The sequence below is a fragment of the Cajanus cajan genome, chromosome 9 (assembly GCF_000230855.2).
Source record: "Cajanus cajan strain Asha chromosome 9, NIPB_CcT2T_4, whole genome shotgun sequence".
Lineage (NCBI taxonomy): Eukaryota > Viridiplantae > Streptophyta > Magnoliopsida > Fabales > Fabaceae > Cajanus > Cajanus cajan.
In genome coordinates this window covers 4729168-4873346 of record NC_138525.1, presented here as the reverse complement: position 1 = coordinate 4873346, position 144179 = coordinate 4729168, and the positions used below count along the sequence as shown (strand labels likewise).

General features: G+C 33.9%; 12 protein-coding genes, 1 long non-coding RNA gene and 1 pseudogene across 19 annotated transcripts; 5 read left to right on the top strand and 9 right to left on the bottom strand.

Moving 5' to 3' along the window:
- Positions 1-169: 169 nt before the first annotated feature.
- Positions 170-2383, bottom strand: LOC109796824 (thylakoid lumenal P17.1 protein). 2 transcript variants are annotated; one of them, XM_020356638.3, is made up of 6 exons: positions 2265-2383; positions 2048-2082; positions 1715-1926; positions 1358-1394; positions 626-709; positions 170-364 (listed from the first exon to the last, which is right to left on the bottom strand). In XM_020356638.3, exons 2-6 carry the CDS (start codon positions 2049-2051, stop codon positions 312-314), a joined length of 390 nt encoding a protein of 129 aa, XP_020212227.1. In that variant the 5' UTR covers positions 2052-2082; positions 2265-2383; the 3' UTR covers positions 170-311. The 2 variants fall into 2 exon arrangements, with proteins under 2 accessions (XP_020212227.1, XP_020212229.1); XM_020356640.3 differs by lacking the exons at positions 2048-2082; positions 2265-2383 and having other exon boundaries at positions 1715-2029.
- An 8414-nt stretch (positions 2384-10797) lies between these two features.
- LOC109795800 (ubiquitin C-terminal hydrolase 12) lies at positions 10798-22983 on the bottom strand. 2 transcript variants are annotated; one of them, XM_020355340.2, is made up of 32 exons: positions 22814-22983; positions 22387-22462; positions 21799-21949; positions 21562-21719; positions 20506-20771; positions 20179-20397; positions 19981-20089; positions 19779-19894; positions 19473-19571; positions 18778-18887; positions 18532-18606; positions 18091-18169; positions 17840-17986; positions 16969-17049; positions 16721-16840; positions 15890-16012; positions 14940-15017; positions 14752-14840; positions 14556-14664; positions 14148-14216; positions 13961-14071; positions 13646-13701; positions 13323-13500; positions 13140-13241; positions 12990-13061; positions 12683-12748; positions 12471-12536; positions 12204-12290; positions 11957-12073; positions 11725-11799; positions 11518-11604; positions 10798-11368 (listed from the first exon to the last, which is right to left on the bottom strand). In XM_020355340.2, exons 1-32 carry the CDS (start codon positions 22841-22843, stop codon positions 11327-11329), a joined length of 3363 nt encoding a protein of 1120 aa, XP_020210929.1. In that variant the 5' UTR covers positions 22844-22983; the 3' UTR covers positions 10798-11326. The 2 variants fall into 2 exon arrangements, with proteins under 2 accessions (XP_020210929.1, XP_082919480.1); XM_083063354.1 differs by having other exon boundaries at positions 22387-22459.
- Positions 22984-39274: 16291 nt separating this feature from the next.
- LOC145951804 (pentatricopeptide repeat-containing protein At2g13420, mitochondrial-like) lies at positions 39275-42626 on the top strand. Its single transcript, XM_083063883.1, has one exon. The coding sequence runs from the start codon at positions 39469-39471 to the stop codon at positions 40996-40998; it is 1530 nt and encodes a 509-aa protein (XP_082920009.1). The 5' UTR covers positions 39275-39468; the 3' UTR covers positions 40999-42626.
- Positions 42627-47735: 5109 nt separating this feature from the next.
- Positions 47736-56010, top strand: TSL (Protein kinase superfamily protein). 3 transcript variants are annotated; one of them, XM_029271030.2, is made up of 17 exons: positions 47736-48004; positions 48736-48981; positions 49341-49430; positions 49652-49858; positions 50414-50464; positions 50685-50792; positions 51317-51361; positions 51834-51946; positions 52187-52253; positions 52822-52888; positions 53274-53368; positions 53425-53616; positions 53966-54176; positions 54298-54562; positions 54733-54787; positions 54965-55126; positions 55571-56010. In XM_029271030.2, the coding sequence occupies exons 2-17, from the start codon at positions 48754-48756 to the stop codon at positions 55664-55666; spliced, it is 2052 nt and encodes a 683-aa protein (XP_029126863.1). In that variant the 5' UTR covers positions 47736-48004; positions 48736-48753; the 3' UTR covers positions 55667-56010. The 3 variants fall into 3 exon arrangements, with proteins under 3 accessions (XP_029126863.1, XP_029126862.1, XP_020212338.1); XM_029271029.2 differs by lacking the exon at positions 47736-48004 and adding an exon at positions 48063-48613; XM_020356749.3 differs by lacking the exon at positions 47736-48004 and adding an exon at positions 48066-48613 and having other exon boundaries at positions 53437-53616.
- A 1625-nt stretch (positions 56011-57635) lies between these two features.
- On the bottom strand, positions 57636-61906 carry MEE21 (PIN domain-like family protein). Its single transcript, XM_020356998.3, has 7 exons — positions 61754-61906; positions 61477-61667; positions 60995-61075; positions 60760-60880; positions 59211-59525; positions 58814-58876; positions 57636-57870 (listed from the first exon to the last, which is right to left on the bottom strand). Exons 2-7 carry the CDS (start codon positions 61665-61667, stop codon positions 57784-57786), a joined length of 858 nt encoding a protein of 285 aa, XP_020212587.1. The 5' UTR covers positions 61754-61906; the 3' UTR covers positions 57636-57783.
- A 3095-nt stretch (positions 61907-65001) lies between these two features.
- TTN7 (Structural maintenance of chromosomes (SMC) family protein) lies at positions 65002-92889 on the top strand. 2 transcript variants are annotated; one of them, XM_083063880.1, is made up of 31 exons: positions 65002-65157; positions 65334-65532; positions 70966-71002; positions 72236-72311; positions 72984-73022; positions 73141-73208; positions 73309-73380; positions 74339-74418; positions 74547-74625; positions 74729-74846; positions 76256-76431; positions 81979-82224; positions 82309-82430; positions 82782-82926; positions 84113-84285; positions 84509-84608; positions 86148-86284; positions 86516-86717; positions 87371-87458; positions 87544-87697; positions 88465-88612; positions 88728-88919; positions 88995-89178; positions 89262-89332; positions 89419-89570; positions 90142-90310; positions 90657-90803; positions 91088-91174; positions 91630-91804; positions 92074-92274; positions 92595-92889. In XM_083063880.1, the coding sequence occupies exons 3-30, from the start codon at positions 70988-70990 to the stop codon at positions 92262-92264; spliced, it is 3606 nt and encodes a 1201-aa protein (XP_082920006.1). In that variant the 5' UTR covers positions 65002-65157; positions 65334-65532; positions 70966-70987; the 3' UTR covers positions 92265-92274; positions 92595-92889. The 2 variants fall into 2 exon arrangements, with proteins under 2 accessions (XP_082920006.1, XP_082920005.1); XM_083063879.1 differs by having other exon boundaries at positions 92591-92889.
- A 7680-nt stretch (positions 92890-100569) lies between these two features.
- LOC109794890 (pentatricopeptide repeat-containing protein At2g13420, mitochondrial) lies at positions 100570-103921 on the top strand. The gene has a single exon (XM_020354318.2). It carries the CDS (start codon positions 100763-100765, stop codon positions 102290-102292), a length of 1530 nt encoding a protein of 509 aa, XP_020209907.2. The 5' UTR covers positions 100570-100762; the 3' UTR covers positions 102293-103921.
- Positions 103769-106177, top strand: LOC145951803 (Ribosomal protein L20). 2 transcript variants are annotated; one of them, XM_083063881.1, is made up of 3 exons: positions 103769-103921; positions 104342-104551; positions 105744-106177. In XM_083063881.1, exons 2-3 carry the CDS (start codon positions 104366-104368, stop codon positions 105921-105923), a joined length of 366 nt encoding a protein of 121 aa, XP_082920007.1. In that variant the 5' UTR covers positions 103769-103921; positions 104342-104365; the 3' UTR covers positions 105924-106177. The 2 variants fall into 2 exon arrangements, with proteins under 2 accessions (XP_082920007.1, XP_082920008.1); XM_083063882.1 differs by having other exon boundaries at positions 103783-103921; positions 104347-104551.
- An 84-nt stretch (positions 106178-106261) lies between these two features.
- LOC109796189 (uncharacterized) lies at positions 106262-110718 on the bottom strand. The gene is made up of 10 exons (XM_020355856.3): positions 110563-110718; positions 110184-110423; positions 109551-109755; positions 109135-109225; positions 108900-109036; positions 108443-108686; positions 108076-108180; positions 107807-107989; positions 107517-107721; positions 106262-106981 (listed from the first exon to the last, which is right to left on the bottom strand). The coding sequence occupies exons 2-10, from the start codon at positions 110401-110403 to the stop codon at positions 106497-106499; spliced, it is 1875 nt and encodes a 624-aa protein (XP_020211445.1). The 5' UTR covers positions 110404-110423; positions 110563-110718; the 3' UTR covers positions 106262-106496.
- Positions 110719-113252: 2534 nt separating this feature from the next.
- On the bottom strand, positions 113253-122128 carry LOC109796188 (abscisic-aldehyde oxidase). Its single transcript, XM_020355855.3, has 10 exons — positions 121786-122128; positions 119237-120928; positions 118306-118565; positions 117986-118195; positions 117596-117814; positions 116210-117175; positions 115560-115655; positions 115142-115240; positions 114538-114727; positions 113253-113746 (listed from the first exon to the last, which is right to left on the bottom strand). Exons 1-10 carry the CDS (start codon positions 121928-121930, stop codon positions 113529-113531), a joined length of 4095 nt encoding a protein of 1364 aa, XP_020211444.1. The 5' UTR covers positions 121931-122128; the 3' UTR covers positions 113253-113528.
- A 7469-nt stretch (positions 122129-129597) lies between these two features.
- Positions 129598-131098, bottom strand: LOC145951767 (uncharacterized). Its single transcript, XR_014429683.1, has 2 exons — positions 130163-131098; positions 129598-129916 (listed from the first exon to the last, which is right to left on the bottom strand). It is a non-coding gene; the product is annotated as an uncharacterized LOC145951767 (long non-coding RNA).
- A 60-nt stretch (positions 131099-131158) lies between these two features.
- On the bottom strand, positions 131159-133888 carry LOC109797487 (abscisic-aldehyde oxidase). The gene is made up of 3 exons (XM_029271031.2): positions 132828-133888; positions 132379-132562; positions 131159-131945 (listed from the first exon to the last, which is right to left on the bottom strand). The coding sequence occupies exons 1-2, from the start codon at positions 133708-133710 to the stop codon at positions 132558-132560; spliced, it is 888 nt and encodes a 295-aa protein (XP_029126864.1). The 5' UTR covers positions 133711-133888; the 3' UTR covers positions 131159-131945; positions 132379-132557.
- A 78-nt stretch (positions 133889-133966) lies between these two features.
- LOC145951716 (putative aldehyde oxidase 4 pseudogene) lies at positions 133967-134488 on the bottom strand (annotated as a pseudogene).
- A 615-nt stretch (positions 134489-135103) lies between these two features.
- Positions 135104-143181, bottom strand: LOC109796108 (abscisic-aldehyde oxidase). The gene is made up of 10 exons (XM_020355745.3): positions 142900-143181; positions 140636-142330; positions 140035-140294; positions 139718-139927; positions 139320-139538; positions 138111-139076; positions 137690-137785; positions 137467-137565; positions 136945-137134; positions 135104-136517 (listed from the first exon to the last, which is right to left on the bottom strand). Exons 1-10 carry the CDS (start codon positions 143042-143044, stop codon positions 136279-136281), a joined length of 4119 nt encoding a protein of 1372 aa, XP_020211334.1. The 5' UTR covers positions 143045-143181; the 3' UTR covers positions 135104-136278.
- Between the last annotated feature and the right edge of the window lie 998 nt (positions 143182-144179).

Below are 144179 nucleotides of genomic sequence, written 5' to 3'. Positions count from 1 at the left end.
TAAAGGAGAAAAAAAAATGGATCAAATACTACCTTAATTAAATTTATATGGCTAAAAACATATTTTACCCTCTCTTTTTACATGATATGATTACTACAAACTTATATGATATCTCTGAAACGGAAATTTAACATGAGATCAAAATTTGACGGGCTTTATGTGAATGCAATTAGCCAAGACCTCAAAGGGCCGCAGAATATATAATGTGATTAAAATGATTCACAAAGACACTATTATGAACAATAAAATTGTTACAAGATCTTACATATTTCAGAACAAATGATTTTTAGATATAACAGGAATTTAACAGCTCATAGCCGACGGGAATAGCCAGAACCTCCACATTTCTTGCAGAATATCAATCCTATAAAGTGGAAAGTGGAAACACGTGCATGAACAGAAAGAACCATAAAGGCCATAAGTAAGCTATTCTTTAAAGTGTTGGAGAGATACAAACATATTGATTTTCACACACCAACTTTAAACACAATCTCTCAAAGGTGGTAAAAGGAAGCACATCAAAAATGATTTGTGTTGTGTAAATTAAAATGTGAAATAAACACAATGTTGTTAGATGTTCGAAGCAATCTCAATTTGTTTCATGCATATGTAAAGAGAGAGATACCTGAACCCTTGCATACTTTACAGTTAATTAACCCCATATCTTGCTTCATCTTGCCATTGTCGCAAAACACACATTTTGTTCCACCTGCTTGTCAGCAATGTTTTCCAAAATAGTACTTCTGTCAATAATACTAACACAAGTTGCCCCTTTACTTCATATCATATACAATGTAAAACAGTTCAATTTAGGAAAGGAATACTTCTCATTTATAACCATCACCATTAGGTACTAGAATTTCTTTCTCCTGTCCAAATTGACCTATTGCGATACAATATATCTCCAGTCAAAACCCACAAAGCACTTGCTACTCACTCCCCTTATGATAATACATTATCATAAGAAATGTTGTTGCTGAGAATATTTTTTTTAAATTGAACCAACTGCCCCTAAATGTCTGCTTGGTTGAATAGGTGGAAAATAGGAGGTGAAGATTTTAACATGAAAAACACTACATTTGGTCCAAAATTGTTTTCATTTTCCACCCTCTCACTGTCAATCAAGCAGACTACAAGTATCCTCAGTCAAAGCAATCATCCCTCCAATTTTTTCATTACAATAATTCAAGCCAAGACAGTGTTTCACTGCTTCTTAACACGTGAATAATGATATCCTCCTTGCCGATATTTTAAAATGTTCCTCATATTCTTGCCTTGAAGCATTAATAATTTCCATAAAAAAAACAACATAAAAGCACATCAATGTTTAAAAGCTCAAATGAAGAAAGATAATTACCGTTGCCAGCACAACGCTCACAAGGCACCGGATCACCCTGCAAAACCCCATCACTCATTACCAAACAGAGGTATTATCAACTTTGACCCAGAAAGTTATGGTTAGAAAGGAATAATCCTATACTACATTTTTGAATGAGGTAAAACGGTTGCTGAATTCACCACTGCCACCACCACTCCTAATTTTATTTTATTTTTTATCAAAACCAAACCAAAAAAATAAATGAAGCAGCAGAAAGTAATCACTAAACAGAATGTAACAATCTAAAGAGCAAGAAACATTATTTAACAAAAGGAAGGAAATAAAAAAAAGATTTTTTATGAAAAGTAAGAGAAAGGCGGAATGGAAATAAAGAACCTTGAGGCCAAGGAAGAGAGAGAGAGCAATGGCGGCCAAAACACTAACAGTGACGATAAGTGTTTGCGTGTCGAAATAGAAAGTGGTGGCGACGCCGTTGAAGAGCAAAATGGGGTCGATGATCGCCAACAGCCTGGGCTTCGTGGGTTTGCGTCTTAGTTTGGAGGGGAATTGAGGAAGAGAACGAGAACATGGACAAAGATGAACAAAACCTGAAGAAGAAGAAGAAGGAGTGAGAGAAGAAGATAGAGGATGAAGAGTGTAGTAAGGAAGAGTGGCCATTGATAAAACAAAACCAAATATTATTATTAGTATGTGGACACTGGACCTCACCCATTTATGTTCTTCAAACCTCTACCACTAAATATCTGCAGTATTATTAACCATAACATATATCAAATTTATGCAACAAAATATTAACTAATTTTAAATTTTACAAAAACTTATATTTTAAAATATTTAAGAAGAATTTTTAATTTAACGACTTAATTGTTAAAATTAACATAAAACTATCTCAAATAATCGAAGTTGTAAGCTCAAAAGGAAGCACCTCATGCTTTTGTTCTCCAGATGCTTCCAAAACTGTTTGATCCCAGGCTAGAGCTAAGTTGAATACTCAAGAAAACATAATCCAACATTAGCTTAATATATTCATGGGCCTGTCCCATAACTAGACCCCTTCGGACCCTTTCTAGTTTCTCCTACGTCCATCGAGTCAAGTGAAGACCCAAACACAATAAAATTCGATGGGCTTTTCTTTACCCTGCCTCCTCCTCCACCCATGAACAGGATCATTAATCAGATATTGTCAAGTTTTCATGATCAATTATATCAATATATTATATTATTACAACACATATATATGTTATTTCCCTTCTACATCCAATAATGTTTAATTTTACAGATTAAGAAATATTTAATAAATATAAAATTTTTTTTTTTTAGACCGAAATACTTTTATTGAATATTTTATTATTTATAAAAGATAGATTATTATTGTTATAATATTTTTTACATAAAGTATTATTGAAAAATAATTAATAAAACTTTAAATGTATAACATATATCATTATACACAACTCTAGAACTAACTAGAGTTGGATTTGATATAAAAATATTATACACAACTCTAGCTAGTTCTACAGTTTTTTTTGTGCCTATGCAAACCCATGATATCTTTAATTGAAATTAAAGACTAATTTCTCAAAGTGAAATTCAGTAGAGGACTATTCTTTAATTATAGAGGTTTTTCCATAGATAAGGAGTCAAAGATTAAACTCGAAACAAAATTATTCGTCAACATATTGGTGCAAGTTCTACGTGTCGATGGTCCTTTTGAAAGAAACGTCCACATGGTTGATATATAAGATGACAGTATGATTGATGAAGAATGCATAGCAACGAAGGGGTTAGAAAATATTTCAATGGGGTACGCTATGCGCGTCATGTAAATATTATATATATAGAAATTCCCAGTGGCGGCGAAGACATTGAACCTTGAAAGTTGAAACCAAACAAACAGCAAGCGCAGACATGAACTTCATTAATAGTAGTAAATCTCAAAGGTTACTACATATTGATATAGATATGTACCATGTACGTATTATTAGTAACAAAGTTATGGAAAATAATCGTGTCTCATTCTATTGATCAATAGGTAATTATATACAAGTATACAGGCTAAATTATCTCCCTCATATCTTTGATATGATTTGGTAATATTCTGCAATAAAGGAGAATTAAAACCAACAAAATATACGCCAAATTAAATATTCTAATTGAGGAAATAATCTCAAGAATTATGCATGAGAGCATAACCCGTATATCATATCCCATATTACCCTCCCTCAAGGTGGAGCATGAGGATTACGAATGCCCAGCTTGTTAAGCAGAGTCTGAAATTGATGTCGTCCCAAGGCTTTTGTAAGGATGTCGGCAAGTTGCTCTTGTGTCGGAACATATGATGGTTGAATGGTGCCTTGGAGTATCTCATTACAAATGAAATGACAATCCACTTCAATATGCTTTGTCCGTTCATGGAAAACTGAATTTTTCGCTATATGCAAAGCAGCCTGACTATCACAGTGGAGGTGCATAGGTCCTTTATGAGAAATGCCTAAATCAGCCAGTAAGCTCCGGAGCCACTTAAGTTCACAACAAGTAGTAGCCATAGAACGGTATTCTGCTTCAGCAGATGAACGAGAGACAGTATGTTGTTTCTTGGTTTTCCAAGATATAGGAGAGTGACCCAAGAACACAACTCACCGAGTAGTTGAACGCCGAGTTAATGGACATCCGGCCCAGTCAGAATCACACCATCCATGTAGTTGGAAATCAGATGTGCTTTTGAGGAGAATTCCTTGCCCAGGACTTCCTTTGAGGTATCTCACAATTCGAATGGCTGCATTCCAATGTTCTTCACGCGGTTGTTGCATGAATTGCGACAAGGTATGAACACAGTAGGACAATTCCGGTCTGGTAAAACACAAGTATATGAGGCGCCCAACAAGGCGTCGATACCTGTCAGGTTGATCAATGTAGCGTCCAGTGGCGAGTCCAAGTTGATGATTCTGCTCAAGAGGTGTAGCCACGGGTTGTGCACCAAGCAGGCCTGCTTCTTGAATGATGTCTAATGCATATTTACGTTGACACAAAAATATTCCACTTGAATTCCTTGCAACTTCTACTCCCAAAAAATATTTTAAATGTCCCAAGTCTTTCATGTGAAAGCACTTGCTAAGATATTATTTAAAGCGTTGAATTGCAGCGGAATCGTTCCCACATATGATTAAATCATCTACATATACCAGAACCATCATTTGCACTCCATGGGCAAGAAGAGTAAAGAGTGAGTGGTCACAACCTGATTGACGGAATCCAAAGTTTATCAAAGCAGATGATAATTTGGCAAACCAACAACGAGGGGCTTGCTTCAAACCGTATAAAGACTTTTTCAATTTACAAACATGGTTCGGTTGAGAAGCATGAAAGCCCGGAGGAAGCTTCATGTAGACATCTTCATGTAAATCACCATGAAGGAAAGCATTGTGGACGTCCATTTGATGCAATTCCCACTTCTTTGTCGCTGCAACAGCAAGAACAAGGCGAACCGTAACCATTTTGACAACAGGGGCAAATGTCTCAGTATAGTCAACCCCTTCTTTTTGATGATTCCCAAGAATAACCAGTCTCGCCTTGTATCGCTCTATCGTGCCATCTGAATTATGCTTGATCTTGTATACCCATTTACAACCAAGAGGTTTCTTCCCATCCGGTAGAGTTTCTAGAGACCATGTTCCATTGGCTTCTAGTGCATGAAGTTCTTGCTGCATTGCAAGCCTCCATTTGGCATCTTGCACTGCTTCAGCATAATGAATGGGTTCTTGGGCTAGAGTAATAGCAATAACAAACCTGCAATGCTTTTCAGAGAAATTTTCACAACTTATATAGTGAGATATAGGATAGGGAGTACCTGAAGAATACTGTGAAGTGGATTGACTTGGAGATGGACTTAACTTCTTTATGGTGTGAGTTACATACTCACGTAGCTTCACGGAAGACAATTTGGTACGATGACCTCTTCCTAGTTCCTCCAAACTGCTTTGACGAACAAGCTCTAGTGAGTCAACATTAGGAGTTGGATTATTTCCTTCTTTTACGAGCTCATCACTTCTCTCACTGTCTAAGACAACAGTTCCCTCCCTCACTTCAGAACCTACAACTACCTCATTGAGTGTATTTTCTCCCATCCTTGTGTCATTATCCAAATCATTATCATCATCATTATCCAATGTATCGTTCATTAACGACGAATCCACAGATAAATCATATTTGACCCCAGCTGTAGGTGTGAAAGGAAATTCCGTTTCAAAGAACTCAACATCACGAGACACAAAATAGCATTGAGTATCTAAATCAAATAATTTCCAACCCTTCTTCCCATAGGGGTAACCCACAAAGATACACTTTCGACTTCGACTAGCAAACTTATCACCATGTCTATCCAAGTTGTGTGCATAGCATAAACAACCAAAAACTTTTAAATGCTCATACATGGGAGCTTGACCATACAACATCTCATACGGTGTTTTTCCAGACAACACTGGAGTGGGAGTACGATTAATCAAGTATCCAGCTGTTAAGACACACTCACCCCAAAAAGAAATAGGGAGATTACCTTGAAATCGTAGAGCACGAGCAACATTAAGAATGTGTCTATGCTTTCTTTCTACTCTTCCGTTTTGTTGTGGGGTTCCTGGACAAGATGTTTGAAATACTATCCCGTGTTCATGAAAGTAGTTTCTCAAACATGTAAATTCAGTACCATTATCGCTACGTAGCACTTTAATCTGTTTACCAAATTGTCTTTCTATTAATGCAAAGAAATTCAGCAATGTACGTGACACTTCTCTTTTATCAGAAATTAAATAAATCCAAATAGCACGAGAAAAATCATCCATTATTGTCAAAAAATATGAAGCACCACAAGAAGAGGGGGTTCTATAGGGGCCCCACAAATCACAGTGTATTAATTCAAAACTATCACTAGCATTATTTGTACTTAATGGAAAGACATCTCTAGTTTGCTTAGCCCGTAAACATACATCACATGGTTTGTTCTTTAAAATACTGTTATCACACCTCATGTTGGAAGCTAATTTAGTGACCTTGAAAGAAGGGTGCCCCATGCGTTGATGCCACAGATTAAGTTCGCAAGTTCCATTAGCTTTGTGTGCTTTCTCACTTCGGATTCCTTTAAAGAAGTAAAGTTCATCTCGTTGTTCACCCACTCCAATCAGCATCTTCGAAGTGCAATCCTGCATAACACATAAGTTGTTAGTGAAATAGACAACACAATTTGTTTCATTTGTCAATTGAGAAATAGACAACAGGTTGCAACTCAATGTTGGCACATAAAGCACATTTTCCACTTTCAATCCTCCATCAAGTGTCACTGTCCCTTCTTTGTTTGCCATCAGTTGTTTTCCATCTGGAAGTCTCACTGGACACCCAATTACGTCTCTTAGCCCACATAATAAACTCAAGTTTCCTGTCATGTGGCTAGAGGCCCCCGTGTCTATGATCCACTCACTATGTTTACCTGTCATTTTGTCACTTGTGGTTCCTTTGTGATTGTTCAACAAATCCTTTAGAGTTTTCCATTGTTCAGATCTTAGTCCACTCAATGCATTTTCATTAGTCCCATTGGTTTCTCCATTCACTTGCATTGCATTTGCTTGAAAACCTCCATTCAAATTTCCTGAATTATCTTTTGCATGCAAGTCATACGGTGAAGGTATCTTTTTCACCAATTCGGTCTTCTTCTCGATCTCAGCTTTATCCATGAGAAGAGTTTTGTCACACGTTCTCACCGAGACTTTATACGCTCTGATACCATAACAAAGTTATGGAAAATAATCGTCTTCCATTCTATTGATCAATAGGTAATTATATACAAGTATACAGGCTAAATTATCTCCTTCATATCTTTGATATGATTTGGCAATATTCTGCAATAAAGGAGAATTAAAACCAACAAAATATACGTCAAATTAAATATTCTAATTTAGGAAATAATCTCAAGAATTATGCATGAGAGCATAACCCGTATATCATATCCCATATTAATTAGCTAACTAGCTCTCCCTTCCACCACACACCAAAAGAAGAAATATAGAGGGGGACAACAATATCTGCATAAAAGAACAATAAAAACTACATAAAAAATAAATAAATAAAAAAAATAACATGCATGAGGGGACTAAAATTAATGCAGGATATGCATCTATGATCCACCCTCTTTATTAAATTCACGTCCAAAACATCAAATTGATGGGAAAACATGTATTGTTAGCTTTGGGTTGATCCAGTTCCTATCGGACGGTGGCGCGAAAACAAACATACCCTTATTGTGCGTCTGATTTCATATCGGTTTATTGGATAAAGCCATAAAGCCATAAAGGTGAATGCGTGTATACCACAATTTTGGGTAGCTAGATAAGGGAGAGAGACATCAAGAGAATAGATTTACTCTTACATTGTTGTTTTTGCGGCAAAATAATGAAAAGAGAATAACAAGAAGCATTATTGCTTCATGAAACTTGCCCATTCACATGACATTACACTATCATACTATACTAAGCACATCACAGTAGCAGCCACTTAGTACTATATAATAATATGATTCCACCATTTGCATCTCATCTGTTGCACCTCTTCTGTCCATTAATTAAATCCACCAACATGCCTCCTCCTCCTCCTTTCATCTCTCACTGTATACTCACACTTTTCATTACCTGCCTTTTCTTTCAACACACTTTTTAAGAGTTTGAGTTTGTCTAGATACATACTTAAAAGCGCTTCCAAGAGTTTCTTAACTGAAAAATGTTCTTGGTCTCTGAAAACTTGGAAAAAAAATGTTCATCTATTTTCAGTAAAGAAGCACGATCAGTAGAGAAGCTCATGCTACTTATAATTGTGTTCAAACATAATGTAAATCTTAATTAACAAAAAAACCATATTCTAATTATATTGTTAATATGAATGCAGGTATGCAGCATCGGAGAGAAGACCCAAAACCCCTTCACCCCAAACGCTTTCTTGATTCGTTACTGGGATAACAAAATCACAAACAACTTACCAAAGCCGCACTTTCTTCTCAACAAAGCGTCACCCCTAACCGCCGCGTTCGCCACAAACCACAAGGACAGTTTGTTCAGTTCAGCTACGGGCAGCGAGTAAGGGTGAGATGAAGAGGTGCGTGAACGGAGAAGGTGAATGGTTGGAAGGGCAATGTGGATTGTGGTGATTGGGTGGGTGAAAGGAATAAACGGTTTCTTGTCTACGAGGCAGATTTGTTGGACCCAAATAGCAAGGCTGGTGTTGCCATCTGTCACTTGGATATGGGCCTCCAACAATTGGTATGTAATGCTACTGCCTATCCAAACTCAATCACTTTCTTATTGCTATCTTTTATTATTGTTCATTCAAAATTACAAATTTTAATCAATATTATAACTCAATCCAAAAAATTAATCATTCTAATTATAATTTTTTAATAAATTTTAACTAATAAAAAAAAGGGTTAGAATGAAAGCATAAGATATTGTCGCTCAACATTTTTTAATTTCATATTAATGTGCTACAAATTAACTTCTTAATAACGATATTTTTTTAAAAACAATATTCATAATAATAATATTACACTCAGATTCTTAAGTTAATTATTTTAATTCAGCTATAATTAATTAAATAAATTACTAATATTATTTATTTAATCAATGATTAGACGTCACACATTATGTGTCTATAATTATAGTCAATCATTATATGACATGTATTTAAATTTTTTAATTTGTAAAAAAATTAGTAACACTTGATTATATGTTATATAAAAATTAATTAAAAATTATATACACTAAAACCACCTAACAATTTTTCCTTAAACCATTGATATGGATGTATTAACTAAAGCTACCAGTTCCATGAATAAGACAAGAAATATAAACCTACAAAACTAGAGAACAAGAAGACAAATCCACACGGGCTTCATTTTTTATTGGCATAGGAAAACAATATGAATGCAGGAACTCGAGCCGAATTAGCATAGGGTGAAGTAGAATTAGTGTCTGATTTTAAACTCTATGATATAGGTTAGGAAATCTCTAATAACTTCTAGAAAAATTATGATTTGAAACTTTCGTACCAAAAACCAAACATTTAGGCAATACAATATGCACAACGCTTGTTTTTCTTTAATTTGTTCCACAACCATTTGTATACCGTTTCTCTCTTTTTTTATAACTGTATTCACACTCAAAAATAGTAACTAATTTTTATTAGTAAGTGTGAGCACATAAATGATGAGTATGCTAATGTGTGCCATCCAATCATTTGTATGCATTGCTCTATGAAACTTCATCATTCACATACAAACACATTTCACATTCTAACCCACAAGCGTTCGCAACTCAACTGTTGCACAACCTACAACCTGTCAGTCTCTATCCACAAAATTGAGGAACATGCACATACCACCTCATTTCATCTCTCACAGTACTCACACCTCCATCGCTTCCATATAATTCTCCATTACCTCATTCTTTTAAATCTTAATTATCAAGATATTATATATTATTATATTAATCATAATACCAATATGCATGAATGCAGGTTTGCAGCTTGGGAGAGAAAACGGTTAACCTGTTCACCCCAAAGGCTTTCTTTAATCGTTATAGGGACTAAACCCTAAACCCTAAACTTTTAGCTACACGCCGATCCCACCTTCGGCACCCATAATCTCGTCTTGGCGTCCTACTCTGACGAGTTCGTTGGGTATGCAAAGAAAAGGGTGGTGAGAAAGAGAAGTTTGGATTGTCTAGGTATGAAACGTTGTGGCAACACTCGGTGAGGGAGTGTTAGTGTTACTGAGTCACCAGAGTTTGTTTCCCTATTTGCTTTACTATTGCCATTCGGTTCCCAAGGTTGGATTTGTTGGACCCGAATGATGAACCGAGGTGTCACTTGGACGCCATCTCATGGTGCTTTCTTGGCCCTTCGGTTGGGACCTGGGCGAATTGAACTGTCTCATTATTGGATCACTCGGAGTGATATGACTTGAACTATTGCTAAATAAAATGTAACATGCCCCTACCCCACACAAATGTGCTACATATTTTAATTAACATCCATTCCCTGTTTCCCTTCTTGTCAATCAAAAGCACGGGCAGCCTAAAACTCTAAATGCAAAGAGCGACAAGTATTTGTGCCATGCAATTCGGTAAACATCGTAAAAGCATAGAGTATAGAGTAATTCGGTAATCATGAGTGTCAAGCGATGCCTATAATCTTCGATTTACTCCTGGTTATCTGTGCATCGGATATTCACTGTCTTTTTATATAAATCAGATTCTATTGTTTTCATTTGTTTGGCCAATATGAAACGAAGATATGGGCAGAACTGGCAAACCCAAATACCAATGCCCTTTTCTCTAAATTTAACTGAGACGCTGTTGGTTGGCAACGCATACTCAAGTTCTTCTAGATATGACAGGAAAGAAAGTGAAGTAAAACAGCACAGAAAATGGACAAAATGGTGCGGCAGGAAACTATATTTATGCTAACGGGTTATACCGTGGCTGACGAGTCTCTTTTACAACATTACAATAACTCTGCTACACCATTTTGCAGCCCTCACTTAGATTAACACTACTAACTGAACAAAATCTGGAAGCAATCATGATGAAGAAAAAAAGTCAACCAACTATACCCTGTATACACTCGCTAATCCAAAAATCTTATGTACTGATACAGTGCAGTGATGATGATCAATGACCTCAACTTGAACTTCCACACAAAGTAGGAAGTAGTAAAGCTCAACGGGCTGTGGTCGGCAGATAGTGTTGAGAGCAATGTCACTCCGTTGACAGAAAGAATTACATACCACAATTAAAATATAAAACCTGCAGAAACCACCAGGATTGCTGATCTCAGTTCACTAGTTGGCCTATACAGAGTAGCCTTCCGCTATTTTCCCTGTTTTTACACGCCCATAGATGTAGAAGAATGCCAAATTCATCCCACGCGAGACGAGAACTCATCAATACCAGTTTCCTAATTATAAATCTTTACTGGCTTCTCAAAAGTGTGGCGATTCTGAAACAAAACCCATGTAATTTGAAATGACGTAACAAACAAATTTTATCAACCTCATCCGGTGTTACCAGAACAGTGGACGCCAGAAAACAATTAAAAAGACCAAAATGCGCTTAAACAAATCAGATCTTGCGGGGGAAGTTACTAACCTGGTTAACAGCATAAGATCTTTTAGGAGCATTGTCAGTATGCTCCAATCCAAGATACTGCTCCCAAGCACCATAAACATCTCTCCTCTACCACAACATACAATACAAGCATAATGCAACATAAATTCAAACATATAAAAATGCTGCTAAATATTAATTGAATTAACACAAAAAAAAAAGAGGGAATCCAATTATAATTGAATATACCTGAAAACGACTGGATACAATGTCAGAATCCTGAAGGTACTCAGGACGCCCTAATGAGAAAAAAGCAAATTTCCACTGGCCAAACAAGAAACACGATAAGAAAAAAAAAGTAGATAAACATACATCAAATTTACTAACATTTATACACAATGATACTTCCATCATTCGAAGCAAAATTACTCGAAAAGGAAGAAGCATAATATACCCATAGTACACACGAAAGAGGAAATACCTTGACAAACTCATCATCGGGAACTTGAAGTTTCTTCTGTATTCGTACTTTAATTTCAGACAAAGTCTCCCCTTCACGTATGACCAAGAAAAAGGGTTCCCCAAAGTTCTGAATTTGCTGTCATATCAAATCAAATGGGGAAATAAAAAGTTACAAAAGGTTTGGCATACTATTATCGTCAGGATAAAGCATCAAAGCCATCAAAATATACTGCACTAAGCAAAATGAATCAAGTAAAATTATATACCATTTGGTTCTGAGCTGTGTCTTTAGTGAAATGATACACATGGATTAGACGATCATGAGGACCCAGATTTTTCTCCTCTTCTGGAATCTGCAATACCACAAGAAAAGTAACTCACTTATTTTGTTACATAAACTGAAATGTAAACTGTAATTGAGTATTTAGTATCCACTGGTGCAGTCATTTGAAAAAATAAAAGCAGGAAAACTTCATGGACTGAAAGCTATCTCCTCCTTTCCCAGCCCCACTCAATCAGAAAGAGATGACTACCTCCTCTGCACGTAATGTCCAGTACTGATCATTAATGTTTTCAATCTTTTCATTGGGAGGGAAGACCTGCACAAACAGAGGCAGGATGAAATGAGCATATTTCAAAAAGAAAAACTTAGTACTTGAATTCTGACTCCCCAATAATTTGGTCAGAAAAATAATCAAGGATAATAATTAATTCAGGAGCAATGAAAATAGATGCAATGCAACACCTTGTATATCTTGTGATAGAAAACTTCAAGCAACCTAAGTTCAGCTTCAGGATCAGACAATTCCACCTGTAATAACAGCAATAGTTAAGGAGAAATATTAAAAATCATAACCTGAGGAAAAGATGACTACATAATATTAAAAAAATTGCTACTTCACCAACAAAGCCGGCAAATATGGATTCAGGTATCCTTAGATTTAATACAGAGAAAGCCACAAGTGCATATTGGTTGCAGTTGTGATTTCAGTGCTCTGTAAGTATATAATTTAGGCAAATTAACGAACTACACAATACTCGCGCAAAATCACCTTTGTTTTCAGATCATCAAGGACATCCCCCACAGTGCTCTGCTTTGGGAGCCTGATGGTATGAATAACCACCTGAATAAACAATTAAAAAAGGGTCATGGAATAAATCTAGATAAAAACTAAAAGAAAACCATATCACTATATACTCACTTCCTCCTTGGTAGCATGGTGAAATGCAACTTTTAGAGTTTTCAAACCTTGTAATTCTGGCAGAGGGATGTCAAGTACTTCATAGTACAATATATCCGAAGTCTGACATGTATGAAAGAAATAAGATGTTTTGTTTTTAGATAAGAAACAGGATGAAATATTGAACAATAAGTCAATAATTACTTGATTGTAGTGAACCAGCATATCAGACAAATGTTCTACACCACGATACTTAATAGGCTGCGGTTTTGGTTGTTGAGAGTAGCAATTGTGAGGGGTAAGCCTAATTATGGATGGATCATCCAAACCAAGTTGTTGAGCCACTCTCTCCACCACATCATCATACGTAAAGAGCCTTGACCTATAAATTAATATACAGAGTATACGATAAGGATGCAATTCTAAGAATAATAATATACAAAAAAAATATTTACATGTTCTCTCAAGTAAAATACTGCAATATATTAAATCTAAGGACTTGCTCCAATAAATTACACAATGCTTACATCTCCAGGCAGAAGTCATCTTCCTTGGGTTTATCTAGAGATCGAAAGTGAACAACCTAAAATACATAATTAGATTAAAAATAAATAATAATAAAAATAGCCAATATCTTAGAGTAAAAAATAATGAAACTTGAAAGGTATAGTGGATATGCACACAGATATGTGCAGCAGTGAAACAAAGGGGAAAGAGGAGGAAGTGGCAGAAAATCAGACATAATATCATGACTGAATAAGTGAGCAGTTTTCATTTTTGTGTGACATTAATCCAAAAACGCCACCTTTAATTGAACTACAAAAAAATATATATATATATACCTGGCGGTTGTGCACATATTCTAGGTATGAAGGCACATCTGGATAACGGACATGTTCCTCACTGTCTATAGCAGGAGCTTTCTGAAAGCATATAATATCTCCATCTTCTAACTGCAAATTTTGAAAAACAAATCAATAAAGCAACCAAAGTACAGTAACTCATGCATCAATAATGTTCATCATTTACCTGACTTGCTCGAAAAGTTACTTTCTTATCAATAGGTTCACACATTACGTTGGGTTCAAACTTGATTTCCTGAACAGCAATAGTAGGCATAGTTACATCACAAATGCCACATGATTCAAGTATCATTGAGATCAGAACCTAAAGATGCAAAAATAAAAAAGGGGGGGTTCTTCCCTTGAGGTAAGGCTCATGCAGAATAGACCATTTTTCTTGGAACATAATGCATTATATTTGTCATCAATCATCAGTAAGTTTAGTTACTAAACAAATGAGGCCGAGATTGCTAAATCCAAGCCTAATATGTCAAGAAGCAAATGGTGTTTAGATCACACAAGGATGAACTACAGACTCAAAATCTTCATGGCGTTTTGCAACTGATAAATATTAAATAAGAGAACACAAACAAACCTCGTATAGTCCAATCTCTTCATCAGGATCATAACCAGCCATTTTATTCAACTTCGTTAAAATTTCTGATGGCTTACCAGTACTCTTCACAAACATCCTTCCAACATAACTACCACAATAGAGAAATTCATCTGATGTCAGCAAAGGTTCACCTTTGACCACATCCAAAAGTTAAAATGAAGATATTACTCAGTACCTAAGCTCCTCTTTTTCAGGATCATATAACTTGAAGAAAAGTAGTATATCATCCTTTGTCTTGTCAGGTGGTGCAATGGGACGTAAATCCTAAATAACGACATATATAGTTTGTCAAAAGGACAGAATTGGGAATTAATGTTTCATGCTATCAAAATGGTATACAACTTCCATATATACAAATGTTACCGGCCCAAGCTCCACTTCCAAAAACAACTTTAATTCTGCATTGTGAACCTTGTTTGATACCTCTCTCAATTGTCCAACCTGCAATGCAAATCAGATTGAGAAAAAACAATAAACAACTTCAGATCAGAGAGAAATAGTAACAGATTTTTTACTGAATAACCCTTCTAGAGGAGTGAATTTTCATTTAAACAATACACTGTAACAGCATATTTAATTACAGCAATCCTTGATTTATAGCTATACAAAACTGTACAATTAATGAAATAAATACAGGAATAAATTAGGAAATATTGAATAGTGATTATAGGAGCTGTTTTAAATATTAAAAGATGCTAATGATCAGGACAGCTAGTAATCAAGCTGATTCTATTAACAAATAGACATGCCACAAAGTATGGATCAAAAAGAAGACATGCCACAAAGTTAAGTACAAAAAGCGGTAGGATATAAATAAAAAAAATAAAAAGTTAGCACCACCACCTGCATAACTAGAGAAAACCAAACCACAGGATCCCAAAAAAGTAGTATAAAAAATATATATACAGGTTGCTTTTTATTCATTTTCAGTAAATAAAAAATAAGTAGCCAACCATGGCAGAATGAAATAATTAAAAGCAAACCCAACAAATTAACTGTTGGACGTTGGTTCAGCCCGAGAAATAGAATCTCAAATAAGCAACTGTCCAGGACAATTATGCAATTAGCTTTTAGTTTTGGACATGATGCATAGAACAGATTCAGCATACGGCATGTGTGAGGGTTATAGGAGCGTTTTAAAATACAAAGGGTTATAGGAGCGTTTTAAAATACAAAGACAACGAGTGGGGGAGGACATTTCCCTAATGCATGAAACACAAATATCAGAGCTGGAAAAGCAATGGATGTAAATGTTCAAGGTGAGTAATGAGCAAAATAATACAGAAAAGCTTCAAGAAAGCTCAAGAATTTACAGATTGTGCTTCCTCCATGTGTGTCAATGGTCGATTAGGACGATAGGTATGGTTTTGCCGCTTTGCCCATAGCCAAAAGCGCTGGAATTGAACTGGTATGCCAAACTCTTTGGCAACCTCTTCCTGTGTATCTCACAGATCAGCAAGCAATCAGATAAAAAAATTCAAACTTATGAAAGTAGAATGCCTTTTAAGCATTCATCTAGTAAGCATGGATACTTTGTATCATATCATAACTGTGTTAGATATGTATCCATGCTAGACAATTCATAAATACTTCGAATTCTTTTAGATGCATTGTTATTTGTCTACTTCTCTTTTTAAACTTGTATGCAAAATTAAATAAAATAGCATAATTAGATGAATTTTAACATTTTATTTTGTCAACAATAACTTGCAATCATTGTAAAGACACGAAATCACTTTTTTTATCCAAGACTTTCATTTTATGTTAATTTTAGATTGATTTGATACATTATATTATAATCATGTAGTGTGCTATAATTTTTCAAAATTTGTTGTATCCCCACGTTCGTGTCAATTATGTGTCCCATGTCATTTTTGTGCTTCTTAGATCATCATAAAATTCAAATAGAAAACCAATAAACATACGACCACAAGGATTCATATGATATATGTTTCCGTTCAGTAATAGCATCACAAGTTTTATATTTTAACACTTCTAAAAATAATTATTATATCAGAAGATGAAGCTAAAACTAACAAAATTTACTGCAGAGAACCAGACAAAATCGTACAAGAAACAAATAGGGTATGCCAGGTCAAAACACATGTAGCAGGGGAGCTAAAAAGTTTGATTAATGATAATACCTTAAAAAGGTTAAAAGATGTCTGCTTTTGCACACGGAAACTCCTCACTTTGTCATGGTCTACTAGATCAAAATATATATCCTTTCCAATCTGCTGTGTAAGGTCTTCATCTCGTGCCACCTAAGAAGTATCATATGTAATCAGTTATATCAAAATACAAATTGACTACGCAACCCACAGCATCTATGTAAAGACTCAAATAGTACTCAATTCTAGAATAGCAAGTCAGGAATTAGTCAGCTAGAAACCTTTATAATAGTGTAAAGGTGAGCCTCTGCCTTTTCTTTCTTTTTGTGCTCTTTTTCTTCTTGTTCCTTCTTCAACCTCTCCTGCATTAATCCATTGTAGAAATTCGGTACAAATTTTCCAGAATAAAGCAACAGAAATGGTGCAATAGAAATTTAAAAGACAACAGCAAAGTGAGCTTGATTATATTTTGGGTTTAGGGTTTAGGGTTTATGCAAAGTTTGAATATCTGTAAGAGTGATAAACTTACATATGTGTAAGTTAAAGCTATTCTTACACCAATAATTTTGTATAAAATGTGATTTTCATCTATCTTAATCATTGAATTATTACTATATATTAAATCCAATAAAATAAGATAAATAACTTATTCTTGTTTTTATATATTTCAAAAGTATATATTATATCACTTTTAAATTTTGTCAACAATGGAGTCTGAACCTAGAACCCCATGCAAACTACCAACCCCCCACGTGAATGAGGTATCAAATAATTTTTGGATTAATCTAAAATTTTGCAAATATGATCTATTTGATAAGAACTTTTAATCCAATAACAGATTTTGGATAATTATTCAGCAAAAAGTTGTTAAATAGAGTAAAAAGTAGGTGCAAATTACACCAGTGTAAGTTGGTCCCTCATATGGATATAGATAGATAGATAGATAGATAGATGACAAAGAAAAAAAGACTCGGTTGAGAACAGTCATTGAATACAATGTAATATCTGAATAAAACATGCTTATCATAAATAAAAAAAATCAGCCATCTGAATTTATTTTGCAAGTTAAATTCAAATGAATAAGACAAACATGTTGATATATGACTTGGCTTGATTTATTTTGTGCCTACGGACCTAAGAATAGTCACTTACCCTTAAATGTTCAGCAATGTCTTTTTCATCCACATTGCATATTACTTTCTCCTTGTCAGCTTCACGTATATACACCAGCATATAAGCATTTGAATATTTGGTGAATTTAAAAGGAGTGTTGTTAAATCCAGGATTTGTCTGTGGTAACTGTTAAAATACAAGTGGTTAAATAATCAACAATTAAATGATCAAAGATAGCGATCAATCGCCACAGCCAATTGAAAAAAAAAAAAAAAAAAAAAAGCAATTACCTCTTCCTCACCACCATATTGCTCCTCTAATGCCCGTTTAGTGTCTTCTTTAGTCACCCTCTCATCATCAAATTTATACCTAATAGTCATATACATTCAATCAAAGCATGCAGGGAAGTGAACACTTGGATTATAAATATAAGCTAATATTCCTAGATAATACATTGCGTGCACTAATTTGATTACATGTATGTATTATAAATAAATATTAAAACACTTGGATTATGCATTTTAATATCATACATACATACATACATACATATATATATATATATAAATTAATATATAGTTATCAACAGTCTCTAGAAAATGTAGTTATCATATACCCTGTGCAGTATTTAGTTTATTTTAATTCATGATAACAGGGTATCTATAGATCACAGTTAAAAAATCAGTATAAATATTCAGAAGAATTCAGACTGAGAGCTCTTGTATACATACCACTGCTCAGAGAGCGTTGGCCTGATAAAAGCATAATAATGTCCACCATGCACACCACCACTGTGAACCAAAACACTGGTGAAAAAATTAAATCTGTCAAATAATGAACATATGGCTTCTAGAAAACCAAAAACGAAATTGGGCATCGTCCACCAAATAAATTATCATGAAGCAAGCACAACTACTAAAGAAGTCACGAAAAGAGATCAGTAGGATCAAATACTGCTGGTATTAACACTACATTACCTATGAAGGGTGTAAAGATTACGGACATTCCTATCAGCATCGGGTGACAAATATTTTCCATTCTCACGATCAAGGTCAAGTTGCAAGGGAAACTCATAACGATCATTAATCTACAAGGCAGGAGAAAAATAGAAAATTAATCTACCAGATATAGGAAGAGAGTTTAACCATTCCATCAAAAGAGAAGAACCCATGGACACAGAAAAATAAAACTAATGCCATGATCCCTCTATAGAAAATATTCCTTCGGGTGATTGTTTCAAATGATGTACATAAATTTTAAGTTCATATATTCGCACACGCATGCACAGACAAACAAACAAACCAAAAGATTTTACCACCCAGAGCAATGAAAAGCAAATCTGATTTAAAAATATATATTTAGAAAAATGCTTGCAGAAATTCTTCATGATAGACACTACTGTCCAACACAAGACGTGTGCTGAATCACATTCTTGCATGAAGTAATGGTATTGTAAATGAATACAAACCACAAATAAACAAGGAAATCACCGTAGATTGTCCAGCATAAGCAATTAATTTAATCAAAATAATCTTCAATGGCATTGATACTGTAGCTAGAATAAACTGTCTGCATCTTACTCTCACTGAATGCCAACTTCATCATATGCCAGCAAATAAAGCACCTAGAGAAGAAAATATGATATAGAGCAATGAATCTGTTGACTACTAACCTTTACCATAGTATCCCGCATAAAGTCATATTCAAATCTTTTAAGCTGAAGCTGAAGAACAGGAGGGAAATCGATGAATAGAACACCCTTCTTGGCATCCTGGAAAAAATGAAAATTCATAGGTTAATACGTGAAACTGGATTAAAAAATGTACACATGATTGCATTCTTTCAGTAACAATAAGAAACTTAATTGCAAACAAAATTATCTCTGTACATTCAAAATATAAGAACTTAAAAATTCAGAACTTCTACAAATGATTTATTACAAGTAGACTTGATTTTGAAATTAACAATTGCAACCAACCTGCAAACCATATTGTTCAGCATGATATTTGTTGTCCCCTTCAAGACGCTCAACTTCAACATACTTGTCAAAGGAAGCATAAACATCAGGACAGCCTTTCACATCAAGCTGAAGGTCTGCAAGCATATGTAAGACTAAATTAGAATCAAGTGGCAAGGTACAATTAAACATACAACTAACTTCTGTGTGCATGTAAAAGTACCATAAAATGACTCCTTTCTAGTTGATTTATAGTCCACATTGATGCATTCAATGTAGTTCATATGATGCCCTTCAAATAACTTCTGTATAGTTCCCTCAACAACAGTTCCCTAAAAACCAAAATAAACATATTGATCATGAATTTGATACAGTATTCCATAAAAAGTTGTGTACAAAACATTAAAGGTCTTCCCATTACCTTCATTTTGTCTTCAAGTTTTTCACAAAGGACTCTGTTCAGTTCTTGAACATCATGCTGCATGAAAGAATCATATGTATCCCATCCAAAAGATTTTGTAAGCTCCTTTGTTGCAACACTGGTGTCACTATATTGGAGCTTGTAGAATAAACTTTGCAAAGCCAGAGGAATGCTTCCAGAGGGCATGTCATTCTCTGTTGTTGGCATATGGTACACAGCCTGAAATATGACACATCCAAGACCCATGTCCCAACTTCCTCATCATTATCCAGAAAAACAATTAAACTTCAGAAAGGGGAAAAATAAAAATAAAAAATAGTTCCTGACCTTTCGAAAATAAGGAATATGGTATAAAGTTTGGAGAAGAGAATTCATATAACAAGTAGCTCCCTGGTTCTTAAGCCCAACATAGCCAGTCTCCTTTTTTGAATCATATGTCCAGTAATCAACAATTCTACGAACAAGAACCTCGGCTTCAACTACAAGAGTATCATTCACAAGATACCCTCTACTAGGATCATACAATTCACCAAGAGGCATGAAGGATGTGAAACCCCAATCACTTTCTCGTGCATTGAATTGGTGCTGTGTGTCTACATAGTGAAAAATGAAGTTACAACAAGACACTTTGGCTATGCCCAATAATTATAAGCATCTTCACTTTCTTTCCTTGTTACATTTGTTTCTTGATAAATGCTAATGATTGTCTTTAGGGCACTTGTTAAGGATTCATAAATACAAGGTACTAAATAAAAGAGAAAACATTTTAACTTCTAAATAAATTTACATGCATTAAATAGTAATAGTTTCCATTTTTATTAACAAGTGCCCTTAGGGCATTCATTAATGAGAGTGGGGCCCTTGTTTTATTTAACAGGTTAATCATAACAGTTCATTTAAGATAAGTAATATAACTTTATCCATATTTAGATGCAATGTTAAAAGCAAAAAGAACACACACACGCACACTCATATACAAGTAGATGTTTCAAGTTTAGCAAACAAGTTCAATGAAGTGAGTGAGAAGACAAAAAGCATATGAAAAGAAGCACCATGTTAGCCAATTTTGTTAGGTTTTGAAATTCTGATGGGTATATGCAAAATAAGCGCTCAATGACACTGAAATGGAGATGAGTATGTTATAGCAAGAGTATTACTATGGGGATTTATAATGAGAATAATCTACCAAAAATCATTAACTTTCTCAGTAAAAAAAATAGACTTGAAACAAAAATAGGTTCTTCAAGAATTAAATGCTCTTAAATTAATTGCAACAAAAACCTCACAACTTTCTTCACTTTTAATTCAAGCAATGCTCTTTCCTACATAACTACACGGTGCTTCATCTTGTAACAATTGTAAGGAACAAACTTAATAGACTACCTTTTCTCACAGAGTATTTATTATGGATCTGATTAACAACTGCCAAGCTAAACTGTGCATATCTACTCCAACCATAGGGCAAACTAGCTGAATCTGCAACATCCAAATACATGGACAAATAGTCCACATTGTTTCCTTTTGGGAAAATAAGTACACGCCTGCCCAGTAAAAAAACATGGTTCAGAAGAGATCATTAAAGATGAGCACGTCAATAATCAATTCAGACAAGCATGATACCATTTAAAACCACCAACAACAAATACATCCGAATAGAGCTTCTTTGTATTCATCCTAGAGAAGCCGTCAATTCTCCATGTGAATCTTGACGATGTAGGATCCTCAACAGGCTGATTCTCCACAGTGTTGACAGCATCAGGTTGAGCCACAACTAACGGTCATCAACATAAATGAAAAAAAAAAAAAAAAAACTAAGTAGCATGCCTTAAATCAGCTGAAAACCAGGGGGAAAACTATAAATGAACTAGATCCTCTACTTACTTCAAGGAAAGATGAGTAAAGAGAGAGAGAGAGAAATAATGACACCACACGACCAATACAGACATTGAAAATACACAACCTCCCCAAAACGTAAACTAACAAGAATTTAAGAAATCACTTTTTGTATGGAAAACCTAGAACTCTCAGACCAATTCGTCACTTATTTCTTCCCTCCCTTTCTCTCTGGCAACCAAACAATGCATGAAGTGGTTCCCCGAACTCTAACAGCAATTTGAATCGATCATACAAAAGCCAATAAAAGGAGCAACAACAAAAAAAAAGCGGGGGTTTCTCCACGGATCAAAAGAGTGAGAGAGCAACAAGTACCTTCCATGGGTTGGTGATTATTCTCAGCCGAATCCGTGTGCGACGGGACAAGCATCTCCTCGTCCTCCTGCTGCTGCTGCAAAAACCAAAACACCAAACAAAAAAAAAAATCACCACTTTCACCCTACTTCGGATCCACCGAAGAAACCACACCCAATCAAATCCCCAAAATCGAAGCAGGAAATGCATCGTAATTGGAGCAAATTCCAGTCTCGCAGATCAAAACCAGAACCCCTAGACGAAACCCCATGACTCCCCCCCTCCCCCGGCAACCCGAATTGAAAATGAAATTGACACCATTGGGCGAAGCAGCAAAAGCAACGAAATCACGGAAACACGAGAAAAGAGAAATAGAAGCGAAATTGAAAAGCGCGAGTGATTGAAAGGGAGCACGGGGAGTTGCAGAGTGAGAGGGTTGGGAACGTACGTCAATGGGAGCAGGAGTCATGACAGTCATGGCGATTGCGCAATTGACCTCGCGTGGCGTCACTCGTGGTGGAGCAATGGAAGAGAGAGAAAGGGGGAAGAGCAGTGTAAGAAAACGAGATCAATCACCAGAAGCTATTGCTATTGCTGTTGCTCGAGACGAGAGGGAGAAATGTATGTCTTTCGTTTTTATTTGGGCCTTTGGGCAATTTCGGTATTTCACTGCTACAATTCTGGGCCGAATTTCTATCATCTTCTCTTCAATAACTATAACTGTGGAAAAACTAAAGAACATTGCTCCTATATCATAGTCGTAAATATGGACTTTCTTACATTACACTTTTTTTTTACCCTTGTCTCATCATCTGCTATATTTATTCTAACACGGTAATAAATCCTAATTATTTTTCATTTATATTTCTTTAGTTGGAAAAAATACAATGCTAATATTTTTCCAAATTCAGATAGTCAATAGCAGAACAATAAGGGTTAAAGGAATATTGAAGAAAAAAATTATTTATTTAATTATGTAATGTTTTAAACATGTTCAAAGATAAATATTTATTAGTATTTATTGGGAAATTTATGAGAATTTTACTTATAATATATGAAATTCAAATTTCATTAGGGTTTATTGGATAAGTTTCTTTTAAAAATAGAAAGAAAAAATAAAATTTACTTTTTCACAAATTAAAAATAAACTTTTGAAAAAACAATAAAAGTTAATTTTCATTTTTAAATAAAATAATTTTATTTTTTCCATCTGTTTTTTTTGTGTTATTTGAGAAATTTGTCCAGAATAGGCTTTTATTTAACTAATTCATAGAATACGTGTTTATTTTTATATCATAAAATTTTATAATAAATACATATTTTTAATATATAAATTATGTAATGAATAACTGTTTTGTATATAAATTATATTTTAAATTTATAATAAATAAATTATATTATTATACAAGGTTGTTTTAATTATTGAAAATCTCTTTTAAAATTATTTAAATGAGTTTTAAAGAAGATAAATTGAGAGTAACCAATGGTTAAAAATCGAGATTCAAAGTGTATTTGAAATGAATGAAAAAATAAAATTAAATGCTCAGTGAGATATATGATCAATGGGAGTAAAAATCATTTTAAAAAATTTATTATTCTAAAATACCTCCTGAAAATACTTTTATTTAGAAATAAAAATAGTTTATAAAACCACTTCGGTACAAAAATGATAATTTAAATTTATGGTATAAAAGTAAATTATAACTTTGAGTTTTTTTTTTTTTGAAGCAAATAACTTTGAGTTATAACATGCAAATTTACTTAAATCGTATAAGATTATTATGAATCATAAAAGTCGATCTTTATGTATTTAAAGTAATCACGAGGAACCCCAAGCGTGTGGTTCAGCAGTAGGGATTGATCCACACTTAAGCAAGGTCAGGGGTTCGAATCCTGCCTTGTGTATGCAGCCGCGTTAAATCTTGGGGCCAGCTATCCCACCTTTTGAGGTGCCTCCAACGTAAAATTACTGATATACATGCTTGTATGATGGTAAAATTACCATTTCATGCTAAGAAGTGTAATTCTTTTAAGAATATATATATATATATATAACTTTAACTAAGTGTTACACCGCTCAATAACATCCAACCGTTAGATTGAAAGTTCATATCTCTTAGATCATATATGTCAAATTTTATATTAATCTAAGATGATTTGATACTTCATTCTCATAAAACAAAATTGACGTAATATATACATTTCAAAATATACTAAAATATGAACACTTTGATTACCTTCAAGTTGTTGTTCAATTTTAACAAAATTTGACATATATGATCTAAGAGATATGAACTTTCCATCTAACGGATGGATTTACAAAATTCACATTTAATATAAAGTTATCGAGCGGTGTAACACTTAGTAAAAGTTACACTGGTGTCGTTTGAACCCTCCTCATATATATATATATATATGGGAGCGTATCAAGTGAGAAGTTTTTATTGTGAGAAGGTGAGAAGGTGAGAAGGTGAAAATATAACCCTTAGATTAATCAAGTGAGAGAAAATTTGGGATTTAATCAAGTGAGAAAAAATTAATCTAAGGGTTATATTTCCACCTTCTCACCTTCTCACAATAAAAATTTATCACTTGATACGCTCCCTATATATATATATTATATATATATATATATATAATACCTGATAGTATATTTCAAAACATCCATTGAATTCACGTCAAGTAATAAAATAAATGTATGTTTAAATTTTTGTAAAAATACTTATTGAGAGAGAAAATATAAAAAAATTGAAATGAGTTTTTATATAAGTTAAATTATTGTAAATTAAAAAATAGATAAATTAATATGAGAGGTATTGTAAAAATCAATTTATATAAAATATGTTTTCATAAATTTTCCTAAAATCACTTATAAAAAAATAGAAATAAAAGTATTTTATAAACTAAATTTAACTTATATATAAGTTAAAATATTTTTTTATGAAATTAATTAATTTGTAAGATTTTATGAATCAGTACATAAATTAATTTTATCTTGTAAAAAAAATTTCTTATAAGTATTTTTGAAAAAAAATATTTAAACAAACTTAACATTAAAAAAATAATAAGATAGAAATTACATTTATTAGCTCTATCGGGACTTAGAGTAATATTGTTTCTAACATGCATTATTATATTATATTATACTATGTTATATTATATTATATATATATATAGGGAAAAAAGAGTCATTTTGTGTCTTTTAATTATTTAAAAAATAATAAAATAAAAAAAAATAATAAAGTAGATATAAGTAGTTATGAAAGAGTGTGAGAAAGTCAATAATTTATTAAAAAAATTTTAAAAAAATAAGAGAAGAAATAATGAAATAAATAATTATTAAAAGAGTATAAAGAAGTTGATAATCATATGAGAAATTACATTAAATTTTTTCTAAATAATTAAAAGAATTTAATGGTCCAATTAAAGGTTGAAATAAAAACTAGTTATAAAATGGAATATTTATTTTATTTATTAGTACAGATTTAATATCTTATGTGTGTAATTATAGTGTTAATAATTACAAAAAGTAAATTATATTAAATTTTATAATTTTTTATTTACCAAGATTAACGATAAAAAAACTCCAATCTAAGATCTTTAAAAAACTTTTTTTAATCAGTCTAAGATCTGTAAATATTAAAAATTGTATTTTACTTACACATTACTTTTATTGTTTTTAATAAATCTTTTAGACGAGCAAAAAAAAAACCACATATTACTCGTGCGGCCATATATTTTTTTTTTGCAGTTGCGCATGCGGTTTAAAAATAGATGAATTATTTAAAATGATATTATATTTTTTTATCTTATTTTTATATTTATTTTTATCTTTTATCTATTAACATATTCATTTTAATTTTTTATCTTTTATATTTGAATTATTTTTTCTTTTGAAATAATAATTATTTTTAATGATATGATTCTAAATTAATTTTTGATTTATTCACCCAAATAAAAATTATAAAATGTAATTAATGTAACGTAGTAAGTTGATTCAAAGGTTTAGTTGTGACTAGAGAGGAGAGTATTTAAGGTTTTTTCTAAGAATAAAGCCTCATAAGTTCATTCTCAAAAAAATATAGAGAGAAGTTTTAGAGAGAAAAACTCTAGGTCCGTGAGCTCCTTTCTCTCCCAAATTTCTCTGTTTGATTATTCTTCTTCTCTGAAACACTAATTAACTCTTTCTGTCTTTTTCTTGGAATTCAAGCTAGGAAGCTTGTTTTTTGAATATTGAAGTTTACGAGTCGAGTTTCGGAAATAAATTCTTCTTCTTCTCAATTCTTGGCTTTTCTGAGCCAAATTTCAGGTGAGGGAAACTAGAATGTAGGTTGTTTGGTTGCATGTGAGTTTAGGAACTTAATTGATGCATGAATTTTGAGAATCCGTGGTTGGATTAGATAAATTGCTCATTTTTTGGAGTTTTGAAAAAATGGAGTTTTTGGTGATTTTGATGCATCGGGTGGGTGCATGTTGAATTTGAGAATGTTTCCTAGTTGTATGGAGTCTAAGTACGATATTGCATGGATTGCATGTGGTGGAAATCTTCTAATTTTTTAGGTTTTGATGGAATTCTCAAGGTTTTGGAGGTTGCGGTATGAATTTGCGTCGGGCGCATGTTCTTGGCGTTGAACGTGTATTCATCAAGGGCAACCATTTCTTGATCACTCCGAGCGCGAGGTTAGTCGCGGCGGGCGCGATTGTAAATGGGAGTCTTTGGATGAGTTCGCGCTGGGCGTGAGGAGAACCACACCGAGTGTGATATCAGATAGTGGCCTTGTCTAGCAGGTTACTGGTATGGCGTTGGGCGCAGGGTAGGCGCGCCGGGCGTCGAGACCTCTTGAGGTCTATGTTTAGATGGCATCGGACGTAGGATGGGTGCGCCAGGCGTGTAGACTCCTATGAGTCTCTGTCTTAAGAACGTCGAGGGCAAGTTGATTGCGGCGGGCGTGAATGAGCCTTATAGCTCTCGGGTTGGATGTTAGGCCGGGCGTGAGTATGTTTAGTAATGTTGATTAAAAATGATGTTTATGCATGTTTAAAGTTGAAGATTTAATCATGTAGGTATGATATATGATGTATGGTGGTGTATGATTCATATGCATGCTTGGTAATGATATGTATGAATGTTTAAATATGATATGACATGGGTATATGTTCATATGAGGATGATATTGATTATGATGGTGGATTGACCATGTATGATGTATGATGCATTATTGCATGTGATGTCTTATGGCACGTGTCTAGCCTAGGATTTGAGGAGAGAGAAAATGTTTTCAAACTGGAAGAGCTCACATAGAGTCTCTTGAGAGTGGTGCTTGGATAGGCCACTGTTAAAAATGAGGGTGGTGCTTAGATAGGCCACTGACTTTTGGGTGAGAGTGGTGCCTAGATAGGCCACTGGTTTGGGTGAGTCTCATCTAAGTCCTTAGCTAGTGTTGGAGCGAGTATGAGGTCGAGGGTTATTCCCTTAACCAAGTACTGGGGAAGGTGCATGATTCCTTACAGATAGTCGGTGGACGAACTTCACAAGTGACTTGGTAATGCATGTCAAGGTCGTGGTAAGCTTGTATCCAGCTGTGTTATACCTAACGGTGGAACCGGACTTCCAAGTGTGTAAGTGACATCATCCAAGTAAACCAGAGTGAGGATTTATATCCTGGTTAGCTGTGACCAAGCGGGTGCATTGGGCATGAAAACAGTTAGGGTGGTTTCGGTAGGATTGGGATGTCACTTATGTTGCTCTGCTGTTAGGGAGATCTCCTAGGTATATGCGTGACGATGCATTAGATGATTGATATGCATTGATATTTGTCGTGATGTTGCTATTCTTGCATGAATTCTGTTATGATGAAGTGTGTGGTGTTTGACTTCATGATTGTTGAGTTGCATTTCATGCATGATTAGTATTCGATGGAGTGTATGGTGTGGTTCTATGAGTATGATTGGTAACTTGATAATGGTGCAACATAGACATTTATTTGTATGCTTACATTGTTGATTTTTGAACTCTAGCTTACCCTTTTGTTCCCATGTTAATGGATTGCGATGATTAGGGTTAGATTGGAGCTGGTTGTTGTGACCACTACGGGACGTGGAGTTTTGCCCTTGTGTTAGAGTTATCATTTTGGGTAACTGTTTTGTCTGTACTTGACCGACACTAGAGTGATATTATTTTTGGGATGATTGTACATATATGGTATTATATTTTGTACATAGAAATTTAGTTATTATATATATAGAGTTAATCACCTATACACTGTCGGTATAAAGTTTTTTATATTGGCAACCAATTAGATCTTTTAATTGTGTCATGTCACTGTTAAAAGTAAATGTGTTTATAGTAACATGGCACAATTAAAAGATCTAATTGGTTGCCAGTGTAAAAAAAACTTTACACTGGCAGTATATAGTTGATTAACTCATATATATATATATATATATATATATATATATATATATATATATATGCATGTATGTATAAGTTATTATGTTTTAATATATTTTCTTAGTCCACTAGTTTATTAGTACGATTCCACTAAGTGTAGAGATCACGACGGATCGTTATAATTAACATTCAAATCTAAAAAAGTCATAAATAATGTGAAAATTGTTTGAAAAATATATAAAACTATTTTTTTTTTAATTTTAATTTTCACAATGTTTATCACACTTTTTATTTAAATTTTAATTGAATTCAATGATATTCATGTAAGTGAATTTTATAAAATAAGTTTTGAGTCTTGAATTAGTAAATAAAATAAATAAATTAACCTAAATTTAATAGATAAAAAATCAAAATAAATATTTTAAAAAATAAAAGACTAAAATAATTTTTTAAAATAAGATAAATAACTAAAAAATATAATATAGCTATCATTTTACATATATGATAAATTATATTTAAAGTCTATATTTAAATATTTCATATACGTTAAACATGTGATATTATATTAAATGTAACTCATTAAAATATTCAACACGACATTTTGAACAAAGCTTATGATATTGTTATTTAATAAGATTTGGATTTTTATTTTAATGTGTGTTTAGTATTTACATCTAATAAATTTTATATTATTGAAGTAAAATTTTGATTTTACTGGACAACAATATACCACATTTACGATGTTTTATGAAAAATTTATCTTATTTATTTATTTAATGCACACTGATTAGATAATATTTATTTAATCTTAATTAATAAAAAAAATTATCATAAATTTGCTGTTTTAAAATATTTACTTATTTAGATGAGGTGGACGTGTTTTTATCAAATTTTAATAGGGTACAATTAGGGGTGGGCAAAACGAACTGAACTGAACTGAACTTATAAAAACTATACTGAACTTAAAAGTAGTTCATATGAACTGAACTAAACTAAATATTAGTTCAGACGAACTGAACTGAACTATTCTTTTGTGTCATTAAACTGAACTGAACTATACTATAAAAACTTGAACTGAACTGCAATTTAAACTGCACTAAACTGTTATGATATTTTGAATTGAACAATTTTGACTCATTGATCTATCAAAATAAGACACATTTGTCAACTTTACTTTATTTTCCATTTTATTTAAATTTTTCAAAGGAAAAAAATATAAAATTAAGTCAAATAAACTCAGTGAATTTTAAGCCTAAAAATAAGTAGTTCAACATAACTCAATTGATCCGTTAAGTTCAACAAAATTGATACAATTTTTTTTCAAATCACTTTTTTTCTAAAATTTTGGTTATTAAACTATCGAGCTAATCTATTAAGACATAACATGTTAAACACATTTAATTTTTATTCTTTTATAAAAATAGTTCAATTTTTATAATTCAGTTCAGTTTTTATAGTTCAGTACAGTTCAACTTTACAACAGTTCAGTTCAGTTCAGTTTTTTTTTTAAACAGTTCAGTTCAGTTTTTTTTACAAACAATTCAGTTTTTTATAGTACAGTTCACCACCAGTTCAGTTCAGTTCAGTTCAGTTCAGTTTTTTTTGCCCACCCCTAGGTACAATACAATGGTTATTTATTATTAGTGTAAAAAATTTTACTCGATCAATTAGAAGTTATAGATCATAAAATTTTTAAAATGGCTTTTATAAAAGTTAACAAGATTTTTCATTAATTATGAATAAGGATTGGATGATAGTGTAAAATGTTAGTACATCACCATAAAACTTACTTTAATATACATTTTTTATTTTAAAAATATTTTTTTTATTTATGAATATGGTTTATATAGTGTCTAAAAGTTAATAATTAATGACTAATTTATGTTTATAAACATAATTTTTATTAACCAAACATTATTTTATTATAGATAACAATCGAATCTAAAACTAAAAAGTGACTAATCTACCCTATAATTATCATTTTCACTAACGAAATATTATTTTAACACATTCAAAAATTAAATTTAAGACCACTAAGTCGACCTATGTATTTGAAGATATATCTTACAATTATTAGACAAGATCAAAATAAATATATTTTTAAACTAACATCTAAGTTTATACTAAATTATTCAAGTATTACTTTTTAAATATAAAAAAGAAAAAACATGTTTGGTGATAATATTTTTTAACAAAATATACTTGAATTTTTGTTTAGTTTTAAAATAGAAATTAAAACATTTTTTATTCATATTATTGTTCATGCTCTCCCATTTTTTTTTCTCAATTATTTTCTTTCATCTTCTCTTTAAAAAATTTAAAATACTCTAAAAACGAATTTAAAAGAAAAACAATTAAAGGCACTCTTCATCTCAAAATTCTTACGGCTTGTGTTTTGGCTTATTTTCTGCTGTAAATTGATGTGTAGACTCGTAGATAGAAAATAAAATAACTATTTTGCTGGACGTGTAAGAAAATCGTTTTCTGTCGAAAATTTTATGGCAAACAAGCTATTGACAATATTTACTTTTTTCTTTCTTTCTTCTTTTACTTTGCTTCTTGCAATGTTGTAACTTTTAAAAATTTTATAATGCGTGTGACGACGTGTTGCCATTTATTTGGTTTTCCACTAACTACTTGGTCTTTCTTTTTCTCCTTTTATTTTTTCTAAAGTGTAATTGTTCCAATAAGATGTCTATGTACATCGTTTCGCTATCGTATGTACGTGTTGATTAAACATTAAAGCCATAAAGTGTGCTAAACATGGTATTGATCAACTATACTTTACAAAATAATTTCATTTTTACCGATATGTTCATAAACATCTAGTCAAATAAATTATTTAGCAAGCTGTGGGTAATAAATTAACTACGTAATAGTTTATTACTTAATTACTAATTACTAATGGCATCTTTGAATAAATTTCTTTTAAAATATGAAAAAATAAAACAAATATCTTTAAAAGATAAAATTAGTTTATGCACAAACTAAATTATATAAATTTTTATGTAAAAAAAAATTGTAATTTATAAAAATATATTTCATTTTTTCTTATTTTCTTAATCTAAAATTACTTTTAAGGAAATTTATCCAAACAAAATTTTATTCTTTTTCTATCCACTTGCTTTGAAACAATGTTCATTTAACATTTTTAATAACTTCACAATTTGAGTACGTTGAGACATATTGATAAGTGAAAAATAAACATGCTCTAATCAAAATAATATTAACGTATACATATTTTGCTTCAAAATATTAATGGAATTATAATTATATTATAAAATAATTTATCTATATAAATTTTGCATGTGAGTTGAATATCAAATAAAGCACGAGAGTAGTATTAAGCTCTCCACGATTATTATAAAATTTGTCAATATATCAAACATTGATCACTCTCAATTTTTTTTGCGCTAATGATATGTGTTTTTTACATCATCATATCAATGGAAGAAAAAATCCTTCCTTAATATCATATTTATGCTTATTGTTGGATTATCATATCATTATTGAAAAAATTGTCTATTGTTTTAATTTTTTGGACCTACGACATTTATTTTATAATTAATGTTGTTCTTGTTAATATGATATAGACATATATAACATCAATTGACCGATGTTAAAATTATATATATAATATCAACTAAATAAAGTAAAATAAAATCATATCTTGTTGTACTATGTAATGATTTAGTAAATCACTAAATTTAGGATAGTTTAGTTACTATGCAACAAAAAGATTAAATAAAATATCATCATCCTATAATTCTCATACAATAATTACCTAGTTAACACGTGCAATTTGTACATGTATAAAACAAAAAAAGCAAAATACTAAAATCATAAATCCCTTACGATATTATATACATACCTTGTAAATACATACAATTTACATCGAATACATAACTATATACAAAACAAACTCCACTTGTCAATCAAGCGTTCAAACACAATGTTACATCAAAATATTAGTAATACAAAAGAGTCATCACATGCATGACTTGCCGCCGACCATCCAAACACAACTTACTAATGTTGTTCACTCTCATACCAAATATGATCATTACAATTCTAACCAAAAGAAATAAAAAGGTAAATTTGTGAAAGAAAATCAATAGGACAACTTAACAACTTCATATTAATAATATGTTCAACACAACAATGTACAACTAATGTGTCATCACACATGTCAACTTACAAATATCTCTTACAATAAAGATAAGCACACTAGTAGAGAACAAAATTTTAAGATTGATTATTTTTTTACCTTAAAAAATTAATTACTAAATCAATCTTAAAAGTTGAGCTTTTAATATCGGTTATCGAATAAGAAATCTTAAAAGTATTAATTTTTAAATATCGTAGTAGGTGCAATGGTGGTGGAGCGTTTGAGGGTTTCTCGGAGGGCTTGTGAATGTTGAAAAGTTTTTTTTACAACACTAAAGTAGTGGTGGTAACTACGATCGTGATCGTCGAGGTTAGGGATGTCAACGATGTTGCCATCAAGGTTAGTCACCTTGGCAAGGTCGAGGATGCAATGCTCGTAGTGGGATTTCTCACGGATGAGTTTGTTGATCTCAATATTGAGGTCGTGAAGACGATGCTCCCTAAGGCCTTCATCTTGGATCTCCACCACTTTGTGCTTGCTATTGCATATGATTTGCTAGCACCACTAGTCAACTGTTTCTTCTCTTCTGCCTTCATCGCGATGAAGTGGTTCAACATCAATTGCACCTTCTCATCGTTGAGAGCCATCTTCTTCGGGAATGAAACCTAGCAAAATCAGGTTTTTGATTTTATTGATTAGGTTTAGGATTTGGATGATACGAGCAAACACCGAGGCGCGAGTAGAAATATGGATTGTGTGTTTCATTCATTCTTATGGGACTCTTAAGATTATTTTTTCTATAATCGATCTTAAAAGGTATATCTAATACAACTTTTAAGATCGAGTATAAAAAAAGGTCTTGTATGTTACTTTTAAGATCAGTTATTTTATACCCAAAAAAATTTCACCACATCACTTTTAAGATTGGTTCCCTCTTAACTAATCTTAAAATCCCAATTTTGAATTTGATTTTTGCACTAATGGCAATTTGAGTGGTCAGACCTATCGAACCACATCGCTTGACCTATTGCAACCAAGTCAATTATAGATACCTTTAGGCCTCAAAAAGTGATAGATATACAACTTGAAATTTTATTTTTTAGGTTTCACCACTTAAACTAAAAAGTTCAATACTATTGTCAACATATAACAACTTGAGTATGAATTTATCACAATATTAGCCTGTAACACTAGGTGTTCCATGGAATTAGCCCATTGACTTACCCTCCAAATATTACGCTATTTCAATACTCAGTTAGGGAACTAAGTCCCCCAACCATGTACCTTATTAAATTTGTCACTTTATACAAACATTTCTCGACATTTTTTACATAAAATTTAGAAGAGACAACTTACAACAACTACAAATTTAAAAGGTAGTTTACTTACTGAAGGGTTATCAATTGAACTCTTAAAACATCGTAATTTATCCACACAATAAGATTTCTTAATTTTCAAAAAACATGATTTTCTCATTTAGTTTTTATATATCTTAGCAAAAACATGTAACCATATCACATGCACAATAGCTTAACAACTTAATCAACTATAATATCATACAATTTCATAACTTAATCACCTTTAACTTGCAATCTCACCAGATAAACATCATAATACATTATCTCAAGATAATGCATAATGAAACATTTACATGCAACATTCATCATGTGAACAAATCATTATCATTCAACCATTTAATCATCTTAAACATCATGTTTTATTCATATAACTCACGCTCAACACCATCTCTTGAGCACCTAATGCTATTAAGGCAGAGGGCTTCCTGCCTCACCCACGTACAACGCTAAATTACCCACCTTCGATGTGGTTGAGGCAGAGAGCTCTTCACTCTCTAATGTCTAGTGTGATAAAATCCACGTTCGACCTTGAATAGGTTGAGGGTCTCTGCTTAATTCACGTTCGACGCTTGATATTAATCCAAGCATAAACAATTATTTCTCTTAATGCTCGACGCCATTCACACTCATGCCTGATGTGATTAAGTCAAAGACAATTCTCTTTCTTCACGCTTAGTGCTATAATCCTATGTTCGATGTTAAGAGACTGAAAACCCTCAACTTTGAAATACACCTAGTATACCATGAAGGCGCTAGACAAGATGACAATTTTTGCATTTATGCAAAAATTCGATTCGCCTAATCCACTTGAAACTTAGCGAAAATCTTACATGCAACAAGATATACCATATATATTCAACTTATATGACTAAAAAACAACCCTAAAATCTACATGCAACCAAAGATTCACAATGATCATCATGTTCAACTCATAAATAACTTTAACAAAACCCATAACTCATTGATCATCATCTCAGGATTCAATTTCCATTCAACTAAAATTAAGTGATTCCAACCATCAACAATCAACATGCATCAACAAAAATCAAATACAAAGTTGTCCCTACTTCTAGTTGATCTAAAATGAGGAGAGGAGAAGAAAAGGAAGAACAACACAACTCCAACATAAGGTTTCTAACTTTGGGAGTTCGAATTTCTAACTTAGCCAAGTGATTCAACTACAAAGAAGGAAGAAAATAATAGTTTCAATTTAGAAAATGGAGAAGAACACTCAAATTCCAAAGAACTTTTCATTAGTCCCTCAAATTTAGAATTTCTTAAAACATGAACTTACGAGATTCATGTCTTAAGAAAAATATTGTCTACCTTTCCTTAGCTGAATCAATTTAACTAAACATGAGATTATCTACGAGACACCATAACTCTTAAGATTCCTAAACACTCATAGCTATAAACCAATCTTCATAACAACAAAACATTTAAATCATATAATTAAATTAAAAACACCTAAAACACACAATGTTATCTATTAAATCGTAAGAACTCTACGAATGTACCCACCACCTTTACCTTTTTGAACACCTCCTAGAAATGCAATAAAAAGCAAAGTAACTTCTTTACTACTAATTTATATAATTTAATCATTATTCAATTAAAAAAACAAAACCCTTGAATTTCTTCGATAAATATAATTATTTTATATTTAATTTATAAAAAAATTATGAGAAAAAAGTCAATTTTTTTTTATATTTTTTTTATTTTTACTTAATAACTATGAGAGAAGTTTGTCAAAGTACATTTGTCCACCAATATTCAATACTAACTTAATAAGAATTTTTTACTGATATAGAATTTAAAAAAAAATTACCAAAAAAACATCTCTACAACTTTATTTACACATCTAGAACTATTTACTGTACACACTCAAAATTCGGTTCCCGGGAAACCGAATTCTGAGCTTCAAATTTTTAATTTTTAATTTTTTGTGCTCAGAATTCGGTTCCCGGAGAACTGAATTCTGAGTACGTTTAATTTTTTTTTTTTTGTGGTTTGTGGCCCAATTTGCGTGAATCTGGGAAGTGGAACGGCCCGTTCCGGAAGCAAAACGGGTCGTTCTGGTTACACACATAGAGTGATATTTTTGAAAGTGGAACGGCCCGTTCCGAAAGTAGAACGACCCATTCCACTTTCAAAAATATCACTCTACATGTGCAAGCAGAACGACCCGTTCTGCTTTCGGAACGACCCATTCTGCTTTCGGAACGAGCCGTTCCACTTCCCAGATTTGCACAAATTAAACCAAAAACCAATATATATATATATATATTTAAAACTACTCAGAATTCGGTTCCCCGGAAACCGAATTATGAGCATAAAAAACAAAAAAAAATAAAATTTGAAGCTCAGAATTCGGTTTCCGGGAACCGAATTCTGAGTGTGTACATTAAATAGTTCTAAATGTGTAAATAAAGTTGTACAGATGCCTTTTTGGTAAAAATTTTTTTAAAAAAATTTATATCAGTAAAAAATTCAACTTAATAATGCATACCTGGGTGAAGAAGAATCTGAATGCTGAAGACGAGGCAGAAGCACCATGGCGTTTCCGAAGCCTCCTCAGAGGCACGCCCCATTCCTCTCTCCGCGCCTCCTCCACCGGCGCTTATGCTCCCTCCCGCCACCCTCCCCCCGCGACGAAAACGATGCCGAAGTGGTCTCCAAACTCCTCTTGCAGCAGCACAACCCCTTCCACGCCACCGAATTGAGCCTCCAACTCCACGGCATCACCCTCACCCCAACCCTCTTATTCCAAACCCAAGGAGCGCGGTGGTCTTGGGGTTAGGGAGGCGTGTAGGGTTAATGTAGCACTCCTTGGGAAGTTAGTTTGGGATCTGCTAACGGCGCCACAGAAGCCTTAGGTTCAAATCCTCAGCAGCTTATACCTACATGGAAATTCTATCTTGTGTGCCCAAAACAGGCGGGGTGCTTCTCCAATCTGGTCAAGTCTTGTTAAGGCCCTTCCTTCTCTTTGTGAGGGTTTCGAGCCTTGGCTAGGGTCGGGTGCCTTATCCTTTTGGTACACGAACTGGTCAGGTACTGGGCTTTGGTGCGGGAGAGTCCCGTTCGTTCACGTTGCAGACATCAATAAAACGGTCGCCGACTGCTGGGTTAGTGGAGTTTGGAACTTTGCTTACTTACATACTGTTCTCCCGGCGGAGCTGTCAAGTTCGGTCCAACGGCTGAGTGTCGTCAATTCCTCTTTGGGACTGGATCACTTTGTCTGGAGGGGTGATCACTCGGGTTGTTATACAGCGGCCTCTAGATATCGATTTCTGACCACGGTCTTGTCGACAGAGGGGGATGTAGTTTGGAAGAAGGTCTGGAAGTTAATGATCCCAGAGAAGGTTAAGTTCTTTCTGTGGCAATGCCTTCATTCAGCCCTTCCAACGAACTAGGTTCGGGCTGATAGGAGGCTCACTGATTCCGGTGCATGTTCGCATTGTTCTTGCCCTCATGAAACTATCTTACATGCACTTCGTGATTGCCCGTACTCGCGAGAGGTGCTGATGGCTGGCGGGATCAGTACGGGGTGGTCCTTCTCGGAAAGGATTGTTTTCAGTGGCTAAAGGGGATTATTTTGCACACGGATGTTATTAAGCTATCCATCACCTTGTGGTGGGTTTGGCGGTTTAGAAATAACATGTTGTTCAACGGCGAGCTTTGGACGATTTCGGCGGTTCGTAGGAAGGTGACACTGTCTACGGTGGAGAACAGTGTGTACAATGCTAAGCGGCACTTGTGGACGGAGCAACCTCTATGGAGACCTCCGGAGCATCCGTGGGTCAAACTCAACACGGACGGGAGTTGGTTGAGTGACATTTCTGCTATGGGAATAGGTGGAGTAATTCGAGATTGGGCAGGTATGTGGCGGGGTGGATTCTCACGTGGAGCGTTAATTGGGGATGCGTTACGTGCGAGCTGTTGGCTTTGGAGGATGGCTTATCGCTGTGTTGGGAAGGTGGGTTTCGGAAGGTGAGTTGCGAATGTGATTGCCTGGAAGCTGTTACGCCGTTTCAAGATCGATCAACGGATAGGGACTACCTGCACAACCATTATGATGTTATTCATCGTATTAGGTGCATGCTAGCCCGGGACTGGGTAGTTTACGTCAATCATATCCCTCGAGAGATAAATTCAGTAGCCCATACGCTTGCCAATTGGGGGTATGGAACATGAGTTCCAATGTCTTTTGGAGGAGTCCTCCTGATTTTATCCTGTTCCCGCTAGGAAGAGACTCTGTGTCTTGATTTGTCTGTTGTTTTAGTTTTCATTCTTTACAAAAAAATAAAAAAATAATTCAGGTAAATGGTTATTTCAACCTTCTAGTTTAGGAAAGTAATTTCTAATACAAGGATGAACAACTAATCTAATCTTATTATTCACATTGAACTCGGTAGGTATTATTTAAAAAAAAAAAATTCAGTGTCAACCTACTACCAAGAATCTTAATTTCCAGCAACATAGGGAACCCCCTTTCTGGAATAACTTTAAGAAAACCCAGCACTCCTCAATCATCATCTCATGGCATTTCCGAAGCCCCTTTCTAACTTAGCCAAGTGGTTTAACTACAAAGAAGGAATAAAATAATAGTTTCAATTTAGAAAATGGAGAAGAACACTCAAATTCCAAAGAACTTCTCATTAGTCCCTCAAATTTATAATTTCTTAAAACATAAACTTACGATATTCATGTCTTAAGAAAAACATTGTCTATCATTCCTTAGCTGAATCAATTTAACTAAACATGAGATTATCTACGAGACAACATAACTCTTAGAATTCCTAAACCCCAGAACTATAAACCAATCTTCATAACAACAAAACATTTAAATCATATAATTAAATTAAAAACACCTAAAACACACAATGTTATTTATTAAATCGTAAGAACTCTACGAATGCACCAACCACCTTTACCTTTTTGAACACCTCCTAAAAATGCAATAAAAATCAAAGTAACTTCTTTACTACTAATTTATATAATTTAGTTATTATTCAATTAAAAAAATAAAACCCATGAAATTCTTCGATAAATATAATTATTTTACATTTAATTTATAAAAAAATTATGAGAAAAAAGTCAACTTTTTATATTTTTTTTTTATTTTTACTTAATAACTATGAGAGAAGTTTGTCAAAGTACATTTGTCCACCAATATTCAGTACTAACTTAATAATGCATATCTGGGTGAAGAAGAATCTGAATGCTGAAGACGAGGCAGAAGCACCATGGCGTTTCCGAAGCCTCCTCAGAGGCACGCCCCATTCCTCTCTCCGCGCCTCCTCCACCGGCGCTTATGCTCCCTCCCGCCACCCTCCCCCCGCGACGAAAACGACGCCGAAGTGGTCTCCAAACTCCTCTTGCAGCAGCACAACCCCTTCCACGCCACCGAATCGAGCCTCCAACTCCACGGCATCACCCTCACCCCAACCCTCTTATTCCAAACCCTCCTCCGCCTCAAGCACCACTCCAAAATCGCCCTCGCCCTCTTCAACCACGCCAAAACCCTCCCCAACCCCCCTCTCTCCCCCTCCGCCTACACCCTCCTCATCGACACCATGGCCAGGGTTCGCCAATTCGACGTCGCATGGCAACTCATCGTCGAAATGGACCGCCACCGCATCGCCCTCACCTCCGCCACCTTCCTCACCCTCATCCGCCGCCTCATCTGTGTCGGCCTCACGCGCCAAGCCTTACGCGCCTTCGACGACATCGACGCCTTCGTTGAATCCAAAACCACTTCCGACGACTTCGTCGTTTTGCTCGACACCCTCTGCAAATACGGCTACGTGAAACTCGCCGTCGAAACCTTCAACAAGAACAAACACCGCTTCCCGCCGAACGTGAAAATGTACACCGTCTTGATCTACGGCTGGTGCAAGCTCGGGAGGGTCAAAACCGCTCAGGTTTGTTTCAATGAAATGATCGAGCGAGGGATTGAGCCTAACGTTGTCACGTACAACGTCTTGTTGAACGGGGTTTGCAGGAAGGTGAGTTTGCACCCCGAGGAGAGGTTTGAGAGAACCATAAGGAACGCAGAGAAGGTATTTGATGAAATGCGTGAGAGTGGAATTGAGCCTGATGTGACTAGTTTTTCGATTGTTCTTCATGTGTATAGCCGCGCGCATAAGCCGCAATTGGCGCTTGATAAAATGAGATTGATGAAGGAGAAAGAGATATGTCCCAATGTGGTGACATACACGTCCGTCATCAAGTGTCTTGCTTCGTGCGGGAGGATTGAGGATGCTGAGGCGTTGCTTGAGGAGATGGTGAGGGATGGGGTGAAGCCGTGTGCTGCCACGTATAATTGCTTCTTTCAGGAGTATAGAGGGAGGAAGGATGGGGAGAGTGCGTTGAAGATGTTTAAGAGGATGAAGGAGGATGGACTGTGCAAGCCGAGCTCCCATACTTATGTGGTTTTGATTAGGATGTTTTTGAGGTTGGATATGATTAAGGTTGTCAAGGAAATGTGGGATGATATGAAGGAGAGTGGGGTGGGCCCGGATTTGGCTTTGTACACGGTTTTGATACATGGGTTGTGTGAGAGGCGAAATTGGAGGGAGGCTTGTCATTACTTTGTTCAGATGATAGAGAATGGGTTCCTGCCTCTGAAAAGTACTTTTGAGATCCTTTACCGGGGACTAATTCAGGCTGATATGTTGAGAACTTGGAGGAGATTGAAGAAGAAGCTTGATGAAGAATCAATAACGTTTGGTTCCGAGTTTCACAATTATCAATTGAAGCCGTATAGGAGATAAACTATTACACATAAGTACTTACACTATTACGGTTGCGAAACTTATGGGAAAAATTCAATTTCATTGTCAACTACTCTTTTCGGATCACATATTTAAGCAATAGCACATGATTTCATAAAATCATGAGATTTTCTTGATCTAAATAAAGCAGGTTTTTTATGAAGAAGATTTAGTTTAACATGTTCTATTCGATATGGGTATGGGTAAGAGAAGAACTCAATTCTATTTTTTTTTTTTTTAAAATAGAGAAATCAGAACCAAGTGAAGATAATCCATATCAATCTTTTCTCTTGTGTTTGTGCGTCAAAGATCTTACCATTTTCAAAGTAATAGGAGTTACATTTATTTTTCCATTTCAATTCAAGAGTTTAAAGTACTTAAACTTATTTCAATCCATATTTCATATTTTATATCTAATTTTAATGATCTAACTGTTAAATAATTTTTTTTAATGTATAAATCAAGTCTGTAAATTATTAAAATATTTAAAAATTATTTAATATTTTATTTTATTAATTTAAGTTGGTAAATAATTATAAAATTATTTTATATGTTGATTTGAATTTATATAATAAAATATTAAATAATTTTAATTTTTTTTAATAATTTTTAAATTTGATATATGTATTAAGAATTTAATTCAATGATTGAATCGTTAAAATTTAGTTTAAAATATAAATTATGGAGTAAAATAAGTATATGTAGACCTATTTTTAAAATAAACGGAACCTTCTTTCTCTGTATATAATATAAATATATTCGTAATAAAATCAAACATTTTAAGTAAAAGATTAAAGTCTTAATATATCAATGTTTACACGTTTAAACAAAAACATCAAAGTTTTAATATCTTGAAAATTTAAAAATTCAAATACATCATTTAAACATCAAAATTTTAATGTCTTGAAAATTTAAAAAATTTAAATATACCTATTAAATAGTGTCTTAAAAAATTAAAATAAAACATATTATTATTAAATAGAATAACTTCAGATTTTGTAAATTAAGCATACAAAGTCCGTGTATTTTACAAATTGATATAAAACTTCATATAATTAATCCTATTTTTAAATAAAATGGGCTCATATATGTGCGAACTATGGGTTTAAGGAGTCGATTCATAGACTTTAGCTCATATAGTCATTCTTAAAAATTGTACATATATCTATTATAATTAAATAAAAAATTTTATATATAAGCCTAAAATTCAATAATAAATTTAAAAGTTTTTACTAATTAAAAAAACAAAATTTAATCTTTATTTCATATTATCCACGTCAATTTGTTAAAAAAATTACTCTTGTAAGACATAGTTTTAAAAAAATGATAATAGTTTTTTTTATAAAGTAATTTATATATTTTTTTTTATAAAATATTAATTTAATTTTTATCTTATTAAAAGTTGTGAGAATACGTGATTATCGTTAAATAATTGAAAAAGAATTCGAAAAATATACGTACATTATTAGTCTCATGAAAATAATAGAGGGGTAGTTAGTAATCGCCAAGCTCAGACCAACAGCATACTGCCCCAGTTTGAGCGCCGTCTAATCGGAGGCACCGTTTATGTGGTGATCGCAGCCAATAATTCTCGGAATCGAACACGCTTTGTTCTCTTAATTTTACAGGTATCCCACTATAGAATCAGAATCGCTTTTGAAACTGAGTTAATTTTACGACTCGTTCTGTCGATTTTACAGTGTCATGGGTTCATTTTACAGTGTCAGAACGAAGCGTTTGAAACTTCGTTCAGTGTCATTCTACAGTCTTTTCAATTATCCACCTTGCCCACGACACTGAATTCATTCTATTATGTATTTGATAAAATGCCTGACATGTGTTTTTTTGTGTGATTGTTTTTATGTGGGATAGTTCTGTGTTTTTGGGTACCCGGAACCAACCACTGCTACCCTTTGGATTAAAGTTTGGATTTTTGTGCATAGGGGTCATTGGGTTTGGGTGGAGCAATGTCTGATAAGTGATAATAGGGGTGGGGTTTCTTTTCACTTGACCCTTAGTTTAGGATTTAATGAAACTATGTTTTGCAGAGTAGAAAGAAGAAAGAGAAGAAAATGAACAAGGATAAGATCTTCAAGCTAGCAAAGGGGTTCAGGGGTAGAGCCAAGAATTGCATAAGGATAGCAAGGGAGAGGGTGGAGAAGGCCTTGCAATATTCCTACAGAGACCGCCGTAACAAAAAGAGGGACATGCGATCCCTTTGGATCCAAAGGATCAACGCTGGCACTCGCCTTCATGGGGTATGTCTTCTCACTCCTTTTCTTCTCCACTAATCATAATCTATTACAGTTCAATACTTGACCAGGAAATTTAGTATTGCTATTGTTGTTTTTATCAAACTTTGATTGTTGACTAAATGTGTGTCTTGTTTTCTGTTAAGCAAGAACTTGAAATATGTTTATTAGAAAGCAACTGGTTATGACTTTTGAGTTTGCATGTCTGGGAATTTGTGCTATCAGAAAACCAAACATAGTCTAAAGTCTTGGTGATGCAATTGTTATGATTGTGAGCCTTGCGGTAACTCTTATATATACATGTCTAACTTTAACAATATCTCCACTTGAAAGCTCTGGTAGTAAAACCATGCTTTATATATATTTAAACTATTGCTCCTTTAAATAGTCTGCATGAAAAATATATAGTCATATTGTAGTACCGTTCCAAAGGAAAACTTCTGATTTGTTGTGATGTTATCTGTGATTATTTGGTTTAGCTTTGTCTAGAATCTGAGGACTGATTTCCCCTCACTTCAGTTTTGTGTTTACTATTTGCCTATCAGGTGTATTTTATTTGTGAAATAATTTTCAATGAGTACCCACTTTTCCTTGTCGTATCATATGTATCCAGCATCCTCAAAACCAACAAACTGCTACTCTTCTTTTGTAAAATGCATTTAGTTACAGAAAACCAAAAGAAGCTTGATGAAGAATCAATAACGTTTGGTTCCGAGTTTCACAATTATCAATTGAAGCCGTATAGGAGATAAACTATTACACATAAGGTACTTTTGAGACTTAAAAATTTAAATCCAGATTTTTTCTGGTGTTCCATTCTTTCATAGTGTTCCTAGTTTCTTTGCCCCAATTTATTTTTAAGGGGAGTATTTAATTAGTTTTCTTCAGAGATGTTGATTGCTAAAGATCTCTATATCCTTGATATGAAAGCTATGAATGTTGCGGCCTCGTCCTTAATAAATGGTTCAATATGCTGTCAAAAGTCAAAGTTCATAGTCTGGAAAACTAATAAAGAAAAGATTAGAAATTCAGATTACACTTCTATATCTGCATGTTGACTGGTATAAATTTGTGGTTTGCTAGGAAGGCATTTTATCATTTGTACTTTTCTATTCATCTGCCTGCCCCATTTTTCATTTTGACTCTGGACATACTATTTGGTCCCAAAATTGCCCACTACTTATTGGCCTCTATGAGATGCTACCTATTCAATGAGGCATGCTCCTTGCTTGGGCACCTCTTCGTAGTTTAAGGCAAGGCATGCCTTTTATTATTGCCTTATTGTTATTGATGATGATAAAATACCATTAATCTTACAAATTAGTTCACCTGAAGAACTAGCGAGGAGAGTAGTCTCGGTTCAACCAGTTAAATTAGTGGCTGAATTGGTCTCTTTATAAAATCAATCTTCGACAAGTGTGCCTAACGAAGCTGCAAAAGACTAAAAGACAAGGTTCTTATAGTGAAATTGAATGGGCTAGCTTACTGCCCATTCTAGAGGAGGGAGGAGGATTAAGAGAAAGGGAAGAGTTATTTGGAGTGGGTAGAGAGGGAAGCATCAAATGAAAAGAACTCCCGATCATACTTTAAGGATGATAAAAATCTGATTTACTTCCTGTGAATGTAATAATTGTTTGGATTTTGGGTTTTGTGACTAATTGATGATGTTCATATTTTATTTTTAATAAATATATGCAGTCTTTGGTCAACCGTATCTTGATCTTTTATTCTAGAGTATTAGGCTCATATTCATATCCTGTTTCATGTCCATTTTGCAGTCGATGATATCCTTGATGTTTTATATGGCAATGGGAGCATGGTCAATTTGTTGTTTCATCTTTTATGTTGCTGGTTTTTATGCTTTCTTGCCACATAATAAAATAAATCTTTCTCTACATGGTTTTCTTTTAGAATAAGTAGCTTTTTTGTCTGCTGGGTTCTCCTTCACAGGTAGGCAGTAGAAAACGAAAATTATGAAGTTCAAAAACTCCAAGATTCCATAAAGAGAATGATTACATGGGATATAGGTTTTCACCTCATGATATCGGTAAAGCTTGTTAAAAGAAAAAAGGCTCTATCAGAAGAAAGCGGCATTACAACTCCGAAATCAAAACATAAAGGTGGTTGGATTTGGATGACAGCATCGTGGAGGGTTCTCTCCTTTGAAGTCCAAAAGGAAGAGTTGGAGGTCTCTGGTAACATTATAGGAGTAAAGTTACATTTCCAGTTATGACTTAATATTCAAAATCGGATATGGAATTCCGGTCATTAATGAAGGAACATAAGTGTCGGTCTCAAACGAGGAAGGTTCACAATGGGAACCCCTAATTCAAGAGGTTCAGCCAAGGCTTTTTCATCACAGGTTCCCATCATCTAGATTTGGCAGCTCTATCTGTAAACCAGTAAAATTATCTTCATTTTGAAGTTTTAAAATTTATATTCATTTTTTGAAGTTCTTTCTATACATCATCGTGATATTTCTTTCAGCACTATCTTACTCTGAAATGTGAATTGGCATTATCAAGATTGCATGTAGCATTGACGACTTGATATGAGATATGGTGGAGAATATAAAGAAATGTTTGACACACTTTACTCATATTTCAAATTTCGAATACGGTCAAATATCTCATCGTTTTCTTACCTATGAAATTATCAAACAACTCGTGTGCATATAAGTAGACATGTTTATGATAATTGTATTTTTTTCTTCTTATTTTAATATTTTTGTAAGTTTTATTTTTTTTATTATTTTATGTTAAATAAAAAAATCATGAAAATGTGCTAAAAAGACATTTAATAAAGTCACAAAATAAAATATAGTAAAAAAATAATGATATGATAAATTCAATAAAGGAAAAAGATATCTAATACAAAAAATGTTCCTTAGCACGAAGTGATGTGAATAGATTTTAGTTAAAATTAATTTTTCAGTCTCCATCACGGATGTAAAGTTAGATATATGGGTTGTGTTCTGAACTGATGTATCTAGCCTGCAATCTACGTGACCTTCATCCCTGTGAGCTGGTCCATATAAATACATGCTTATACGAGTAGGTTCGTTTAAATTGCATTAAAAATATTTTAAAAACCTAAAAATTGTTTATTAATTAATTCCGAAATTTATATCTGACATTCGATAATTATTTAGTTGACTTGAAACTTGAGACTATTTGGCGTTCGGTAATTGTTATTATTATTTTTATTTAAGTCTGTGCGCTAGCCTTAATAACACGTCGGCGCATATTAGTTATTATACTATTAGTACAAGAGAGAGATTTCGTATCTCTTTATATTTTTAAAAATAATAAAAAATAAAAAGATAAAAATAATAAAATAAGTGATTATTTAAGAAGTGAGAAGTTTAGAAAAGGAAACGCAATTGAATAACTTAAAAGTGGTTCTAATTTATATGGGTCAAATATTTCAAAAAATTATGTGCACAAAACTTTATATATAAATATAGATAACTAAATTATTTCTTGAGTTAATTTGCGAAACTAAGAGGACTGGACTAACTAATTACTCAAATTTGGTAAACTTGTTAAACTATTTTATTAAATTATTATTATTATCAATATTTTTTTTCATTGAATTACAAGTGTTTAGTATTCAAGTGTTTGGTAAAATTACATTAATATAACTGATAAATGTAAATGACTTGAATAAATATGTTTATATTTATATAAAATTTTAGTTTATTTATTGATAAAAAAATATTTTTGAATATTTATAATTTTTGATTAATTTTAAACTCTTGTAATTTTTCATTTATAGATAATTATTTTAGTTCTATTTTCTTAGTTCCAATTATTATATTTTTATATTGTGTGTTGTATTATTAATTTTATATCATATCTTAAAATATTTCCAAACAAGTTTAAAATAAAGTAAAACAACGTACACTAAAGTAGATCTATCATTATCAATATCTTATGTAATAAAAGGGTAAAAGTAAGACACTTCTATTTTATGGTAAAAAAATAGTAGAAACGATAAAACTTTATCTTATGAGTGGAAGAAAAGAAACAAAAAGTTAATATAAAATCATATGTTATACTCTATATAGAAAAAGGTAAAAGGAAAATTATAATAAATATGTTAAAGACAAAAGAAGAATAAAATATAAGAAACTAGAACCTAGTTTTAAAAAGCTCCTTGAAACAATGCCTGTAAAAATACTACAAACCATTAAAAAAAATTGATTACAAAACACTAATAATAAGATCAAAGAAAACAAGTGAAATAATTTTTTAATTAATAAAAAATTGAAACTTATCAGAAATGACGTGTTCAACATTTTTTTTTAAATTATTAGCTCCTCTTAGAATGAGGTAATGCTTTTGCTTATTGGAACGAGGGTTGGTCTTACAAGATTCCTTACTAGGGTTATACCTTATGCTCCTCGAAGTCAAAAGGATGGTTATTCTCCCTTAAGCCCATTGGAAGCAATGTTCATAGATCCATGTCACTACCACTCACCACACACACATGATATCACAATTACCTGATTTTGGCCATCAATTAGTCCTTTAACCAATCCATTATTCTTTCTTCTTTCTACGTGAATTTCAACTTCAACCTTTTTTCTTTTTTCCTTTTTTTTCATGAAACTTCCTTCCAGTTGTACCTTACAAATAAGAAAACCTCTCATTTTCTCACTTAAATTAATTTCACCTATCTATTCACTATAAAATTCTAGGATTCTCAACAGATTGAGTTCAAAGCACCATTCTCATCTCGAAAGCAAATAGGTAAGTAAAAAAGCTATCATCACAATAACACCTCACTAGATTTAAGATGCACCAATGACCAATCTCACATTACATCACATTCAAACACACACTAAATCCACATCATATCATATTTGTGCAACCTTTTGTTTTTTCCCCTTGTAACTTCTCATGTACCCTTCTCCCATGTCCCAAAATTTTCACCCCGCATAGCAACTTCTCTGAACAAAAATAGCCCACAACAATTTCAAAAAAACACATGCCCACAAAGAAAAAAAGCAGTCTTTATTACTATCGCCTGTTTTGCAGTTCTGTCTTCCTTCTTTCACATGCCCAATATTCATTCTTCCCTCCCAATCTTTTGATTCTTCCACCACTTTACCAAACAACAAAACCCTAGATTTTCTCTTTCCAATCACTTAATTCTCTGAGTTCTTCACCCAAAAGGCAAAAGATACTCAAAATTCCCCCTTTTGCATTTTTCCTTTCAATCACATCCCATCTGAATTCTTTGATTGCTTGATTTCTTCAACAGCTTCTGCGGTTTTCTCTTTTCATAAACCCCAATTTCTCTACGTGGGTCTCTGAAAAAATGGCACCTTTCTGATCACGAATGGGCATGGCCTAGTGGTATTCACCATCTTGTTTTCACATCAAGAAACCGTTTTTTTTTTGTCCTGAATGAGTTGAATTTTCTTGGGTTGTTGTTGTATATTGGGTTGAGAAGCATTTTTTCTTTTGTTGTGAAACAGTTTGCAGTTGCAGCGACAATGTCAGATGACATGCTCATTCATTTCTCATCCAACTCTTCCAACCAATCAGATCAGTCTCTGCCTACAAAGATTGCAAAATTGGAAGCTCGTATGGTTGGTAAGGGTTCCTCTGCCACTGCTCAGCAATCAGGTTGGTCTGCTATGTCAGTTCCTTCAGCTGGGAAATTTGGTGGAGCTGCTGAAGACTTGACTCAACCTTCCACTTCCAGTGATTCTGATGATGATGTAAGTCTTATCCCTATTCAGTGCAATGAGTTTGGTGATTTGACTGCATTTGTGAAGACTATTGTTATTATAGTTTTGGCTCATTTGCTTGTGCTGCCAGGGATTTTCAATGTTTTAGAAGCTTATTTTGTTTAATTTGTTAGTTGATTGGTTGTGTATTTATTTATGCTTTAGGATATAATAAATGTATGTTGTATGTTTAGGGTTTATTGCTGCTGTTATTACGTTGATAACATGACATGGAGATGATTGGTTCTGTGTGTTTATTAATGATCTGGAAAATTGGTAGATGTATGGGAATATATTCCTATGATAACTTGACTGGTTAGACTGTCGGCATCTTCGTGTTTCTGTTCCAGAATGGTGGGGAATTTTTAATACAAGCCAACACACAGAAGCGCCAAAGACTTCATGAAGATGGTAGCGCTAGTGTTTTGGAACATGTCGAGGTTAGTTTTCATGACTTGATGTACTCTTTGCTGTAGTTATAGAATAGCTACATCTCATGTTGAAAATACAGCTACTCACTGGATAAATTGATTCCTTTTAAATGTTTTAATTTTATCATCTTCTGTTTCTAGTATTTATTAACCACTTGTAAGAAGTGTATTTTTTTGTTTCAGAAATTGGTCATCTAGTTGTTTCTTACTTAAAATATTTTACATATCAGGTTGCTACTGATGGAAGGCAAACTAGTTTGGAAGCAGTGGAGACAAAAATTAATGTTGATGTGAATAGAAAGAAACATGGCCGTGGAAGAGGGGGTTCTGGTTCAGGTAGAGGCCGTGGTTCTAGAGTTAATGATCAGACCAGAACACAGATTTCTCCTCCCATTGTTTTGGCTTCAAATGGTCAGATTGAGAATTTACACCATAAAGTATGCTCCTCCTTCCCGTGAAACATTTTTTACTGTAATTGTGATTTGTCAAATTGTCCTACCTTTTTTTTTTTTTTTTTCTTTCTAAACTGGTCTTTTCAATTGGGAATTTATCTGTAGTCTATACATGATTGCATCCATAGTTGCAAACTATGTCATCTATAACTAATTTTACTGTATACCCGAGAGTGAAACTTCTAGGCTTAAAGGATTACAACTGGAAGGAGTTATTGTATTATCTGTAGTTTGTAGCTGAAAGGAAATTTGATTGCATTGGTCTTGGGTGCCCCTCTTTGTTGCCTGTTATTTTAATGGTTCCTCAATACCAGTGTAATGTCTCATAAATCATTCTTTGATAGGCAAGTTTTATTTGGCATTATTGTCTGGTTGCATCTTTTAGCTCTTGGTTACGTTAATTGGAATCTTTCCTGATTCCTACCAATGGAGTATTCATAAGTTGAGGAATGACAAATTGCTTAAGCAATTAATTTCACCGATTGATCTTTTATATTTTACTCCTCGTTTGTTCCCTATAGAACTCATATTTATTTGCAGGATGGCAGACTTGTTGATCAATTTCATAATGATAATTATGCTTCATTAGAGGTATGTCTTTCGCCTAATTCCACTTGTAAAATTTGCGATTAGTAAAAGAATGTATGGCTTTATATGAAAATAAATAGAAGTTTGATATGAATTATTTCATTTCTACCTCAGTCCACCAGATCCCAGTGACATTGCTGATACTTTAACTTTTCATTGTTGTTTCATTGGGGTATCAAAAGCTTGTAATTTTTCATTTTATTTCACCTTTATCTTAAATTAGGAGGAGGTTGCATCTTTACAAGCAAAAGTTGTAGCATTGGAGGGGGAATTGCTTAAATCAAAGCAAGAATCTGCTGAATATCAGAATCTTTATCGACAGTTAGAAAAGGTATGTGAATATTGTAGTCAAAATGAGAATTGTGAATCAGAAGGATGTTTTCTGAATCTTGAATTGTATCACATTGTAAAATACCATTACAAATTGAAAAACAGTTTTGAAGAGATGTAAATGATTTTAACCCAAATTTAAGGGGAATTATGAAATGTCCAAGTCATGAACCTGGCATGCAGGAACAGTAAGACTATGAGCAGACCATTAGACCACACCTGAATTAGGCAATTAAAAAAGGGAAACCCTGTGCACAGGGCTCCTATCTAATGGGGTCTGGGGAGGGTTGATGGACGCAGCCTACTGCCGCAAATGCAGAGGCTGTTTCCAGAATATGAACCCACAGCCTCCATGTTACTAGGAAACTTACTTTTGTGCCATGGTTTGCCCTCCCTAATTTAACTATATCAATACCAAATATGGCTATTGTGAAATATACATTAAAGGTAAGGTAATTGAGAGTTGATGAAATTGGTGTTGATTTTCTGTTATTTTAATGTTTTTCTTGGTTTTGGCCCATGCAGGAACTGAAGGAGTTGACTGATCAAGAACAGCAAATGAAGCCTAAGGTAAAGTTTCCTTCTTGAGTCTATCAAAACACTTCATTCCTAATTATGTATATGTTATTTAAATTTAAAATAGAGAGAGCAGCAATTGTCCTCTTGGTTCATGTAACAGAGCGTATACACCAAACTTAGTTTATTTGAATTCTTTATGTAAAAGGGAACTAGAAATTTTAGACAGCTCCTCATTGATACATGACAAGTGTGTCACTTCCATTATTTGAGAGAGTAAAATAAGCAATATCAATTGTTGATGAGAAAATCAATGGTTGATATTATGTGCACATGTATAACAAATTATGCATTTGTTAAAATATTAAACACTAATTTTCTCTTCAATCATTGAGATTACTTTACCTTTACTCTGTAGATCTCTGCTGCCACTCCCTCCCCTCCCCCAACAAACTAGTTAATGAGCATTCTTTGTATCATGCATCAATTAGGCAGCATATTCACATTTGATCCTTCAATTTTGCAGAGAATGAAAATAATATCTGACTTGCTGATATCCGTTTCAAAGGCTGAGAGACAAGAAGCAAGGCTGAAAGTACGGCAAGACTCATTAAGACTTGGAAATGTTGGTGTAATCAGGTATTCGTGGAGCATTTTAAGAAGTTACATAATTATCAATCCTGGATAGCACGTGGAACGCTGCTATTGCGGGACAGTGGATAGTGGGATAACTGCTATTGTGCAACTTTAAATATATGTTAAATAATTCATATATATTATATACATATATACCTGCTACTCTGAGAAATTCTTTATATCTATATATATATATATTATTTTTCCTTCTAATTTTCTGATTAGTTCAATTTTGAATTGTAGAGCTGGAACTGTCATTTCCGAGACCTGGGAAGATGGTCAAGCTTTAAAAGATCTGAATACCCAGCTTGTATGTCCCCTTTCTTTTCTCCTCCTTCATGTCATTCTTTTTAATTTTTTGTAATGGAGATTATTACTGATTGTGATCAATTTATCAGATTCAACTAGGATTTATTGTGAGATTTAATATCATTTAGTGATTATTATAACAGACAATTTTTAGGATTCTTATTCTTTCCTAATTTACCGTGATCAATATCATCCAAATTGATAGTTTTCCTTATTGAACACTTTATGGATCGATTAAATTGTCATCATCTGAAGATATTTTATGATTCATTTGTGCAGTAAAATTGCATTCTGTTTGCTACCTTTTTCTATTATAAATATTATCAAACCTGCACCTTTTTGCTTCAGTTGGACAGATGACTGAATACAATTATAGGATAGTGTTTTTGGGGTTTCAAGGTGTTTTCCTTCTCAGTAATGTTTGGCTATAGCATAGGGTATATAATGCAATGTTACAATAACTTCTGTCTGTTTGTTTTGGCTATTGAAACCTTGGCTATGCTGATGGCTTGCATTAGTGATACTAAGAATTCCTTTTCCTGTTCATTTTTTTTTTTGTTTTTCTGCAGAAACAACTAATAGAAACAAAGGAGGCAATTGAACGGCAGCGCAAATTGTTTAAGAAAAAACAATCTGGTAAATTCTGCTTCCTTTTATTCTTTTAGCACTTATCCTCCTAAAATTGGGGAAGACGGGTTGATGGGACCAAATTTGGGACTATCCTTTTGACTCCATCATACCCCTCTTCAATTATACCAGTTGTCAGTATGAACTATCATTCTATGCATCTTGCTAACTCTGTACATTAAGTACTTTGTATATATTTGACTTTCAATAGCCTTCACTCGATACTACACAAATCATGACTGATCGTATGGTCCTTAAGATGGCCTAATAGATACAATAAATATCTGTTTCATCCTATCAGATACTGCCTGAATATCTTGTATCAATATTACTCTGCTCAATCTCAATGTGTTAATAGTGTTTTTTATTTTTTGGGCCTTTTCTCTGGTTGAAGATAAGGGTGATGGAACAGATGCAGAGGCTGGATTACCAGAAGATATTATAATTCATGATGAAATCTACAAATCTCGATTAGCTAGCCTTAAACGAGTAAGTTGCTATTTCTGCTTGTCTAATTATTTTCTTTCTTATATTTCTAATAGCAGGAAAATGTTCAGGAAGAAGAAATTATTTTGCGGGAGAGGGACCGGTATGAATTAGAGAAGGGGAGGTTAATTCGTGAAATGAAACGTATACGGGATGAAGATGGTTCACGGTTTAACAACTTTCAGATTCTAAACCATCGTTATGCCCTTCTTAACCTTCTTGGGAAGGGGGGATTCAGTGAAGTTTACAAGGTCAGAACTTTTAAAAAGTATAATAATAACCATTTGACCATATTGATATTTTAGCAACAAATTCTCTAACACACTTTATAAACTCTATTATTTACTGAAAGTTATTAGAAATAAAAAAAAAACATGTGTAGGTCTCACTGTTTAACTTATTCTCACCTCATGAATTTATAGTCTCCTATACATTTTAATTAATAATAATAGAAAGTATGTTGCCAGTACTCAATTTATAGCAAATATTGTACAAGGATTTGAGAAACTAAAACCAGAATCTAGGCAATTGCTTGGCCTATATTGGCAATTGTAAATAAATACCTTTTTGCAGTGATTTGAAGTAAGAAATTTCGAGCAGGCTTTTGACTTGGTGGAGCATAGATATGTTGCATGCAAGCTTCATGGTTTAAATGCTCAATGGAGTGAAGAGAAGAAGCAAAGTTACATACGCCATGCAATTCGGGAGTATAATATTCACAAGACTCTTGTACATCGTCACATTGTTCGTTTATGGGACATCTTTGAGATTGATCAAAACACATTCTGCACCGTTCTAGAGTATTGTAGTGGTATATGCAGTTAATTGTTTTATAAAGTTTGTTTATTGTTGATCAAAACACATTCATTGGTTTTGTTTGGTTTCTTGTTTTGTCTACCACTTTGCCCATTGATCCTCCTTTATTCTTCCAGGGAAGGATCTTGATGCTATCCTTAAAGCAACACCTATATTACCTGAGAGAGAGGCTAAAGTCATCATAGTTCAGATTTTTCAAGGCCTTATTTACATGAATAAAAGAACACAGAAGATTATTCATTATGATTTGAAGCCTGGAAATGTTCTATTTGATGAGCTTGGTGTTGCCAAAGTGACTGATTTTGGTCTTAGTAAGATAGTCGAGGATGATGTGGGATCCCAAGGTATGGAACTTACATCTCAGGGAGCTGGAACATATTGGTAAGTGGTGAAAATCTTTGTTGGAATCCAAAATTTTTAGTCCAAATTTGTAGGTTTTAAGCTCCACTCTCCGTAATCTTTGATTCTCCTTTTTATGTTTCCTTGAGATTCCAATGTTTACTTTGGTAAAACCTCTTTATACATTCTTTTTTTCACGTTTCAATTTGCAGGTATTTGCCTCCTGAATGCTTTGAGCTCAGCAAGATACCTCTTATATCATCAAAGGTCAATAATTTACTAAGTTGTAAATACATGGATAACTTTTATTTGTTGTTGTTATTCTCACTCCATGTGAGTGTCATGATGGTTGGGATTATGCAAACAACTAAGTCTTGGATAATCACCTTACATTTTTCTTTTTGCAATTGTCTTGTATTTTGTAACCAATTGTGGTAAACACAGGTTGATGTTTGGTCTGCTGGGATTTTGTACTATCAAATGCTCTTCGGTAAACGTCCTTTTGGGCATGACCAAACACAAGAGAGAATACTTCGTGAAGATACAATTATTAAGGCACGCAAGGTTGAATTTCCTTCTAGACCTACCGTATCTAACGAGGCAAAGGTGAGTAGCACCCTTTCTCATAATTGCTGGCCCCAAGGCTTATTTTTCTTGGCTTTATTTCATTTATTCATTTTAGGGTATTAACGAACGCCCCAAGTGTACTGATTGAGGAATCAATAAATATTTTTTTTCGTTGGAAATCATGGTAAAAGTGTATAAATAATACTTTTTAATTAAAACTTTCCCCTTATGATTTCTAAACCAATGCATTTGCGCTTTATTTTATTCTAGTATTCAGTGATGGTCACAACTTTGCTTCTTGTAAGGTTATATTTATGGTAACTTTATTCCATATGCAAGTGTAAGTAGGTTGTTTCCATTATAGGACTACTTATATTTAGTTTATAGTTTCTGTATTTAACTAAAGAAAGAAAATAGTACCTAGTATCTACAATATTGTCAAACCTGACAATTATCTGTTCTGTATCTACAATTTTTTGTCAGGATTTTATTCGGAGGTGTTTAACATATAACCAGGCTGAGAGACCAGATGTATTAACCATTGCCCAAGACTCATATCTCACTTTCTCAAAGAAGTAGTGACATTGATTTGCATGGCTTCCTTATCCAGATTCCACAGAGAAAGAATGGAGGGTCTCATCTTCTAACTTCAGTTACTGATCATATGCTAAATTTTGTATAGGTTGTAAAGATTTTGTAATCTTGTTAATGAGGCAGAGAGGGTTTTTCCCCATTGTGAAAGAAAGTCCAGTAGTTGTCTTCATGCACCATATTTTGGTTCAAGAGCAAATGGCATGTGGGTTTGTTTTGACTTTAAAAAGGATCAGGAAGTATAGGTACTCTGAAGTGAGAAATCTTTAGTTGATTTTTTAATACTCTTGCTCCCAAATATAGGATTTTAATGCGTTTTGATTGGTACTTTATCTTCTGTTTTTTTGTTTACTACAATATTTAACCTTGTCAAGTTCATTTCTTTGTAGGGTGAATTGCACTCGTAGAGCTGCAAATAACACTTGGTTTCACCGTAGAAAACAATTTCATCAATGAAGTTAAATACTTGACGAAGTTAACGTCTAATTTGCGTGTTACTTGAAAGAAAAATATAAGTGAGAAAATTGATAATGTTTTCTAGGTTAATTAGAGGCATGGATTTTCGTTCTTCTGAAAGAATCATATTAGCGCATTAGATCGTATATTCAACCGAGATTAAATGACGGGAAATATCGGTTGAAAATTGTTTCATGAAGATCCAACATAAAATGGAAGTTGAGCGTGTTGATAATAATCTGTGGAAGTAACAATTAGACAATTGGATAATTTGATATATTAATTTGACAAATTTAAATTAACACTAGAAGAAAAAAAAAATAAAAAAAGGTATAGCAAATCAAATTTGTTGCGTCAGTCAAAATTTTAATTATTCATAAGCTCTCATAAATATAAAAGAGTTCAACAGTCTTACCTTAAATATAAACACGGGTTTTACAAGTAAAAAAAATTAAAGTTTTAAATTAATCCAATCTAAACCATCGATTACTTAATTTTAGAAAATGTATAACTCTTTGGTTCTACGGATAAAACATTGGGTTGTGTTGATATTTGATGATTGAAGAAACCCTGCACGCATTTAACGGATAGCCCATATGATACTTAGAGAAAGAGGGAAAAAAAAAGGTGAAAATGTTAACATTTTCATAATTATAATTATTTTTGAAAAAAAAATCAAAATGCATAATTATTTTACTACTTTTCTTTCTTAGAAGCTGAAAAGAATAACTTCTAAAGAATTTTAAAACAATACCATGCATCTTTCTTAAAACACAGACAAACAATTGTTGAGTTAGATAGCCCACTTCTGCAAGTCGAGAAACTTCATTCACAAAAATGCATGTTTGGCGGGCAATTATTTATTAGATGTGGTTTTTTTTCCTTTAAAAAGAGCTAAGAAAAAAATATAAATACTTCAAAATAAATAATGACATCTCATAAGTCAAATTAAGAGATTATTGAAATAAGTTCTTCTTAAGAAATTGGTTAATAGTGAAGCAGTTGCATTCATTTTTATGCCACGTTGAAATTTAGATAAAAAATGTATTTTCATGCCCGTATAAAGGACATCCACGTGAATTAAAATTTCAACCGTGGACATTAGATGATGTTTAACTAATTTTACATAACTAAAATTTTAATTTTTCACTTCATTAATTTTAAAAATAAAATTATTAAGTTTTCATTATTTCAATTGTAAATAAATAAATATTTTAAAAAATTAATAAGATGAAAAAGAGAGATATTCCCTATCCCTTGCAAGCCAATTTGGAGAAAAGTATTTCGTAATGAATGTCATATAAATAACTTTTATTTTTCATATCAACTAAATAATAAAAACTTAGTATTTTTGTCTCATTTCTATTTCCTTTTACTTCATTTCCACACAGCCGCGTTAAATAAAAATCTTTTTCCACTATGACCAACAGCTATCTGGGTATCCGTATGTAGTTTACTTTCGAGTAAAAATATAAATTTTGATGGCAAAATGGAAACAGAATAAAATTCAACATGCAACTAATCTAGATACTCTTTCAGCATCGATCAAAATTAGCTTTACTCTGTTCCCCGTCAGAAGCAGTAAAATCAAGGGGCTCTTCTAAAAATAAATATTTTGAAATTGTGTAAATATATTTATATAAAAGGACCTAACTGCCTGTTTCTGTTGGTATTTTCGGTTTATGTGACCTCTTCCTTTTCCTACTTCTCTTCGCTGCGTTGTCTCCTTTTGTTTCCTGCAAAAGAGCAACAACTAATGAGCGTGGAACAAATAACTAGGAAATAGAATTTATCGTTCAGAGGATTGTAAAATTAATTTAAAATATATAACAAAGTAGCTGAAGCGTACTACCGCATTTTAGAATTTGCTCACAACACCAGAACAAACAATAAGAATTAAGAACTATATACTTGCATCAATATCAAAATTGTTTTATGGTGCTCCAAAACAGCTAATAATGTTCTGACAGTGCAGAAAACATTGCAGTGGTGGTGGATTAAATTCAAACTCGTAGTTTACTTGTTTTTGGCATATACACCACCATGGTTGTCAAATTATCAATTGTAAGTTTCATGATCAATTGATAAAAATAGCATAAATTATATTGTTAACATGTGTACACTACAAACATCTAGAATATTCGCATTTTGTATTTTAAAAACTCATTATGTAGCCAAGAAGTCGTAATCTAAACTTCAGAATAAATCAAGATTCAAGTCGAATGGTCAAAAAACCTAGGTAAAATGATTCGAAGTATGGTATGCATCTGAATGGCTGTGATCCACAAATCAAACTCGTTCAATGATATTAAAATATATGATGGAAGCTTTTACACAGATGGTGGTGAATCAAAATAAAATCCTAAGTTTACAAGCCAAGTTTTTATGATAGAAACCTGGTACTTTATTAGAAATAAAAAGAGATTTCCACCCCTCAATACAATGCTTAACCTGCAGAATTTCAACAGTATGTACCTCCCAATTTCCAAAGCTCCCAATTCTCTCACAAAAGACAAACCCCTCTTCCTATTTGTATACAGCTAATGGTCTGCTAACATAAACTCATACTCAATATACCTAATCAGTTGCAGGCCCATTCCCATTCTTTCTAACATAACTGCTAACTGACACTATCAGTTTGTGTTCAAATCGAAAAAACATAAATTTTGCTCACACTACCTTCAAAGGACCAATATTTTGGTTTTCACTTTTCTTCTTCTTGCACGAAAGTGGGTTTGGACCCTGCAGAGTTTAAAAGCAATATCATAAAAATATGAGAATATTAAATGAAAACCATAAGCTGCTACAAGTAATAAAGCTTTACTCATGTTAATTAAAACTAGTGTTGAATTTAAGTTAAATTGTAAATTAACTTCGGCATCTTTCTACAAAAATATGCGAACATGTTATAGAATGTCTATGATTCATATTTTGAAGGGTGTATATCTATTTTTTTCCTACAGATTTCGTTTACTTAAGTTAATCACAACTATAAAAAGGTAAAAGCTATAAACCTAGAATATGGTAACCAAAACTCAAGCTAAGAGACAGATACAGCACAAGGGTAAATTATAACCTTGGCTCTTTTTCTCTTGAACTGAGGTTTATCCTTGATTTCCATCCGATTCCTTGTAGTAATATTCTTTTTTACTGCCTTCACATTTATGGTCTGATCTTCTGAATCCACATTTTCCAGTATTTCAGTATTGGAATTGTCAGCTTGCTCACCAGCCAATCTATTCATCACCCTATCCTTAAATATCTGGTACTCTTTGACAGTCATATGCAATCGTCCTTCTTCAGAAGTTTTGACATATTGCCGCTGAAATGCAGATGGAGGTTCAAGGAAAAGAGCATTTCTGAGACCATATATGAGAGGCACACCAGGCACCTGCAACAAGCAGATCAGGAAGAATAAATGTATGTCTGAGAGTACAATTCTACACATCTTTGCATCACTATAAAGGCACTTGGAACAAATTTTAGACATAAATAACCAAATATTTTCAAGTTTTTCTTTTAATGAGCAAAGCACCATACTCATTTAGAAAATGTCAAGAGAAGTGCATAGAGAACACGTAATATGGTAAATCACTTATGGCACAAATAGTGAACCCTGGCGGAAGACTGACAAATGAAACAGCCATTTAAAGTTCATAAAGTGACAAACCAGAAATGAAAAGAACATGGGATACACATCAAGACAAGATGTTAAATAATTTTCTATTCAACCATTCTAATGAAAAAATAACTACTATAAATGCTCTACACTTCTTTCAAGCCAAAATTAAACATGAGACAAGATGGACATATTGTCTATTGAAAGCTAGTGGATGACTCAAAAAGTAACACCATGTTGGGGATGTTTCACACATTTAGGCAACGTGATGCAATCACAATAGGTTGAATAGGATTAGAAATAGGAGGACGAAAGAAATGGATCAGATTATACGAGGTGTTTATGGACATAAAATCTCCATCACTAGATCTGTATCAAAGAGAACAAAAGATAAGAAATGAGGGTACGGAGATACACTAAACAAGATAGTGTTTCCATGTTTCCCCACACTTCAACCAGAGCAACTATTTTAAAAAATTGTTTTAATTTTGGGTCTTACCAACAATTCCATATTCAAAATGTTAGGTTGGACAAGGCACAAGCTCTCTAAGATTGTTATTTAACTGCCAATTAAATACCAAGCTCATCAACTGCACCAGCATTCATCAATCGGTAACCCAAATTCCACAGATAGAAACATTAAATTGATGTTCAATTAAAATCCACCACATCTCACTAACCAAGGTTTTCAGATAAATGGCTTTTCCCAGTTAATGAGTTTCAACGAACTTTAGATGTTAAATACAACGAAAAGATACTCGTAAAACCTATCTTTCAGAGTATAAATATAAATCAATTTTTAAATTATCAAAATAAGTTTGCTGTCAATAACCTAATAATATCTAGATAAATCTACAGGTAGGAGATATTATTTCAGGCTGAATATCATTCAAAAATATAGTTCATCATTATACAAACTTTACTATAATTACAAAGAAAATATTAAAAAGAAAACATATCTAACCGTTGGAACCAACATTTAAAAAAAAATATATATCATACAAACCTCTTGCAACTTTTTCCGCAGGTCAGTGTCCTGACTAGCAATAAAAAAATGCTCAGAATTTTTTTCTCCTACAACCTCCATGATGCAAGAATCAGCACTCACACATTTATCATGCTCACATCTGCAAATTGGAGTAAAAATCAAAGTAACAACCACTGCCCCAGCAATACCAGCACTCAAATATCTTAAAACCCAAAAACATAAAACAACAAAGAATTCATTTAAGGTGCATTACCTTGCAACTATAAGTTTATGAGCTGCCTCAAGAGCCTCGGAATACAAGCTACCAAGTCGTTTCAACTCAGCTTGAACACATCTGCAGCATCTCCATCCAATGCCCACATTAACAATGATAATAAAAATAACAAGTGGATCCAAAACGAAACAAGAAACAATTTCTAGCACCTAGGCTGAGCTGAGAAGGAAATCTAGTTTAAGGTCATGTTTGGATAAATTTTTCTAAAATCATTTTTAGGAGTAAAAAAATGAAAATAAATAAATAAAATCCAAAAGTTAAAATTAACTTATTCATTGGCTAATTTGTAGAAATTAAGCCATATTAGCTTCTCTAAAATATATTTTCTATCTTATGTATAAACTAATTTAATTTTATAGAACTATTTGACTTTCATTCATATTTTTTCATCGTAAGTGTTTCTGGAACAATTTATCCAACAGATTTTAACGTCCTTAGTGTGTGTGAGAGAGAAATAGGACCTAGTCGTGTAGAGCTTAACAGTGGCACTGAGGATATTGCCAAGAGCCGTGTCAGCGGGGGTTATTCGATTCACAAGAAGGTGATTCACAAATGTTCCATCACATAAAACCTTGAATGGCTTCCGAAAACCAAAGCAAGCAGTGTAAAACGTCAAAATCTTCCTATGCCTCTTCTGCTTTTTCACCTTCATCTGCAACAATCCAATCTTAGTTAAACCATTTTTTTTTTAATTAAACCTACAAGTTGAGAAAATAAATTCAGAGGCTGAAAACGAACCTGTGCGAGAACGGTGAAGGGTCAATTCGTTTGTGTGATTAAGGAAGCGCGATTACCGAACTTCGATGGAAAATAAATTTCAACACGCCAGGGAAGAGTGAGCAAACGCTAGCAGCGGGAGAGAAGAAGAGAAGTTATTGCTGTATGCCTTACACAAGCCTATAATGGGCCCACCGAACCCGGTCGATATTGGGCTGCTCTCTCGAGTTGGGCCGAACCACTTAGCAATTCAATTGATGTAGGCCCATGATACTCTCAATTCTACTAGGCTGATGATATATACACCTCCATTTTTTTATACATACACCCCCTTTTTTTAAAAAAAATATTAAATTCCTAAATTATCCTTAATATTATTTGGAATATAAAAAAAATTATCCTGGAAAGTTTTTTTCGGAGGTCTATTTGTACATAATTATGGAAAGTTTTTTCCGAAATACTAAAATTACTATTCCAAAAATGACTTTCCGTCGGAATAATTCTGGAAAGTACTTTCCGTAACACTAAATTACTATTGTGGAAAGTTCTTTCCGGAATTATGGCAACAAATAAACACTGTTAATATTCCTGAAAGAATTTTTCTCAATAGTAATTCCAGTGTTACGAAAAGTATTTTCCATAATTATTTTGACGGAAAGTTATTTCCGGAATAGTAATTTTAGTATTTCGGAAAGTACTTTCTATAATTATTCTGACGGAAAGTTCTTTTCGAAAGGCTCATGATATATACACCTCCTGTTATTTTTTTATAAGTACACCTTCTTTATTTTCTTAAAAAAATTATAAAATATTATATATATATTTTTTAATTTTATACCTTTAACTTTCAATATTCTACTTTTTTCTTTTTTTTTCACACATTTTTTTTTCTCTTTCAATTTTTACATGCTACCAAAATAGGTGGGGTGAAGGAAAGATAACGGGGTGCATGTAAAAATTGAAAAAAGAAAAAAAAGAAAAGAAGAAAGATCTGTAAAAAAAAGTACTAAATTAAATGTTGTGAATGTAAAATTAAAAAAAAAGCAAAAAATTAAGAATATTTTAAAATTTTAATTATTTTTTTTGAAAAGGAGGTGTACTTATAGGAAAAAAAGGTATATATATCATCAACCTTTGAAAAACACTTTTTCAGAATAATTTTTTTTATTTCAAATAATATTAAGGATAATTTAAGAATTTAATATATTTTTTTAAAAAGGAGGTGTATTTATAAAAAAATGGAGGTGTATATATCATCAACTCGTCTAGTATTCCAACACCTCAACTCTTTTTTTTTTTTTTTTAAATCCTGATACACAAGTCTTTGGCTCAATGACAGTGATGTCAGTGTAGAGTGTAGACTATTACTAAATTATCTAATGTCTCCCTGTTGATATATTTTCTTTTAAGATTTTTTTTTACTTTAAATAATTTTGTATAATAATAATTTTGAATAACAACTTAAAAACATTTTTATGACGTATTTTACGAAAGTGACCCTGTTTAGGAATTTTTCTTCAAATAAGGCATTTTCAATATTCTTTTTAATATCTTGTCTTTTACTATCTATATTTTTAAATTAACTTTGTTAATATCAGCTAAAAATAGAATATAAACTTAAACTACAATTTTTATGTTCACATATTTACTTTTCATGGATTTTAATTAAATATAAAGATAGTATTAAAAATAAAAATAAATCAAAGTGAACCATTCAAAAAAAAACATTGTATAAAAAAAGTGATAAAATGAAACAAATCATACATTTCTACCTTGTCTCCATGGCTAGAACTTGGAGCATCACTTTCACACCGGTCACTGGGGTTGTAAATTATTTCCTTCCTGCATATGGTGCTTATGCTCTTGTCTATGATGAATGACTCCTTTTCATGGCAGTTGACATGCTGGATCTTAGGCATTGAAATTTTATCACCATCACTTTAGTTTATAAGATCATCTCCAATCTATATCTAATTTTTTTTATCCATCTAAAAAAATCATTGAACTTTTATGTCAATTTTTTGTGGATTTTTTTATTACATAAGATTTAAGAACTCTCGTTATTTTTTACTTTAATGGCAGAACACAATTTTGACTTTTTTACTTATTCTTAATGTTTTAATAAAGGACCTCACATTTGTATATCTTTATTTATTTTTGTTTCATTTTAAATTAGACAAATGTTTTTTTTTTTTTTTTTCACCAAGCGTGACACTGAGAAACACTTTTGTGGACACAATTACAAAAGTAATATGGTAGACACGTCCAACAAGAGTCTGACAACGCATTAAAATATATAGTTATAATGTATTAAATTAAAATAAAGATTAAAATTTTCTCCAATTTTTTAGAGGCCCCTAACCATCTGATTGCCCCATGTTTTTTAAGACAAGAAGATTATCTTCTTCAAACCATTGCATCTTTTTCATCCGGTGTGCTTCCGATGGAGTAGGGACAACGAGGAAACCAGTTCAAATTATTAAAAATAGTGTTTATATTTGTTGAATGATGATAATATACACTAACTTATATGGACGCACATGCTATGATGAAGAATATAATTTTATTATTTTTTAAAAAATATGTTTTATATCACATTTGAAGTATTTTAAATAATTAATCATAAAAATAAAAAATAAACAAAAATATAGTTACTAAAATTTTTATTTTCAATATCTTAATTTCATTGGTTCTTTTTGTAAAAATTGGTTCTTATAATATTTTTTTTACAAATAATGTTAAAAAAGAGAAATACCTAATAGCACCTGCAGCCCAAATTAAAGAACATCAATAAAAATCAAATAACACAAGAAGACAAGGGCAATTTAAAAAATAAAAAGAAAATGGAAGGGAAATAAATAAAATGAAAGGAAAAAGTAGAAAATTATAAATTTATGGCCTCTTCCAACATTGTATATTTGTCGCCTCCTCCCACAACTAAAGGAAATAAAATGGTAAAAAAAAAGCAAACGTAAACTGAAAAAAAATTAAAAAGGGAAATTCATAGATTTGTCTCCACCACTGTAGATTCGGCAATTTTTAAATCATATTTTTTAATTTTAAATAAATTGACCAAAATTCAACAAAGAATGAGAATGAGTTTAGTTATTTATTTATTTATTTAATTTTTTTACTCTATCTATTGTAAATCCGACCCTAAACTTGTTCCGGCTCTTTAGAAACCGAAGTGAAAAAAGAAAACTAAATTCACTCCATTGCCATAACTAGACAGGAAGAAAAAAAAAAAAACATAAAAATCTTTTTCTTATAATTTGCCGCTTTTTTCTTTTCCCATTCCCTCCACGTCCGCTAGAACCGAGTGGTGCCAAAGTTGACTCGAAACGAAACTCATTAAGCCCATTAAACCAACACACAAAGCTTCAACTTCAATTTGGTTACTTCATCCACACTGAATTTTCTCTGAGGTACTCTCTTTCACTCTCTAACCACTCCCAACGACTCTTAATCCAATAAATTCTTTCTTCGTTTGTTCTGCAATTCCTCTTCTCACTCTCTACGATTTTCAACTTCTCTTGAAACCCTAACACCATTCACGACACTGATTTATTTAAATATCTTATTCTCCTACTCGATTTCTCAGCTGAAACGTGAAGGCACTCTTTATACCCTGGTTTCGACCTAGATTTCTCATCACGGTGGTGTGTTTTCTGGTTTGAAAGCCAAATTGCCTTGGTTCTGTGTTTTCCGGTTTGAAAAGCCGAATTGCCCTGTTATTCAGAGCGTGCTTGCTTCTATATCGTTGTTTGACTGTTTCATAATCAGGACGCGTTGGAAATCAGGTATTTTCATCTCCGAGTTTACAATAGGTACAGTACCTTATGTTAGGATCCCTCCTTAATTGGAGAGGTTCTAGAAAATTCTAGAACTTTCTAGAGAAGTATAGAATTTTCTAGAACATTCTAGAGAATCCTAGAGAATTGTAGAATTCTCTAGAAGTTTGTGGAATAGTGTGGAATCCTCTGGAACATTCTAGAGATGTGTGGAGCCTTCCGGAACCTTATGGAAGAGTATAGAAGGATATAGAAGGGAGTAGAGATTCCTGGAATGTGTGGAACATTCTAGAGAACCAATCTCAACCCTTGATCCCCACCATTCATTCTGAAGGTGGAGTAGTATAAATAGGGGTAGGAGGCTTCATTCCTATCCAATCCAAGCCAAGAGTGAATCCACTTCTTAGAGTGAGAAAGTAAGAAAGCCTCTTTGTGAGAGAAGAGAGATAGTCTCAAGTTTTGAGTGTGCCACCATAGAGTGAGTCTATTTTGTAATTACATTCTTGTAATCCTACTATTCTTTTGCATAGTGGAAGAATCTCCATATTGGAAAATTTAACTCGTGTGCTCCCATTACTACCTTTAATTTCTAAGTGCCTATCTTAACTTCACGAAGCGGGAAAGTCCGAGTTTTCCCAACAGTGGTATCAAGAGCCAGGTTCATCAAAAGTTGTCATTAGCTCGTGCAGTTCAAGATGGAGGACAACGTTGCTCATGATGGAGACATGTTCAAGCTTACTGCCAATAATTATTCATATTGGAAGCCAATGATGGAGGATCATTTATACTGCAAGGATTTGCATGAGCCCATCATCTATAAAGAGAAGGTGGAAGGCAAGAGCGATGCTCAGTGGGAGCTATTGAATCGGAAGGCCGTTGCTATGATCCGTAAGTACATCGACAAATCTCTCTTTGAGCATGTTTCTACATACACAAATGCTTATGAATTATGGGCAAAACTTGAGTCCATGATTCAAAAGAAAACACCTCGTAACAAAGCCAATTTAGTTCGTCGATTGGTGAAGCTGGAGTATAAGGATGGTCATAGTATGATTGAGCACTTGAATAACTTCAAGGGGCTTGTAAATCAATTAACCAAAATTGAGATGAAGATTGATGATGAGTTGCAAGCCCTTCTACTCCTTAGTTCCTTACCGGAAAGTTGGGATACGCTAGTAGTCACACTTAGTAACTCTGCTCCCGAAGGAAAGCTCACTATGGATGCTGTTAGTGATAGCCTTCTTGGAGAAGAATCGAGGAGAATGGAACGAGGTGAGTCTATCCATCCCGAGGCTAATATCATTGAAAACCGGGGAAAGAATGAGACTCGTGGACGTAGTAAGAGCCGAGATCAGTATCAATCTCGAGGTAGATCCAAATCACGCTCGAAGATTACATGCTATTACTGTGGAAGAATGGGTCATAGGAAAATGGAGTGTCGGTCTTTCAAGAGAGATCAGAAGGCAGGTACTGTCAAGCCAGACCAAGTCATCCCAATGAAGAAGCAAGAAGAAAAGACTACCACTGCCGTAGCATCTAAAGAAGATATGTTATATATCATTAGAGAAGGTAACATCCTAAACATTGCTTATGATGATAGCTCTTGGATTGTGGATTCTGGTGCTTCCTTCCATGTTACTCCTCATGGAAGTTTCTTCTCATCCTACCAAAGTGGTGACTTTGGTACCGTTCAAATGGGAAATCAAGATAGAAGCAAGATCGTCGGGATAGGAGACATCATCCTGACAACGAGCACCGGATGTAGGCTAGTCTTGAAAGATGTGAGGCATGTCCCGGCCATGCGCCTCAATCTTATCTCTGCTGGAAAGTTAGATGATGCTGGTCTGATGAATTACTTTGGTGAAGGAAAGTGGAAGCTCACCAAAGGTAGTCTAGTTATGGCTCGAGGAAAGAAAGAAGGATCCTTGTACGTAATGCAAGCTAAGCTTTGCAAAGGAGAGGTAAATATAACCACTGATGACTTAGAGGTTTGGCATAAACGACTTGGGCACATCAGTGAGAAGGGTCTTCACATACTCGCTCGTAAGCAACTCCTCTCTAATGTGAAAGGTAAATCACTTGATCCTTGTGCTCACTGTTTAGCTGGAAAACAACATAGAGTTGCATTTCAAAGATCTTCTCCGCCCGTAAGGAGAAAGAACATTCTCGACCTTGTACACACTGATGTGTGCTCAATGTCTGAGAAATCCATTGGGGGTGCACTGTACTTTGTGACCTTCATTGACGATCATTCAAGGAAGGTGTGGTTGCATTTGCTAAAATCAAAGGATCAAGTACTTGATGCCTTCAAGGAATTCCACGCTCTGGTAGAACGTGAGACTGGACGAAAGATCAAGTGTGTACGATCTGACAATGGAGGTGAATATAGAGGCCCATTTGAAACCTATTGCAAGAAACATGGCATTAGGTTAGAGAAGACTCCACCCAAGACACCGCAATTAAATGGGCTAGCTGAGAGAATGAATAGAACAATCGAAGAAAGAGTTCGCTGTGTGCTCTCTCATGCTAAGTTACCCAAGTTATTTTGGGGAGAAGCTATAATGGCTGTAGTTGACATTGTCAACCTCACACCATCAGTCCCTTTGGGTGGTGCCATCCCAGACGAAGTTTGGACGGGCAAAAGGGCATCATACAATCATCTCAAAGTGTTCGGGTGCAGGGCATTTGTTCATATCCCCAAAGATGAGCGAGCAAAGCTTGATGCAAAGACGAAGGAGTGCATCTATCTCCGCTCACCCAAGGATGAATTCGGCTATCGGCTATGGGATCCAATAAATAAGAAGGTGGTCCGTAGTAGAGACGTTGTATTCTTCGAAGACCAAACAATCGAAGACATTAAAAACTCAGAGAAGCCAAGATTGAGAAAGAGTACCGAACTCACTCCAGTTCAACATGAGAATAATGAGACACATCAAGACAATGATCCTGAAGAAGATGAGCCTGTGTTAGAGCAAAGCAACCAGGAGACTCATGATGAACCAGCTCAGGAAGATCCTCAATCTAGTTCTCTACCAGCACCAGAGCCGAGGCGTTCCTCAAGGGAAAGAAGACCATCCACTTGGTATAACACTGAGGAGTATGTTATGCTCACTGATGAGGGGGAACCTCAAAGCTATAAAGAAGCAATCAAGGATATTCATAAAGAAGAGTGGAGGAAAGCCATGCAAGAAGAAATGCAATCCTTGCATGAGAATCACACTTATGAACTCGTAGAGCTGCCAAAGGGGAGAAGAGCCTTAAAGAACAAGTGGGTATACCGGATCAAAACCGAAGATAACAACACAAAGCCTCGTTATAAAGCTCGGTTGGTCGTTAAAGGATTCGGTCAAGAAAAAGGTATTGACTTTGAAGAAATATTCTCACCCGTGGTAAAGATGTCATCCATTCGAGTTATCCTTGGCATAGCAGCAACTCAAGATTTAGAGATTGAACAACTTGATGTCAAGACGGCGTTCCTTCATGGTGACCTAGAGGAAGAGATCTACATGGAGCAGCCCGAAGGATTCAAAGTTCCAGGCAAAGAAAATTTGGTGTGTCGCCTCACAAAGAGTTTATATGGCCTTAAGCAAGCACCTAGGCAATGGTACAAGAAGTTTGAATCCTTCATGGCAGAACATGAATTCAAAAAGACAGAAAGCGATCATTGTGTCTTCATAAAGAGGTATGCAAGTGGCGACTTCCTCATACTTCTACTCTATGTTGATGATATGTTGATTTTTGGACAAGATCGCATAAAGATAGCTGCTTTGAAGAAAGATCTAAGCAAGAGTTTTGCCATGAAAGATTTGGGACCGGCTAAACAAATCCTTGGGATGAGAATAACTCGTGATAGATCAAAGAGACTGTTGTGGCTATCCCAAGAGAGATACATAGAGAAAGTGTTGGAACAATTTAACATGGACAAATGTAAGCCAGTTAACACACCACTTGCTGGACACTTCAGGTTGAGTTCGAAGCAAAGTCCCACAAGTGAGAGAGAAATGGAGGAGATGAAGAAGATTCCATATTCATCTGTAGTAGGCAGTCTCATGTATGCGATGATATGCACAAGACCAGATATCGCCTATGCAGTTGGAGTCGTCAGCCGCTTCTTAGCCGACCCCGGGAATGAACATTGGCTAGCGGTCAAATGGATCCTCCGATACTTACGTGGAACTTCCAAAAGATGCTTGTGCTTTGGAAAAGGGAAACCTGTGTTACAGGGATACACAGATGCAGACTTGGCTGGAGATATTGATTCAAGGAAATCAACATCTGGATACCTAACTACTTTTGCAGGGGGAGCCGTTTCTTGGCAATCAAAACTGCAAAAGTGTGTCGCATTATCCACCACAGAGGCGGAGTACATTGCAGCTACTGAAGCTTGCAAGGAGATGCTGTGGATGAAGAACATGCTTCTTGAGCTGGGAGTAGAACAAGAAAGGTATGTGGTAAAGTGTGATAATCAAAGCGCAATATACTTAGCAAAGAACTCAAAATTTCATTCCCGCACGAAGCATATTGACACAAGATATCATTGGATCCGAGAAGTCCTCGAGGAAAAGAAATTGCATCTTGACAAGGTTCACACAGACGAGAACTGGTCAGACATGATGACCAAGGTAATACCGACAAAGAAGTTTGAAGATTGCTGTCAAGGTGCAGGTCTACTACTGCCCCCCAATTAAGTCGGGAGGGGGAGATTTGTTAGGATCCCTCCTTAATTGGAGAGGTTCTAGAAAATTCTAGAACTTTCTAGAGAAGTATAGAATTTTCTAGAACATTCTAGAGAATCCTAGAGAATTGTAGAATTCTCTAGAAGTTTGTGGAATAGTGTGGAATCCTCTGGAACATTCTAGAGATGTGTGGAGCCTTCCGGAACCTTATGGAAGAGTATAGAAGGATATAGAAGGGAGTAGAGATTCCTGGAATGTGTGGAACATTCTAGAGAACCAATCTCAACCCTTGATCCCCACCATTCATTCTGAAGGTGGAGTAGTATAAATAGGGGTAGGAGGCTTCATTCCTATCCAATCCAAGCCAAGAGTGAATCCACTTCTTAGAGTGAGAAAGTAAGAAAGCCTCTTTGTGAGAGAAGAGAGATAGTCTCAAGTTTTGAGTGTGCCACCATAGAGTGAGTCTATTTTGTAATTACATTCTTGTAATCCTACTATTCTTTTGCATAGTGGAAGAATCTCCATATTGGAAAATTTAACTCGTGTGCTCCCATTACTACCTTTAATTTCTAAGTGCCTATCTTAACTTCACGAAGCGGGAAAGTCCGAGTTTTCCCAACACCTTAGTTTGAATATGCTCAGCTGTATTTTTTAATCCTGTTGCGACAGTGATTTGAGAAAGCATGTACAGTACTTTGTGTTGAATTGTTACTGATATATATATGAGCATGCTCATGGAGTGGTTTTTTATTTGCTCATGTTGTAGGTAGGGTAATGACACTTTCAACATGTACATCAAGCAGGTAATTGCACTTTGAATTGCATTTATTTATTTAATTTTGTGAACAACTTCCGTGACCTAAATTACTAGAGTTGGTAGATCATAGTCACGTAATTCGTTCATTATGGTAGACTACTGCAAATTGGTTTTGTGGTTCTTTTTCGAAATGGGACAATACATGTATACAAACCATTATATTCTATGTGCTTTTTCAAAAGTGATCAAAGTGAAAGAAATATCTACATCACACTATTATATATTATATTCACCAAAAAAATTAGATATTAGTAAATATGACAATTTGTTGCTATTTACCAATATCTAATTTTTTGGTTTTTATAATATATAATAGTGTGATGTAGATATTCCTTTCACTTTGGTCACTTTTTAAAAACACTTAGAAGGTAATGTTTTTTTAGTATAGGCTGTCAATTTGTATACCCTCAATTAATTCATGAGGAAGACAAACCAGAAAAGACAGGAACGAGGTAGACAAACCAGGAAAGATGGAAACATTGCAGTTCTGAACATAAAAAAATCTCATTTGAGCTTCATGAGATAAAACACTTGTGAAGTACTGCGGTCACATCTTCTCTTTTGGAACTTGAACAACATGGTTTGAATGAAATAAAAAAGAAAAGTAAAAACAAAAGAGAGATGGAAATGATGTGAGAAAAATAAAATAAAAGTGAGAGCAGACTTATTAATGCAGCAGGAAGAGATAAGGGAAAAAGAAAACTGAACACATACAAGAAAACACAAAACAACTGAGGATAATTTTTTTTTCTTTGGTACATCATGGAAATGATGTAAGGAGTCTGTGTTGGTTTAAAAAATTATATATTTTATTTGTAATAAATTTAAGAGTTAATTATTTTAATATTTTTTTTATAGTTATTCATCATTTTTTTGGTAAAAGTAATATAGGTGAAATTTTAATTAAAAAAATGAAATCACTTACAAAAATAACTTTATTTATATTTATATATTACAATCTACTGTAAATTTATATAGCATATTGATATTGAAGCATATCAACTGTGTATACCTTGCATACCAATACTTTGTGAGATTGTGTACCCGTAGCATATTGTGAATTGTGTGACTATGTGGTAGATAGTGTTCCTGCATTATGATTCATAAACACTTACCTTCTTTCAGACACCCTATAGTATATGATCTATGATGTTATTTGGATTTCAGAGTTGGTTCCTTGCTGAATTTTCTTATGATGTATTTGTTTGTGTGTTTTTAGGTTGTGATTGAAGGTTTCAAGAGTTACCGAGAGCAAATTGCCACAGAGCCTTTCAGTTCTAAAGTTAATTGTGTTGGTAATAGTTTTACTGAAAAGCATTTATATGTTTTCTAGTTTCTTCTATTGATACCGGAAAATCCTTTGAAATGCATGATATGGGCTTTCATTCATGACATGTAATGATGGTAGGTAAATGAAGCATGAAGTTGAGGCAATATAGAATAAGTTGTTAAGTCAAATTTTATTCAAATTCAAATATATTTGCTCACACTACATACACCCTAATAATACTTTCATAATAATAAGTCATATTTGCCATCAAAAGTTGTAAATTGTTTTGTTGCAAATAGGCATATAATCATAATACTTCATATAAGACCAAAACTGTATTCTATGTTGTGATCTTAAAAACATTTCATCACATATGATGGACAACATGTACTTATTCTTGAAAATCCTGCCATTTATCCCCAACTCCAACCATAACACAAAGTAACTGCAATATATAGTTTTACATCAAGCTAAAGGCTGCGTACATAGTTTTGGCAGGGCTGCATTCTTTACTCATTATGTTGTCTTCATTTTCATTACTTCTTTAGTTCTTTTCACTCTAATGCATTCTTACTTTTTCTTTAATTACATTTCTTTTGATGTAGTTATTTTTAAAGATGAATTTCCAACTTTTCCGCATCTAAATTGTATTTTTTTGTAACATTTACAATGTCTGTTCAATTATTTATTTTTGCAGTCGGTGCTAATGGATCTGGAAAGACAAACTTTTTCCATGGTAAGAAAATCACCATTTCTTCTACCTGTATAACTTTATTTATTGTCTGCCAGTTAGTCTTTGGAAGTAACTGAAATCAAATATCTGACCTTCAATTATCACCTTCTCTCTTTTGTAGCGATCCGTTTTGTATTAAGTGATCTCTTTCAAAACCTACGCAGTGATGATAGGCATGCACTACTCCATGTATGGCACAGTTCATCCATTTATTTAGACTTCTGATTCTTACCTATTACTAATCAATTATAAAGTTTGAATATGCTTAAATAAGTGATTATTTGCACAGGAAGGAGCTGGACATCAGGTTTTATCTGCGTTTGTGGAGATTGTGTTTGATAATTCAGACAATCGTATCCCGGTAATATATTGAGGATAGTAATTTTATTTTTTCCAGTAAGCGCACAAGGAGGATGATTTCCTGCATTTTTGAACAATTGCATTCTAAAAAAATTATTTTTGCACTTATGCATATTTTATTGTAGGCACGAAAAAAACCAAAATACTATTATCTTCTTTTATTGTACATAATAAAATGTATCCTAAATTGCATGATTGGCATGGTGAGAAAAATGTGACTTTATTTGGCACTTATCCCTCAGTGAAAGCATAGACTGTCTAGAGGCTGCTATAGGGCATGTTCAGATGAATTTTACTAAACAATGATCCTTTTTTTATGTTGGTATTTTTAAACTATCAATCTTTACCTTTTTGACTGGTGGATGGTTGGATTTTTATCCTTTGTTGTTCAACGAATGTATTTATGCTGCTCAATTTTTGTACAGAAAGGAGGCTGTAGACAAAGAAAGAATCTAATAACATATAATTTTTGTGTATAACTGAATGAAGACTTGATAATAGATCAGTATTATGTTTTTATTTATTTTTTTATTTTTTTATCTCTACACCATTTTTAACTTATTTGTTTTCTATTTTGAATAAAGTTCTTCTCTTTCCATTTTTGAAAGTCTTTGGCATTGATCTTGGGGATTCTGATGGTGCATACTTTCTGCTAGCTGATTAGTTATTTGATTACTGATATGGTGCTTTGCAGTGTTTTGGTTTCACTGAATTGTTACAATACAATTTCAATTTCAATAACTTTTTATTATTTATTTATTTATGTATTTATTTATTTTTATTTATTTTTTTTTATGTTGACAGCTATATCTTGTTATAAGTGCTTGTTGAGTGTAATAATTACATTGCTTCGAAACAGTTCTCTTTTTTACTTTCTTTATCACATCAAAAGTGCTGTATGTTTGATAACCACCTATTTCTGATATTCCTACCTATTCCTTATCTGTGTTGGTGAATAGGTTGACAAGGAGGAAGTGCGCTTGCGCCGGACTATTGGTTTGAAAAAGGATGAGTATTTTCTAGATGGAAAACACATAACGTGAGTGATAAAATTACTGTTAGAGCATATACTATTTTTCACTTCAGAGAAAAAGGACATATTTTGTCTTATGCTCTTTGGTCATATGAGAATTTACCTTGATCCTAAAGATGATGCATGATCTGCAGAAAAACTGAAGTGATGAATTTACTGGAGAGTGCTGGGTTCTCTCGATCAAATCCTTATTATGTTGTACAACAAGGAAAGGTATCGTGCCGACAGTGCTTGAACTTGGTTTGGGATTTATCTTTGTTAAAATCATAAACTTTGAAGTTGATTGCTGAACTTGTTCCATTTCTATATTGCATAGATAGCATCACTAACCTTGATGAAAGACTCTGAACGACTGGATTTGCTGAAAGAAATAGGTGGTACCAGAGTTTATGAGGAGAGACGTCGTGAAAGTTTGAAAATAATGCAGGAAACAGGCAAGTTTATGCTTTATTTATTTTAAGTTCTTCATTTTCTTGTCTTTCCTATTTATTTTTGAAGTTCATGATTTGTAAACTAAATATAATACTATAGTTCTACTAAAATTACCACATGACATTTTCTCTTAATTGTATTTTTAATTTTTTTTTTAATTTATTACTTTTTTTTATTAACTTTATATGTTTATTTACCTTTTGTGTTTTCAACCTTTAGCATTTTTTTTACTGAACTTTAGTATGAACTTGGAACATATATTATGAATCAATCCTTGCCAAGTGTAGGTAAGTATAATGTATTTTTTTTTTTATCAATATATATATATATGTGTGTGTGTGTGTGTATTGAGTACATAGTGTTAGAGCTGTCAAAATGAGCCATCCAGCCGTAGTATGGGTGGGCCAACTCAACTCAAGTACTTGATTGACTTTTTGGTGAGCCTATAAAAAATGAACCCGGCCAGGCCCAACATGGGTTGATGGGTTAAATGGGTTAGTTCATTCAAAATACAATAAAAAAAAACTGATTGGACTTAATAAAAAAATACCTCCTATAGTCTTATATCTTAGAATTTACGTGTTAACAATAGAACCAAAAGTTGTCAAAAAAGAAAAGTAGTCACAACCAACTTAATCAACTTATAATATCAAATAATATAAAAATAGTGACAAGATATTAACAAATACTATTAAATTGACACTAACTATCATAATTGTAATTAGTATGTATAAAATTCGGTCAATGTTATAAATATAAAAAAAAGTAAACTAAGTGTGCCAACTCGGCACTGTGGTGAGCTGGGCCATGTTTTTCTTAAAATCGAAATAGCAAAGTTTTTTGGGTCCAATCCGACTCAAACCTATGTTGGATTGGGTTGACCCACGGATTCTGGCTCATTTTGACGACTCTTTAATGTAATTTGAGAAATATAATATCAGATAAACTTGACTCTAATACTGCAACTCTTTATTTTTTAAGATTGAACTATTAATTTCTTCCTTCAAATATTTACTTAAAGTTGATTTAATCCTCTAAATATTTGTGCTGTTAAGTTCTTCCAATCAAGTATTAAAATCATAAAAAGTTATTATTTTTATTTGTTAGGTGAGAGACTTATTTGACATTGTAAATTTTTAATAACTAAATATCAAATAAATTTTGAATGTACTAAATAAGTAGTTTATTATTTTCTTAATAGGTATTTTATAGTAATCTATTTATTAAAATATATATATTTAAATAAAATTTAACTTAATATTATCATTATTAGTGAATGATTAATAATATGAGAATTAAATTATGCATATCTTATTAATTCATGCATCACATATTCACATTGGTGAAAAATCTAGTGTTTATCATTCTTTTTATTGATGATGGTATTCTCATGCATTTTTCTGTTAGACAGGTAATAAAAGAAAGCAAATAATCCAAGTTGTACAGTATTTAGATGAAAGGTTGAAGGAACTAGATGAGGAGAAGGAAGAACTTAGAAAATATCAGCAGCTTGACAAGCAGAGGAAATCCTATGAATATGCTATTTATAGCAAAGAAGTTCAAGATGCCCAGCAAAAGCTGACAGAGGTTATGAGTTAAATGTTATCTCTTGTATAATTATTTGTGTGATTTATTTGTTTTTTATTCATTGGATTTACTTTTTGATGATTGGGTAGTTAGTCACTGTAATTTTGGTGATGATATATTCTTCTGGTTCTTAATTTTGTGGTGTGGTTCAAAATCACAACTATATCACTGGAAATAATGCACTGGAAGTTTAAATAAATTCTTATGAATACCTCATATATGTTTTCAAATAATATTTGGTTTGATTAAATAGATGGAATAGGAAAAATTAAGTACCTGGGGGAGGCCACAAGCAGATACGTTGTTGCAAATAGGTTGGTTTAAAAGCTGGAGTAAAGTAATGGCATTGGGAAGATAGAAGCTAGATCCTAGAGTTTAAAATGCGCTTGACACAATAGAAGTAACAAATTCATGATATTCCAACTTACCTGATGGCTCCTAATATGCCAGGTGAGAGGGAGACTACTGAAAACATCTATTTCTCAAAGCTAGTTAGGGTAATGGTTATTTATTCTGCTGGCAAAGCTTCTGATCTTGTTCTAAAAGAAATGATGCTAGCCCTGTGAGTGTGAGGTTTCTTGTAAAACTGCCAAGGTCTCTAATATAATTTGTTGATGGCAACTATAGACAGAATGTGCACCCATTTACAATCGTATGAGTGTACAACTAATTCTAGCATACACATAAGGTGAATCAGTAATTTCTCTTAATTTTCCTCCCATTTTAGTTGATATCTAACAGTGCACAAATCACTGCAAGTTTTAAATCTGTGTGTTTAGAAATGGAAATTCCTCAGGTACCAAACACAGGGTGTTGCTGCATTGCAGGGTATAGCTGACAGTGATCACTCTTGAATGCTAGTTGTGTTGTGGTTTGGCATAATGCCTGTTGTGGCCTTGATAACAGCTGTCCATGGCAAATATTTGCTGGCTGTAGTTGCCATGGTTCTTCTCAGGGTCAAAATCCCAGTATTGTCCACACTAAACCTTTGCTTTGTTCAGTATTGAGGGAAAAATGTTGCAATTCTAAACCCATTTTAGACTTAAATCCTTTATTCAACCAGCATTGTTTTGGCAAGTTCTCACTTCTTAGCCCCTGTTGCCTTGTTTTTGATCAACTGCTGCCACTTCCTTATTCTTTGCAGCTTCTTGTAGATCCTTCTGATTAATGATGGTGTCTATTTTTTTGAGTGAACCTAGTGTCCCTTGATCAGAAAACTAAGGACTAATTTTGCTAGATACTGAGATCTATTTAGGGGCCAACTTCTCCTAATAAATTTCTTACAAACACACAGACCTGAGGATTGAACCCCTGGTGAAGGTGTCTTTAAGCAATGGCTTTAGAGTGTTAATGTTAAACATGCCTGTAAAATTAAATAATAGTGTCTTTAAGTACCTACATGTTTGATGAGAAATTATTTGCATTGTATCTGCGATATTTGGTATAGTGATCAGCTGCTTCACAATCTGCTATACCATTATAGGTTGCATTTGTTTCAGGGAATGATAAATGATGTTACATTCCTATGAATAAGGTATTTGGGAATGATATTTCTGAAAATATATTATTCTATCATGGTTGTTGAATTGAGAAATAAATTGTGTAGCGGAAAGTGTATTTTCTGAATAGTGAATCGTGGGATTCATGATCAATAATAAAACATTAACATATATTAGTAGCATATATGCTTCAAGACAAACAAAAATACGAATAATAACAGCCAACACCAACCCTCAGATTCTATGGGTCGCTCTTCTTCAAGAGCAAGATAGAAAATGAAATAGAAGAGTGGAGAGGTGAAAATGTGCTAGCTAGCAAGTGGGCCATGCTGGGTGTTGTTGGAGGGAAATGATCAGCACCCTCCCTTTCTTTTTAGGGTTTTGATAACTGGGTTGTGTATGACTGACCCAGATTGGGGCGTGGCCTGCTTGGTCAGAATTGTTTGATTCACACTGAAATTATGATGAGCAATACATGTGATTTGATTTTCAATTCACGCACAAGAACAATTCTTCATGTTATTTGTATCACCAGTATGCTAAATCGTATCGAATTGCATGATACGATTTTTAGTATCTTGTATGATTTAAAAACTTATTCCTATGAATATGCAATTTTAAGGCAAAAGTATCCCTTAAAAAGACTTTTTTTTCTCCCACTACTCACTATAACCACCCATTACCCATTCTTGTAGGACTTCAATCTTCTCCATGGGACTAAATTATACACATCTCTCACAATGGGAATGACTTGGCGGAAACAATGCTCTGAACAAACAACGAGAATAATTTTTAGATGGAAATATTATTTCAATACTTGAAACAAACGTTGGAATGTTATATACCCATCTCAACCTTCTCAAGAATGTAAATCTAAACAAATGCTCCCGTTGTGTTTTCAGTGTCTAAGTTTAATTACTTTGGCAATTGGTCCATAAATCTATTGGGTATTAAACTGACATGTTAGGTTGGGACAAGTGTTGGTACAATGTTAAATACAAAAGTGTGTTAATTTGTGTGTTGAATAGTGTTATCAATACCGGATATTCTGGGCTAGAACACTACTGTGTTGTGGGTTTCAGCGGAAACCTAATTGCATCACTATTGTGTTGTGGAGTCCGCAATAAAGGCAATTGTGGCCATCTTATGCGCTGTGCTGCCGTGTTGCAGCAATTGAATTTAATGGGTAGGTGGAGGATGAAGCGACAACTGGTATTCGCGTGACTCAGGTGTTATGTAATGTGTACCTGTGCAGGTCAGGTATTTGGGGAGTGGGCCTTGCAGGTTTTGTTCAAAGCATTAAGTTGGCCTTTTTAATATTCATGCAGGTGTTATTTAGTGTCATGTGACTTTTTTAAGAGTGACACTTATTTTCTTATGTATATAGCTTAAATGCTTAATTTGGTATATTGTTATAATATAATTTATATTTCATCTGCTGTGCAGCTTCTGCAGTTTGACTTCGACACTATCTGCTATATGATATAGCAGATTTTCAGCCTTTTCACAATTTTTCACGATTTGCGATTAACAACCCTGGTGTTGAATGTTAATACTTAAATGTATTTATTATTAACTATAATTAATAATATTATTTATCAGAGTAAGTTAACATCTATCAGTTAGTTTTTGCACTGGGAACTTATTTTTTTACTCTGAAAAAGGTTTTTTTTGATGATTACAACGTTGTGGTGTGAACAATTTAAAAAAATTGTACAATACTGAGAGAACTGAGTTTATATAAATGAGAATGAATGTTAGGATATAGAATAAAGGGAATTAGAATAGTTATTAGTTAGAAAGATATCATGGGCTAGGCCCATCACGTCTATAAATAGGAGGTTACTTGGTAGAGGGGAAGATTCAGATTTGTTCACATTTGTAAATTGAGCATTAGCTCTTTGTGAAAAGGAGAAATCCTTTGTGAAGGGGAAACCCTTGGAGGAGATATTTCTCTCCTATTTTTTGTTCTTTTCAACATATTCAATAAAATCTTTCTTTTCTTTATCTTTCCTAATTCTTGGTTCCTAACAATTGGTCTGACCTGTCGGATCTTCGAGGGAGAGCCAGTGTTACTAGAGATGGAGGAAGCACATATTTGGGCCAAGGGGAAGCTGCTGGTCTTTGTGGGTACAAACCCATTGGGGTGGATTGCTAAGGCTGAGAAATTCTTTGAAGTGCAAGAAATTCATTCTTTCCATAAGTTGCAATATGCTTTCATGAGCATGGAAGGAGTAGCAATGAGGTGGTTCTACTTTTGGAGCCAAAAGAACCCAGATTCTGATTGGGAGTCATTCTCCACATCATTGATCAAAAGATTCTTGAAGCAAGAAAAGAAAAGGGACAAAGAAAGTTTGAAGATCAAGAATCTTGGTGGCGAAAAATCTGAGATTAAGAAGAGACTCAATGAGGTTTCAGAGATCAAGAAACTCATTAATGAGATCACAACAAAACTTGGGGAAAAAGATAAGTTTCAGGAGGATCTTGATCACCTATTGCAAAAACAGGACTTGACAGAAGACATTGGCACCAGCAACCCAGTTCTGGACAGATTCAAGAAACATGCAGAAAATACCAAAGGCAGTGAGTCAGATTGCAGAGGTGACCTGGTGCATTCTTGGGAAAAACAAGTGGAGTTACCCACCTTTGATGGAAGCATAGAACAGAGAATTAACATGAAGGGTAGCAGTCTAAGGTGTAACAGTAACCTGTTGCAATTCTTGAAGTTAGAAAACAGAAATAAAGAAGTTTCAATCATCAAGAACAACACTATATGTGGTGGGGAAGACCACTTTCTAGGCGAGCCTTCATCATTAAACATCGTTGCATCTATGGATGACAACAGGATAATGGAGCCTAGGCAAAAGGAAAGTACGAAGGCAACAATTGTGATTCAAGTTATACGAAGTCCACCCTCATCTCCACTACCACCGAAGCCGCCAGACACGGGTTTGTATGCAGTGGAAAAAGGGGTAGTTGCTGACCCATCATGGGTAGACAACAAAGAGACACATTCTGCTAGAGCAAGTGATTTGGCTCTAGAGGATGAGAAAGAGGAAGGGGTAGATTTGGAATTCTACAAAGTGGGTCCAATTGCCCAAACCTATGAAAAAGTAGTTTTTTAGGGGTGTTGTTTCACTTTAGTCCCAACTATAGTGTGTTTTGATGTCATTTTTTTTTTGGTTTTCAGATTCCAACCTTGAGGACAAGGTTGATTTTCAAGGGGGTGGTATTGTTAGGATATAGAATAAAGGGAATTATAATAGTTATTAGTTAGAAAGATATCATGGGCTAGGCCCATCACATCTATAAATAGGAGGTTACTTGGTAGAGGGGAAGATTCAGATTTGTTCACATTTGTAAATTGAGCATTAGCTCTTTGTGAAAGGAGAAATCCTTTCTGAAGGGGAAACCCTGGAGGAGATATTTCTCTCCTATTTTTTGTTCTTTTCAACATATTCAATAAAATCTCTCTTTTCTTTCTCTTTCCTAATTCTTGGTTCCTAACAATGGATAACAGAGTAAATCCTCTAAAAAGTGAAAACAAAATTACAACCTGAAACTTAAATTAGGAAATTCTTTGTAAGATAACCACATATGGTCTAGAGGACTGTGACATGCAGACTCTGGTCCAACTCTCAATTTCTCACCAATTGAAAAATTCCTTCCCTCATTCTCCTCCTTATTCCCAAGTCATCCACTTCATTTATACCCAAAAACTTCTACTCCATTAGTCTCCTGCCAGTTTGCAACCGTGCTATTCCCCTCTTTCTCCCGTGACAGTCTCTATTTGACCCTGTAGACCATTTGTAATCAGCTCCATACCCATAACTCCTATTTTCTTGCTATTATGCTATATATGTGGGTAAAAGGCCTACCAAATACTTGATGCAATTATTTGGAGTTTATAATTGCACACTTGAATTTTTTGTTGATCCTTATAGATCAACCATAATATTGGATGTCAAGTATACATTGTTCAGACATTCCGTTTTTGTTATATTGGATTTCTGATGCCTGTAGTTGAATGCTTGTCACCTTATTTTAGATAGAAGATGCTCGAGCCAAGGTTTCTGAAACATCAGCAAAGAAGTATAATGATGTTGTTGATGCACATGAAAAATCCAAAGATTTAGAGAATACATTGAAAGATGTAACGAAAGAGCTTCAAAACTTTAACAAAGAGAAAGAAGTCATTGAAAAACGACGAAGAGTGGCACTACAGAAGCACACAGAGCTTGAGCTTGATGTCAAAGACCTGCAAGAGAAGATCTCTGGAAATATCCGAGCCAAAGTACTATTTTGAAGAAGTCCTCTTACAAGTTATTTTGATGGGATGGTTCTGTACATGATTTATCTTTTACCTTCATGCTTTCAGGAAGATGCTGCAAAACAACTTGAGATACTTGAGAAAGAAATTCAAGATTCAACAGTTGAACTGGGCAAAATCATTCCTTTACATGAAGATCAAGTTCAAAAAGAAAAAGACATTGCCAAGCGGTATGTTATGGTTGTACTTGTCTTTTGATATGCTTTAAAGAAGTATACTGTATCTAATTCTCCCAGTTTATGTATTTAAACTCTCTGACGTGGTGGTTTTGTTTTTTACTGCACTCTTATTACAGGTTAATCTTAATGTTTTAGTTTTTCCCATTTAGCTATAAATTTGGATTAAGACTCATATATATGTGTATATATATATATATATAATATATTTAACATGCTTGTGTTACATGTTTACAGCTTGTATGTGTACTGGCATGTATTTGAAGTGTGAAATTTATTCTATCATTTGTTGAGGATATTCAACAGATTCTAATTAGTATTTCTCCCAAATAAATGAATTACTAGAATAATGGAGCGCGAGAAGAAACTCAGTATACTTTATCAAAAACAAGGACGAGCAACCCAGTTTTCAAGTAAAGCTGCTCGTGATAAGTGGCTTCAAAAGGAGATTGATGATCTTGAACGGGTGCTTTCTTCAAACAAGGGACAGGCAAGTTTTAATTTATCTGTGTGAACAATAATGAATTATGTCCCAGATTCTCTTTTAACAGATTCATGGCATTAAAATGTATGCTTTTCTTCAATCTTGTTCTTTATTAATTGTAAGTGTGATAACAAAATCATCCTTCTACTCTGTTTATGCATTTTTTCATGTTTTTCTGCTAACCAGATTTAGTGCATGTCTAATTGGGAAAATAATTACTTACTTTTGCCAACCTCCCAAGATAACTTTTTAAAAAAAGGTGATTATTTCTGAGAAAATGGTCATTCCTAAACATGCAGCGTGTTATTAGAGAATAGAATGAAAAGTAGAATATGAGGATATGATGTCCCATGGTAGGAACAAAATGTGTGTTTGCTACTACAAACAGTATCATCTAAGCTTGCCAATTTCACTGCATATCCTAGTAGTAGTAATAGTAAGGAACCCATTTAATTTGTGTTGTTTAATGTGCTGAGCACCATGATGAAAAGACATTTTTTCCTGTAGAATTGGAAAATACTCTACTTTTATTTTAGTTTGATGACTTATTTTTTAACACATTTCTTCATTAACTACGCTTCATTACAAAATTGGCTTGTTTCCAAATACTCCAGCTCAGTTTGGTCCTTTCTATTGCTTTTCAGAAGCTGCTTGTAGAAGCTAAGATGCTCTTTGGTGTTAATTGTTTTAAATGCAAAATGTGGAATCCAGCTAATTTGTGATTTTCAAGTCTACTTCTCCTATGAAAAAGGAAACCTGCTCTCTAAAAGTACTATCAATTTTTAATAAGGGGCCTTTGAGAACTTTACCTGACACTTGAAGTTTGGTGTTCATGCTTTAAATGAGTAGAAGTCTATTACTAATAAATCTCAAGCTCAGCTGAACAGAAGTTTTTATGCTGCTTAATTTAAAAAGAACTGGGTTATATTGATAAATTTTACAATTTTTACTTGAATCCCATTAACTATGTTCGTATTTTTGTAAACCTTAATGGTTAAGCCATATGGTACTACTCAATTTGATAAAATTGATATACGATTATTCTGAGGATATAGACCTTTGATGACCCCTGTCAATGCTTCTGATATTTACTTTGGTATTTGCAAATTGTTAATCACTATCCTTGTCTTCTCCTGTTATATGAACACTTGTCTCTTGAACTATGCTATTTCCTTGTTGTTTTGGTCTGCAGGAGCAAAAGCTTTTGGATGAAATTGATCGGCTTAATGAAGAACTACGTGATTGTGATGAGAACATAAATAGACGAAAATCAGATATTACTGCTTTGGAAACTCTCATTGCTCAGTCACGTGAAGGGCTTAATCATTATAAAGTAGAGAGAGACAAGTTACATGACGAGAGGAAGTATGTATAACTCTTGTTTTGTCTTTTCTGTTTCAATTTCTATGTATACTTTTTTCCTAGATGAAAAAAGTCATATTGTTATAGTGAAGAATAAGTACATCAAAAGTGTAGCATGGGTTCCCTCCTTAGCAAAAGCCGAAAATGTAAACTGCAAAAGTATATTATTTATTACATTCCATAGTGAAGAAATTATTTCTTATGAATTTAAATTCTTACATTATAGGTCCCTATGGGGCAAAGAGAATGAACTTACTTCTGAAATTGATAAGCTGAGAGCAGAAGTTGAGAAGGCTGAAAAGAGTCTTGATCATGCAATTCCTGGTGTGAGTAATCCCTCTTTCTAGTTTCTTTAACATCTCCTTTGTAAATGCCATTAAATTATCAAGAATGCTTGTGATGGCTGTTCTTAGGTATTGCATCTTTCATTATGAACGGGTACTTCTGACCTTGTTCAGTGAAGAATTTTAGTAACTTGTATCCTATCTGACGTGAATTAACACTGTCATCATATTTGTAAATTGATGTCACTCTGTAAGAATATGGATGTGTTTGACCTTTACGGGTTTTTACATTTTTTAATGCACCATAGTTGAAGGAAACTGCAGAAAACTTTACTTTCAGAAATTATGGGTCTTTGTATTTAAACTTAAAAATAAGTGTTTCTAAACAAGTGCTTTTAAAGAAAACAATTCTTTAAGAAGCATATAGGAGTTGCTTCCAAAAAAAGTAGAAAACTGCTTATTTTAAAAAAAGAAGTTTAGACAAACACATCAAAAAGTAAAGTACTTATTTTATTAAAAATAAGAGCTTTTATAAGAAAAAATATTTAAACTAACAAACCCTATATTACAATTAAAAATAGAAGATATAAAATGATTCTGTTCTGTTGTGGGAGAAGTACATGTAACTTTTGAATTGGTAAGTGAGTTTAGTAATTTCGGATTTGCTGCCATTTAGGTAATACAGTACTAAAATTTGATAAGGTTGCTATTTGTGTTTGAGGAAGTGAAAGACAGTGGAAGAGTTTCAGAGAAATTTGAGAGAATAAACTTTTATAATATGCTAATATTCAGACTGAGTCTTTAGTCTCTGCAACAGAGACTACAGTCTATAAAAGAACACAAATAATCTGACTTTGCTATTCTGTTAGAGTCCAAGCTAACTAACCACGGTCAGTTGTAACAGAATTTGAGCACAGTTTACAATTGCATAATATTAGCTACCACTCCAATAAAACTAAGCTATCAGGTAATGAGTTATAACAATAAAAATGGAAGAGTCAATAACTTGATAAGTGAGAGAGAGGCACACACATACACACATATAATAATGTTAAAAAAGAACTTGATAGATAAAAGAGAGACACATAATTATAATAATCTTAAAAGATAAAATTATGGATAAATAGTGGACCTTTGCTTTTATTTCTTTAATGCAATGAGTTTATTTCTTTATTTTTATTTTCATTTTTGTTATTGTGGAATTTGATGCGACATTATATAATTATGTTCATAATGTTTTATAAAAGATCATTGAATAGTATTTTAATTGAATTACAACTGTATTTTAATCAGTATTGTTTCACTAGTTTGTCCAAAATGTGTGTAATGGATATATGTATGGGTCATGCCCGTCAGGGTACTAGTATTGAAATTGTTACTCATGCAAATATGGGTCTTTCTGGATTTTTTTAAAATGTGTATGGGGACAAATATGAGTATATCCTACTTGGACCCTGTCTATTGCTATCTCTTAAGTTGTTTATCTATTCAGATTGAGGATTAACTGTTGTGATGGTGTTTCTATATACTTATCTGGACACAGATTGATGTTTTTATCTGTGACACTATTATTATGTTCAGGATGTGAGAAGAGGGTTGAATTCAGTTAGGAAGATCTGCAGGGAGTATAACATTTCTGGAGTTCATGGTCCAATTATCGAGTTACTGAATTGTGATGAAAAATTTTTCACTGCTGTTGAAGTTACAGCAGGAAACAGGTTATTTGTCACTGATATTTCTTTTAATGTATTGATTTGATCACATGCCACATTGAGAATATTTTCCTATATTGTTTTTGGGGTGGGTGGAGAATTTGGCACATCTATCAAGTAGATGTTTCATCCTTTTATTTTTAGTCTTTGTTCTTGGCCTGATTTATTTACTGATTTCATTTTTTTTTCTTTCTCATTTTGCTTAATGTTTTTTATTTAACATCTTTGTTTGAACAGCTTATTTCATGTGGTGGTTGAAAATGATGACAAGTCAACCCAAATAATTAGACATCTTAATTCACAAAAAGGTGGCCGAGTTACATTTATTCCACTTAACAGAGTTAAGTCTCCTCGCATCACTTATCCACAGAGTTCTGATGTCATACCTCTTCTAAAGAAATTGAATTTTAGGCATGACTACACTCCCGCATTCAGTCAGGTTAGCTTCTAAACAAATGATATCTGGTAAATAGCATAATTCTGAGGTTTAGATCTATCAGATGTCAACTTAACATGAAAAAATTGATGCATAATGGAGAAACATGTTAATTTATAATAATTATGATATTCAAGGATTATTTTAGGGCTTATTATCCTGTTTTAACGGAAGTGATTTTAAAATTTTCTCTTATTTTAGAGATCTCCACTATTCTTGGGAATTTTATCCTCAATAAATAATATGCTCTTAGGAGAACATTATCATGTTAGGATCGTTTTAATTTGATTTCATTAAGATTTTTTTAGGAAACTAATTTTTGATTGGGATTTGTGTAGGATTGTTATTATCTATAGGTTATAAAACCTAAAAAACCCTGTATAAGAAATTTGTACAGAGGTTGGCTGGGTAAATTAGACTATTGCTTTTGAGATAAACTAGTTATTTGAGTTGAGTACCTATATAAGAAATTGTTTTGGGAGAATTAGTGAATGTGATTGTCATGGATGATAATATTCCCTGCATGTTTGTTTCAAGAAGGAATCTTAGATTTACAGTTACATATGCTGATATAGTAAAAAAAAGGTGATAGATAGTGTACTAATTATTTAGTTGCATTTGATGTCCCTTAACATCACTTATGATATTTCTCTTAGGTCTTTGCTAGAACGGTTATCTGTAAGAATTTGGATGTGGCTTCAAGGGTTGCTCGAACTGATGGTCTGGACTGCATAACAATGGATGGTTGGCCTAGTTCTTTTCATTGTCTGTCTACTTGATATGGGCTGGTCTTGTGTTTTGCCCTGACAAATTGCCTGACTTGTTACAGGTGATCAAGTAAGCAAGAAAGGTAGTATGACTGGAGGATTTTATGATCACAGGCGATCAAGATTGAAGTTTATGAATATCATCAAGCTGAATGCAGACACTATTCACACTAGAGAGGAGGAATTGGAGAAAGTTAGAATTGATCTACAAGATATCCTTCATGTTACTAAATGAACATTCTTTTTTGAAATTTTCATTTCTCTTGGTTGAGAATTCATTCTTTATAAAATGCATATAAAAAAAGAGGAAATAAAGGAAAGAAAATTCCGAAGATCTGATTCACCTGATTAAATTTTATTTGGCAAAAAATAGTTCCAAGAGTGAGAATAAAGGAAACATAAGTTGCATTCACTTTATGTTTATAATGCATATTATGGCATGCATAGCTGGAGGTGATGGGTTTGCTTAACTCGGTGATTTTTCATCTGATTAACTGCAACTTTACAACTGCAGTGTGTCATTTCTTTTCCTGGTTTCTTAGGCATATTAATGTTGCTGCCTTAGAAGAATGTTTTAATCGGTAAAGGTGGATTGCTTCATACGATTGTTTTGTTAGAAATGTATCAATCTTAAGCTAAAGATAATAGGATGCTCTACCTCGGTTTTATCAAGGACAAAACTTGTGTGTTACAGTATTTATCTGGTTCCATGAACCTTTACTGAAGTTCAGTGGTTCTTTTGGACTCTATTTTCTAGTGACTTTTTTTCTCCCTTTTTTCTTGCATTCATTTATTTATGGTGACAATTGACTTTCCTTTAGCTGATTCATTTGCTTTATCTTATGTGGAAAGTTTTGAAAGAGAGCCTCAATTTATTTCTGACCTGATAACATGAAATGTCATATATTTATTAGTTTTGTGACTGACTTGTTGTGAAACTATTTCCTGAAATGGTTGTTTTCACTGAATTAGTTTTTACATATAGACCGAAGGATTAATGAACTTGTTGCTGAGCAGCAGAAGATTGATGCCAAGCGTGCTCATGACAAATCAGAGATGGAACAGTTTAAGCAGGATATTGCTAATGCTAATAAGCAGAAGCAGTTGATATCTAAAGCACTTGCAAAGAAGGTGCTATTGAACTTCTCAATTATACTTAACTATCCACAGGGAGCTACTTTTCGGTTGGTAGTTGCTTGTGGTATTTTTTGCTAATTGTTTTTACCTTTTCCTTAATTGCTTGTAGGAGAAGTCGGTTGTCGATGTCCAGAATCAGATTGAACAGCTCAAGGCTAGTATCACAATGAAAAAGGCTGAGATGGGCACTGAGCTCATTGATCATTTAACACCAGAGGAAAAAAAGCTTTTGTCAGATCTGAACCCTGAAATCAAAGACCTTAAAGAGAAGCTTGTTGCTTGCAAGACTGATCGCATTGAGGTTATTCAATCAATTGTATTGATGCTCCCAATGTTCATGAAGTAAGTGTGCTTATTTTGTCTTAAAATTTTACAGACAGAAGCACGGAAAGCAGAGCTGGATACCAATCTGACTACTAACCTTAGGAGAAGGAAACAAGAGTTGGAGGCTGTAATATCATCTGTGGATGATGACTCTTTGGTTGCTGATGCTGAATTGAAGCAGCAGGAACTTAGTGATTCTAAAATATCGGTTGATGATGCAACAGGGCAGCTTAGAAGTGAGACTGTCAAAATTTCAATCAATATACTTTTATCTATATTTTGAATATATTTCTTTGGTTGATCAAATATTCTTCCTCAGGAGTTACTGAAAGTATAAATGACCGAACAAGGCAAATTAAAAAGATAAAAGATGAATTGAATAAATTGAAGGTAAAAAATGATCTTATTACCTTATAAATTGATTTCTGGTTATGTGTATTGTTGCTCCAAATATTGATGAAACTTTTTGGCTGTAGTCCTTGGAGGATGAGTATGATAGGAAACTTCAGGAAGAAGCTAAAGAATTAGAGCAATTGCTGAGTAAAAAGAATATATTTGCTGCTAAAGAAGAGGAATATGCCAAAAAAATAAGGGAATTGGGCCCATTGACATCAGATGCTTTTGAAGCGTAAGTATTTTCTTTCACCATATCTTTCCTTTATTATGTGTGTATAAGATGAAAAGTAAACTGAAAGATGCTATGGAATGATCAGCAATATTTTACGTAAGGAAAAATGGCAATCTTCTTCCACAACCAATTTGATGTTGTCACCTTAAATAAGCCTTGTTCTGTCATCAAATATTCCAAACTTTGCAATGATACATTTTCATTAAACACAGTTTCCTTCTCACTCCATTGTCATTAAATATGGCATGGCTAACTCCTGCAGCCATGTAGACAGAGCTTGTGCCCAGGCAAATTAACAGGAGCATATAATGCATAGCCTACTGCAAAATCCACAGCCTATTTCCAACAATGCATATCTGGATTGTTTTGTTATTTCAGCTATTTTTTTAATTAATATTAGATATTCAATCTTTCTTTGGGGTAAACTTGATTACCATGCCATGATATTTTGATGATCCAGCAGATACGGTGCTATTACAGTTTATAGCTTGCAGCATTGCAATTCATCATTTTCTCTGTAATTTGGTTTTAGCTAACTTTATTTGATTCCTTTCCTCGTTGCAAATGACAGGTATAAACGGAGGAATATTAAAGAGTTGCACAAAATGCTGCACAGGTGCAATGAGCAATTGCAGCAGTTTAGTCATGTAAACAAGAAAGCACTTGACCAGTATATAAATTTTACAGAACAACGAGAAGAACTTCAGAAAAGACAGGCTGAACTTGATGCAGGAGATGAGGTACTTTTCTGGGATGTCCATTTGGAATGCCCTTTATAATTGTTTCCAAAGAAACTAAAGTCTTTGATGGCTAAACGCCTAGCATATGTTGCTAGTTCTGCACTTCAATGTCTGAATGGTTTGGTACAACTTATCTGTCATGGCTCTGAACATTGTTGTTTATGTGCCTCTTTAATGGTTCTTGTTAACCAATCACCTATGTGTGGAATAACCTAGGAATTTTTTTATGTTTGGTTTCAAGCTTGATTTAGCAAGTCAGACCGCTTCCAATCGTCCAATGCCAACTTTTGCATTTTTGGCTGTGGTTTATTCAACATAACTTTTTTGAATTGTTGAATAATTGCAGAAAATTAGGGAGCTGATATCAGTGCTAGATCAACGGAAGGATGAATCAATAGAACGTACTTTCAAAGGTGTTGCTAGGCATTTTCGGGAAGTATTTTCCGAACTTGTACAGGGGGGTCATGGTCATCTGGTTATGATGAAGAAGAAGGTTTGTGATGGTTCTTGTCTAAATCCATTCAATTCTTGCTTTTGAATGGGAAAAAGTGATGCTTTGTATTATCTTGGTTTCATGTATAAAATAGTTTTAGCATTAGTAATTTTTTAATGTTCTCATGTCGTATTGATTTCATACTCTTGTTTAAATGTGGTGCTTGATTATTGCTTTATTTTTTTTTGTATTTTGCAAACATTTGTGTTATCTGCAGAACCTTTTTTTAGTTAATGTAAGTGATATGAAAACTGGTATTTCTGTATTCTGTTTCTTTCCCTCAGGATGGTGATGATGATGAAGATGAGGATGGTCCTCGTGAAGCAAATCCAGAGGGGAGAGTAGAAAAGTATATTGGAGTGAAAGTGAAGGCAAGTGTATTCTTTTTGTGCCGTTTTTTAATTTTAATTTTGTTGTAAAGTTTATGGTAGAAGCCCAGAACGCTTGAGGGTTTGTTAACCAACCGAATGGTATCATGTGATTCGTATGTCTGACCTCATCCTGGATATGGCTATTGTTGTTTGTACAGGAATGCTTGAGGGTTTGTTTTGTTTTGGCGTGGGGTAGGAAATACTATTATTCATATCTGAAGATATTTTTCGTTTCTTTCATTTCTAGATGGCATTTAGGCAGAAGTTACATTCATGACCTAATGCAACCAAACAAAAAGCAAAACTTAAAATCATCTAAAGACGCAAACTGCAATTAAACAGCTGTGTTCTGTTCTTTGACCCTTCATTTCAGTTGCCCTTGGTTTTCATTTTTACTATATTACAAGTACATAACGTATAAGTTTTGACATTTCTGGACACATTTATTCCTTCAGGTCTCTTTTACAGGACAAGGGGAGACACAGTCCATGAAGCAGTTGTCTGGGGGTCAAAAAACTGTTGTTGCCCTTACACTTATCTTTGCCATACAGCGATGTGATCCTGCTCCCTTTTATCTATTTGATGAGATCGATGCAGCGCTGGATCCACAGTACAGAACTGCTGTCGGAAGTATCCTTTTTTATGCTGCTGCCGTATTATGTCAAATGACTGATCCTGTGCAATTCTTCTATTAAATGAACTTTTATTATGCGTATTGGAGGTGAATGGACAGGGGTAATCAGTATGGAACTATGCTCTAAAATGGAAAGGATTAGAGGAACATTTACAATTGGTATGGGTTTTTGGTGTATTTATAAAAATTAATTCATGCTTGTGATATTGTTTCTGAATGGCATCTAGATTTCCTGTTACACTGCTGGGACTCTTAACTTCCGTAGATATGATCCGTCGCCTGGCCGACATAGCAAACACTCAATTTATCACAACAACATTCCGCCCAGAGCTAGTGAAAGTTGCTGACAAGATATATGGAGTGACACATAAAAACAGGGTCAGCCGTGTTAATGTTGTATCCAAAGAAGATGCACTAGAATTTATTGAGCATGACCAGACGCACAATGCTGAATAAGATTAACCTTGTAAGTTTTGCACTATTTCTCTTTACGATACATATGGTTGTGATGATGCCGACTCTTATTTGGAGTTTTTCCTTTTCTAATTAACACTGGTCGTTGCAAGTGCAAAACTTTGTAACTCTGCAAATGAAAATTAACTATATTTTAATGACAAGTGTTACATGCTTTTCATTGAAAAATTTCACTAATTTTTTCTCTGAACGTCATAAATGTCTCATTGATACACTTTCTAATACTGTAACTCGTTCAGTTGGTTATTTTGTATGTTTTGAAGTAGTATCTTTTTGTTGGATGCTTCTGACTCGCTTTATCTAATTAGTCAGCTCTGGGCACTCTTGGAAGCATGTAAAGACTGCGGACCCAAGTTTATTGAAATCCTTCAACCTACTATTCATCTGATGTGTATTAACTGGCGTGACGCCAATCCAGGTCGTGGAGTAACCAAAAAGCATGATCAGATATGCTTACAAATTATCTCTTTAAATGGATCAATACAACTTGACTCAAATTAATTTTAGGTTTAATATGATTTTTGGTTATTGAAGATTTTAAAAAGGAAAAAGGATTCTGAGAAAATTATATGTATATTTTAGAAAATGTTATTCGTTTTCATCTCTAGTTAACCTATACCTGATTAATAATTAATCAATATAATTTAATCAGTAAATATTTAACAATAAACGATTGTTATGGAAATACATTGATGGGTATGCGTGGTAAGTTTGGTCTGACACTTATGCAATTTTAATAAACTTTTAAATTTAGTGAATTAGATTGATTAAATATAATTTTTTGTTTTTGTCATTTTTCTTAAATTTAAAGGTTTGATTGACGTGATATTTAAGAGTAACATGATGTTTGATTAGATAGAAGACATAGATGTTGACATGATACGTGTCATATAAAAATAAGATTAAAATATTATCAAAATACAAAAAAAAAACTTGGTTTCTTCATCTTTAGTAATATTTAATTACTAAACTAATGGATTTCTTTAATGTGCAAATAAAAGTTATAATATATAGATATAAATTCAGTTTTGTTTTGCAAATATTAAATTTTGGTTTCAAATTTTTTTTATTGCAAATTTAGTCTTTATTAATTTTTAAATTAAGTAATGTTGGTTCACTTATTTACATATCATTCAAAATTAAACATGTTTATGTATTTATGAATGATATTTTATATTAATTATTTAATCATGTTGACTTTTATATAAAGAGAATATTGTTTTTTTATTTATTATTATGTGTAAAAAATTTTGGGGACTAAAATTGTTTATTTGTGAAATTAAAGAGACTAAGTCTAATTTTATATGAAATATAAAAGGGTGGATATTTAGATTGGTATGACCCTTTTTAAGGTTAGACTTGTAAAATTTACATTTTTAGTGGGTTAGATATGTCTTATCCGGGCATATCTAGCTTGATAAGTCTGTAGTTAAACAAATTGGTATGTAGGGTTAATGAAATTATAAAAATTAAAATTTTTTCTCAAATTAAAGTAGTTTATTTTATTTTATTTTTATTTTTTATAATTTCCTTAAGTTATGAAAACATGAAAAAGAATATATATATATATATATATATAAATTTACTTATTTTAAAAGTATTTAAATTTATTTAACTTAATATTTTATGTTTTACATTTAATTTTAACAATCTATTATTAAATAAATTTTTTTATTATATAGATCAAGTCTATAAATTATTAAAAAATTATTTGATATTGTATTTTATTAATTTAAATTAATAAATAATTATAAAAATAATTTATATATTAATTTTAATTTATATAATAAAGTATTAAATATTTTCACTTATAAAAATGATGATGGTTTTCCACTTCCCTAAAAAAATTAATTCATATATAGAATTTGGGGGATGACGGAGAGAATTTGGGGGATGCCTGTGGAGAGTTAACCACCATCGGAACCGTCGGATGGGTGTTGGGGGTCTCAAGCTGAGTCAGTCATTGACCTTTAAGGAGAAGGTACTGGGTGCCCTGATTATGCGGCCGGCTGTTCGAGATCTTATCAAGGAGGGGGCTATGACGTTAAAGTTCGAGGGTGGAGATCGGTTGTTTCCCAAATTTAGCATCACGACACCCACGTTGAAACAGTTGTGTGAACCATGGAAAAAGTGTCTAGTGATCAAGCTGATAGGGAGAGATGAGGGGTTCTTAACCTTGTGAGACAGGCTACCTGCTTTGTGGAAGGTTCAAGGAGGGTTTGAGTTGCTGGACGTGTCACATGGTTACTTCATGGTGAAGTTTGATTTGTAGGCGGATAGAGAACAAGTCATGCACGGGGGCCCTTGGATGCTCTTTGATCATTATCTGATTGTTCGACCATGGTCCCCGGAGTTCGTAGCGTCAGCAACGAAGGTCGACAACACTCTTGTCTGGGTTAGGTTTCTAGGGCTCGGAGTGATGTTCTACGATGAGAGTGTTCTCTTAACGATTGCTTCGGCCATAGGAAAACCAGTCAAGGTGGATATCTGAATACCCTGAATATGACACGGGGTAGGTTTTCACGGGTTTGTGTCGAGATTAATTTAAATGTACCAGTTGTCGGAAGGTTTTTCCTCAACGGTGTTTGGTATAACGTTGAATACGAGAGTTTACACTTGCTGTGCTCGGCGTGCGGTTGCTATGGGCATGTTCTGCGGAATTGTACTCACGCAAATAGGAATGAGGTATTGGCACACGGTGAGGGGGAGAAGGAGGCGACGGAGCAGCCGTCAGGGGACCCACCGCATCAAGCGGAATCTGTTGCTCCAACAGGAGAGCCATCCGTCCCGCAAGTTAGGGGGGAAATTGCGATAGATCCGCATGGGGAATGGTTGGTAGTGAAACGGAGGAATCGGAGACAAAATCTTGGGAAACCATTGAGTAAGGGGAGATATTCCTATCATAATGGGAATGCAGAAATCCAGGCGCAAGATCATGCCATCCCGAGTTACTCTACGAAGGGGAGTCCAAACAGAGAAGGAACCACGTACGGGTTTTAAACATTCACGTGTGGTGAAATTGCAAGCACGTGAACAGAATTATGCGGTGAACTTGCAAGCACGTGAACAGGACCATGCATCAGGGTCTAAAGCCTTTAATGGGGGCCACGGGTTGAATCATAATGTAATTGGCATGGGGTCCACGCATGAGAGCAAGAAATGTAGCAGGGGGAGGTAATTGGTGCCCGTCCACGGCCCACTAATATTGCACCAGCTTTGGGCTCGCATATGGCCCACAAACCGCACGTTGGCCTCCCTCTCAATGATCTCGCGTACGGCCCACAATTGGTGCATGAGGGAATGACGGGGAGTTCAATTAGGAGTATGGAACCATGTGCGCTTCAACCAGGTTACTCGACCAACGTACTGCACGTTTCCGAGGACAGTGTGCATGAGACCCTGGGTACGGAGGATATTATGCAATATGACGAAGAGGAGGCCATGGTAGCTTGAGTACCTGTCGTATCTAGTGTCTTTAATGTCTACGAATTTTAACATTTTGAGTTGGAACATCAGAGGGGCTGTTAATGCCAAAGGTAAAAGGAGGGTTGCAGAACCAACCGTCTATTTTTATTGTTTTGGAAACACACTGCCAGTTTTCTTCGGTGGAGTCGTTCTGGTCAAAGATGGATTATAGGTTGTGCTATAGCATGGAGGCTACGGGGCATTCTGGAGGTATTTGAGTTTTGATGGCGAGGTCATGCTCTGCGAAGGTTTCTGACTTTGCTTCCCACCCTCAGGCCATCTCGTTTACGGTTGTTGAAGGAAGCAAGAGCTGGGTGTGTACTGCCGTTTATGCTAGTCCTCGAGTGGAACTCAGACAACGAGTTTGGGCTCATCTTCGGGAGTTGGGGGACGGATTACGTTGCCATGGCTGGTGCTTGGAGATTTCAATGAAATTATGTTGTCAACGGAATGTAGGGGTGGTCGCTTCTCGACAGCACGGGCTTCACAATTTCTGGAAGTTCTGAATGATTGTAATCTTCTTGACATGAGGGCTAAGGGCCTTCGCTTCACGTGGTATAGAAATCAACGTGGGGTTGTGCTGGCAAAGCGGCTAGACCGTGCGGTGTGCAATGTTGTGTGGCAAGCAATGTTTCTAGAAGCATATGTTGAGAATCTGTGCAGGGTATACTCTGATCATTGCCCTCTTTTACTGCGGCATGGAGGCTCAAGGGACAAGGCTCAAGATCGACCCTTTTGGTTCCAAGCTGCATGGGCCACCCATAAAGGGTTTGAGCGGATTGTTAGGGAGGCATGGGGTCGTAGCGTAGTTACAGGCTGTTCGTGTAGATGCCATCAAGTTTAATAAGGAAGTGTTTGGGAATATCATTACTAGAAAGAAGGCTCTCCAACGACGTCTCAGAGGGGTACAAATACAACTCGAGATAGAGGAATCAGAAAGCCTGTCATGCTTAGAAAAGCCCATACAAGCGGAGCTGGATGAAACTTGTCTTCAAGAGGAGTATCTATGGTTTCAGAAATCTAGAGAAAAGTGGGTGAGGTTTGGGGACCGTAATACGTCCTTCTTCCATGCTCAAACACTCGCGCGAAGACAGAGAAACAAAATTCAGGGGTTGTTTCTACCAGATGGGTCTTGGCATACGGATCCTATGGTAATGAAAAATGAGGCAGTCCGGTTCTATAAGGAGATTTTCTCGAGTAACAACGAACAACGGCCTTTTTACATGCATGCTGGGGTGCCACCTAGCCTGGGAGTTGAGGCCCAATCTGCCTTAACTGCCCCAGTCACGAAGGAGGAGGTTCGCCGGGCAGTGATGAGTATGAAGTCGTTCAGGCTCCAGGGCCGGATGGGTTTCACCCGTTCTTTTTCAAGCAGTATTGGCCTATTGTAGGGGAGGAGTTATGGCGTACAGTGAAGGATGCCTTTTGGTTAGGGTTCTCAGACATATCCCTCTTGGAGACACAAATGGTGTTAATTCCGAAGGTGGACCATCCGGTTAGCCTCAAAGAATTTCATCGTATAAGCTTGTGTAACGTTGCTTAGAAGGTTATTTCTAAAGTGATTGTGGCTCGACTCAGGCCCTTCCTGTTGGACGTCATTGGCCCATTCCAGGGCAGCTTTATCCCCGGGAGGGGGACTCGTGACCATAGTATTATTGCTCAAGAAGCCGTCCATTTTGTACGAAAGGACAGTTCAGGTGTGGGATCCTTGGCCTTAAAAATTGACCTTGAAAAGGCATATGACAGGGTCAAGTGGGATTTCTTGGAATCTACGCTGGTGCAATTTGGCTTCCCAACAGTCACTACTCAGCTTATCATGTGGGGGTTGAAGAATTCGTCAATTTCACTCCTTTGGAATGGAAGCACATTACCATCCTTTGTTCCGTCTCGTGGACTTCGACAGGGGGACCCATTATCTCTGTATCTGTTTGTTTTCTGTATGGAGCGCCTATCCCTCAGGATCTCTGAGTTGCTCCAGACGGGTCATTGGAAACTGATTCAGTTATCCCCTAGGGGGTTACCGCTTTCACATCTTCTCTTTGCTGATGATATTTTATTGTTTTGTCAAGCTACAGAGGACCATGCTCGGTTGGTGGCGTTGACCTTGGAGGAGTTTTCGCAGTCATCAGGCTTGAGAGTTAATTTGACTAAGTCTAAGTTTGTGAGCTCTAGAAGGGTTTCACAGAGGAGGATCGATGCTATGGAGGGCTTGCTCGGGATTGGACACACGACTCAGATCGGGAAGTATTTGGGGGTTCCCATGACTCATGGTCAGCCAAGGTGCGCAGATTTTTATGATGTGATGGATAAGATCTAGGGTAGACTTGCGGCTTGGAAGTCCAAGCTCCTTAATAAGGCAGGTAAGCTGTGCCTAGTGAAGTCTACCATCTCCTCTATTCCAGTTTACAACATGCAAACACTGTGGCTTCCTCAGGCAGTGTGCAATAGAATTGATCAGGCTTGTCGTCATATGCTCTGGGCAAAATCTGACAATTCACGGTATTGGTCCCCAGTGAGTTGGGCTGTTGTTACTCAACCCAAGGAGCGCGATGGTCTTGGGGTTAGGGAGGCGCGTAGGGTTAATGTAGCACTCCTTGGGAAGTTAGTTTGGGATCTGCTGACGGCGCCACAGAAGCCTTAGGTTCAAATCCTCAGCAGCTTATACATACATGGAAATTCTATCTTGTGTGCCCAAAACAAGCGGGGTGCTTCTCCAATCTGGTCAAGTCTTGTTAAGGCCCTTCCTTCTTTTTTTGAGGGTTTCGAGCCTTGGCTAGGGTCGGGTGCCTCATCCCTTTGGTACACGGACTGGTCAGGTACTGGGCTTTGGTGCGGGAGAGTCCCGTTCGTTCACGTTGCGGACATCATTAAAACGGTCGCCGACTGCTGGGTTAGTGGAGTTTGGAACTTTACTAACTTACATACTGTTCTCCCGGCGGAGCTGTCAAGTTCGGTCTAACGGCTGAGTGTCGTCAATTCCTCTTTGGGGCTGGATCACTTTGTCTGGAGGGGTGATCACTCGGGTTGTTATACAGCGGCCTCTAGATATCGATTTCTGACCACGGTCTTGTCGACAGAGGGGGATGTAGTTTGGAAGAAGGTCTGGAAGTTAATGATCCCAGAGAAGGTTAAGTTCTTTCTGTGGCAATGCCTTCAATCAGCCCTTCCAACGAACTAGGTTCGGGCTGATAGGAGGCTCACTGATTCCGGTGCATGTTCGCGTTGTTCTTGCCCTCATGAAACTATCTTACATGCACTTCGTGATTGCCCGTACTCGCGAGAGGTGCTGATGGCTGGCGGGATCAGTACGGGGTGGTCCTTCTCGGAAAGGGATTGTTTTCAGTGGCTAAAGGGGATTATTTTGCACACGGATGTTATTAAGCTATCCATCACCTTGTGGTGGGTTTGGCGGTTTAGAAATAACATGTTGTTCAACGGCGAGCTTTGGACGATTTTGGCAGTCCGTAGGAAGGTGACACTGTCTACGGTGGAGAACAGTGTGTACAATGCTAAGCGGCACTTGTGGACGGAGCAACCTCTATGGAGACCTCCGGAGCATCCGTGGGTCAAACTCAACACGGACGGGAGTTGGTTGAGTGACATTTCTGCTATGGGAATAGGTGGAGTAATTCGAGATTGGGCAGGTATGTGGCGGGGTGGATTCTCACGTGGAGTGTTAATTGGGGATGCGTTACGTGCCGAGCTGTTGGCTTTGGAGGATGGCTTATCGCTGTGTTGGGAAGGTGGGTTTCGGAAGGTGAGTTGCGAATGTGATTGCCTAGAAGCTGTTACGCCGTTTCAAGATCGGTCAACGGATAGGGACTACCTGCACAACCATTATGATGTTATTCATCGTATTAGGTGCATGCGAGCCCGGGACTGGGTAGTTTACGTCAATCATATATCTCGAGAGATAAATTCAGTAGCCCATACGCTTGCCAATTGGGGGTATGGAACACGAGTTCCAATGTATTTTGGAGGAGTCCTCCTGATTTTATACTGTTCCCGCTAGGAAGAGACTCTGTGTCTTGATTTGTCTGTTGTTTTAGTTTTCATTCTTTACCAAAAAAAAAAAAAAAATTCAGGTAAATGGTTATTTCAACCTTCTAGTTTAGGAAAGTAATTTCTAATACAAGGATGAACAACTAATCTAATCTTATTATTCACATTGAACTCGGTAGGTATTATTTAAAAAAAAAAAAAAATTCAGTGTCAACCTACTACCAAGAATCTTAATTTCCAGCAACATAGGGAACCCCCTTTCTGGAATAACTTTAAGAAAACCCAGCACTCCTCAATCATCATCTCATGGCATTTCCGAAGCCCCTTTCTAACTTAGCCAAGTGGTTTAACTACAAAGAAGGAATAAAATAATAGTTTCAATTTAGAAAATGGAGAAGAACACTCAAATTCCAAAGAACTTCTCATTAGTCCCTCAAATTTATAATTTCTTAAAACATAAACTTACGATATTCATGTCTTAAGAAAAACATTGTCTATCATTCCTTAGCTGAATCAATTTAACTAAACATGAGATTATCTACGAGACAACATAACTCTTAGAATTCCTAAACCCCAGAACTATAAACCAATCTTCATAACAACAAAACATTTAAATCATATAATTAAATTAAAAACACCTAAAACACACAATGTTATTTATTAAATCGTAAGAACTCTACGAATGCACCAACCACCTTTACCTTTTTGAACACCTCCTAAAAATGCAATAAAAATCAAAGTAACTTCTTTACTACTAATTTATATAATTTAGTTATTATTCAATTAAAAAAATAAAACCCATGAAATTCTTCGATAAATATAATTATTTTACATTTAATTTATAAAAAAATTATGAGAAAAAAGTCAACTTTTTATATTTTTTTTTTATTTTTACTTAATAACTATGAGAGAAGTTTGTCAAAGTACATTTGTCCACCAATATTCAGTACTAACTTAATAATGCATATCTGGGTGAAGAAGAATCTGAATGCTGAAGACGAGGCAGAAGCACCATGGCGTTTCCGAAGCCTCCTCAGAGGCACGCCCCATTCCTCTCTCCGCGCCTCCTCCACCGGCGCTTATGCTCCCTCCCGCCACCCTCCCCCCGCGACGAAAACGACGCCGAAGTGGTCTCCAAACTCCTCTTGCAGCAGCACAACCCCTTCCACGCCACCGAATCGAGCCTCCAACTCCACGGCATCACCCTCACCCCAACCCTCTTATTCCAAACCCTCCTCCGCCTCAAGCACCACTCCAAAATCGCCCTCGCCCTCTTCAACCACGCCAAAACCCTCCCCAACCCCCCTCTCTCCCCCTCCGCCTACACCCTCCTCATCGACACCATGGCCAGGGTTCGCCAATTCGACGTCGCATGGCAACTCATCGTCGAAATGGACCGCCACCGCATCGCCCTCACCTCCGCCACCTTCCTCACCCTCATCCGCCGCCTCATCTGTGTCGGCCTCACGCGCCAAGCCTTACGCGCCTTCGACGACATCGACGCCTTCGTTGAATCCAAAACCACTTCCGACGACTTCGTCGTTTTGCTCGACACCCTCTGCAAATACGGCTACGTGAAACTCGCCGTCGAAACCTTCAACAAGAACAAACACCGCTTCCCGCCGAACGTGAAAATGTACACCGTCTTGATCTACGGCTGGTGCAAGCTCGGGAGGGTCAAAACCGCTCAGGTTTGTTTCAATGAAATGATCGAGCGAGGGATTGAGCCTAACGTTGTCACGTACAACGTCTTGTTGAACGGGGTTTGCAGGAAGGTGAGTTTGCACCCCGAGGAGAGGTTTGAGAGAACCATAAGGAACGCAGAGAAGGTATTTGATGAAATGCGTGAGAGTGGAATTGAGCCTGATGTGACTAGTTTTTCGATTGTTCTTCATGTGTATAGCCGCGCGCATAAGCCGCAATTGGCGCTTGATAAAATGAGATTGATGAAGGAGAAAGAGATATGTCCCAATGTGGTGACATACACGTCCGTCATCAAGTGTCTTGCTTCGTGCGGGAGGATTGAGGATGCTGAGGCGTTGCTTGAGGAGATGGTGAGGGATGGGGTGAAGCCGTGTGCTGCCACGTATAATTGCTTCTTTCAGGAGTATAGAGGGAGGAAGGATGGGGAGAGTGCGTTGAAGATGTTTAAGAGGATGAAGGAGGATGGACTGTGCAAGCCGAGCTCCCATACTTATGTGGTTTTGATTAGGATGTTTTTGAGGTTGGATATGATTAAGGTTGTCAAGGAAATGTGGGATGATATGAAGGAGAGTGGGGTGGGCCCGGATTTGGCTTTGTACACGGTTTTGATACATGGGTTGTGTGAGAGGCGAAATTGGAGGGAGGCTTGTCATTACTTTGTTCAGATGATAGAGAATGGGTTCCTGCCTCTGAAAAGTACTTTTGAGATCCTTTACCGGGGACTAATTCAGGCTGATATGTTGAGAACTTGGAGGAGATTGAAGAAGAAGCTTGATGAAGAATCAATAACGTTTGGTTCCGAGTTTCACAATTATCAATTGAAGCCGTATAGGAGATAAACTATTACACATAAGTACTTACACTATTACGGTTGCGAAACTTATGGGAAAAATTCAATTTCATTGTCAACTACTCTTTTCGGATCACATATTTAAGCAATAGCACATGATTTCATAAAATCATGAGATTTTCTTGATCTAAATAAAGCAGGTTTTTTATGAAGAAGATTTAGTTTAACATGTTCTATTCGATATGGGTATGGGTAAGAGAAGAACTCAATTCTATTTTTTTTTTTTTTTAAAATAGAGAAATCAGAACCAAGTGAAGATAATCCATATCAATCTTTTCTCTTGTGTTTGTGCGTCAAAGATCTTACCATTTTCAAAGTAATAGGAGTTACATTTATTTTTCCATTTCAATTCAAGAGTTTAAAGTACTTAAACTTATTTCAATCCATATTTCATATTTTATATCTAATTTTAATGATCTAACTGTTAAATAATTTTTTTTAATGTATAAATCAAGTCTGTAAATTATTAAAATATTTAAAAATTATTTAATATTTTATTTTATTAATTTAAGTTGGTAAATAATTATAAAATTATTTTATATGTTGATTTGAATTTATATAATAAAATATTAAATAATTTTAATTTTTTTTAATAATTTTTAAATTTGATATATGTATTAAGAATTTAATTCAATGATTGAATCGTTAAAATTTAGTTTAAAATATAAATTATGGAGTAAAATAAGTATATGTAGACCTATTTTTAAAATAAACGGAACCTTCTTTCTCTGTATATAATATAAATATATTCGTAATAAAATCAAACATTTTAAGTAAAAGATTAAAGTCTTAATATATCAATGTTTACACGTTTAAACAAAAACATCAAAGTTTTAATATCTTGAAAATTTAAAAATTCAAATACATCATTTAAACATCAAAATTTTAATGTCTTGAAAATTTAAAAAATTTAAATATACCTATTAAATAGTGTCTTAAAAAATTAAAATAAAACATATTATTATTAAATAGAATAACTTCAGATTTTGTAAATTAAGCATACAAAGTCCGTGTATTTTACAAATTGATATAAAACTTCATATAATTAATCCTATTTTTAAATAAAATGGGCTCATATATGTGCGAACTATGGGTTTAAGGAGTCGATTCATAGACTTTAGCTCATATAGTCATTCTTAAAAATTGTACATATATCTATTATAATTAAATAAAAAATTTTATATATAAGCCTAAAATTCAATAATAAATTTAAAAGTTTTTACTAATTAAAAAAACAAAATTTAATCTTTATTTCATATTATCCACGTCAATTTGTTAAAAAAATTACTCTTGTAAGACATAGTTTTAAAAAAATGATAATAGTTTTTTTTATAAAGTAATTTATATATTTTTTTTTATAAAATATTAATTTAATTTTTATCTTATTAAAAGTTGTGAGAATACGTGATTATCGTTAAATAATTGAAAAAGAATTCGAAAAATATACGTACATTATTAGTCTCATGAAAATAATAGAGGGGTAGTTAGTAATCGCCAAGCTCAGACCAACAGCATACTGCCCCAGTTTGAGCGCCGTCTAATCGGAGGCACCGTTTATGTGGTGATCGCAGCCAATAATTCTCGGAATCGAACACGCTTTGTTCTCTTAATTTTACAGGTATCCCACTATAGAATCAGAATCGCTTTTGAAACTGAGTTAATTTTACGACTCGTTCTGTCGATTTTACAGTGTCATGGGTTCATTTTACAGTGTCAGAACGAAGCGTTTGAAACTTCGTTCAGTGTCATTCTACAGTCTTTTCAATTATCCACCTTGCCCACGACACTGAATTCATTCTATTATGTATTTGATAAAATGCCTGACATGTGTTTTTTTGTGTGATTGTTTTTATGTGGGATAGTTCTGTGTTTTTGGGTACCCGGAACCAACCACTGCTACCCTTTGGATTAAAGTTTGGATTTTTGTGCATAGGGGTCATTGGGTTTGGGTGGAGCAATGTCTGATAAGTGATAATAGGGGTGGGGTTTCTTTTCACTTGACCCTTAGTTTAGGATTTAATGAAACTATGTTTTGCAGAGTAGAAAGAAGAAAGAGAAGAAAATGAACAAGGATAAGATCTTCAAGCTAGCAAAGGGGTTCAGGGGTAGAGCCAAGAATTGCATAAGGATAGCAAGGGAGAGGGTGGAGAAGGCCTTGCAATATTCCTACAGAGACCGCCGTAACAAAAAGAGGGACATGCGATCCCTTTGGATCCAAAGGATCAACGCTGGCACTCGCCTTCATGGGGTATGTCTTCTCACTCCTTTTCTTCTCCACTAATCATAATCTATTACAGTTCAATACTTGACCAGGAAATTTAGTATTGCTATTGTTGTTTTTATCAAACTTTGATTGTTGACTAAATGTGTGTCTTGTTTTCTGTTAAGCAAGAACTTGAAATATGTTTATTAGAAAGCAACTGGTTATGACTTTTGAGTTTGCATGTCTGGGAATTTGTGCTATCAGAAAACCAAACATAGTCTAAAGTCTTGGTGATGCAATTGTTATGATTGTGAGCCTTGCGGTAACTCTTATATATACATGTCTAACTTTAACAATATCTCCACTTGAAAGCTCTGGTAGTAAAACCATGCTTTATATATATTTAAACTATTGCTCCTTTAAATAGTCTGCATGAAAAATATATAGTCATATTGTAGTACCGTTCCAAAGGAAAACTTCTGATTTGTTGTGATGTTATCTGTGATTATTTGGTTTAGCTTTGTCTAGAATCTGAGGACTGATTTCCCCTCACTTCAGTTTTGTGTTTACTATTTGCCTATCAGGTGTATTTTATTTGTGAAATAATTTTCAATGAGTACCCACTTTTCCTTGTCGTATCATATGTATCCAGCATCCTCAAAACCAACAAACTGCTACTCTTCTTTTGTAAAATGCATTTAGTTACAAGTTCAGTAGGATGTGAGGTTTGAGTGATGTAAGCGGGAGAAATGAATTTTGTTCTGTTAATGAATTTTATTTATTAAGAATCATAGGAGGATGTATGGGATGAGTAAACCAATATTTTCTTTCTTTATAGATGGATTTGTCTTTGTTTGTTGTGTGATAGGAGGAAACCATGAAAGTGAAAATGAGTTCCTTTGAGGCAAAATTGTTGGCTTGGAAGAAAGATTGGATTCTTAGGTGAACGTGCATCTGGATTCAAGCCAACTTTATTCCTTGTACCAAAAATGACTCTGAACTGAATACATGGTGTTTGTGAGTGATACATTTTTAAGCTCAAATGGATTGAATATTAGGTGAACCTTCAACTATATCTGGAAAATTTTCTCTCATGCATTAATGAACCCCTCTGTCATTCTTATTTTCGAGTTTGTAAGTTTATATTTGCATGGACATATTCTTCTGCATGCCCTATGGTATCAAATCTTCTGCCATTTCCTTGCTTCAATCATTTATTTTTTCTTTTATTTGCCAGGTCAATTATGGGAACTTCATGCATGGGCTGATGAAGGAGAATATCCAACTTAACAGAAAAGTTCTGTCGGAGATATCTATGCACGAACCCTATAGCTTCAAATCTTTGGTAGATATATCACGAAATGCATTTCCAGGAAACAAGAATGTGGTGGTTCCTCCAAGAAAGGTGGCCATTTAGAGGATGAAGCACTTTAGCAAACGTTTAGTGGTAGTTTGTTAGAATCGTCAACTATCTTTGAGGATTTCGGAGTACTACACTACTGCATATTACTATAAATTTTGTGTGCCTGTGATTCACAAACTCATGGTGTACTTTTTAACTACATGTTCTTTCTCCTCCGCTAGCCCTTTCAATTTTTGCCTTGTGTCAGAAATATTGTATAATAAACCTTGATTGCAAGTACGGTCGATTTAATAGATCATTTGCTGCCATTAGCCTCTACCAAAAATTAATTATTTTTAATACATGTTAAAATTGGGAAGAAAAGTCATCTCCGATGTTAGCATCCATCAGTATTATTGAATTATCCGAATCAATTAGAAAGTTTATTTATAAGATAAAATTGTCAAGGCATCAAAGTAAAATTTATTTTGAACGGCACGCTTCTTTTCTAGTGCTAGTGGGGTTTCTCTGGTACATTCCTTACAAAGGTAAACTTGTTAATTATTCACTCTGCATAAGACAATTGCAAGTCTCCTTGAAGAAAAGGATCCTGAGACCGTTCTTTGAGTGGTTATCTCATATTTGGTTTTAATACTTGATGGGGTTTGTAGATATTCCAAATCCAAATGGAAATAGAGGATCATAATATTTATCACCAACATTCATTGGTAATTGGTCAACTGTCTTGAACCAGGTTCTCGCCAGCTTGCCAGTGAATCCGTAGTCACCAAAGAGAAGATCAGTGACACCTTGGCCTTCAGTTCCTGGAAGCCAAGCAGCCACAAGTGCGTCTATTTTTGATAAATATGGTTGAATCACAACTGGACGGCCAGTAATGAGAAGTACCACACATTTTATAGAGCCACATACTTTGGTGATGGTGCTTGGACCTGGCTCAGCTATAGTCAGATTCAAACTATCACCGAATGTTTCTGCGTAAGGGACTTCTCCTACAATCACTATGGCATAAGAAAAGTTGTTGGAATTGACAAAGTTGGAGTCGGGATTCTCATTGTAGACAACTTTAGTAGCAGGATCAATTGTTTGTTTTACAGCATCAAGAATTGTAGTACCTGTTAGGGAAACGGTATTTTTGTCAGATATTTTGTAACTATTCTACAAAAGAAAACCATGACCAAATATATCAAGTTGCTGTATGTATGAATGTTTTTCATATTAATCCATATCCATACAGGTTTTAGCTGATTTAAAGTATTTGTTTTGGGCAAATTATATTGACACATCGGGGTTTGTTGAAATTTTACAGAACACCCGTGTCTTTTTAGCACTTCCAGTAACTTTCTTTATTTGTTTGAAACACATTATATCTTGTATTCCTGTTGCCTGAGAAATACATTGAACTGTGCATACATGTAAGGAGGGTTAATACAGACCTTAAAAATACGGGAGCATCGTTTGAATTTTTAAGAAACCACAAAGGTGTCAGTTTAATTTGCCCTAATGCTTTTTAACATGTAATACTAAATAGCAAATAGTCACTTCTATAGAGTTTAATTAATCTTGAAAATCTTCTATAAGCAATATTATCGCCACCGAAACTTATCTAGAGTAATTTTATAGAGACCAGAATTAAACATGTTGGCTTACCAACTGTGAGATTATTGCCACCAAGCCCCTGCCAGGTAATTGTCCATCCTCCACATTGATAACCCAAATTGTTAGCATGACTTCCTGCCACCAGTATTTTTGCAGCTTTCTTGGGCAGTGGAAGCAGTGGCTTATCAGCAGATTTACCATTCTTCAGCAACACAAGTGATTTACGAACAGCTCCCCTTGCCAATTGTCTATGCTCCTACTTAAGGCATAGTAGACGATCAAGAAAATAACTCTTTCCATTGGAAAGATATGGTTGAAATTACATCCTTAAGAAAATATACCTTATTACCAAGTTGATTCACCAGGCTTAGATCAGCAAGTGGATTCTCAAATAGGCCCATGACAAATTTTACTCTTAAGATTCTTTCCACAGCATCATCAATCCTACTTACTGGGATAATATTGTTCTTTACTTGATAAGTCATGTCATCAATGAATTCGGTGAAATTAATTGGAACCATGATCTGTAAAATAATGAAAATGTGGTAATAAAATGACAAACCACGACATTCAATTTCAGACACAAAAGTCATAGTATTTCTTTTATTACCATATCAATTCCAGCACCAACACCAGCTTGAATTGAGTATGAATAGTTTGAATGAGGAGGAGAAGTAATCCTGTCAATGCCTAGCCAATCTGAAATGACAAAACCCTGAAAGATGCCAAAAAAGGGTACATCACAACACAAGCTGCATGTTTACTCATCTTCAATTTGTTGGAAGAAAATTGATGGAGGGACTATTTTTTAGATTTTTAAAAATAGAGGGATTTAATTGACTTTAAAAAAAATTAAGAGACCAAAATTACATATAATTTAGATTAAAAGGGACCAAAAGTATAGTTAACAATTTAGTCTTTATTCTTTTACTGGACTTCACTTCAATTGCTTTAATGAAATGAGTTTTATTTATTACCCTGAATTTCAGTTTGTTCTTGAGGTAATCAGTGACAAGATAATGATTAGCATGCATCTTCTTGCCATTCCAGCTAGAGTAGGAGACCATTACTGAAGAAACCCCCTTGACGATGGAGTCATGATATGCAGGCATGTGAATGCTAAGCAATTCCCTATAACTGATCACAGTATTGTTCTCATTAATTCCCTTGGTTGTGCCACCATCTCCTACATAATGTTTAGCACAAGCCGCAACCTTGTTCCTGGGTCAAAGTAATTATAAAAATGATGATGGTTTTCCACTTCCCTAAAAAGTATTAATTCAGGTAAATTGTTATTTCAACCTTCTAGTTTAGGAAAGTAATTTCTAATACAAGGATGAACAACTAATCTAATCTAATTATTCACATTGAACTCGGTAGTTATTATTTTTTTTTAAAAAAAATTCATTGTCAACCTACTACCAAGATTCTTACTTTCCAGCAACATAGGGAACCCCCTTTCTGGAATTGTCTCCTTGCAAACCAGGAATAATTTCTGTCATTGCTCTAACAATCTTAGGGTCCTCACTATAACTTTCATAGCAGCGTCCCCATCTAGGATCTCTGCAGACCTGTGGAAGAATAAGGCTATCCAACATATTAAGACACTTGATCAATGATAAACTTTTATGTGATCTGAAAAACAGAATTGTGAATGCTGTTTTATTACCGCAATACATGGAGCAAAAGCATATTGAATTCCAGTAGCTCTAACTTCAAGGGCAGTTGCATCTCCAATCTTCTTTATCAGCACTGGATCCCTATTAGCCAGTATGTTATATATAATTTAATATAAAATATAATTATGACTATTTATTCAGTTAAGCAGCTAGATAGTGCTGACAGTTGAAATAATAATTCATTTTAAGATCTAAAAAGTCTCAACTATCAAATTCTACAGTCCAATTTGATTTATCTATGAATGAAGGATAATTAATTGAAGGGTTCGGAGAAAAATGTTGAAATATGGCTTTCAATAGCATATGACACCATTAGCCTAAACCAAGGTCTTCAAATTACAAATAAATAAAAAATGACCTTGTCACAGAAGAACATGACTACTCATTGCAGTAAATGTATACTTGCCTGGTAACTCCCAGCCCAACATTGTGAGGAAAGATAGTGGCCTTGTAGACATTATTGTGGCCATGAACTGCATCTATGCCATAAATCATTGGAATCCCAAGGCGGGTAGATAAAGATCCATTTTGGATCCCATTCACCATTTTGACCCAACTCTCAGCAGTTGCATTTGTGGCTGGAACACTCCCTCCTCCACTCAGTACACTTCCTGCCCATCAATCATCAGTCATCGCATCACATCACATGTATTTCTATAATGTCACCTCCATAATAGTAAACCCTACTATGCCCCTTAAACAAGTAATCATCAACACTTTGATATGGAAAATAAAACATTTCTTACCATTAACCATATTACTTCCTTCGTTTCAAATTGACCGCAATTTTAACATTTAAAAAATGTTTTAAAATGACTGAAATTTTTACTTTTAAATGTAATATTAATTATATTTTTTCTAATTTATCCCATCATATATTATTTAACTATTACAGTTAAAAGTAATGCATTTATTGAGAATAAAACTATTGATAAAAAAGTAAAGTAGAAACATAAAATTGCATTCATTATGTGACGAAGATAGTATATAATAGCATATAAGGCACTAATATTTGGTTAGACATTGGAAAAGTGCTCACCAATGAAGTACTTCTTCATCACTTGGGGGGTGGCAACACTTCGTTCAATCTGCACCATTTGGCCTATCTTCTCCTCCAGGGTCATTCGCTTCAGCAAGTCCTTGATTCTAACATTCAGTGACAGTTTTGGATCTTTGTACTTCAAGTATTCTGCCTGTGAAACACAAACCAGGCAGCAAAATAGCAGAACAACCACAAGGGGTGTTGAAGTTGCCCCCATTTGAACACTTGAAGTTGAACCTGCATGTAGTGAAATAATTTTCACAATAGCCATAACATGTGAATCCCATTACTAACATGCAAATCAGGCAAGAGAATAACATGTCAAATTGAAAACACATCACAATGGAGCATAATTCAAGGTAACAAGGAAGGTTACCACTATTCCAGACACTGAAGTGAAGTGAAGAAGTTGAATGGAGAGATAATAAAGTGGGTTTAACGTCTGAAACTGAGGTGTGGTAATATGTAGTGTAGTGTAGAGTGTAGAGAGAGGGAAAGTAGCTGTCAGTGATTGGTCCCAGTACAATTACAGCCTGTGTTTCTCAACTACATTCTTCAAATATATGTACATGCTAACGATAGTTATGTGAATCATATTATTAGCTTTCAGTATTAAAAAGAAAGTTTCATTTTCATCCACTCTCATTGTTAAGATTTTTACATAATATTAATAAATGAATCATAAATCATGCTAGGTACAAATTTTAAAATAATCATTATTAAAATGGACAAACTTGCATCATAATGATTGTGCTTTTGGAACTAGTTAAGTTGAACTCGATTAAGATTAAAAAAATTACATTCACAAATGTTTGTTTTATTTATTTTTAGATGAGAACACGTGTTTATCTATTGAATTAATGTATTTTTCTCTTGGATATGATTTTAAACTGATTTTCAAACAAAACACAATATGTAATTAGATGATAATGTTTACACAGTCTGCATTTAAATTAAATTCTAAAACAAATATCAATAAAGTGTAAGCCATAACTAACTCAACACACCCATTCAATACAATAAAAGCAGATTTTCTTTCACTTGATTTTACGTAGAAATTTCTCCTCAGTTGCTTATTGTTGGGATACAAACAAGTCTCACATCAATAAAATAAGATAAGAAATAATAACTTATATAACACAAACATACTTCAATAATTGAGAGATCTTTTGGACAAGTACCAAAAGCGTACAATATCTCATTATTTTATTTGAGGAGAAGATTGTTGGGATACAAATAAGAGACCTTTTTGGAGTGAGGACTTAAGCCCAAAACGGACACTATCTCGTTATTGCAGAATATATTTATATAATAACCTTATAAAAACAATTCTCATAAAATACCTTCTCAAACAAATACCATAAAATAATCTCAACAGTCATAAATCCTGCGTTTTTTATTTTGCCGATATTTCCCGAGTCCGTGAGTGGAGTCCGGGGAAATTAGAAGTGAGGGTCGTGACTTTCAAATTTGAAGGGGCACGTAACGTACGTACATCGGATTGATTGCATTGTCTGAGAGGTACGTAATAACGATGTAAGTTTAGCTTTTCCCCGTTCGTTGTTTGGTAAACATTTCAAATATTGTATTTTTTCTTCGCACAAGTGTTCTATAACTCGACATTAGGCTAATCTGGTTCAATCAAAAAGTAATTAAAGTTTGATTAAATACTGTTTCCGTCAAAGATCCTTGTTTGGTAAACATTTCAAATGTTGTAATTATAATTGTATCTAACTATGTATTTTTTTTATCTAAAAATATTTGAGTAGAAAATATAAATATTTATCTTATAATAAAATTAATCTTTTAATTATAAAATTTAAATTAAATATTTTTATAGGTTATTCATATAATCACAAATTATCATGTATAATAAATTGAGTAAACACTCAATTTGACCTATGAAAGATAGTAAATGTGACCGATAGGTACTTAAAAACTTTTTTGTGTTATATGAATCTTTAAATATTTTAATTATGTTATACAAGTTAGTCATTTCGTTATATTTATGTTATTAATTCTATTAGTTTATTAATCTTTCAGCAGTTAAATAACAATTAAGGGTTAGATTGACACTTATTTTCTCTCATAATTGACTAATTTCTCTTTTAATCACCTGATATGAACCATAATGTAAGATTTTGGTATTTTTTAATCAATAACAAACACTTTATCATGTTTAAATATTCTAGTTATAGATCTAAATCTACTTAATTTGTATCTGTTACATGTCAACTGAGAGAGTGTCGACGTAACAATTAATTATTAGTCATGAAAGTAATAAAGTTAGTAATTAAATATAATAAAATAATTAATTTGTATAACAAAGTTAAAATTTAGGGATTCATATGACACAAAAATATTTCAAAGACCTATAGATCACTTACACCGTCTTTCGAAGGCCAAATTAAGTGTTTACTTATAATAACGATAATTATTTTAAAAGTTATACCAACAATTTGAGTTCATCCCAAGCCAATAAAATAATTATTTTTATATTTATAACAATAATTCCCTCCAATCAGGAAGGATTCAATAAAAAAAAATGATATTTGAATTTTGTAGAAACACTCATTTCATTAAGGACAACAATCATTATAGGAATAATTCAAGGGCAGAAATGCTCTGCAGTCAGAAATTTACTAACAGTTATTAATTACCTAGATCCTCTGCAGTTTATAAAAAACATATAGCTGCATATTTGATAATTTAATATGGTTACAAAAATTTCTTAAAAATTAAATGGTCTTTTTATTTTTTTATTTTTTTAGGTATAACTAGGAAGTATACTTCTGTTTTATCTATCCATTTAAAAATAAAATGATATTTTTAGTTATAACTCTATACTCAAAACAGGAATTAAACTCAAACTAGTTGCTTAATTAAGATTGAACTACAATGCTTGATTAAGGAACTCGTCACTTGCTTATAAAAAATAATGGCTGATTTGAATGAATAAAACCACACCAGTTAAAAACATAAACCAGTTTTCATACTGAGCCGTTTCTTTTTCTTAAAACGGTTTGGTTAATAATTAAAAGATCAGTTTATGTGGATATCAGGGCATTCAAGCGAGATGCAGACCACTTTAACTATTTTACTTTACAAAACAAAGTACATAACTGTCCAGCTAATCCTTTTCCTTGTTGAAAAAACTACCCAGCTGAACTAGCCTTTGTGTTTCTTATTGTAAACATTTCTCAAACATTTAAAAATCTTCCTCTAGAATGATCATTATTTGAAATTGAAAAAAAAAAATCCATTTTTTATTGTTTTACCAAAAGAACTGAAATTTGGATTGAATAAAACAACTCTTCTAACTTATCTAAGATAGTGAGCACTTTATGTCCTTCCCATTTTCCATTTCAAGTATCTTTCTACAATGTCCGGTCCACAGAGTTCCTTTACCACAGGCATGATTGCAGGGACCCCCAACTGAAATGTTGAATCTGCTTCATCTTGGTTGCTCCATGAAAGAACCTGTTTTCTTGCTTCTTTGATAGCTGCTCTTGTGGCACAGTGAATGGAAGCTGCTAGAAGTAATGGCGGCTCTCCAGAAGCTGCAGCAACATATTTCAATTTTTTCATTTTAGATTTTCAAACTGGAATAAGTGAAGCTTTGTCAATCTCATTATCAGTCTAAAATACTCCTTCCATCTCATTTTATTTCTCACTTTTGTAATATTTCTGTCCCAAATTATTTGTCACTTTAGAATATCAAGAAAGCATTAATTATCTTTTTCCAATAATATCCTCAAAAAGTAAATATTATAGTATGTGTTTTTTTTGTTGGTATAGTAAGAAAAATAGAGCAATTGTATTGCATATTTGATCATCTTTTGAAATAAGGATATTTTAGTCAGATAAGATTTTATTCTGGGACTTGATGTGATCAGTTTTTTTCTTAAGATGTATATATTACCTTAAAGGCTTAAAGGACAAATAAAATGAGAGAGTAACATATAGGGTGCAACATGCCTACAAGTTACAACCACAATCCATTTTTCTCAAACTATTATGCAGCCGAAACTGAATCAATTGTTATTTGTTCAACCACCTTCATCCTTAGGCTTGATACCAAACTGTTTATTTTTTAAATTTCTGTCATAGAGGTATTGCATGCATCTAGTATCCAAGCTAATACATTATTTAATATTTATTAGTTTCTTTATACCACAAAATATAATTAAAAAATATTTAGTGTCTTTATCATCCCTAAATTTTGGAATCCAACTAATATAATAAACCTATAATGAATCAATGGAAAAGAATGCATAAAACTTCCTGTTTCATGTACATGTGTATGAAGAAAAAATTAAAAAGACCAAAGCATAAAACTCCTTGGTCATACCTTTTGAAGAGAGAACACGGTGCTGGTGGTGCCCACTGTTGAGGATTTGAACATTAAACTGTTTAGGTATAGTGTCTATCGTAGGGATTTTGTAGTTCCAAGTGCCATCTTGCAACACCAAACCATCAAGATTTGTTTCATATTGTTCCATCATGAAAAATCCCAACCCCTGGACAAATGCTCCTTCAATCTGCAGAATGAAATTATATTGTTAGTAAGGTAAACATTCACAGTGGAATAAATGAACAATAGTTGTAACTTGTAAGAGACTATAAGCATTCTAGGAGCTCCGACTAAAATCTCAATTCTCAAGGTTTTGGTTTCGTTGGTTCTTAACAAGATATTTTTAGCATAAGGAATCAAAGCCTCTTTGTTTCTTAAACAAGATATCAGAGTTATAGCCTATTTGGAAAAGTGAACAGGAGTTAATTGTTGCCTTTTCCACTTATAATATCAAATTTAATATTTAGCATAAGAAACAGTTTCCATTTCTTTGCCCTTCACTACCAGATCCAGATGGCCTTGATGTGAGAGGCTCTAGTTAATAACAAATATTCTTGGGCCTTAGGGTTGTGCTTGCATAGCAAATATGCAGTCAGCTTACCTGTCCTAAATCCACAGCAGGGTTGAGACTTTGTCCACAATCAAAAATAATATCTGTTTGCAAAAATCTGGTTTCTCCATTCAGAAGATCTATTTCCACCTGACAAATAACTTCCATTATTTAGCATAGCAGTATAAGATAACTCAGTTACTTAAGCAACGTGGCTTGTGTGAAAATGGACCTGTTTTTTAAAACTTTTTTCTTAAAAAAAATGCTTTTTAATAAAATAAATAGTTTTCCTCCTTTTTTAAGAAGCAAATCTGCTTTAAAAAGCAATTTTTTAAAATTATAATCGCTTATTTTAAGTTTAAACAAACCCGCCAATATGTCATAAGCACTTAACATTCAGGAGAAGTAACCAATAATGAAATTGAGAAATGCCATTTTGATTTGAGATATGCATAGAAAACCAACTTACCTCACTTACTGCAGCACCATAATTAAGGTAATTCGAGGAGTTATTACTAGGTACATAAAATGAAGATGCTGATAAGTTCACAGCTTGCATGTATGCCTGTATGTTAACAAATTGTCAGCAACATGGTCACTAAATATTTATGCTTGTGGGCTAGGAAAATAAAAGAAATTCTCTGCGCTCAACTCCATTTCCAAAGTTTACTCCACGAGTATTTTCCTGATCAAAAGGAGTTAATTAAGCTCCCATAAATTATGAGAATGCTAAGTTCCACTTTTCCATCTTTCACACCATATACAATCAGCAATCAGTAGTGAAATTCAATCATATATACAATTTGTTTGGATTTTAGCTTTGAAGAGCTTATGAGAACTTCTCTATTGAAAATAAGGAACTTTTTCTAATATAGAAACTCTTAAAATTACTTCAGGTTTGTATCCAAACAAGCTTATAGTTCATCCATATGGATCATGAAGAGAGAAAAAGTGCCACTTGCTTCATGTTACTTGCATGATTATGAAGGGAACTGATTTTATCTCGTGGGAACTTCCTCTCATGATCATGAAGAGAACTAGTTTTATCTTCTTGAAACCTTCTCCTTGAGAGGAAAATCTATCATTAAAAATTGAGCTCTTTTACTTTATAGTAGATACCTGAAGAATAAGTGTCTCCCACTTGATAGAGCCCGTTTCCTCCTGCAGCTTTTCCTTAAGAGGCTTTAGCCTCTCTACCAAGATGTTGCAGCTAAGCCGAACTGCTTCACAGCTTGACTCTGATGTAGTGCTCCCAGAAGTGAAACCCCCTTGAATCATGCCCACAGTATCAGATTGTACAACCCTTATTTTCTCCAAGAGACCTTCAGTTCCATCACATCGAATAGCACTGAGAGCATATGCAGCCATCTGTTTCACCTTTGTCCAGAGACCCTGACCCAGTTCAATTCCTCCAACTTCAACAGCAATAGACCCATCTGAAAAAATACTTACTTTTCCTGGAGTGGGTCTTTGTGTCAGTTGAAACATAACTGGTACTCGAGAAATTCCCCTTTTTTTCCAGGTGTTAATCCTGTTAAACTCTTGCACCATTTTGGTTCTCTGGTCATAGTTTGCAGCAACAGCTAACTTACTCCATATTGAAGGCAACGTGTACTCATCGGGTTCACCATGAGAGTACTCATAGAATAACTGAAGACTTTCGTATGTATGAAGATTAATGCTTCTGACACAATCAACATCCATTGAAAGTGTAGCTGCAACATTTTCTATAATAGCTTCAGCAATAAATGATCCCTGCACCTCCCCAGGGCCCCTCATTGCAGATCTACTAGGATGATTTGTTCTGCATACCTTTATATCCAAAGATAGTGCTCCCCAGTCATACTTTTTAAGTGCGGAAGCTATATTATGTGGCATTACTGCACTAACATCCACATATATCCCTGCATTGACCAATATCTGAAGTTCTAGTGCAGTAATCTTACCATCATTCTTAAACCCGACACTGTAAGTTATCTTCATGGGATGCCTTCCTCCAGCCATTATCATATCTGTCTTACGATTTAGATAAATCCTGACTGGGCGCTGTAATTTCAGTGCTGCAAGTGCACATGATGCAGCAACCTGCACAATCTGATTGTTAGTACTATATACACATATGTGCATCCATATATAGTTTTCAAACTCTAGACCACAAAGTTATAGAGACTTTGATATTTTGTCATGAACTAACTAAATTTCCCAAAACCTTAAGTTGTTGAGTACAGACAGAATGGTTTTGTGCTTCTATAATATCTGTAACACATGTAAATAAAATACTAAAACCATATTGTCTTGATTGCTGAATATTATAATTAAATAAAAAAGGGAAATGACAATAAAGGCCTTTTTTACAGAATATTAGTGAATTCTCCGAACTAGAGAAATTTTGAAGGTTCATATCTACACTCAGCAATATTTATTAGTAAATCATAATGAGAAAAGTTATAGAAATATAGTAATAAATAAAAATTTCAAAATATTAAAACATAACTAAATACTTACAGGTATGGATTTTATGGCCTTTCCACCAAAACCACCCCCAACCCTTCTTGTAATTACACGAACATTATTTTCGGGAATTCCTAGGCATCTTGCTATAATAGAATGTGAAAACTCAGGGCATTGGGTTGATGAGTAAACTGTTATGCAATTGTCTTCATCTGGAACAGCAAGTGCAGTTTGTGTTTCCATATAGAAATAGTATTGAGACTCCAGTTTCATCTGTATTTCACATTGAATTTGATAGATAATGAATATTTTGTTCAGCATAACCATTTAAACATTAATTATTCAGGAACAAACTTAAAGATTCCATCAGAAACCCAGGTTCACAAATCTGTCAAGTGACTGGAAGGGGAAACAAAGGAGAACAATAAACATATTATGATGTACCTCAGCAGAAAGAATCTTGTGATCTGCTTCAGCCATTCCTTTTGATATATCACCAACATATTTTGGATAGAGAAAAGGAGGAACTTCAAAAAAACTAGATCTTTCAACAGCATCTTCAACAGATAGAATAGGTGGTTCAAGGTTTTCAGTGTCATAATCAACAACTGCTGAGTTTGCCGCCATATCTGCAAGTTTCTGAGTATCTGCAACCTAAAGAAGCTATTTGGTGACTAAAATGGTAGTATTATCATATCAATCTCCAATGAAATGAAAAAAAGGCCTATATGTTGTGGATCAAAATAAGGGATTAAAGAACTCACCACAAAGGCAATGCGATCACCAACACATCTGGCCATCTCTTCTGCAAACAGAGGTTCGGTACCAAATATAGTCTTAGATCCAATGTTTTCCCCACCATCGGGAATGTCTTTACTTGAAATGATATCCCTCACTCCAACCAGTTGCAATTCAGGCATGAGCTTTATATTCCTTACCCTTGCTAAAGGCTTTGCACTATAAATATATGCTCCATGTAAGCAATTTGATGGTGATGGAATGTCATCCACAAACACAGCCTCACCTATATGATTATTCATAAATATATACTTGTTATTGATCATAAAGTTTTAACAATTAAACATGAAAAGTCATAATTGACAGGCACCAAAACAGGATAAAATAACACTTCCACACGTGAAAACTATTGTATGGCCTGGAAAGTGGACTTTTAGCATAGTTATCTTGACAACAGTTAGAAGAGAACCAGAGACTGTAAGATGCAAAATATGGATACGCAATCCATCAGAACCAAGAGCACAGGGAACCAGTTTTTTTTATGAACATAGTGGTTTCGACTTCTGCCATGCAGAAATTGGTTATAAATAGTACTAAATGAATACAAGATTTCTCCAAAGGAAGAGAGCACAGGAAGGGCAGAGCTTAAAAGGTTTTTAGAGAAGGAAAAAGCTCTGTCACATTTGCTTGCTACAACCTGCAAGATTCTGAGGAGAAAGAGAGACATTTTTATGAACCTGATGAGGAGATTGATATCACAAATCCCATGGAAGTGAATAATGATGGGCAGTCCAATACACTAGTCTGCAGGCATTTTGAGGGATCAGGAGAGGGTCAGATGTACACAACCTTACCTCAAGTAAATATTTAAGTTTGTCACTTTGAAATGTTGATAGAAATGCAAATTAAAGACAGCAGTGAGTGAATCAGTTCAAAACTTGATGATACAAAACAAACCTGAAGCTTGTAGTGCAGCCCCAGATTTCACGATTGGCTCACCAACAGGATGGTATTCACAGCCTGCTTCAAGGACTTGCTTCCCAGATGACAGTAAAGTTGGAACTTTGTCATGGTGAACATGCTTCCAATTCTCTTTTAATTCAAAATCTTTAACAAAAGGAAGATTAATATGACCATTCAAATTACCATTGCTTATTACAAAAGGGCCAATCAGTGGGTTAAAGAACTGAAAAATAAAACCAGCTGCCAAACTTGAACAGTAGGCAGTTTTCGAGGTATCATCTTTAGGTACAATAGCAGCCTTGACCAAGTTGACAGCATCGTATAGAATGCTAACACTTAAAAGCTTTCCAGCTAAAAATTCCTCAACTTTTTTCACTCTGATAGCATGTTTACTCGCATAAGCACTGAAAGACAACCTACAAGTGTCTATCACAGTTCCATCAGAGTCCTTGCATGGAGACACCTTAACCAGGAAAGCAGCATTCAAGTAGGGAAGGGCATTTCCAAGGGGTCGAGGAGAAGCTCGATACGTTTCGAAGAGGAATCTACTTCTTGGTTCTGAGGATTCACTTTTATTGAGTTCCAAACTAGGAATTTTAATGCTTAAAAGAACACTTTCCAAACCTAATGGTGGTCTTTCCAGAAACTCCTCCAATGTCAGCCACTCAAATTGTGTACCAGTCATTACGTGAACCATTGCATCTACAGCAAGAAGCAGTATAGCAATATCAGATGGAAAATTACTTCTTTGTGCCATAACTAAATTGCCACCTACACTGGCTGTGTTCCGAATAAATCCTGAGGCAACTTTGCTCAGATGGTCAGCAATCTTTTCTAGTATTATTACATAATCTGAGAGAAAGTCACTTCTACTCTCTTCCTTCAGTGCTTCAATAGCTTTAGATATTGTCACTGCCGCTCCAATTTCAATCCCTGTTCTGTCCTTTCTGATCTTAGAAAGCTCCGAAATTCCCCGTAGATCAATGTATTTATCATAGCCTTCTTTATCTTTGTAATATCCCATACCTGTATTACTAACAACAATTTTTATCCTGGTTCCATTAGCATGGTTTAACTTCAATAAGCTCTGAAACTCCGTTAGACTGATAGGTCTGTGCCAACTGTGTTTCTCAGAAGCCAAGAACAGATCATGTTTAATTTCCTTCAAAAACAAAGGAAATCTACTATTTGTTTGATTACGGTCATATTGAGGCAACCTACTAAGCATTAAGTTCTTGCTCTCTCCCTTTCTCCAGAAAGAGTTTAACCCCAAATCCTCCATATCAACATCAGCTGCAAAGCTTTTGCAGACATCAGCAATTGGTCGATACCCAGTACAGCGACAAAGATTCCCTGCAATAGCCTTTTCGGCCTCAGTAACAGTTACTTTTGAGAAGCCAGCAGGTGGCTCTGGACAATTTCTCTTTTCAGCATTGACTAGAGTTCCAAAGAGGGAAACACACATTCCAGGAGTACAAAAGCCACATTGAGAAGCATGGAATCCTGCAAATCTTTCATGAATTGGGTGGAATCCTTCTTTACCATTTCCAATGCCTTCACTAGTTGTTATTGAACACCCATGTATGCTGCAAAGTAGTGTGAGACAAGAGCTTGCTGTAAAATCCTCAACTTGGTCGAGCACAGGATCATATTTGGAGATTAAAACTACACAGGCACCACAGCCCCCTGAAACCAACCATGTCAAAATGTGAATACCAAGTTAAAAAAAAAATTAGGACTGCTAAAAGCCAAACCTCCTCTTTCAATTGCATGACTAGAGCATCAGATAAATAAGATGACCCCCCCCCCCCCCCCCCCTCTTATCAAATACTGAGGTTACGAAGCTTCTTAATGGGAAGGAGAATTTTTTCTCACACACATATGAGCCGGAAAATTATTGATACACCTCAAGAATAATAGGAACCATTACAGTACATGCTTATAATCAGAGTAATCCATGTATTGGCAGACAACTTTTCTATTTTTTTTTTCTTAATACATCAATGGCCAAAATATACTCTGAAACTATTTTTAAAATGTGAATTTTGGATTTAACTCAATCCTATAAAATTGGTTTTTAAGGTGAGAATTATTCTTCAATATACTCTAATTTGACCATATCATTAATCGAGGTAGGATCTCCATCATTGGACAATGAATATAATGTTACCCTTAAGCAGAAAGGGAGTAGAGCTGAGTGCAAAAGTTGAAGAGGAATCCTACAAGGGCACAACAGCTTTCAAGTTTCAACTAATCCATTTGATCTGGAACTGTAAAATCATTCCGCAAGACCATAAAAATCCATTCAGGATTTCACCAAGTTGAGCATCAATCAGAGCAGCACGAGATTAATCTTACAGAGACAGAAGGAAAAGATGAATGCATGTAGCAAATACCAAGCATATTGAAATCAAAAAACAAGAAAAGATCCAAATTTCAAAGCAGGCACAAGAGTCTGACCGTACCCATGAAGGGGAACAACACTAAAATCCAATTCAATAATCAACCACTAAACACGAACATTCATATATATGAATATATACCTTCACCACAGCCAAGCTTGACACTCTTGAAGCGAGTGCGAGTACGCAAGAATTCGAGTAAAGTCGTTGATGGGTCAACGTGGGAGAGCTCAAACCTCTCGCCATTAACACCAAAAACCAAACTTGTTGGTGTCTGCAGCTCCATAGTAGTACAGTGAACAAGTATTGTTTAAGTTATGAGCAACGGAAGAAAAGTTTGATAATGTGAGCGAGTCTGAATTGAGTAGTTATCTTTGTTTACAACACAATCAAGTCAAGTGTTTGAGAATGATGTCGAAACATTTGGTACGGTTCTGCTGCCTCATTCTCACTTCAATTCTTTAGTAATGACGTGTGTGTGGATACTGTGGCCGGGAAGAAGACGCAATTAAAAGTGACCAATTAGTTCTTTTTTTAATTAATCATCAATAAGGTTGTTTCTTTGTAGAAATTAATAATTCCATATACTTTTGTACTTGCTAAAAAATATTGTTATTATAAACTTGTATCTTTGAGTATTTTCTTTTTAATTATATTATTATACGAAATCCCATGATTTCTTTCGATTGATTAAGAAATAATTTTTTTTTACTTAAATGTATGTATTATTTCTTTGAGTTAAGTGTGAGATTTTAGTCTATTGTATTTTAATTGAAAATTTTAATTATTTAAATATTATAATTTTATAATTTTAGTTTCTTAATTTTTAATTATATAATTTTAATTTTTAAAATATTATAATTATATAATATTAATTTTTTGAATATTATAATTATGTAAATTTTTATATATTTAAGTTATTTCTCTGAAAGTACTATTATATTTTTAATAATTTATTTTGTTTTAATTCTTTATTCACGTCTCTAATAGACTGCTTAGTATTTTTTTGAGAAAAAATATTTTTTTATTACATTCCTTTAATGTTAATTTATTTATTCTTTTCCAAAATGCATGCGGAAAGTGATTTTGTACCATACGTAGTTCCCAACTTGCTGTCTCCATCAGTTATGACGTGTTTGGAATGAAGGAAAGTAAGCAGGATAAGGGAAAACATTAAAATTAGAATTGAAAGAATAGTAGAAAGAAGGGGAAAAAATTAATTTAAATTTTATAAAATCATTTTTTTCCTCTTCAATCAAGCAAAAGAAAATATAAAGTTGTTGTTACTTTTTTTTTCTTTCTCTATTTTCTTTCTATTTAACAAAACATAACATTAATTTAGTTAGATACTTAATTTTTTTGTATTTTAATTGTGTATTTTGTTATATTTTAATTATTTATTATAAAGTGAGAAAATATAAAAATAATATAGATGATAGTGAATATAACTAGTATAAAAAAATAAAACTATATTAACAATTTATATAAATTTTATTAAATCTAAAATATTAATTATATTTTTAATATTCGTAATAGAAAAAACAAAAAGATCAAACAAGTTTTTAGCATTTTAAAAAAATAAGACTTAAATATGTTTTTAACTCCTCAAATTTAAAATTTTTATTTGTAGTTCATGTAATTTTCAAAAATCTTGTTTTAGTCCTTTAGGTCACCAATAACATATTTGAAAGTGACTAATTAAGACAATTATGTAATATCAACTGGATTTAATGTGATATTTTCACTAATAGGAATACCAATAGGCAGATTTTATACAATAACATTTGATAAATTTCTTAACAAAATTTGAATATAGAGACTAAAATAAGATTTTTTGAAATTACAGAGACTAAAAATAACAATTTTAAATTTGAGAGACCAAAAACAGATTTATCTTAAATTTAAGGGACTAAAAACATATTTAAAAAAAAATAAACTTCAAATTAAATGAAACAATAGAAATACATTTTTAATTTCCGATTCTACTTCCAAATTAGTCAAGAGAAGATATGTCTTATATTGTCAACTATTCACAAACTAGCTACTGCACATGATTTGTTAAATTTTATAATAAATTAATATTTGTACATATTAAATATATAAACTAAAATTTATAATAAATTATATATATATATATATATATATATATATTATATTTGAATACATACATTATACTTATAATTTATATAAATATTTAAAACATATAAATTATATTTTATTATATATGACTAAAATTTATAATAAATTATATATATATATATATTATATTTGAATACATAAATTATATTTATATTTTATATAAATAAATATTTAAAGCATATTATATTTTAATTTATGATAGATAATTTATATAATAACACAATATCATTTTTATTTATTGATAATTTATTTTAAAAATATTAAAATTTAATATATAAATAATTATGATAAATAAAAATTAAATTAAATTAAAAATCTTCCGGTTAAAAAATAATTTCTTCAATCACTTTTATGTAATATAAAAATTCATGTTTAATATATAGGTATTAATATTTAAAAAATTATTAAAAATAATTTATGAATTAGTTAATAGTATAATAATACATCCTTTAAAAAAAATAGAATAATAATACATTATATCTTATAAAAAAAATAAAAAAACAATAAATTTTAATGTTAGTGTATAGTCATTTAATTCATTAGTTAACTGAATAGCACATGTTTTTTTTAATTACGGATATATTTTTAATACTTTTTTATTCTTAATTCTTTATTATGTCTTTAAATAATGCAACACAATTATTTTTAAAAAAATATTGTAACAATCCGTTATAATCTTATACCTAACAAATTAACTACTAACAATGAAAAATAACTAAAATACTTAGAATTTTAGTATTCATATCACTTGGATATGAATATCATACTATATATACTATATATAAATGTAAAACAATTTAGAAAATAAAACATCTTTACAAATACACGTGCACACACATATAGGTACAATAATCCATAAAATGTAAAACAAAAACTTAAATTGTCGGTGAAACAATATCTACAACATTTATACAGAAATAGACTCTAGCTACACTATCATCCAACATGATCCGCAACATTGTCAACTCCTCAAACCTATTCTTATTCTACTCTCATGTAAACATGATCATCGCAATCCAATCACTAGAAAACATATAAGGATAAGCTAAATATGGAAAGAATTAACAAGGTATGAAATAATTAATTAACTACACTACAACTAAACTATACTACACAACATATTTTCAACTTACAATGTAATCATACATCACCACCATCTCAAAATGACACAGGTAACACCACATAATCTTTAATTTTTCCACAAATCAACATAGTATATGCACAATATCATATATAACTTGATACATGCGACATAATACAACTTAGCTAAAAAGCAACATTGCATCAAAGCAATATATATCAACATACCAAGTATAGAAAAAAATACAACTATACTACCAACATCAGTATGTAAACCATACAACAAACACTTCATGGTCTATCACATATCAATACAATAGATAACTCAACATGACATTTGACACCTTACAATAGTAAGAAACTTAACACATAATACATCATATTTCACCACATCAACGTCATTCAACAATCAATCCGTAAAGCATATGAACATACAAAAACAACACATCATATGCTTACACCTCAACTAATGTGTCATCACTCATTTACTCACGGAGATCTCCTACACCGAGATGAGTAATTTAAGTGGCTTAACTTTTTTGAACCAACTAATCATTTTCATGCCTTACATGCATGCTAGATTGATAGTTAAACTGGGATACCAATCCCTACACATGATTTCTGGGGTGTTGCCACTTAAACTAAGAAAGTCCAAGACCACTGTCAAGTATAACATACCTTGGGTGTGGGCTTATCACGACATTGACATATATTAACTAAGTCTCATATGGATTACAGCCTAAATAACTGTCCTCACAATATCACGTACCTTTGTAGTAATCAGTTAAGGATTGTAGTCCCCGACTTCATACCTTACTCAAACATTAACTAAGGATTTAGAGAGGACTCATTAATCCATTCCAAGAGTTTAATACCTACTCAAGGACAAATTTTCAACAATTTGCCTCTCAAAGCGCTACACGAATATCCCCATAATGAGATATCCAACTTTCAAAAACATCCTCTCCTATAATCCTAAGTCAATCAACATGCTTAAATGCCTATAACACTTTCAGCATCAATACCTCAACAGGTCAACAAATCATACTTTAATGTCTATAACACTCTCAACATCACACCTCAACAACATACATTTATATGCATAAAACTATATATGTTATCCCTGATCAACATACTTAGAACAATTATCACTAGTCAATCATACAACAATATATCATCAAACAACTTATGCTCGATGCCACACACCCTACGCCGAACGCTACACACCCTATGTTTGACTCCATTGAGGTAGGAAGTTCTTTGTCTCACCCACATCCAACACCATACAACCCACATCAATGTGGATTAGGTGGAGACCCTCTAAGCCCTCGCTCCCAGCGTGGCAAGGTCCCATTCCCGATCGCAAAATAACCTAAGATGATTCTTTATTCTCATGTTCGACACCACTCCTTTGGTGTCAAACAACAATTTAGACAAAGTCAATTCTCTCATCTTACGTTCAATGCCATTCAAACCATGTTTGACATGATCAAGTTAGAAATTATTCTCTCTCCTCATGTCTAATCCCACCAATCTTACGCTTGATAGGAACAAGACAAATGACCCTTGATTTAAGTCACATTCGACGTGACAATGAGTCCTGCACTTATAGACTCACGAATTGGTTCATAACACCTAAAATATAGGAGAAAATCTAACATTTATTGCAATCATTCATACATGTATATTATTAACAACATGAATCTACTCAAAATGTCAACATGCAACAATCATCATTAGGATTAAGACATGCATTTAACCTCTAACATAACATAAGAACATCAAAACCTTCAACATGCACCATACAGTCTCTCCACCATCAAATTCGTCAACATAGTCATGAATTTAAAGAATCCAAGACACATACAACTTAACAAATCAACTATAAATTATTTTTAATTTCCCTTATCTCGGATTCAGAGAGAATGAGGGAGTAGGAAGAAGAAGAGGAAACAACTTCGAACTAACTCCAAAAGCTCTGCACCAACTTAGATTCTTAGCTCTCTAGTTTGAGTTTCAATTTCTACCATGCCAACTACCCAACAGAGGAAGAAAAGGAATCTCTCGGTGAAATCAAATCGACAATCAAACTCCAATAACCTCATCTCTCTAACTTTTCTCTAAAATCTTAGAATTGTGAATTTATGAATTTTAATTCTCAAAATTTATCTTATATACCTTAGTTATCTCTAGGCCAATTGACGCACTTAAATTACAATAACAAAACAACTCAAAATAAAATACTTAATTATATATCTCAAATAATAATTAAGAAAGCATGATGTTATAAATATTACTTTTATTATATTTCTTTAATGATAACTTTTCTTTAAAGGCATGCAGAGACAATATACCACCTTATCAATTTTTCAATTTTTTCGTCTCAATTAATCAATTCAATTAGATACTCCGTGATTTAGACAAAATATATACTATATTTTAGTTGACATTTTATAGTATTGATAAAATAATAAATATATATTTTATTATTTTTAATTATTTATAATAAAGTGAGGAAATAAAAAAAATATATACATGAGTCGAAAAAATCTAACTAATATATATATATATATATATTATAGAATCAAAGTTTCACATAGTAAAGAAATAAACATAATTTATAAATATATAAATGTCTTTATTGATATGAGATATTTTAAGTGATTATAAAAAAATTTATACTCAAAATGAATATTAGTATATCAATATAGAGACATAGTAAACAATTATATATCTTCACTTTTCTTCTATTTTTTTTTATACATTTAAAGAATCTAAAATAATATATCATTTTATACTGTCTTTTTTTTTCATTTTCTTTTATTCTTAAATTGAAAGTACTAGAGTCAATTTAGTAATAGAGAATTAAGATAGGATACACAAAAATTTAAATTTAAACTTTGAAGCTATTCTTTTATTTTCAATGAGTAAAAAAATTGGAACAAAGCATTAAACAATTTGTTGTAAAAAAAAAAAAAAAAGTAAACGAGAAAAGAGGGAGGTGATGTGTCATGAAAATAAGTGATGGGTTGGTAGCAATAATGGGAGGATAATAGTAAAATAGCTACACCTGTTCCAACTTCCAAGGTTACCGTATTTCAAGCTATGATGCTTCCATGAATATAGAGAATGGATCTAAACATCTGCAGATACCTCCCACTGAAAAAAAACATAGGATTTGTAGTCTCCTTACTCTTGTTCATCTGTTACACGTCATTTATGACTTGTCTCCGCACCAAATTCATGTTGCTCGAAATCATATTTTGCAATGTTTTCCAAAAAAAAAAATGCCTTGTATTTTTGGTGGAACATGTTTGTGCCAAGCCAAACATAGACTTTATCCACTAAATGTGCTGTTAATGAACTATAAGCTGAACGTAATGTGTAACTATCCTCTCCTTCTCCTTTCCAAGTTATCTAAACCCCCTCCTGCTTCTGTAGACCCCAATAAAATATTTTTAATAATATTATTTAATATTACTAGTTCAATTATATATGAATATTAAATCTTAAATCAGTATCTTGATTCAGTTATTGGTATGATTTTAAAACATTAAAATTAATAATAAACTTATTCCCAAATTCTCATGTAAGTCGACAAACAATAAAATCATTTTAGTATAGATTGATGATACAAAATTGACAAATAACCGATATAGAAAAGAGATAACATATAATAAGAAAGAATTAATCACAAGAATTAAAAATTATTAATTTTAAAATGTTTGATCATTTAGAATTTATTAAAATTATTATAACAGTCAAATTATAATATTTTATTAAAATTAATATTAATTAGACTTTAGAATTAATAATTAATAAAATAATAATTTTAAATTTTAAGTTTAAAATAATTTTATGAATAAATTAGCTTTTTAAAATATTTTAAAATACATGATAGAATCTAATCTATCCAAGTTGCTCCGTAATAGAAACTATTTCTTTGTTTCTTTTGCAGTTGCTCTTGTGGCAGAGTGAGTAGAAACTACCAAAAGTAATGGCAGCTCACCAGAAGTTGCACCAACAATTTTTTTTTTTAATTCTTCCTTTAATGATTTTTCAACCAGTATTGTTGAATCTTTTCTCAATCATATTAACCATCAAATAATTAAAAATCACCTTAAATATAACTTTTAAAGTAATTAAATCACTAATCATCAATATTAAAATACATGATAATGTTTAGTGTTAAAAATGTTTACATTTTCAGCACCTACTTAAATTCTTTGTTCCAACCATATTCATGTTATCTATTTGATGACATCAAGTCAAACCATTAATAAAATTATAACCAATTAAGGGAAGGGAATATGCATAGAACTCCATATTTCAAGTAATTAGCTTTATGAGGAAAAATTATGCAGATTGAGGCGAAGTGGGACTTTTCTTGACCGTTGGTGTTGGGGTTATTTTATGGTATTTGTTTGAGAGAATTTTATAAGTATTATTTTTATAAAGTTATTATACAAGTATATTCCATAACGATGAGATATTATCTGCTTTAGGTCTAAATCTTCAAAGTTTTGTTTTTGATCATCACCTAAAAGACTTCTCAATCATTAAAGTATGTTTATGTTATATAATTTGTTAATTTTTTTTGCTTTATTTTATTGATGCAGGACTTGTTTATATTTTAACAGTCTCAAACCAAAATTCTCAGTTCCAACACCCGCTTATCAAGAAGATCTATATAAAGTTATATTTAAGAGATATATATAAACTATACTCCAAAACTTAAATAGGCAATGTGAAACTTTCCTACAGAAGAGAGAACACGATGTCGGTGGTGCTCACTGTCGAGGATTTGAACATTAAACTTTTGAGGAACAGTATCATGTCATCCATGTAACTTCAGTTAGGGGATAAGACTTCTCTTGTTCTCAAATCTTCTTGTTAACAACCCTTCTTATGTTATGGAGAAAAAATACCCAGCTCAATAATAAGTGGAATTAGAAACCATTACTGCCACTTATATCTTAAACATCAAACAGATGATTCAAGTTGCAAATATGTAACAATTATTTATGCTACGCGGGACAAAAACAGCAAGTATCTGGAAAAGGAACACAAAATAACTGCATTAATCGTCTGGATAGGAAAATCAGTCCATGACCATAAAATCCACTAAGGTTGTCACCAAAATTCAAAGCAAGTAGAAGAGTGTATCCATATCCATCAAGGGAAACAACATTACAAATTTACAACACCAAAATCTAACCAATTCAACAGTCAAGAGAATCAATCCCAAAAAAAAGTGAGAAAGAAATGGTTGAACAGACAAACATAAACATATATATACCATCACCACAGCCTAGCTTGACAAGGAAAAAAAAATGATGGTTCAAGAGCTAAGTTAGTCGGGCTTCATGGGCTAGAAGTGCAGCAGCCTGTAATCCCTCCACTGTCGAGAGGCAGAGGTGATCGCTGCTCTGTGAAACCAGCCTCACGCGGTGCCCTCTAGTCTAGGAACCAGGAGACCTATGCCTTCGCCCAGATCCCATGGCTCAACTCTCGACTTGGAGCGGGCAGGCCAGCATAATGCAGCCTCCAACCCAGCCTGGCTAAGGCAAAGCCTTGTCCCATCACAAGGATGCCCCCACTTGGGTCACAAGCTGATGTTACCCAGCTCGGCGAACTGAAATGCTTGTAAGAAGCTTATAAAGGCTGCTTTGTCAATTATTCTAAACGATGTGGGACTTGCAAATGCCAATATTAGTCTAAATTGAAATGTGGTGGTACATGATCGGATCCTCCTCAATCTATTTGTAGCACTCTAGAGTCTAGCCCGAAAGTATTGTGTTTATGCAATGGCTTCCGCTTACAAGTAAATGATCTTACTCTCTTGTGTCCATTTGAAGGCGCAAAGAAAAACAGCTATTTTGGTGCTTGGTGCTTAATGACTACTTATAGATAGTCTGGATGTATGCTTTAGATGCTTCATTTAGGTTGTGTTGCCTTGTGCAATATAAGGATTGGGACACGTCTATCCATGACTGTGAATTTGTGAAAAATAATCAATAATAATGCTTAAAAAAGTAAGAGAGGTACGAGTGTGAGTGCAAATGAGGGGAAAGGAGTGGAGGTGGGGTGATAAGGGAAGAATCGCAACAAACAATCCATATAGATTTAGATACCAACAAAGTAGATGATGGGATCCTTTAAGTATGTAGAGAATAGTTTGATTTTTAATTACGTATAAGTTTTTTTTCTTCAAAGAGATAAAACATACTTTGGTAAGTTTTAGCTTCTTACAATACGAGTTACAGCAATACAAAATCCAAAATTGGTTCATAAGAAGATATTTGTATGTCTTTCATTATTGGGTTTGTAGGTATAAATGGTAGCGGATTTTTTTTGTTTATTATTATTATTTTTTTAATATAAGATAACTCAAATACTATAAGATAATATGAATTTATGTCTAACATGATTTTACAAAAATAAATTATAAAATAAAAGTTATCTTTGCACTTATATATTCAATGTTGACTTTATCTATAGCTTAAAAATAATTTATAAAATTACGTTGAGATTAAAGAAAGATACATAAGTTACGTGGGAGATACAAAATGTCACTAAATTTAAAAGACAAGTTAAATTAAATATATATGAACATGTTTAATAATAAAGAATATATTTTGTCTTATTAATGATTATTCATTTTTTTTTAATTTCAGTATTTATTTATCTATTTATAATATATAAAAGTTGAGCTATATACTATTAAGATGTGACGTCACTATACTTAAATTTGCCATGTCTCGTACGAGATGTTACATGGATAGGGCAACACGTGCAGTGCGAGATGGTACGTGGATGGGGTAGCAGGTGAAAGTAGGACACAATCGGAGTCATTCAGAGATATGAGAATCAATCCACCCATGTGACATTGGGTATAGTAGTAAGTGTCATCAAATCAGTGTTACTTTATATAAATATTATCATGCCAGAACTGAACATAAATATGAACGGATTCAGTAGTGTCCAAAATTCTCAGCAAATTTATCATGCGCAAGATGTCATGTGAGTGAGACAGCACCGCACTACAGAAGCTGCCCGAAGTAATGGAGGCTCTCCAGAAGCTGCATCAACAAATTTTATTTTATTTTAATTCTTCATTTAATGATTTTTCAACCAGTATAGTCGAATCCTTTCTCAATATTAACAGTAATATTAGAAATCAACAAGAAACTGATTAGAAATCAAGTAAGATATAACTTTTTAAGTAATTATCATAAAAACCAACAATATTAGAATAATGATAATCTTTAGTGTAAAAGATCTTTACATTCACTAAAAGATATACATATTCATCACCTAATTAAATTCTTTTTTCCAACCATATTCATGTTATCTATTTGATGGCATCAATCAAACCATTCATAGAAATATAACGAATTAAGGAAAGAAAATATGCATAAAACTCCATGTTTCAAGTAATTTGCATTTACGATGGAAAAAATATGCAGACATAGTTTAATACTTAATTTAGTTTTGAGAATTCCCATGCCATACCCTTTGAAGAGAGAACACGTTGTTGATGGTGCTCACTGTTGAGGATTTGAACATTAAACTTTTGAGGAATAGTGTCTAATGTAGGACTTTTGTAGTTCCATGTCATCTACCAAGACCATACAAGATTTGTTTCATATTCTTCAAGCATGAAAAAACCCAATCCCTGGATAAAAGATCCTTCAATCTGCAACACGCAATTGTTTCGTTATCAAATGAAGAGAAAAAACCATCGATGTTTTGCAATTAATTAAACAAGAGAATGTAAAAGATCCAGCTAATAGAAGTGATAGTAAGAGGCCAAAAACATTATTGCTTAAAGCTTAAAGTTGAGTTGAGTTGGTCCTTCATTTGATACAAGTATGAGTTTTAGGATAATTATTATAAAAATCAATAAATTATCAAACAAACTTGTTATACGTGAGAGTGTGATTGAGTAATAACAAACATACCATTTAAATAACCATTTGTTATTCTTTCAGGGCTGTCTATCAGTCGGTTAAAGAACTGGAAAATAAAACCAGCTGCCAAACTTGAACGGTAAGCAGTATGTGAGGTATCATCTTTAGGTACAATAGTGGCTATAATCAAGTTGACAACATTATATAGAATGCTAGCACTTAACAGTTTTCCTGCTAAAAATTCCTCAACATTTTTTACTCTCATTGCATGCTGAGTCCCATAAGCACCAAAAGACAACCTGCAAGTGTCTATCACAGTTCCATCAGAATTCTTGCATGGAGACACCTTAGCCAGGAAGGCAGCATTCAAGTAAGGAAGGGCATTTCCAAGGGGTCGAGGAGAAGCTCGGTAAGTTTCTAAGAGGAATCTACTTCTTTGCCCTGATGATTCACTTTCATTGAGAACCAAACTAGGAACTTTAATGCTTAAAAGCACACTATCCAAGCTTATTGGTGGTCTTTCCAGAAACTCCTCCAATGTCAGCCACTCAAATTGTGTAGCAGTCATTATGTGAACCATTGAATCCACAGCAAGAAGTATTGTAGCAATATCCGAGGGAAAATGATGCCTCTGTGCCATCACTAGATTGCCACCTACACTGGCTGTGTTCCTAATAAACCCTGAGGCAACTTTGTTCATATGGTCAGCAATCTTTTCAAGTATCATTGTATAATGTGAGAGAAAGTCACTTCTTCTGTCTTCCTTTAGTGCTTCAGTGGCTTTTGATATTGTCACTGCTGCTCCAATTTCAATCCCTGTCCTATCCTTTCTGATCATTGAGAGCTCAGAAATGCCCCTTTGATCAATGTACACATCATAGCTTTCATTATCTTTGTAATATACCATGCCTGTATTACTAAAAACAAGTTTCATCCTTGTCGCATTGGCTTGGTTTAATGCCAATAATCTCTGAAGCTCCTTCAGACTAGTAGGACTATACCAACAGTGTTCCTCAGAAGCCAAGGACACGAATAGCTTGATTTCCTTCAAAAAAAACAAAGGAAATCTAACATTAGTGTGATTTTGGTCATATTGAGGCAAACCTACTAAGCTTTAAGTCCTTGCTCTCTCTGTTTCTCCAAAAAGAATTGAACCCCAAATCCTCTATATCAACATCAGCTGCAAAGCTTTAGCAGGCATCAGCAATGGGTTTGTAACCGGTACAGCGACAAAGGTTGCCTGCAATGGCCATTTCAGCCTCTGAAGCAGACACTTTTGAGAATCCAGAAGGTGGCTCTGGACGATTGGTCTTTTCAGCATTGACAAGAGTACCATAAAGGGAAACACACATTCCAGGAGTGCAGAAGCCACATTGAGTGGCATGGACTCCAGCAATTCTTTCATGGATTGGGTGGAAACCGTGGAACCCATCTTTACTATTTCCAATGCCTTCACTTGTTGTTATGGAACATCCATGTATGCTGCAAAGTAGTGTGAGACAAGAGCTTGCCGTGAAATAGTCAACTTTGCCGAGCACTGGATCATATTTGGAGATTAATACTACACAAGCACCACAACCACCTGGAACAAATAACCATGTCAAAACACGAAGTACTAAGTTGAAATGATTTCGAGGATCACTAAAAGGCAACATCTTTTCCTGCTTCATTTTCATGACAAAATTATCAGAAACAACAAGAGCAATTTTCATGACAAAAGGGAATGGTGTGATGTGATTATGTAGCTAACTTCAGCAAGTGGGAATACGCAAGAAGTCGAGTAAAGTGGTTGATGGTCATAGAGCTCGATCCTCTCACCATTAACACCAAAAACCAAACTTATTGGTGTATTCAGCTCCATAGTTCAACACTGTTATTTCACTTTTCAGCAACAGAAGAGAGTTATCCGGTTATGTTATGTCTGTAATCATTTGTTATCTTTTCAACATTTGGCACATTGCTTCTCCATTTTGCCTCCTTAATAGCTTTTGTTATCCTTGCATTCGATGCATTTTCCATAGAATAATTCTTACTCAAAATCTGTACGACACTTTTACTGAATTGAAAGAATAGTAAACTAGACAAGTCAAAATATTGTAAAAATGTTGTACGAAGAGAATAATACTATCTTTTTTCAAGGGAAATCCTGACCATAGAAACATTGCTGCCTTTTTCAATCATGTAGTATTTTGGCACATGCTTTGATAAATGACAGTTTGTTAAATCTTCAAGTTTGGGCACGAGGGTAAAATATAAACATAAGAAAAGAATCCTCCGAATACAGTATAAAACAAAAACTCCAAAGTTTATTTTCAAGGGTGAAATAAAAAATGATGGTTCAAGAGCTAAGTTAGTCGGGCTTCAATGGGCTAGAAGTGCAGCAGCCTGTAATCCCTCCACTGTCGAGAGGCAGAGGTGATCGCTGCTCTGTGAAACCAGCCTCACGCGGTGCCCTCTAGTCTAGGAACCAGGAGACCTGTGCCTTCGCCCAGATCCCATGACTCAACTCTCGACTTGGAGCGGGCAGGCCAGCATAATGCAGCCACCCAGCCTGGCTAAGGCAAAGCCTTGTCCCATCACATTGATGCCCCCACTTGGGTCACAAGCTAATGTTAGCTAGCTCGGCGAACTGACGTGCTTGTCAGAAGCTTATAAAGACTGCTTTGTCAAATATTCTAAACGATGTGGGACTTGCAAATGCCAATATTAGTCTAAATTGGAATGTGGTGGTACATGATCGGATCCTCCCCAATCTATTTGTAACACTCTAGCCCGAAAGTATTGTGTTTATGCAATGGTTTCCGCTTACAAGTTAATGATCTTAAATTACACTTTTGAGTCCATTTGAAGGCGCAGAGAAAAACAGCTAGTAATTAGATGCTTCGTGCTTAATTACTAGTTCTAGTCTCGATGTATGCTTTAGATGCTGCCCTTGACGAGCAAACTAGCTTCATTTATGCTATGTATGTTGCTTTATTGGAAATTTTAAGGATTAGGAACAAGTTGAATAAATATATATTTAGTCTTACTAATGATATTAACCTAACTTTTATTTATTTAACAATCCCATTGTTATTACTAGTTACTAGAGAAATAAAGATGATCCGTGCTTACATTTGATAAATTGAAAAAAAAAATGTTTTCATACATAATACTTATTATTGAACAGAGGAGTAATAGTATTATATTTTTTGTTTTGTTTAATATTAACATATTAATAAAAAATGATTTTAAAAATATTGTTTAATCTTTACTGATTAACTATATTTGAACGATCAAATCTTAAATCCGTATCATCATTGGTATAATTATTGGTCTGATTTTAAAAATATAAAAATTAATAATAAGCTTAATTGATTAATAAGACAATTAATATTTAATAACATTTATGTTATATTAGACTTGTAATCCTTACATTTATCTAAGTGGTGAGATGAAAGAAAACACAACCTATTTTTTCACCCCCAAGATTTTATTTTTAGTTAAATCATTGTTGTATATTCTATAGATGATTTGAGTTCCTTCCCATGCTGCCCATTTTCCATTTCAAGTATGTTTGCACAATGTCGAGTCCACAGAGTTGCTTGAGCACAGGCATTGTTGCAGGGACCTCCAACTGAAATGTTGAATCTGGTCCATCCAAGTTGCTCCATGATAGAAGCTGTTTCTTTGCTTCTTTGGCAGCCGCTCTTGTGGCACAGTGAACAGAAACTGCCAGAAGTAATGGAGGCTCACCAGAAGCTGCAAACAAATTTCTTTTTTTTTTAATTCTTCATTTAATGATTTTTCAACCAGTATAGGTGATTCCTTTCTCAATCATATCAACAGTAACAGTAAACTAAATAGTAATCAACTTAGATACAACTTCTAAAGTAATTATCACAAAAATCAACAGCATAATGATAATCTTTAGTGTAAAAGATCTTTACATTCACAAAAGATCTTTACATTTTCGGTAGCTAATTAAATTCATTGTTCCAACCATATTCATGTAATCTATTTGGTGGCATCAAGATTCAAGTCAAACCATTCATAAAAAATATGATGAATTAAGGAAAGGAAATATGCATAAAACTCATGTTTCAAGTAATTTGCATTTATGTGGGGAAAAATATGCAGACATAGTTTAATACTTTATGATTTATTTTTGAGAATTTCCGTGTCATACCCTTTGAAGAGAGAACACGTTGTGGGTGGTGCTCACTGTTGAGGATTTGAACATTAAACTTTTGAGGAATAGTGTCTAATGTAGGAATTTTGTAGTTCCACGTGCCATCTACCAAGACCAAACCATCAAGATTTGTTTCATATTCTTCAAGCATGAAAAAACCCAACCCCTGTATAAAAGATCCTTCAATCTGCAACATGCAATTATTTTGTTATCAAATGAGTTATTCAGACATGGTAATTTGATATGCTGACAACTTCAGGAAAACGAATCAAAGTACCAAACTAACCCATACCTAATCTATTTCAAATAAATAAAAATAAAAAAATAAAAAAAAACCAAGGTGTAAAGTTTGAATTGAAAGGAGTGGAATTTATACATAGAAGTAATAAAGTTTGATCAGGCTAATAGAAGTGATAATAAAGAGACCAAAAACGTTCTAGGGCCAACCAAAAACGTTTTGAGTTAAATTGGACGTTGATGCTAATGTTGAGATTGTATGGCAATTTATACATAGCTTACTTGTCCTAAATCCACAGCTGGGTTGAGACTCTGTCCACAATCATAGATAATATCTGTCTGCAAACATCTGGTTTCTCCAGTCACAAGATCTATTTCCACCTGACAAATAATGTCCATTATTTAGTAAGATGACTTCTGTGATTATATGACATAAGTGCTTAACATTGAATTCAACTAATGAACATGGGACAGTTCAATTTTGATTTGAGATAAACAAACTTACCTCACTTACTGCAGCACCATAATTAATGTATCTACTGGAATTAGTACTGGGTACATAAAATGAAGATGCTGATAAATTCACAGATTGTGCATATGCCTGTTTGTTGATAAATTGTCAGTAATATAGTAATTCAATATGTTTTCTTGTGAGCTAGAAAAATAAAAATAAACAAGATGTCAATTAAAAGATAACAATTATAAGGGAAAATAATAAGAATAAGAGGAGTGTGCAATTATATGATTAATGAATTATAAATTAAGAAAAAAAGTTAGCTTTAAAGTATGACTTTTAAAGTAGTTGTCGTTCAAGTCAAGAAACTCACTGTACATAATAATTTGTGATCAGATAACAGGGTAAAAACTTTTAATAATATCAGTGCAGATAGTATTTTGTTTACTGATGTTTAAAGTATAGGCGCTACCTGGATAATAAGTGTCTCCCAATTGACAGAACCCATTTCCTTTTGCAATTTTTCCTTGAGAGGCTTTAACCTCTCAACCAAGATATCACAGCTAAGCCTAGCAGCTTCACAGCTTGATTCTGATGTGGTGCTCCCAGCAGTTAACCCCCCTTGAATCAAGCTCACTGTATCAGATTGTACAACCCTTACTTTATCCAAGAGACCATCAATTCCATCACATTTAACTGCACCAAGTGCAAATGCAACCATTTGTTTCACCTTTGTCCAAAGACCCTGACCCAGTTCAATTCCTCCAACTTCAGCAACAACAGACCCATCTGAAAAAATACTTACTTTTCCCGTAGTAGCTCTTTGAGTCACCTCATACATCACTGGCACTCTAGAAATCCCCCTTTTCTTCCAAGTGTTAGTCCTGTTAAACTCTTTCACCATTTCTACTCTTACTTCATAGTTAGCGAAAGCATTTAACTTGCTCCATATTAAAGGCATAGTATACTCATGAGGCTCCCCACAAGAATCCTCATAGAATGCCTTGAGACTTGTGTATGTGTGGAGGTTAATGCTCCTTACAGAATCTACATCCATTTCAAGTGTAGCTGCAACTTTTTCTATTATAGCTTCTGCAATGTATGATCCTTGCACATCCCCAGGGGCCCTCATTGCAGCTCTACTAGGATGGTTTGTTCTGCACAGCTTTATATCAAAAGAGAGAGCACCCCAATCATACTTTTTAAGTGCACCAATCATGTTGCGTGGTATTATTGGACTACAATCCACATATATTCCTGCATTAACCAAGATTTCAAGTTCTAATGCTGTAATCTTCCCATCATTCTTGAAACCAACACTGTAAGTTATCTTCATGGGGTGTCTTCCTCCAGCCATTATCATATCTGTCTTTCGATTTAGATACATCCTGACCGGATGCCGCAATTTGTGTGCTGCCAATGCACATGATGTAGCACACTGCAACATTTGAAATTTTGAATGTCATACTCATAGGAAAAGTCATAACAAATGTGCTGCCAATGCACATGACTATAACCAAAAGCCTTTTTTCCATTTCACTTGTGACTTCTCCAAACTAAGGAAAATTCAAATATTCATGCCTAGACTCTACATGTTAAGTAGTCATGTTCAAGAAATGACAATAGATCTGCAATAAATAAGAAATAATGTCAAAAGCATAGAACACAATTAAAAACTTACTGTTACAGATCTCAAGGACTTTCCACCAAAACCTCCACCAACCCTTCTAGTAATGACACGAACATTATTTGCAGGAATACCTAGGCATCTTGCAATATTAGCATGCACATACTCAGGGGATTGACTTGAACTGTAAACCACAATGCAGTTGTCTTCATCTGGTACAGCAAGTGCAGTTTGTGTCTCCATGTAGAAATAGTATTGAGACCCAAGTTTCAACTGCATTTAACATTGCATTTGATACATGATTACAAAGAGTATGTTTGATCAATATAGTCATCAACATTCATTATTCAGAAACAAACTTAAAGATCACGTTAGAAACCAAAGTCGAGATGGCTACAAAGGTGAGAAAGGAGTGGAAGGATGAAAAAAGGGAAACAATATGCTACATGTACCTCAGCAGAAAGAATCTTGTGATCTGCTTTAGCCATTCCTTTTGACACATCACCAACTTGACTTGGGACGAAGAAAGGAGGTAATTGAAAAATGCTAGATCTTTTAACAGCATCTTCCACACTTAGGATAGGTGGTTCAAGATTTTCAAGACTGTAATCCACAATAGCAGAGTTTGCGGCCATATCTGCTAGTTTCTGAGTATCTGCAACCTATAGAAGCTATAAGGTGACTAAAATGGAAGCATTTCATTATATCAGTCTCCAAAGAAATGAAACAGAAGCTCATACATTGTTAGATGTTAAGATTTAAAACTCACCACAATGGCAAGTCGATCACCAACACATTTAGCTATCTCTTCAGCAAATAAAGGTTCTTCACCAAACGAAGACTTTGATCCACTGTTCTGCCCCCCATTGGGAATGTCTTTGCTCGAAATAATACCCCTCACTCCATCCAGTTTCAATTCAGGGCTGAGTTTTATACTCTTTATCCTTGCTAAAGGTTTTGCACTATAAATATATGTTCCATGCAGGCAATTTTTTGGTGACGGAATGTCATCCACAAAAACAGCCTCACCTATACATGATTTATTGATAAATATGTACTTGTTACTGAACAGATATTAAAACAACTAAATACGGAAAACCAATAAACCCTTATTGAAAGGCATCAAAACAGGATATAATAAATGCCTGAGTCTCACAGTCAAAGATTAGTCTAAACTCTAAAGCAAGGAAGGTGAGAGATATTTGAAGTTAACTTTCCAATCACAGTTATGTCTACTTTAAGCCAAGCCAAGCAACAGGTAAGTGGACCTTTTTTATCTTTGGTGTTCCCAATAATTTACTACTTTGAAATGTCAATAGAGATACAAAGAAATGGAATCTATCAAAATCATAAATTGGAGCTAAACAAACCTGAAGCTTGTAGTGCGGCACCGGATTTGATGACTGGCTCTCCAATGGGTTGATACTCAGTACCTGCTTCAAGGACCTGCTTCCCAGATGACAGTAAGGCTGGAGTTTTGTCATGATGAACCTGCTTCCGATTTTCTGTTAATCCAAAATCCTTCACAGATGACAGATTAGTATGTTCATTTAAATAACCATTTGTTATTCTTTCAGGATTGCCAATCAGTGGGTTAAAGAACTGAAAAATAAAACCAGCTGCCAAACTAGAACGGTAAGCAGCATGTGAGGTATCATCTTTAGGTACAATAGTGGCTGTAATCAAGTTGACAACATCATATAGAATTCTAGCACTTAAAAGTTTTCCTGCTATAAATTCCTCAACATATTTTGCTCTCATTGCATGCTTAGTCCCATAAGCACCAAAAGACAACCTACAAGTGTCTATCACAGTTCCATCAGAATCCTTGCATGGAGACACCTTAGCGAGGAAAGCGGCATTCAAATAGGGAAGGGCGTTTCCAAGAGGTCGAGGAGAAGCTCGGTATGTTTCTAAGAGAAATCTACCTCTTGGTTCTGAAGATTCACTTTCACTGAGTTTCAAACTAGGAACTTTAATGCTTAAAAGCACACTGTCCAAGCTTAATGGTGGTCTTTCCAGAAACTCCTCCAATGTCAGCCACTCAAATTGTGTACCGGTCATTATGTGAACCATTGAATCCACAGCAAGAAGTATTGTAGCAATATCCGAGGGAAAATGATGCCTCTGTGCCATCACTAGATTGCCACCTACACTGGCTGTGTTCCTAATAAACCCTGAGGCAATTTTGTTCATATGCTCAGCAATTTTTTTAAGTATCATTACATAATCTGAGAGAAAGTCACCTCTGCTCTCTTCCTTGAGTGTTTCAATGGCTTTAGATATTGTCACTGTTGCTCCAAATTCAATCCCTGTCCTATCCTTTCTGATCATTGAGAGCTCAGAAATGCCCCTTAGATCAATGTACACATCATAGCCTTCATTATCTTTGTAATACCCCATGCCTGTATTACTAACAACAAGTTTCATCCTTGTCTCATTGGCATGGTTTAATGCGAATAATCCCTGAAGCTCCTTCAGACTAGTGGGACAATACCAACCGTGTTCCTCAGAAGCCAAGGACACAAATGGCTTGATTTCCTTCAAAAACAAAGGAAATCTAACATTATTGTGATTTTGGTCATATTGAGGCAACCTACTAAGCTTTAAGTCCTTACTCTCTCCCTTTCTCCAAAAAGAATTGAACCCCAAATCCTCTATATCAACATCAGCTGCAAAGCTTTTGCAGGCATCAGCAATGGGTCTGTACCCGGTACAGCGACAAAGGTTGCCTGCAATGGCCATTTCAGCCTCAGAAGCAGACACTTTTGAAAACCCGGGAGGTGGCTCTGGACGATTGGTCTTTTCAGCATTGACAAGAGTACCATAAAGGGAAACACACATTCCAGGAGTGCAGAAGCCACATTGAGTGGCATGGAATCCTGCAATTCTTTCATGAATTGGGTGGAACCCATCTTTACTATTTCCAATGCCTTCACTTGTTGTTATGGAACATCCATGTATGCTGCAAAGTAGTGTGAGACAAGAGCTTGCTGTAAAATCCTCAACTCTGTCATGCACAGGATCATATTTGGAGATTAAAACTACGCAAGCACCACAACCACCTGAAACAACCAACCATCTCAAAACATTAAGAATTAAAGGTATCTCAGGATAAACTTTTCCAGAAGCATTTTACAAAAACAAAAAAAAAATGCAAATTACCTACTGCAGTTTATTTATTAACATATTTCATTTTTTCTTTATAATTTTTTTTCCGAAAGCATTTCCGAAGGCTCTAAGTTGAAAAGATTTGGAGGATTATTAAAGGCCAACATCTTCTCCATCTTCATTTTCTATACAAAACCATAAAAAACAAGAGTTTGCTTGGCAGTACAAAAACAGCAAGTTACTGGAAAAGGAACACACATTTAACTGCAAAAATTGTCTAGAATTGGAAAATCATTCCAAGACCATAAAACCCATTAAGGTTCTCACTAGTTAACAACAAGCCTAATGATATTAAAAAAGAAAATCCAGAAACTCAAAGCAGGTAGAAGAGTGTATCTATCAATATCCATGAAGGGAAACAACAATAAAATGTGATGAATTCAACAATCAAGAGAATCAATCCATCCCAAAAAAGGAGAGTGAACAAGAGAAATGGTTGAATACACTAGAATCACATATATACCTTCACCACAGCCAAGTTTGACACTCTTGAAACTAGTGTGTGTTCGCAAGAATTCGAGTAAAGTGGTGGAAGGGTCAACGTTGGAAAGCTCAAACCTCTCACCGTTGACACCAAAAACCAAACTTGTTGGTGTCTTCAGCTCCATAGCTCCGCAACTGTTATGTCAGGTTTCAGAAAGAGGCATACAAATTTTCCACGAGTAAAGGACTCTGATCAATCATCACTATGCTGTTTTAGTATCTTTACAATTGACAACAAAGTCAACTGAATGATTAATACGTGCATGACGTGGGAGCATTTGGTACATTGCTTCTCCTTCTCGATTTTGCTGCTTTAGTAGTTAGATAGATTTTGTTTCATTCGGTGTAAACTTGTAAAAAAATTGTGAAAATTTTAAATTATTTTGATAATTGATTACATGTATAATTGGTTTTTGAGAGGATCAGGTCAATGATTTGTATTTCAGATAAACTAAACCATTGAATAAGGGATTTGGTCTTCCAAATTTAATATATAATCTTAAACATAGAACTTATTTTATAATATTTTTCATAAAAATAATAAAAGTAAAAAACTGAAAAAAATATTAAATGAGCAATTAAAGTTGTAATTAAATTATTAATAATTAAACTGATATTTACTAGAGCATCTCCAATGGGAGTTGCTTGTCCTGTGAAGCAACTCAAGCCCCGATTTCTTGTCACTGGATAATTCTGACGTGGTAACATGAGTTACTTGAAGAAAAGAGAGAGTTGTTTCTTGAAGCAACTATTTTTTATTGAACATATTTGGGAACGTTTTGAAAATAATAATGATGAAAATTAATTTCGTATAATGTTTATGTATTTACTATTATTTTATTGTATTTTAAATATCTACTTATTGTGTATTTTTTTTCTTGTAATTTATTTTCTTTCGGCAAAACACCTAATTTAGGAGAGTGTATGGGTTTAGGATTTTGTAGGATTTTAATAAAAAAAAATTGAGTAAAAAAGTCCATTGGTATTCAATCAGGATTTTATGTCACTTAAAAACAATCCAGTGGTATTCAATCTGGATTTTAAAATTTTTTTAAAGAGTCCATTAAAATCCATTGGTATTCATTTGAGATTTTTTACAACTCAAAAAACAATCCATTGGTATTCAAAAATATAAGGATTTTAAAGGATTCTTGTGTGTGAGGGATTTTGAAGGACTTTCTAGTGTTATCTATAAATACCAAATTCATAAAATAATTTCATCCAAACCCATCGAATTTTAAAGGATTGTTTGAAGTGACT

Coding starts and splice junctions, on each gene's coding strand:
- LOC145951803 (XM_083063881.1), top strand. CDS start 104,366: ATGAACAAGGATAAGATCTTCAAGCTAGCAAAGGGGTTCAGGGGTAGA. Junction 104,552..105,743: donor CTGGCACTCGCCTTCATGGG/GTATGTCTTCTC, acceptor TTTATTTGCCAG/GTCAATTATGGGAACTTCAT.
- MEE21 (XM_020356998.3), bottom strand. CDS start 61,667: ATGAAGGTGAAAAAGCAGAAGAGGCATAGGAAGATTTTGACGTTTTAC. Junction 61,076..61,476: donor GTTAAGCTCTACACGACTAG/GTCCTATTTCTC, acceptor GAGATGCTGCAG/ATGTGTTCAAGCTGAGTTGA. Junction 57,871..58,813: donor AAAATATTGGTCCTTTGAAG/GTAGTGTGAGCA, acceptor GCTCTTTTGCAG/GAAACAAAAGGAGACAACGC.
- TTN7 (XM_083063880.1), top strand. Junction 73,209..73,308: donor ATAGGCATGCACTACTCCAT/GTATGGCACAGT, acceptor TTATTTGCACAG/GAAGGAGCTGGACATCAGGT. Junction 90,804..91,087: donor TGGTTATGATGAAGAAGAAG/GTTTGTGATGGT, acceptor TCTTTCCCTCAG/GATGGTGATGATGATGAAGA.
- LOC145951804 (XM_083063883.1), top strand. CDS start 39,469: ATGGCGTTTCCGAAGCCTCCTCAGAGGCACGCCCCATTCCTCTCTCCG.
- LOC109796824 (XM_020356640.3), bottom strand. CDS start 1,996: ATGGCCACTCTTCCTTACTACACTCTTCATCCTCTATCTTCTTCTCTC. Junction 1,395..1,714: donor CTCTCTTCCTTGGCCTCAAG/GTTCTTTATTTC, acceptor GGGGTTTTGCAG/GGTGATCCGGTGCCTTGTGA. Junction 710..1,357: donor TGAGCGTTGTGCTGGCAACG/GTAATTATCTTT, acceptor GCTGACAAGCAG/GTGGAACAAAATGTGTGTTT.
- LOC109797487 (XM_029271031.2), bottom strand. CDS start 133,710: ATGAAACTTGTTTTTAGTAATACAGGCATGGTATATTACAAAGATAAT.
- LOC109796108 (XM_020355745.3), bottom strand. CDS start 143,044: ATGGAGCTGAAGACACCAACAAGTTTGGTTTTTGGTGTCAACGGTGAG. Junction 137,786..138,110: donor GGGAGACACTTATTATCCAG/GTAGCGCCTATA, acceptor ATCAACAAACAG/GCATATGCACAATCTGTGAA. Junction 136,518..136,944: donor ACGTGTTCTCTCTTCAAAGG/GTATGACACGGA, acceptor ATTTGTTTGCAG/CTTCTGGTGAGCCTCCATTA.
- TSL (XM_029271030.2), top strand. CDS start 48,754: ATGTCAGATGACATGCTCATTCATTTCTCATCCAACTCTTCCAACCAA. Junction 51,947..52,186: donor GGAAATGTTGGTGTAATCAG/GTATTCGTGGAG, acceptor TTTGAATTGTAG/AGCTGGAACTGTCATTTCCG. Junction 52,889..53,273: donor GTTTAAGAAAAAACAATCTG/GTAAATTCTGCT, acceptor CTCTGGTTGAAG/ATAAGGGTGATGGAACAGAT.
- LOC109796188 (XM_020355855.3), bottom strand. CDS start 121,930: ATGGAGCTGCAGACACCAACAAGTTTGGTTTTTGGTGTTAATGGCGAG. Junction 117,815..117,985: donor ACAAGATTCTTTCTGCTGAG/GTACATCATAAT, acceptor TGTGAAATACAG/ATGAAACTGGAGTCTCAATA. Junction 113,747..114,537: donor CCGTGTTCTCTCTTCAAAAG/GTATGACCAAGG, acceptor ATGTTGCTGCAG/CTTCTGGAGAGCCGCCATTA.
- LOC109794890 (XM_020354318.2), top strand. CDS start 100,763: ATGGCGTTTCCGAAGCCTCCTCAGAGGCACGCCCCATTCCTCTCTCCG.
- LOC109795800 (XM_020355340.2), bottom strand. CDS start 22,843: ATGACTGTCATGACTCCTGCTCCCATTGAC. Junction 13,501..13,645: donor GATGACTTCTGCCTGGAGAT/GTAAGCATTGTG, acceptor ATTAATTTATAG/GTCAAGGCTCTTTACGTATG. Junction 12,291..12,470: donor GGACATTACGTGCAGAGGAG/GTAGTCATCTCT, acceptor GTGGTATTGCAG/ATTCCAGAAGAGGAGAAAAA.
- LOC109796189 (XM_020355856.3), bottom strand. CDS start 110,403: ATGGGGGCAACTTCAACACCCCTTGTGGTTGTTCTGCTATTTTGCTGC. Junction 109,756..110,183: donor GATGAAGAAGTACTTCATTG/GTGAGCACTTTT, acceptor ATTGATGGGCAG/GAAGTGTACTGAGTGGAGGA. Junction 108,181..108,442: donor AGAACAAACTGAAATTCAGG/GTAATAAATAAA, acceptor GGCATCTTTCAG/GGTTTTGTCATTTCAGATTG.